This window comes from Selaginella moellendorffii, unplaced genomic scaffold, assembly GCF_000143415.4.
Source record: "Selaginella moellendorffii unplaced genomic scaffold, v1.0 SELMOscaffold_55, whole genome shotgun sequence".
Classification (NCBI taxonomy): domain Eukaryota; kingdom Viridiplantae; phylum Streptophyta; class Lycopodiopsida; order Selaginellales; family Selaginellaceae; genus Selaginella; species Selaginella moellendorffii.
Window position 1 is genome coordinate 68378 of NW_003314316.1, and position 130339 is coordinate 198716.

Below are 130339 nucleotides of genomic sequence, written 5' to 3' on the forward strand. Positions count from 1 at the left end.
TCCTGACTTTCGAGACACTTCCCTATTCTTAACTCTCTGATTCCTGAGTCTTGAACCACATTCCTGATGATGATGTGGCGCCTCCTCAACCTCAGCTATATTTAAACCGTCCTCGATCCAAGAGTGGTGGAACTTCATCAACTTATAGTATATATAGGTTAGCCTTGTTCCATTTCTCCACAATCTGAATCAACACCAGTCAAAGGCCTCTTCTTTCTTTCCACTAGCTTTTCTCTTTGTCTTTTGCATTTTCCAGTCTTGATCTTGTTGGGGGTCTTGACAGAATATGCTTGAATATTTTAGGATATTCTACCATCTAATTGTTATTATTCATTTAGATTAATCTTTGTATTTATAATTTATACACATGTTTATAATTTATAAAATTTCTTAAACCCTTTCTAGTATTTAATCTGGTGTTTATAAATTAGAAATATGCTTATAATTATAAAATTTATTTGATAAATTCGATTAATAAGTAAGAATAACACTACTATTAAGCAAACTAAGCATTACTACATGCAATGCATAGCAATTTACTATTTATTCTAATGGTTGATATGAAATGATTTATAAATTATAAACATGTTTATAATTATAGATTAATTGGATTATTCAAAAATATTAAATAAGAATAACACTATTATTAAGCAAACCAAGCATTGCTACATACAATGTGTAGCAAATTATTTTAATGTGGAGATGTTAAAATTTAACTTGGATAAAGGTTAAGCTAGTAAAGTTTCCCATTTTTAATTCAACTCTATAAGGCTGAAAAGATGAAATAAAAATTCCTTGGATATTTAACTTCACATTTATTACACATATCATCTGTATATTAGTTTTTAAGTTATTTACTAAATTCTTCATTAATTCTCTTTCTACTTTTCCACCATAATTTGATGAATATAAATTTAGAAATCGTTTAATTTTAATACAGAAATTTCTATTCTCAAATTGACTAAAACTGTTGAAGTAAAATTTTCAGGATACCAAGTACAATGCTTGGTTTTCTTAATAGTAGTGTTATTTTTATTTATTAATCTAATTGATTAAATAAATTTTATAATTATAAGCATGTTTGTAATTTATAAACACAAGATTAATCTTATTGCATATAAACCATTAGATGATAGAATAAAAAAGAATATCTTAGGGTTTAAGAAAGTTTATAAATTATAAACATTTTTTATAAATTATAAATACAAGATTAATCTAAATGAATACCTAGAATATCCAAGCATATTCCAGACATCCTCCTGGTTTGCTTAATATAACAATCCAAAATTTAGCAAGCATAAAAGTTACTGTTTGGATTGCTAGAAATATAAACCTTCTTCTTTCTTAGAAATATCCTTAAAACCTAACAACATGGAAAAAGCGAATAAATATTCAAAGATGGATTGATCAACAAAAAGAGTTTACCCACAGCTCTTTCAGCGAGCCTGCTGATCCAGCTCCTGGCGCATGTAGTTCACACATACAAAGGATGGATCATCTCTTGATAACTTAATAAACAGTTTTTAAGCGTTTAAACCACCTGATAGGAGGCATGCAGGCTAAAAGCGGCGAATGGTGACCCCTGCCTTGGCCTTGTCCTTGAGAGTCATGGCCCAGACCAAAAAACAGTTTGTTTGAGGAGGATAAGAAATACTCGCTAAGATTGAGAATAAAATCACAATAGTCAATGATACAGCAACTGATCACCTATAAATGAGCTCCTCAGGTCTATATCGCTTGAGTGCCCTGCCAGTTTCAGCACACCTATGATAGACAGGCGGGCGAGGGGCGAACATCACCCGCGTCTCCTCATCTATATCCCATTGGAACCCCGGACAAGCGCGAGTGAAGATGCTAGGCAGGTTCGAGAGACAGCCCTTCGTCTCAGGCGAGGTTACCAGGTTGTAGTCGTGGCACAGGTCACAGAGAATCCCCAGTCCCTGGCTCCTGCTCCACGCCTTGCACACGTACATGCGTGGCCAGTCCATCCACGCGAAGTGCCATTCGTCTTTGAGGTCCGTGATCACTATCCACGGCTTGAGGGTGCGGCATCTGATGTTCACTCCCACCAACATCACGAGAGCCCTCCAGATGTCCACCTCGCCAATCTCTTCCTTCATATAATAGCCCGTGATGATGTCCTCGGCCACACTCATGTGCATGAGCATCGCGTCCAGTTTGAAGCAGAGGGTGTAGGGGAACTCGTCCGGGGTTGTGGTCGATATCTCCTCCATGAATGTGCCCTCATCGTTAGCTACATGCTCCAGCCTGTAAAAACGGGGAACTTTGGCACCCTCCACCAGGTACTCCATCGTGTCCCCTGGCCTCCTGCTATTCCACCCTGCGAAGGCTTGGCTCTCAATTTCCTCCCGCGGTTCTAGCCACCCTTCCCCTCTAATGAGCTCGATCTTCGCCGCGGCGAGGACTAGCTGACAGCCTCCAAGTGCCATGAGACGGACCTCACAGACCTGGTGATGAATGCTACCACGTATTCCAACAAAATCATTCGGGCGGAATGTTAGCTCGTCTCCTGGAAAGATGACATCGTCACGTTCCAGAGGACGGCCGTCCCTCACCAAGACGCCTCCGTTCCCCACCTTCGTCCAAAGCCTGTCTATAATCTTAAGAGCCTGCTCTCCTGCGTCTGGAATCTCAAACAGCTCCAGAAGTGACCCGTCTACGCTCCTCACCTGGCACTTGCCCATCGGATGCGGGAGCACCGGATATGACTTCATAGTCTTGAGTAGAAAGACGCTAAACTGCAGGCAAGAAGGGCAGAGGATCAATGGGGTGAGCGGCCAACACATAGAGCTAAAATCTTGGAGTTCATCGAAATCTTTGTCAAGAACACGCCCTTGAGGCGTCCAAGACGGAACACACACGTACCGGATTCCCCCCTGAAGCAATCAGAGCGCCTCGACCTTTGATTTTTGCATGCACCAAGCTCAGGCTCTACACGTTACGTAGACTTAGTAGTCAGAGAGACAAGTGCAACTTAAGCACTTACCTCAGTAGCCAAACGAGGTTCGGCACACACTACAGTCCACTCCAAAGACTCCATGTTCAGTAGCATGGTTTCTTTCGTAGAGCCTGTTATAGATATATGAGGTATAAACGGAGCAGCAGAAAGCCAAACTTACCACCAACAACATAGCACTGGTTTTCAGTGACTGCAGTTGCAAAACGTGCGGCAGGCACGAGGGCAGGACCTTGATCTGGATACCTGGACCATTCTCTCTGAAAAACAATTTGGCGACACCATCAGAGCTGCGTCTTACTCCGTGCATACCTCTACGAGATCCAGTGCGTATAGGTTCTTGCAGAAGCCTGATGAGCCAGCTCCGAAAAGGTACAGATGGTTGCCCTCATGCACAGCAGCATGGAAAGAAAGCGCTGGTGGGATGACGCCACTGCCATGGAGGCCGCAAGTAAAACAGGAATTGCGGATTGATATATTACCGTGCTTCGATCAGCTCCCACTGATTGCTTCCCAGATCGAGTGCATGTAGCTCACGGCGCAGCTGACCATGAAAATCCACACCGCCATACACCCATATTTTGCTCCCGATCAGGGTGGTGGAGTGACCACGAGTTGCAACCTATGACTCGAAGATTTAACGACAAGCTAAAACATCTAGAATGCTTGCTTACCGGAGTGTCTCCCCCCGTCTTCAAACGTGACCACTGATTCGTGTCAAATTGGTACACTGCATACACGGAGATTGATGAGCCCAAGGCATGGAAAGGAGGAAAACAAAAGCCACACAGTACCGCGCATCTTTTCATCAGACGGAATGCCAACAACGAGTAAGAGAGTTTTTCCACTTGCTACCTGCAAAGCTCGTCGACCGTGTTTAAGCAAAGCCCCCTATAAACAACTTGAAGAATAGCCTCACTCACCACGGAATGGCCGGCGCACGACACGGGACAAGGTTGGGCTGTCGACCACCTCAAGCCTCCCAAATCGAAAACCTCCACGAGAGTGTTACTAAGAACCTGAGAAAGATACTTAACTCACCAGCACATCGTTCAAGTATCGGTCCGTGCAGCATCCTCCTACCACATACATCTTCTCCTCGATGGCAGCCGCGCCATGCTGCAAGGGATTCAAGGTAAGACACCAAGCACAAAATAGCATACCTGGGATGCTGCACGGACATGTCGGCCAACATCTATCAACTGCCATTGAGGTGGCGCACCCGCATACAGCCGCTTGAACAAGTACCCCACAGCCGCCATGATCACAAAAGGAACACCAAAGAACCCTAGAATTGTGAAAATGAAGAGGAAGAAAGAAGAGAAGAAGAGGAGGTGAGCGTAGGCCACACTACCAAGTCTCCCATGTATCGTACGATGCGGTTTGTGTCCTCCGGCGTGGCCGACTGGTGAGGGAGGTGGTTTTGGCCGATGAGGACAGAATAATGCCGAGCCCACTTCCTCCGTATACGTGGAGCATCGTCGGGGAAGGCTCACAAACAGCCTCCTACCTGGACCATCTGAAGGACCACGTCAAGTTGCCCCCAAAATTTGGGTGGTTCGCCGCGACAAGACACCAGTAGTGGCTCTCCGTGAGCAGTGCAGTGTTCTCAGCTGATTTCAGTGGCACTTCCGATGCCGCCATCTGCTTGGTGCAATCTATCCTAGCAGGGACAGCGATTGACGGCCTGAGGGCTCTCATCGAAGTGAAAAAGCCTGCAGCTTCGAGGACTGGAGAATACCAATCCGAAGCAGAATTGCTCCTGGGGAGCTTTAAAAGCTCCCAAGACATTCTGCATCTGAAAATGGACATTGTAGTCGGCAAAATCAGAGTGATGTGGCTGGCTGGTGGTTTCATCAACAAGACTTCTTTGGACGCTAATATTGGCATGGGTTTCCTTGCATATGCTCTAAATCATTCCAAGGGCATTAGTGGTGCCATGGCGAGCTTACCTTGGGACATTGAGTCAGCTGGGGATGGCCTCTTGCGGCCTCACATCGCCAGCTGAGGTGGATTCTTCGGTCATCATTCTTCCCCAACAACTTTCTCGGAGAACGTCTTAGCCTCGAGCTCTTTGCCTCTCCAGCAAAATTCATCGAATTCGTGGCGGTTGCAGTTTTTCCGACGTGAAGCTTTGCTCCAGCATCTGGCATGTGTTAAGCGTTGGGTCATTTTATAACCCTTTTAATTCACGAGCTGACCGCGAGCTGACTCAAATTTCTAATGTAGTTCAATAAAAATATTACAAAGTTAAGGTTCATGGTGAACCTAACTTTGCAATATATTTTAACATCTGTTTGCATTTTATATAAATAAAAATATTTTGTTAGAGATTTCTTATCAATATTCTATGTGCCAAAATATATAGGTTCATCAGAATTGTAAATAAGATAAGATTTAGATCCATTCTATATGCTTTTTATAAATTATTATGCCAAGATTCTTTTGAATTAAGATTCTTTTGGAAGGCTATGTATCTATGAGAAGCATGAATATTATGGGTATTATTGCAAAAAGAACACTTGTATATAAAATTTAAAAAAATTAAAAATAAAAGTTATATAAAATGAAAAGTATGTATTTCTAATAATTATATAAAATATAAAAGTTTTTAATATTGGTAGAGAATACACATAATCTAATTACCTCCAAAATCTTCTATAACTCAACAATAGTAAGGCTTGTTTGATGTATATGAATATCCACTATATAATGCAAGATGTTGATTAAGACATAGTATATATGTTTGCAAGGAGTATATACCTTTTTATGTTCCTCGCAGTTTATAAAGTTTGAACATATGCAAGAAAGAAAGTTTTGAATGACAATTATATACTTTTCACTTTTTGTTTTCACAGTGTACTCTTTTGCTAGTGCATTGATGTACTTCATAGAAAGAATCTCACACTTAAACGTCTAAATTAAATTTATTTTATCTTACTTTTGCTTGGAGATGGTATTAATAAATTTAATTGCTTTACCTTTTCTTGTAAGTCTCTTATGCATCTCTATGGGAATAGTGTTAATTCTATTACTCATGTATTTAACTCTCCTCCTCTCAAAATTGAAACAAGATTTCTTAAGATTTTCAATCTCATATGAAGTGAACTCAACCCTAGTAGCAATTGGCCATTCTTTAAGTACTGTATTAGGTTTTATCATCAAGATTCTCTATCTTATAGAAGAAAGTTGCAAATAGCATAATAAAATGAAACATTTTTGCAAAATTGATATTTGAATTTAACATTAATGGTGTTATAGATGGGAGGATTGATTGCAAATCCTTCAAAAAATATGAATTTTTTACTGTGCTCTCAATTGCATGCTTCATTCATGCAATCTAAATACCCACTAGAATGAACCATAGACATTGTACCATCCCTTTTCGTTTTGAGCTGGCAAGAGGTGATAACTCAAAGAAGATGTTGCTATTATATGTGGATCAAAGCTCACTTACAGGCCTATGCAAAAAATGAATGCATGTTAATAGAAGGGCAGGAAAACTAAAAAGCATTGCAAATAACTTTGAATATCAATGAAGTTGGAGTTGGCAAATTTGTGGCTAACACTAAATAGGCATTTCCACTATAACTAAAAGAGGAGAAAATAATAACAATCAACTTTTGCTTCACATTCTCTTTAGCATGATTACAGCCTTACACTTTGATTGGAGATCCAAAAACTCTAATCTCCTTGGATTTGGAATGTTGCAAATTCCGATACTATCCACCTTCATCCATACTCGAAAGAAAAAACTCTATGTGAGACATAAATCCCTATCCCCCAAAGTGAAGCTAAAACATTGTTATATCGCAATGGTTGAAGTAGAAGTCCAATGAGCATAACATGTTTAGATTAAAAATTCCAACTCGGAAAGTCGAGAGCAGGAGTGGAACTCTTGAAAAAGTGCTCAAGGAACGAATGCTCACTTACACTCTAATCATTCAACTAAACTGGTGTTGTGTAAATAGTCAAAAAGAACAATTCAAGAAATAATTTATAGAGGTTCAAATATAAAAGTTCAAATATAGAGGTAATGGGCTTATAAACAAAAATGCACTTTTTTTTCCAATTGCTTAAGAGTGTTAAAATACTTGGGGTTAAACATCCTTGGGTTTAAGTAATGACCTCCCAAATTCAAGAATTTCCATTTGGTATTAGAGTGGTCTCAGGTTTGACTTTATTGGTTCACTAGGGGAATCACACCATATGTAAGATTGATATTAGGCAGGTTTAATTTGCCTCTAGCTATGCTTGAACTAAAGGGTAGGGTGTCAAGAGAGTAGTTTTTAGGAGAATTGCAACTCTCAACTTTCATTTATGAGGGCATAAATTTATAGGGAAGTATAATGAATTGCAAATAACTAAAGGGAATAACTTGAAAAACTATTTATTGGGGTTCAAATATAAAAGTAAAGGGCTTATGAACAAGAATGCACTCCCTTTTTCAATTAGTTAAGGGTCTTGGGATACTTGGGGTTAAGTTGTGATATATAAATCCTTAAGCCCCAAAGTGGAGCTGAAAAGGTGCCACGTGGTAATGGCCGAAGCAAAAGCCAAATGAGCGTAACATGTTTGGACTAAAAGCTCCAGTTTGAAAAGTCGAGAGCAGGAGTGAAACTTCCAACGAAATGCTTAAGGAACAAGCACGAAGCGAGCAATAAGTGAGTCTCTAAAAAAAGGACACAAGAGGACCAACACATGACACGTGGAAGTGTCAAAGTTGGAGTCTAAGATAGACTTAAGATGGAGTCCAAGATGGATTCGAGATGGAGTTCGAAATGGACCCAAGATGGAGTCCGAGATGGAGTTTGAGATGGACCCGAGATGGAGTCTGAGATGGACCCGAGATGGAGTCTGAGATGGACCCGAGATGGACCCGAGATGAAGTCCAAGATGGAGTCCAAGATGGACCCGAGATGGAATCTGAGATGGAATCCGAGATGGACTCGAGATGGAGTCTGAGATGGAACCGAGACCGAGACCGAAACCGAAACCGAGTCCAAGTCCAAGATTGAGACCAAGACTGAGACCGAGTCTAAGACCGAGACCAAGACCGAGTCCAGTTCCAAAGAGTTCCAAAAATATAGTAGGGAGAGTGTGGGGGTTGGACCCCAGTGGAGCCAATTTGGCCAGGAAGGACCAGTTTAGCCCAGGAAGGCCATACTTAATTATTGGGTGATAAAATAACCACTAGGAAGTCCAAGGCTAAAGTGAATATGAACTGACAAGTGAGGTAGCTTGGTGAAGTGTTCAAAAGCCAACTCTAGCTCCCTCAGGAGATCAAATGGTTGATGCTCCTAATCCAAGCGTAGGTAGCACTACCTACTTGGATACTTGACATGGCTCAACGGAACCTTGCTCTAAACCCATGGCTAAAGCACCCAAAAGTAGAAGGTGGGGAGAGTACTCATGAGGCTCGTGTAGGGCCACAGTGTTCCGAAATGTTGTCCCAAAGTCCCAGACTATGGAAAGGAAGAGGAGTGGTCCTCTGGTGTAGTGACTAAGGATACGGTCATATGGTGAAGAAGTCCTAAAAATCAGTGGGACTTAATGGTGAGACTTATGGGCTTTGTCCCAGTGGAAGTGTTAGTGAACACGGCTATAGACAAGAAAAGGACTTGGTGGGGACTATAAAAGAAATATTGAGGAATGTTATTCCCCATGTCTATGGGTATCTTGAGGATGTTAAGGAATGGATCTAGGATGATCACTCATGGACAGATGGCCCAATCTTTGAGAGACGAAACTGCGATGTAGGTGGTGTTGAACTATTAGTGTGACCAAAGTGAATGGGCATGGCATTAGTGTAATGGGTTGATATGTCAATAGTACCTTGGGGTGTTAGTCATGGGATCGGACATGTGTGTAAGGAACTAACTCCCTGAGGTGTCAAAGGCTAAAAGATCCTCGAAAGCACGATCAAAATGATAAAGAATTCATCAGATGAGACTGAGTCCAAAGTCGAGTCCGAAACTAACTCTAAGACCGAATTCGAGACCGAGTTCGAGATCAAGTCCAAGACCGACTCCAAGACCGAGTTTGTGACCGAATTTGAGACCAAATCCGAAATTGAGTCCAAGACCGACTCCAAGACCGAGTTTGTGACCGAGTTTGAGACCGAATCCGAAATTGAGTTCGAGACCCGTGCATGATCTCGTCCGAATTGCAATGATTTATGAGAGCTATGGGGACGTCCATGCTAGATCAATCATACTGTTGTAAGCTTCTGAGTTTGGACTTCCCGGAAGGTCACCCAGCCCAGTACTATTCAAACCCAAGGACGCTTAACCCCAAATATCCCAAGACCCTTAACCGATTGGAAAAGGGGGTGCACTCTTGTTCATGGGCCCTTTCCCTCTATATTTGAACCCCATGGATCGTCTCTCGAGTCGTTCCCTTTGGTTGCTTACAATCCACCACGCTTCCCTGCAAGTTCACGCCCTCGTGAACGGAAGCTGAGAGCTGCAGCTCTCCCGAGAGCCCCGCTCTCTTGACACCCTACCCCTCGGGTCGAGCCCAGTGGGAGCAAACTGGACCAGCCAGATGTCAATCAACATGTGGTGCGATTCCCCTAGCCAACCAACAGAGTCGGACCCGAGACCTCTCTGATACCAAATGTAAACTCCTGAGTTTGGACTTCCCGGAAGGTCACCCAGCCCAGTACTATTCAAACCCAAAGACGCTTAACCCCAAATATCCCAAGACCCTTAACCGATTGGAAAAGGGGGTGCACTCTTGTTCATGGGCCCTTTCCCTCTATATTTGAACCCCATGGATCGTCTCTCGAGTCGTTCCCTTTGGTTGCTTACAACTGTTCAGGCAAATGTTCGAAGCAACAGTAATAAGCAAAGTGATAGCTCACAAATCACAAGTCACGACCGTTTTAGCGCTTTAGCTCGCAAGGGTTAGAATTTCTGGACCTGGCCGATAATCAAAACAAATCCATATGTTTAGGGTAGATTCTCTGGCCGTTCAATCCTACAAATACTTACTTAAGACTCTAAGGTGGCGCTGAGGGCTTTGGGAAAGAGAGTATGGCATTTTCAGTCTTTTGCGGCCAGCCACTTCAGCAGCGGAAGAATCATTGTCCCTGCACAGGCTAGCGCCATTCTCCAATCTGTGCAGTTTTTGCTTTGGAGATGTGGGAGTGGATTTTGGTTCAGGGGCTGGAGTCACCTTGGGAGCCATGGGAAGTAACTTCTCTTGGAGGGATTGACACGAGCCTTCCACGAGTCGGCTTTTCCTAGAGGCCCAACCGCCGCCCTAAAAAGGAAGTTGGGAGGAAAAAGAGCAGTGGTGCATAGGAGTCAAGCTGTGGCCGGGGAGGAGTGGGCTGAAATGAAGGGCCCGGGACGGAGAAAGGAGAGAAACTGGATCCAGTGAAAGCAGCGATCCATCTATGTGACGAGAAGAAAGCAGAGAACAAAGTGGGTTTCAAAGGCGAGGGAACCTTGGATGGGCAGGAACAAGGACAACCAGACATATCTAGTGAGCAGAATGCAGAGAGAAAGGTTGCTAGAGGTATGGAGAAACGGTCACGATCGGGCGAGGAGGAGGAAGCCTTGCAGGACATTCAAGGGACTGTGATGCCAGAGGAGTTGAAGCAACTAGTGCCAAGATTTCCTCATGTTTCCTGACGGCATATCGCGTCTATGGAGCCAAGCGAGAGAACGGGTAGAAGGCATCATATTATCTGGAGCCAGGCTCTCCAACGCCAACAAGAGCATTCGAGGAGCGAGGTCAGGAGTTGCTCGCACAAGGACTCATCGAAAACAACTTGCGGTCATTTGTAGCTCCAGTATTGCTTGCCCTCAAGAAAGATGGCTATCAACTACCGTCAGCTCAACAAGTGGATCTATTTGACAACTTAAGAAAGGCTTGCAAAGTGTTAGGCAATTGAGAACTGAATTATGCGTCCCATTGCCACCCCACTAACAGACATCTTACGTTCATGCGGCTTTCTGTGGAACAAAAAATTCTGAAGCACATGTAGCGGGCAAATGGCACTCCACTGAGGTCTGTTCTACACACTGATCACCTCAGTATAAAGTTTATCTTGGACCAAGCTCACCTTAACAAGAAGTAGAGACGTTGGGTATTGCAACCTCAAGCACTGGAATTTTCCATAGAGTTCAAGCCAGGTCACTCGAATGTTCTTCCCAACTCATTATTGAGAAAGTTCAAAAAGCCACCATTGTCCATGTTTGCGTTGCTATAGGAGCAGTGATTATGTATAGCAAGTTCATCAAGAGTATGACAGTGTTCCAAATGTAGGAAAACTTTCAACATCATAAGTTTTCTTTTTGCTGTGGTGGGGGTAGTGTATTCTCAGCCAGAGTTGCGGCAACAACAACAGCAATCCAAACGTTTCCACTGGAAGGGCATGCACAAAGACATACGAACATGGATAGTGCATTGTCTCGTCTGTCAACGAATTGAGACAGTTTGTGGGTCTCCCTTCAATCTAGCCCAAGGATGCAACCTTGGTTATTGTTGTCAACATTTTCAGCAGAGAAGGTTGCAAACAAATTTACAGTATGTATGAGAAGACTATACTCTTATATTGCTTTAGTAAATAATATAATATTTTGATTTTTAAAAATAAAATAATTTGCTTTATGTTGCATGCTTTGATTAATAGTAGTGTTATTTCTATTATTAATCCAATTGATCAACTGGAAGTAAACATGTTTATAATTTATAAACACAATATTATTAGATGGTAGAATAAATAAATTGCTTGGTTTGCTTAATAGCAGTTTTATTATTACTTATTAGTATACTTGATCAAATAAAGTTTATAATTATAAACATGTTTGTAATTTATAAAAACAAGATTAATCTAGCCATTAGATAATAGAATTCTAGAAATGGTTTTTATAAATTATAAATATAAAATTAATCTAAATGAATAACAACTGTCAGATGGTAAAATATCTTAAAATATTTAAGTATATTTTAAGTATATTCACTATCATCCTAACCCCCCTACAGATTTTCTTAAGCAAACAAAAAATAATGCATTAGAAAGTGTTTAGAAAAGTTTATAAATTATAAACATATTTATAAATTATAAATGAATAACAACCTTTAAATGGTAAAATATCCTAGAAGATTCAAGCATATCTTAGATATATTCACTACCGTACAAATTCACTTAAGCAAACCAAAAATTCATCATTTAAGCAAAACACATACAAAGGCTCTTGATAACTTAATAAACAGTTTTTAAGCGTTTAAACCACCTGATAGATTGAAGGAGGCATGCAGGCTAAAAGCGGCGAATGGTGACCCTTGCCTTGGCCTTGTCCTTGAGAGTCATGGCCCAGACAGCCTTTGGAGCAATCCCTTTGCTGTCGTCCTCCACAACTTCGTACCCCATATGTCCGGCAAACATGAAAGCCTCGTAAGCTTTCCCGTTGTCGTCCACCTTGACATCCACCGTGACGTAGCCGGGAGGGATACTGTTGTCCTCGATGACTGGATACTCGAGCTCCACAGCGTCGTTGTAAAAGTCCTTTCGGTAGGACTTTTCATCGCCATGCCAGTGTCCATCGCTGTCGAAGACGCAGAAGGCAGAGATCCAGCCGGAGATGTATCGCGGGCCCGATCCTCCTCCAATCCGGTGGCAAATCCTGTTCCAAAAGTCCGTGTCAGCGTTACCTTTGCTGCTCTCCACGAACTGGGCGGTGATTTTTTTGAGCATGACACGCCACTTCTGGCACTCGCTCCCGTATTTCTCCAGCTCGTCCACCCTCCGATCGATTTCCTCCCAATCCTCGGTGGTTCCCAGGAGAGTCACGTATGGAATCCCGCAGCAGAGACGAAACCTGGGAGAAGATCACCCAAAAAAGTTGCCAGCTTTAAAGACAACAAGAAAATCAATGGAAAATCCACACCCAAAAACCACGAACACCACACCAAACACGTAGAAAACCCATGAACTCCATGCATTGCAAGACACTCATCGAAACAAAGAACTTAAAAACACAAATGCAAACGAGAAAAATAAAAACCATGAAGAAAGCTTGCCTGTATTCGAAGTAGCTCTTGAAGGTGGCCATGAGAACCACACTGCCCACCACCACATCGTTCTTGGTCGTGGTCGAGAAGCTCGGCAAGATCCAGTCGCAAACCTTCTCGTCCTTGACAGTCTCCTTGAGCGCCACGCTCATCTCCCTCGCCAGGAGCCCATAGTCGCCGCTGTGGAGCGCGGCCTGCTCGGACACAACCAGCTCCTTCTTTCCCTCGTGATCCACCAAGATGGATCGCAGCGCCTCCGCGTTGCCATTGACGAAGAATCCAAACTGGACAGCGATGGCGAGCCACACATCGTCGGGCCGGATCACCAGATTGTGATGGAAGCTGTAAGCTTTGATCGCAGCTGCCACAAACCCGTTCTTTTCCGGCAGAAACGCGGTCGCACCGACGCTTGTGCCCTGCAACACATCGTAGCAGCCCTCCTGCTCGAATTCCATGAATCGCTCCAGGAAATGGGCACTCCCCGCCGGAGATGGCTTCACCTCGGCCGGATCCTTCTTGGACACCCTAAATGACACCATTCTCTCCTCTCCCCCCCTCGCTATTCTCTCTTCTCCTTCCTCGCTAGTCTTCGTACAAGTGGCCGTAGAAACCCCAAATCCCACAAATCTAGACCGTTAATATGAGAACTCCAAACCCACACCGTTAGATAAAGATCTTTACAAGCCTTCGAATCCACACCGTTAAATCAGTAGAGATAAACACAACAGTTTAAATATTAGCGAAAAAGCACCAGCTTATAGGAGATTGGCCTTCTTGAGCGTGTTCTTATGGCCCAGACGCTCTTTGGAGCATCGTCATCCTGGGCAATCTCGTATCCCATATGTCCCATCTTGACATCCACAGTGAGGTGGCCATCGGCTAGGGAGGAAAGCTCAGCAATATCGATCTTGTGGTGTTGCCTGCCCATTCACACAGGATCAGATCGAGCAAGAAGCATTTGCAACTCTCGTTGCGAACGTGGCTTTATGGCCATCAAGGCTCCAGGATTGGAGAGAGGAAGGCTCAGTATCTTGACGCACTGGAGGTAAGTAGAGTTTTCTATTTTCCAAGATTTGTACATCAGAGGCACGGGAAGCGGGCTGTCTTTGGATAAAGGTTGAAGTCCTTCGGAAGGACAACTGTTGGGGACAAGAAACCGACTCAAATTTGCAAGGTGTGTTTCCGATTGCTATTTCCATTCTCTGTCATAACTTTTCTTTGTAGGTGCTGAACGAAATTGTCCAATGGAGTCACAGCTGTGACTGCATGCATCGTTTTTTTGTTCTGTTTTCGTTTTAATATTGATTCACGCAGGTCGTAGATGTGAGGCCGAAGATCTGCTGCTGATGATGCCCTCCAAAGTTCATGGCAATGGTAAGAACATTGATGTTGCTGCTGGAGAAACTTTTGGAGATGAAACAGAGGGACTCGGCACTCTGCCATTCATTGAAGACCAAGGAAGATCAAGCTCAGGGCAGAGGATATCTAAGGCCGGAACATTCTCACCAGCTTCTGGATAAGAGATTCTTTTTTTCTTCAGCTTAGTCATAAATTAAATATTACTAGACCTAAATAGTTAACATTGTTTATTAATATAATTTCAACTTAAAACCCCCTTGTTTGACGAGGGTTCTTTGTGATGTACCAACATCGAACACTGATGATGTACCAACATCATCGGACAAAGTGATAGAACTTCCACGGGGTGAGCCTGAGTGAAAGCAAAGAACTAGCTTCTATACCTCTAAGTAGGTATCCATCTAGCACTACCTGGTCAAAATCCCATTCTAGAACCTGTAATGCAGCAGTGTCTCCAAAAATTTATTCAAGAGCCAAACTATTTACGGTTGCAACTAAAGTTTCTGCCTGGTCACTTGTCCCTTAATGTTTGGCACGGCGAAGTTTCAAAACACTTGAGTAGTGTTTGTAATAGATGAACAAAGTAACAAGAAAATCTACCATACCTTGATACTTTGTCCCCATGAAAGAAGAAACGAAATCGGAACTCCTGTCACTCTTGCCATTTAATTATAGTTTATACAAACATCAACTTTTCAAGCAATTGTTGAGGCAGATATGCATCCTAACAGAAGAAAATGGAAAATATAACATAAAACCAAAGTGCAAAGCACATTATCTTTTTGATCCAGGGATTCATGAAGCATGTGAGGAACAACATTTTTTTCAGTCTTTATATATATTATGTTGAATCCAGGGACAACATGAAGCTTTCTACTTCTTGTAATAAGCTGGTGGAGGTGGCTACGTACTTGTAGTAATAGTAAGGTGGTGGTGGGTATTTGTTGTAGTAATGAGGAGGTGGTGGAGCCTCGTACTTACTCGTACTTGTAATAAGGAGGAGGTGGCAGGACTTGTACTAGGTAGTGGAGACTCGTATTTGGTGGCGGAGACTCATACTTAGGCAGTGGATACTTACATGGGAGACTCATACTTGTAATAAGGAGGCAGTGGAGATTTAGTAATATGGAGGGGGTGGTGACGATTCATACTTGTATGGTGGCGGTGGTGGACTCTCATACTTGTATGGTGGCAGCGGTGGTGACTCATACTTGTATGGTGGTGGAGGCGGCGACTCATACTTGTATGATGGCGGCGGTGGCGACTGATACTTGTATGGGGGCGGTGGTGGCGACTCATACTTGTATGGCGGCGGTGGTGGACTCTCATACTTGTATGGTGGCGGCGGTGGTGACTCATACTTGTATGGCGGTGGTGGTGGACTCTCATGGTGGTGACTCATACTTGTATGGTGGCGGAGGCGGCGACTGATACTTGTATGGGGGCGGTGGTGGTGGCTCATACTTGTATGGCGGCGGCGGTGGACTCTCATACTTGTATGGTGGCGGCAGTGGTGACTCATACTTGTATGGTGGCGGAGGCGGCGACTCATACTTGTATGGCGGCGGCGGTGGACTCTCATACTTGTATGGTGGCGGAGGTGGCGACTCATACTTGTATGGGGGCGGTGGTGGCGACTCATACTTGTATGGCGGCGGTGGTGGACTCTCATACTTGTATGGTGGCGGCGGTGGTGACTGATACTTGTATGGTGGCGGAGGCGGCGACTCATACTTGTATGGCGGTGGCGGTGGACTCTCATACTTGTATGGTGGCGGAGGTGGCGACTCATACTTGTATGGGGGCGGTGGTGGCGACTCATACTTGTATGGCGGCGGTGGTGGACTCTCATACTTGTATGGTGGCGGCGGTGGTGACTGATACTTGTATGGTGGCGGAGGCGGCGACTCATACTTGTATGGCGGTGGCGGTGGACTCTCATACTTGTATGGTGGCGGCGGTGGTGACTCATACTTGTATGGAGGGGGTGGTGGCGACTCATACTTGTATGGCGGTGGTGGTGGACTCTCATACTTGTATGGTGGCGGAGGCGGCGACTCATACTTGTATGGTGGCGATGGTGGCGACTCATACTTGTAAGGAGGCGATTCATACTTGTAGTATGGTGGTGGTGGGGATTTGTAGTAGTAGTATGGTGGTGGAGGGGAAACATACTTGTAGTATGGCGGTGCAGGGGATTCATACTTGTAATAAGAGGGAGGTGGAGGTGACAAATATTTGTAGTAGGGAGTGAAGTCTGGCATTGGAGGGAAGGAGAAATCAAATGCCTGAACCTGGCTGCTTTTCAACAGGACAAGAGCAGCAGCCAGCAGGGCCATTGCAAAATGGCAGCTGCCCATCCTCTACCTATCAAAATCCCTTGGATTTCCTTCTTTCCAATCTATTCAAGCCTTCTTTCCAATCTATTCAAGCCTAGCTCCAAAGCCCTCAAGTTGTCGTTCCCGTCTCTTCTTTCCCTTTTTCTGCCCTTTTGTGTGCTTGGAGCTCGAGCTTTTAAAGCACTCTTGAGAGAAAAAGAGGAGATCGGGTCAACTGCGAGAAAAGATCAACACGTCCTAAACCCATATTTACAGGCCGTTTCCTTAGAGATGATATAAGGCTGCACTAAGCACAGTTGAACAAGCCAAAACGTTGGCAGCTTGTCAACAAAAACACACAAAGAAGACTTCAGCGTTTGCCTGGAAACGTCAATTTTTTTTTGATTCTTAGAAAGAGGAAGGATTCCTTGCTACAGCTTTGGCTGAATTTTTCTCCAGATCTAACCTTGATATGGCATAGAACACCACAATAAAATCCCATTGACAAACACACCAACACACAAACACTATTTTGTCGCTGATGAAACTGATCGCCTTTGAATCGGTCTGACTCAAGCTTTGATCATCAGAAGGAACGTGTCTTCTAAAGTCACAGGAAAAAGAAAAAAAAGAGATTAGCCACTGATAAGAAAAACGTAAGAGCTCACCTTGATCCCTGCAGGTTTCCACGAGTTAAAAGAAATCACCATGGCTGGGCTTTTGTCCCTGAGAGACATGACCCAGACAGCCTTTGCTTTGTTGTCGGCCTCCACAACTTTGTATACCTTATGTCCCGCAAACATGAAAGCCTTGTAAGGTTTCCTGTTATCATCCACCTTGACATCCACCGTGAGAAGTCTTTCGATCGCCATGCCTTTTTATATCTCTGCGAAGACACAGAAGAAAGAGATCCAACCGGAGATGTATCGCGGCCCCGATCCTCCTCCCAGGTGGTGACAAATCCCGTTGTTCTCATTCTGTAAAAACTGACACGGACCTCTGGAACAGGATTTGGCATCACCTGGGAGGAGGATCGGGTCCACGATACATCTCCAGCTGGATCTCTTTCTTCGACAGCGATGGAAAGTGGCGTGACGATCAACGGAGCTGTGGATGTCGAGTATCCGCTCATTGACGATAGCCGCATTTCTCCCGGTACCTCACGGTGGATGTCAAGGTGGACAACAATGGGAAACTTACGAGGCTTTCATGTTTACAGGACACATGGGATAAGTCCAGACATGGATTCTTTTAGCTCCGTGAAAACCTGCAAGCTTTGGGGTGAGCTTTTACGATTTTTCTCATCAGTGACTGTGGCTAGTCTCTTTCTTTCTTTTCCTTTCCTCGGCTGCGACTTTGGCTTTTGGTGATCAAAGCTTGAGTCAGGCCCGACGATCATTGCGAGTTTCAGGTGTTTGAAAAGCGAGCTTCCTCAGCAGAGATGGAAAACTATTCAAGTGGAGGTGTATATGTGGTGTGGAGGCTACGGAACTCCTCCTTGTTTCTTGGAATCGGGAGGCCTCTCCACGAACTGCGCAGATGAGCATGACGTTACAATTTTCAGCTCGTCCTCTCGGATCGATTTCCTTCATGGCCCGAGAAAGGAAAGTTTACAAAGAAAAAGAGACAAATCCATGTAGCTCTTGAAAGTGGCCGTGAGAATACGCTCCCAACGATCACATCGTTCGCATAGTCGGTGCTGTGGAGCACCGCCACTGGGACAATGGAGAAAAACCAGATCCTTCTTGCCCCGTGAACAAAACTCGATTGCAGCTCCTCGGCGCCATTGAAACAATCCAAGCTGGACAGCTATGGATTTGTCTATGGCAGCCATTCGTGTGCGTCGATGCTGGTGCCCTGCACTTTCTCCTGGAAATTCTTTTAATTCTTCATACCTCCTCCTCTCGTTGAAATGAATCAGGGAGATTTCAAGAGCCTTGACCTCATAAATTTCATAATATCGAGTCGATGGATCACCTTTGCTCAATCCTTTTGTCGTCCTTGTAAACTGTTAGTACTGCCACTCCATCTTCGCAGTATCATGTCATCTCTTCTCAATCTTTTCAGCAGACAAAATTACCTATTATTGTCAAAGAGGTAAAACGAAGAGAACCAACCGAAAGTGTTTGAACCAAATTTCAAAAATAAATGAAAGAAGCACAGTCCGTCCTGGCACGGAGTTTTGGATTAAGATTTTAATCGCTATGGAGGGGGATGCAATAATCTCATATGATCTGAATTTCAGATAAATTTTAGGCAAGCTAAAAGCAGGGCCCATAATCACAAAATGACAAACGCATCTAACTGGATGGGCATGTTCACACAAAAGAACTTACCACAGCAAAGGAGTACAAGCAACTTAGAGATCAACCAGTCCGGAAAATAACTATATAAAACGTCTATAATCGAGGGATCTTGGGCTTCTTGAGTGTGTTCTTGAGAGTCATGGGCCAGACACTCTTTGGAGCAATCCCTTTCTCATCATCCTGGGCGATCACGTATCCCATATGTCCCGCAAATATGAAAGCCTCATAAGTTCTCCCATTGTCGTTCACCTTGACATCCACCGTAAGGTACCCAGGAGCATACTGCTGCCCAAAACACACGGATACTCTCCCACAGTGTCATTGCTCCTGTTCCTGTAATCGAAGTGGCCGGTCTCACCAGTCCCTGTCCACGTTACCTTTGCTGCTCTCCATGAACTGGGCGGTGATCTTCTTGAGCATGACGTGCCACTTTTTGCAATTTTCGCCATACTTGTCCAGCTCGTCCACTCTCCGATCGATTTCCTCCCAATCCTTGGTTGTTCTGAAGAGGTGTGAAAACTCCTCTTCACTGGAAATCTATTGTTAGTAAGAAAATAAAAGAGAAAAAGGCCCGATCTCCAAGGGCTGAGAAGAAGCATGAGTAAAAGAATGTTATGTATTGATAAAAAAAATGATGGAATGGAGATAAAGATCCACAATTTGGATTCCCCCTTTTGAAAGGCTAGCAGTTCTAATTGCTAGCATATACTATATGTTGTGCATGATTTAATCTATGGCTCCGATGCAACCCTAGGTTCAAAGTTGGAGTCCCCTGAGCCTGGGTTTTTGGTTGATACACTCTGTTCCCCTGATAGAACTAGACACCATCCTCAGTGTGAACATAGTCAGTCTCCATCACTTGTTGCTGCTGCTCTAGTCAATAGAGGTGACATTTTTGCTGTGGGAGTGTAAGCTCGTGGTTGGGGACACTGTCTGGTGGATCTGTCCCATCTTCTTGGAGGTTGGCTACCTCAGCCAGGAGGGCGGTATGATCATCCTCAAGTTTCCGGTAGTGGGTGTTGAGCTCTTCGTATTTGAATTTGTAGGTGAATTTGTGAGCTGCTGATGGGGTTGATGGCTGCTTGGAGACGATCTTCCTGATACCGGAGGTCAATGTGGATCTGCTTCATCTCTTCGAGCTGAGTATCCAGCCGGTGGTTTAAAAGCTCATAGAATTCCTTCTTGATCGCTCCCTAGGTGTATATGAAGGAGTCTTGCTTGAGAAGATGCTGTGCGATCTTGGCTGGTGTTGGGAAGTAGTTTGCTTGCTCGCGGTGCATACGTTGATCGAGGGCTTCAAACAACTTGCGGGTGCAGTAGCTTAGGTCGCGAAGTTTATCTTTGTACTCCTTCCTAATCTTGTCGTAATCACGGCGTACCTGACTTTGTGGCTGAGTCATGGCTGCTGCTCCTGCTCCTGCTCCGTGATCCTGGTGTTTCTCGCTAGGGTTCACTGTGTTCTTGATCCGAGAGTTGAAGTTGCTGGAGGCTGAATCTGCTTCGTTGGATGTGGGTGACGTGGTCGGGCCGGATTCTTTGAGGTGGTTGGAGATGAGCTTTTCAGTTTGATGGTGGATGAACGGCCCAGATGTGGCGCTGAAATTAATTTATCCGTTGGGAAATTTTTCACTTGGAATTTTGTTGAAGGGGCGGAATTTTTGTGAATGCTGGTTGTGGTATTTGCTGGAGGAGGCATGGTTGCGTGTTCTTCAAGTGATTGGCGAAGGTAGTCAATGTTTTCTTTTGTGGAACATGTTGAGGAGGTCGGGGCGTTGAGAATGTTGTTCTCAGCTGGTGGAGAAATTGAGTTCTGGGCGAGTAGTTGACGTTTTCCTTTGGCGATGTTGATGTGTTTGTGAGAAGTTGTCGGTTTTGGGGCTGATTCGAGTGGATGTGGGCTCTGGGGTGAGTGTGGATGGTGGTGTGAGTTGTCTTCATTGTTGCTGATGACGAGGTGTTCTCGGATCAGCGGTTTTGGAGCTGGATTCGCTGGCGTTTTGCGTGTGAGGCGGCGGTGAAGTGGAGTTGAATTGTTGGAGTGTTTGTTGCTAGAGCTGGTGTTGTTGGAGTGAGTTGAGCCTGATGTAAGCTCCTGAGTTTGGACTTCCCGGGAGGTCACCCAACCCAGTACTATTCACACCCAAGGACGCTTAACCCTAAATATCCCAAGACCCTTAACCGTTTGGAAAAGGGGGTGCACTCTTGTTCATAGGCCCTTTCCCTTTATATTTGAATCCCTATGGATTGTCTCTCGAGTCGTTCCCTTTGGTTATTTACAATCCACCACGCTTCCTTATAAGTTCACGCCCTCGTGAACGGAAGTTGAGAGCCGCAGCTCTCCCGAGAGCCCCGCTCTCTTGACACCCTACCCCTCGGGTCGAGCCCTTATAAGTTCACGCCCTCGTGAACGGAAGTTGAGAGCCGCAGCTCTCCCGAGAGCCCCGCTCTCTTGACACCCTACCCCTCGGGTCGAGCCCAGCGGGAGCAAACTGGACCAGCCAGATGTCAATCAACATGTGGTGCGATTCCCCTAGCCAACCAACAAAGTCGGACCCGAGACCGCTCCAATACCAAATGTAAGCTCCTGAGTTTGGACTTCCCGGGAGGTCATCCAGCCCAGTACTATTCAAACCCAAGGACGCTTAACTCCAACTATCCCAAGACCCTTAACCGATTGGAAAAGGGGGTGCACTCTTGTTCATAGGCCCTTTCCCTCTATATTTGAATCCCTATGGATCGTCTCTCGAGTCATTCCCTTTAGTTACTTACACCTGATTGTTGAGATGCTGGCTTCGGTTTCTTGCTGGGAGTTGCTCCTTCTGATTCTGAGTGTTCTTCGGAGCTGTCACTTTGTTCTATGGAGTTCGTTTGGGTTGTCCACAGTTGTTTGTTGGGAAGAGTTTGGTGTAGAGCGATCAGCAGTGGGAATATTACTGTCCGCATGGTCTTCTTGTTGAGTGTGGCAAGGATGGCATGGTCGAGAAGCTTGAGAAGGAGCTCATGGAGATGATGAGCCACATTCACACATTTGTCGTCGAGTAGAGCTCCGTAGACTTCTGTTGTGCGCTTGCTGATGGTGCGATCTGTTGGGCGAAGTTCATTGTAGAGGAGGAGGGCTTTGAGGCAATCCATATGCTGCTCCTCGATGTCCTCCCATGTGAGCTCACTGGTAATTTCTCGATTGGCCTTGATGATTTGCCGTGGAACTTCTCCTGAAAATTTGAGTAGTCCCTTGTTGGAGATTTTGAAAACGGAGGTGATTCTTGCTGGATTGAGGGTGATCTCGTTGGTGCTGTCGGTTATGGTGCTGTTCTTGGGGTTGAAGGAGGCGGCCAGCTTCCTCGCCAGTTTTTGGTCTAGGTGTGTTGAAAAGGCGTTGTGGAGGAGCTCAAATCCATGGTCCTTGAGCCAGGTGGTTGTGTTGTTGCTGGGAAGCCTAGGAATATGGTGTATGACATATCTAAGGCACCGGGGTGGATGAGCTGGCATCTTTCTCTTCATTTTCTGCGATTGAAGTGCTCACCCTGTTAGGGTTCTTGAAACCTGTATGCGGCGCTCGATTGCTGGTGATGAACGGTCGAGATTTGTTGACGGAATTGATGTGGTTTGATTTGGCTTGATTGCAAATCAATGGTGGATATTGGTGATAAAGTTAACTCAAGTTCAACTGTTGATATTTGCTTAGGTGGCATTGATCCAATGGTAGCTTGGGACTTAAGAGATTTTTGCTGCTGTTTGTTGCTGAAGTTGGTGGATGAGTTCGTGTTGAGTCAAGTTGAGTTGTGTCAAACTGATTTGAGTTAAATTTTGTCAGCTTGTTGAGGTTGACGATCTTAGTGAAGTCTTCAGTGAGTGTGCTGACTTTGGCGGTGCCACTGGGGTATAGTTTAATGATTTTGAAAGGTCCTTGCCAGTTGGTGTGGAGTTTTCGACCAAGTTTGCTAATGGGTCCTCGGTACCAGAGAACATGATCGTTGATGCTGTATTTGGGAATGTTATGCCGGGATGCTTGTCGGTCGTGCCAAGCTTTTCTCTGTTTTTGGATGGCGTGAAGTGTCCAGAGGGCATTGAGTCGGATTTCGTCGAGATGTTCGAGTTGCTGAAGCCTTTCTCGAACTGCATTTCGGGTGTCAAGATTATACTTGACGGTGACTCGCATGCTTGGGACGATGAATTCGATTGGTGTGATGGCTTCTGTTCTGAAGGCGAGTTTGAATGGCATCATGTCGGTGGTGACTTTATACACAGTTCTATAGGCCCAAAGTACATCGAGAAGTTTGTTGTCCCAATCTTTGCCGGAATCGTTGATGACTTTTTTGAGGATGGTCTTCAGTGTTTTGTTCGTTGCTTCTGCTTGACCGTTGCCTTGAGGATAGTATGGTGTTGATGTTTTGTGTCAGATTTTGAACTCGGTGGCGAGATGTTCGATTGTTTCGTTGATGAAGTGGGTGCCTCTGTCAGTGACGAGTTCAAGTGGTGTGCCGAAATGAGTGATGATATTTTCATAGATGAAGGTTGCTGTTGCTTTCGCTGTGGCATGTCGGAGAGGTATTGCTTTGGCCCACTTGGTAGTGTAATTGGTGGCGACAATGATGCACTGATTTCGTCGATAGGTGCTGACTTGGGGTCCGATGAAGTCGAGTCCCCATTTCTGAAATGGTGCCATTGGGAATGTTGGGTTGAGTTGTTGAGTCTGAGTTTTTGGCAGTAATCGATGTCTTTGATATGTGTCGCAGCATTTGCAGAATTCTTCAGTGTCATGCCAGAGTGTCAGCCACCAGAGGCCGGCTTGAAGAATCTTCCAAGTTGTGGTGTCAGCAGCAAAGTGTCCGCTGGAAAGTCCATTGTGAGCTTCCTTGATGATTTGAGTTGTGCTTGGCGGCTTGATGCATCGGCGAAGAATGTTGTCAATTCCTAGTTTGTAGAGAGTGCCTCCGATGACTAAGTATTGTCGGGTTTTAGCAACAAAAGTCTTCTTTTGGTCGGATGTAGTGTACTGATCTGGAATTTTTGCTGAGTTCAGGTAACTGAAGACGTTGTCAGGTTGCTGGTATTGAAACTCGGAATAGGTTTGAGTCAGGTAAGTCGTTGGTAAGTCTTTCGAGTTTGTCGCCGGTGGTGATCCGACTAAGATAATCTGCTTGCTCGTGATTTTTGCCGGGTTTGTGGACAATCTCAAAGTTGTATTCTTGTAGTAAAAGGAACCATCTTGATATTCGACCAGATAGTATCGGCTTGTTGATGAGGTAAAGGAGTGCCTTGTGGTCGACGAAAATTACAACTTTGGTTGACAGTATGTAGTGTCGGAACTTCTGAAGTGAGTAGATCATGCCGAGAGCTTCTTTCTTGGTGGTGGTGTAATTTCGTTCAGCTGGGTTGAGTAGTCAGCTGGCGTAGTAGATCGGTTGATCTCGGTTGTCATGTTGAGTTTGGCTCAGAATTGCACCAGTGGCGACGTCGGAAGTGTCGACATGAATGTGGAACTCTTGTGTCTAGTCGGGCTTGGCAAGGATCGGTGTTGTTGCTTGTTTGAGTTGGAGATTGTCGAATTCTTGTTGAATTCTTGTTGCTGTTTGGACGTCCATGTCCATTGGGTATCTTGTTTCAGTCCATCGGTGAGTGGTTTGGTGATATGAGCATACTTGTGAATGAATCGTCGGTGATATCTGACTTTGCCGAGGAAGCGCCGAAGTTCTTTCTGATTCTTCGGCGGTTCGAGTTTGGAGATGACGTCAACTTTGTCCTTGTCGACGAGAATGCCGTCATTGCAGATAACGTGGCTGAGAAGTACTCCAGATTTGACAAAGAAAGCTCATTTGTTGGGGTTGAGTGCTATGTTGTTCTCCTCACACTTGTTGAGGCATTTCTCCAGGCATTCAAGATGTCGATCTTCCAAGCTGAAAATGCTGAGGTCGTCCATAAAGACTCTTATAAAGTCAGTGAGGTAGTCTCAAAAAGTGTTAGTGACGAGCCTTTGGAAGGTGAATGGGGCGTTGTAGAGTCCAAAAGGCATTCGTCGATAAGCATAGGCTCCCTATGGACTGATGAATGCTGTCTTGTGCTGATCTTCTTCGGTGATGTGAATTTGGTTGTAGCCGGAGAAACCATCAAGGAAGGAGTACATCTCGTGTCCGGCGACTGCGTCAAGAACTTCGTCGGTAAATGGTATCGGGAAGACATTTTTTTCGGTGGCGTCATTGAGCTGTTTATAGTTGACACAGATTCGAAGTTTGCCATTTTTCTTCGGCACAACCACCAGTGGTGAAAGCCATATCGGATTCTGAATCGGGTAGATGTACTCGACTTGGAGAAGCTTGTCGAGTTCTTTCTTTACTTGTTCCATCAGATTCGGATTCATCCAGTAGGCTGCTTGTCTTCTTGGTTTTGAGTCTAGAAGAAGGGTGATGGTGTGAAGGCTGAGTTTTGGTGAAACTCCCTTAAGGTCTCGATAACTCCAAGCGAACAAGTGTTTCTTCTTTCGGAGAAGATTGATGGCTTTGTCTCAAAAACTTGCTCTGAGATGTCAGTGGCAAGTACAATGTAGTGTTCGTTGCCGTCGTCGGCAAGGCTGACTTTTTTGAGTTTTTGGTCGGCTGGAATTGACGGAATGTAGGCAACTTTGTTGTGGTTGTCCACTGTGAATGCCGGTGGCGCTTCGAGTTTTGTATCTCGAGTGACTGGATTTTTCAGTGCTGATGTAATCGGGGGGTCATTCTCGTTGGAAGTCAGCGATAATTTGGAAGAGATCGATCTCGGCCAAAGGTTCGAGATCAGGGTAGGCTTTGAGAATTTGTTGTTCTTCATAGTCGTCGAGGCCATCTTCGAGATTATATTCTTCCAAGTCAATAGGTCGGTTGTGGCTGGACAGCAATTTGGTCGCTTTTGTCAACACGGTTGTCGGTCCGTTTGGTCCTCGAAGGATAAGATTGTCATTGGGCCAGTCTTGATAAACTTGGGCAGTTTGAAGCCAAGGTCGACCGAGGAGAATCAAGTATCCGTCGGTCTGCTTCAGTAGTTTGAGGATGACATAGTTGACTGGTATTTTGATGCCTTGAATGGTGGTGTTGACTTTTCGAATGATGCCTTTGGGTTGAACAGATTGGTGGTCGGCCATTCGGACATTGAAAGGTGCTGGTTGGACTAGGCTGATGTTGAGTTGTTGAACAAGACTTTCTTCAATAATATTAACGCTGGAGCCGCCGTCAATTATGGCTCCTCGAACAAGGTGTTTGTCCAGTCGTAGGTTGATTGTCGGAACATCATTGTCACAATCGCCTGGTTGAATCTCGGCTCGAAATGTGTCAACATCTGTCTGTATCGAGTTGAGTGTGGGTGAGTCTGTCAAAGTGTTGGTCGGTGCAGATGTCAGATCAGTGAGCTGTTTGGTGAGGTAGGGTGCAATCTTCAACAGTTGGCCGATGGTGATTTGAATATTTCGGTTGAGGATAGTCTCTGCTACTTCTTGGATTTTGTCGAAGTTTGCCAAATTGTGTTCTGGTGTCGGTGTCGATGTTGGACGATTTGTCTGTCGGTTTTCTGGTATTGAGTCTTGGCATTGTTGCCGAGCTGGTGATGGTTGAGCTTCATTGTCAGAGTCTAAAATCACTAATTCGGGTGGTTGTAGAGCGAGTTGCCATTGTATCTTGGCAGCTAACTTCTGCTTCTTTTTCCATTCCTAGAGTTTTGTTGGGCTCTCAGGGCCTTTCTCTTCACTATCTGCGGAATCTCTGTCTGGTTGTTGTTGTTTTTCTGCTCAAATTTGTGCTCGAGTTTGTACTGCCATGACTTGAGGATCTAAGTCATCATTGTTGGCATAAGGTAGTTCATCAGTCTCGACCATCCTTGTTGTTGGTGGTTGCTGCTAGTTCTGATCTTGTTGTCGAGGAGGCGGCGGACCAAGTCTTGGCGGACTGCCCTAGTTTTGAAGTCGAGGTTGCCATGGTCGGTTGTTGTAGTTGCCTTGGTAGGCCTGGTCTTGATAACCTTGGCCTTGGTATCTTTGGTTCTGGTATCTTGGGTATTGTTGGTATCCTTGGTTGTAGTTGTCTTGGTTTGCTGGGTAGTTCCGGTTTGGCAGGTGTTGTCGATCGTTGTAATTGTTGTTGTAGTCGTTGTTGTAATTGTTGTAGTTGTTGTAGCGAGGTTGATCATTCCATTGTTGACTCTGGTGTTGGAAGTTGTTTCTCGGCGGTCTCCAGTTTGTCGGAGGTTGTGCCTGGTAATTGTCGAAGTATTGATTTGGATATGGTTGTCGAAACTGCTGTCGGGGATAGTTCAAGACTTGTCGAACTTCTGGAGAATTTCGAAATCTGCAAGTCTTGGCATCATGACCTTCTTTGGTACAGATCTGGCATTTGGAGATTTGGAGCTTGCAGTCACTTGCCGGATGTCCTTCGTTCTTGCACTTAGTACACCAAATTCCAGATTGAAATTCTTTGATGTCGGCCTTGGCTTTTCCCTTGAGCTTGTCAATTGTTTTCCTAAGTTTCCGAAGTTTTGACTTGGTGCTCTCTCCGAGTTCATCGTCGGAGTTGTCGTCGGAACTGCTATCAGAATCTGAGTTATCCGTGTCATCTACTTGTGCTGTCATTCGTCGAGCTTGAACATCTTGAAGGGCTCTTGCGAGTTTGAGATAAGTGGCAACGTTGATGTGTGTTGCCGCTTCTCGGAGGGATCGTCGAAGGCCTTGCATGTACCATTGGTAAAGTAATGTTTCGGTGGCATTGTTGCCGCATTTGCTAGCATGTCGAGTGAAGGTTTGAGTGTAGTCATCTATGGATTGACCAAACTTCTGCTTGAGTTTTTGGATCTTGTGAAGTCATTGGCTTTGAGTGAGGGAACACTTGAATCGGTCTACAAGCTTGAGTGTGAGGTCGTCGAAACTTGTATTTTGAGGAAGTGTTTGAGCCCATTCGTTGGCTCTCTTTCGAAGGGTACATCGGAAGTAGTATGGAAGTTCGGTCGTCTGGCTGTTAATTCAGATTGCTTCTCGAAACTGTTCAACATGTTTCTCGGCATCTTTTGACTTCAGACCATGAAATAGTGGATAGGAGACATGTCTTCCGACAGGTATGTTGGCAACGGTAGTAGTGACTGCCATTTGCTGTTGGTAGTAATGTTGGTATTGTCGAGGTTGTTTTGTCAGGTTGTCACCGTGGAGTCCTAAGGTGATTTGTAGCAAGGGGTTGTTGGGGTTGATGGCAAAGTTGGTGTAAGAGGAAGGTGGTGAATTGTTGTTGTTATTTAGTGGACTCTTCTCTGTTTTTTCTTCTGTATTAGGACTGTTTTCGGGTGTGTCATCGATGTCGTCGTCGGTGTCGGGTTGCTTGCCGGTGTTGATTTTCGGAAGATGGTGCTCGAACTTGTTGTCGACATACTTGTTGGAGTTATGTTGTGTTGGTTGTGGTTGTTCGTCTAAATTGTCAAACAGTTCTTCAAACGTATAATTGTGTGGTGACTGTGGTTGCTGTGGAAGATTGTTGTCGTTGACGATTGGTTCGTCGATCTCGTTGTTGTTGGATGATTGTAGCTGTTTGGCAGCTTGGTGTGAGTTGTTGACGTCGAGTGCTTGACTATTGGACGATTTGAGTTGTTTGTCTTTACTGCTGTTGACTGGGTATATCGGAGTGCGACTGTAATTGGTGAAGTCAAGTTGTTGTCTCATCGGCGCGTTGAAGTCGAAAGCGTGTTCGAAAGGTCTTGCTGATAGCAGGCTTCGGTAGATGTTGGAAGCAAATGTGGGATATATTGGTGTTGTGAAGATCGGTCGGTATGGCGAAAACGGTGCTGGTCTGGTGAAGTCTGTGAAGCTGGGCAGGAAACTTGGTTGTTCGTCATCACTGTAGATGGGGTTGGTGAATATACCTTTGAAGTGGTTGTATGCTGCTTGAAAAATGTTTTGTTGCTCGGGAGTAGTCTGTGTCGACTGCTCGAATGTTCGGTCGGGCTCGGGCACTCTGGTGGGTGCCGTCAAGGGTGTTGATTCAGGCTTGGGCACTTCGGTGGGTGCCGTCGAGGGTGCTGCTGGTGGTGTGTCTGGTGGTGTTGTGTAGTTGTCATATTCTTCGCAGATGTCTGATACTGGTTCGTCGGAGTTAGCTCACGGTAATAATTCGTGTCAGATGTAATTCTCTCTCTTGGAGGGTCTAACAATTTAATTCAACTTCTCTTGGTCTTTCTTTCTCTTTGTTTCTAAATTCTTCAAATCTCTATCTAAACGTCGGATAAGCCGTTATCGGTCTTCTTCCGACTTGCTGGATGTTCTTTGTGGTTTTGGATACATGCATTCTTCTACTGGTTGTCGGTGTTAGATTCATGTCTGCAGTCAATCATGCAATTCGGGCAGAACTTCAGGAAGACTGTTGGCGGGCCAATTGTCAATAAAGTCATTGTGAGCTTGTTTTTTCTTTTCAGTGCAAATATTGACGGTGGTGCATGTTGGGTTGGGTTGTGTTCAGCTGAGTTGTGTTGGGTCGAGTGTGCTGGTGCAGTATGCAGACTGGTCTTCCACTTGCTGGTGCCAAGATGGAGTTCGATGAAGAGTTTCGGATATTTGGGTTTGTCTGGAATGATTTCTTCGATAATGTCGTCGAGTTGTTCGAGTCTGGATTGGGTGATGGCGTGATTGGCGAGAGTTGTTGCAGCGAACGTGTTGATTTTGAACCGAGTTCGGACTGTTGTTTCGGGTTGTCGAAAAATCGGTGGTGCATTGTCAAGTTGTCCCTCGACGAGTTCTCCAATACCGGGTAATAGAGTGATAGGTTCGTCATTGGTGTAGGTTCTGAGGATGTGCTTCGGTATTTGGAATGGGCACAGGAATTGGAATTGTGTTGGAGTGCTAGGATTGCTAGGTCGACGACTGCACGGAAGATGGGTTTGTTTCGGTAGTGGTGTCGGTTTGTGTCGAGGGTGCTGGTTGATGTCTCGAGCTTGGAGTGGGTGGTCTTGTGCTTGGAGATGGAGTTCACCAATGAAGCTGTTGAAGGCGTCTGCTGATGAAGGTGCTGGTAGATTGGAGTTTCTTGTCAAAGAGGGCTGTTAGTGGTCTTCGTTGGTGATTGGACTTGGAGATCTTGAGAGAGAGCTTTCAGATTCTTCAAAGATCTCCTCTGGGAAGCGTCTGCCTCTACTGCGTTGGACGGCGACTGCTTGGACACCATTGATCCATGTTGGTGGTGGCATTTGCTTGTTGAATTTGGGCGAATTGGGTAGCGAATTTTGGCGAGTTGGGTAGATTGCTTGATCATTCTTGCTATCTGCGCACAAAGAATGGAGAAAGAATAGAAGAATTTGTGAACCTAAAGGGGAATTCAAAAGTTGTGGTCGCCAAATGAAGAGGTGTGAAAACTCCTCTTTGCTGGAAATCTATTGTTAGTAAAAAAACAAAAGAGAAAAGAGCCTGATCTCCAATGGCTGAGAAGAAGCATGAGTAAAAGAATGTTGTGTATTAATAAAAAAAATGATGGAATGGAGATAGGGATCCACAATTTGGATTCCCCCTTTTGAAAGGCATACTATATGCTGTGCATGATTTAATTTATGGCTCCAATGCAGCTTTAGGTTCAAAGTCAGAGTCCTCTGAGCTTAGGTTTTTGGTTGATACATGTTCCCAGAAGAGTCATGAAAGGGATCCCACACATTAGACGAAAGCTGGTAAAAAGATCATGAACAAGATCTTAGAAGATGATGTTGAGCACTAAATCATGTAGAAAAACAATTATCAAACACACTATGGTGCAAAAGTAGCCACAAGCTTGAAAGCATCCAGGAAAAAATCCACTTATGTGTATTCGAAGTAGCTCTTGAAGGTGGCCATGAGAACCACACTGCCCACCACCACATCATAGAAGCTCGGCAAGATCCAGTCAGACCTTCTCGTCCTTGATATAATTCTTGAGCTCCACGCTCATCTCCCTCCCCAGGAGCCCATAGTCGGCGCTGTGGAGCGCGGCCGCCTGGGACACAACCAGCTCCTTCTTGCCCTTGTGATCAACAAAGATCGATTGCAGTGCCTCGGCGTTGCCATTGATGAAGGATCCAAACTGGACGGCGATGGCGAGCCACAGATTATGGTGGTCACTGTAAGCTCTGATGGCGCACGCCACAAAGCCATTCTTCGCTGGATGGAAGGCACTCGCATCGACGCTAGTGCCTTAGCGGCCCTCCCCCTGAATTCCTCCAAGAAATGGCCGCTCTTGGGCTGGGATTTCGGCAGCTTGGACGGCTCATTCTTAAACGTCACCATTCTCGAGTTCTAGAGCTCATAGATTTTAGAAACTTTAAATTCTAAATCTAGAATTTCATACAAACTTTAAAGGTAAACACATTTTTAGTAGATTGATCAGCAGCTCGATCAACCAGAAGAACCAGCCTGCAAAGTCCCCGAAAGAAAAACCATGTAAAAGAAGCGCTAGAAATCGTTCATGGCTTACCTTGGCCTTCTTGAGCTTGTTCTTGAGAGTTATAGCCCAGACAACCTTGGGAGCAATCCCTTTGTCATCGTTCTGGACGATCTCAAATCCCATATGCCCCGCAAACATGAAAGCCTCGTAAGTTTTCCCGTTGTCGTCCACCTTGACATCCACCGTGAGGTAGCCGGAAGGAATGCTGCCGCTCAAGATACACGGATACTCCATCTTCGCAGTGTTATCTCGTCCCAATCTTCTGACCGGATGAACTTCAGGAACGTCACCCTGCCATTCCCCCTTCTTGTCAAAGACGCAAAACGCAGAGATCCAACCGGAAGTGTAACTCGGGCCTGATCCTCCTCCATAGTGGTGGCAAATCTTGTTCCAAAACTCCGTGTCAACGTTGCCTTTGCTGCTGTCTACGAACTGAGCAGTGATTTTCTTGAGCATGACGCGCCACTTCTTGCAATTCTCACCATACTTGTCCAGCTCGTCCACTCTCAGATCGATTTCCTCCCAGTCCTCGGTTGTTCCCAGAAGAGTCACGAAAGGGATCCCGCAGGCTAGACGAAACCTGGAACAATACAAGTTGTTAGCTTTAAAGACAAGTGCTAAATCACGTAGAAACAAACATGGCCAACATGAAACCATGCGAACGCCGAAGCAAGGAAGGAAAGAATACAAAGAGCAAAAGAGGAAAAATCCATGAAGAACACTTGCCTGTATTCGAAGTAGCTCTTGAAGGTGGCCATGAGAACCACACTCCCGGCGATCACATCGTTCTTGGTCGTAGTTGAGAAGCTCGGCAAGATCCAGTCACAGACCTTCTCGTCCTTGACATTCTTCTTGAGCTCCACGCTCATCTCCCTCGCCAGGAGCCCATAGTCGGCGCTGTGGAGCGCCGCCACCTGGGACACAACCAGCTCCTTCTTGCCCTCGTGATCCACAAAGATGGATCGCAGCGCCTCAGCATTGCCGTCGACAAAGAATCCAAACTGTACAGCGATGGCGAGCCACACATCGTCGGGCCGGATCACCAGATTGTGGTGGCAGCTGTAAGCTCTGATCACGCTCGTGACGAAGCCATTCTTCACCGGATGGAAGGCGCTCGCGTCGACACTGGTGCCCTGCAACACCTGGTAGCAGCCCTCCTCCTGGAAATCTTTGAATCCCTCCAGGAAATGGCCGTGCTGGGGCCTAGATCTCGGCACCACGGCTGGCTCCTTCTCGGAGACCCTAAATGTCACCATTCCCTCCTCCGTCTCGAGCTTGCGGCCTAGGGTTTATAAGGAAATTTTAAATTCTTAAAAGATTCCAAAAGATTCTAAGAGCGTTTAATTGGTTAATTGCTGCTTGTAATTTACACTAGAACAAGTTCTTGAGGAGATTTCTCTCTGGATTTCTTCTTCGATCGTCCGCCGCCACGCGATCAGCACAAGAGTCTTCGCGCAGCCCTGTTATACCTGGAAACGTCCGACCTCATGCTCTTGCACGCCTTCTCCAGCTCTCCAACCTTGAAATGGATTTGATCCAGATCGCTGCGGAGGAGCTCGTGTGTTCCAGCGCTTTGATCCGGGATGTCCGACTGCGTTCTTCGGTGGCTTCCACCTCTCGAGCCCCTGTGGTCCGATCTGACGATGCATTCTCGAAGCCGGCCCTGCTGGAACGAGAGAACTTCCAGCACGAACATTGACGGCAGCCTCGGGTTCTTTGCGATGTGCTTGCATGCATCGAGCGAGAGCTTTCCAACATCCAGCACCTGACAAAGCGATAGAACTTCCGCGCTCATTACGTCGGGATGTGCCTGAGTGAAGAAAGAACAGAGATGCTTATTAGCTGTCAAAAGAGAGAACTTAGAGACGTAGATACCTCTAAGTAGGAGTCCACCGCTCGGTAGAGGCCATCGTGAGTCCACCTCGCTGACGCTGGTAGCGCTTGCGCAAGCCTGCGAAACCTGTGTACTTTCAAGCTTGTGTCCGGGGCAATCTCCGCGAGGTAAGTGTCGATCAAGTCTCCGACTCTAATCACTGGCGTCTCCATCACTGCTGCGGCGTCTCCCGGTGGATTTTGCTGCTTGAGACACAGAGCTCCCCTCGAGTCCTGCTCCCGGAAGAAGTACTCCACCAGGCGGATGACCAAGTCGACGTCGAAGAGCGAGCCGGAGCGGGGATACAAAGGCAGCAGGATGCTGTCTAGATTCACGTCGTGTAGCTGCGAGCCGATCATCTTCTCTAGTTGCCGTTTGCACGGTTTGCTGGCGTTGAGGACGGTCGCCACTCTGAGCATGATGAAGAGAGACCGACAGGATGTAGACCCCCGCTCCAAGTGGAAGAAGAGGTTGACAATGGCCTCGAGGACTGCTACGTGAACCTTCTTCGAGCGGTTGTGTAAAGTTTCTTCGCGAGCGGACCTCAGCTTTGCAGAGAAGCCGCTGTAGAGATGGAGAGGGACAGCGGTCTTCAAGTAGTGCATCAAAAACCTGGCCAGGAGCTTGTTGTCCAAGTCGTTGTAGATCAGTGACTTGAGCAGTCTCTCCATCAGGAAAACCGAGAGCGATGAGACATCACTAAACCACCACGTCCGGCTGGGCGGAACCGTCGTTGACAGGGAAGACCTTCGAGAAATGCTGCCGCTGTGAAGCCGGTAAGAGTCTGGAGAGGAGGAGAGCGGGCTCATGTCTTCCAAGCTGCTACAAATCTTCCAGGCGATGGTGTCCGCACACCTCTGGACAATGTGGGTCTTCTCCGCCAGCGGCAGTACGGCGTCGCAACCTTTGAGCACTGTAAGATTGCTATCCCAGTCGTTTCCCAGGTTTTGGAGATGCATCTCGGCCTGTTTAACCAAGTTTCCCCGAGCATAAGCTTCCGTCATTTCTAAAAACTCCCCAACACACCTGAGCACGGAGACGTTGGAGTTGGAGATGGCGATCCGTCCGCCATCGTAGCAGAATCTAGTGGCCAGTTCAAAGGCCTCACCCCCACCTGGAAAGTCGTGAAGAAGTATCCTAGGCAGACCACTGCCATCGCTTCTTAGAGTTACACGCCTAAATATCTTTGAGAGCCGACCAGAGTAAGTAGCGAGAGGTTTCTGTCAAACAAAGAAAAAGAGAAGAGATTCTCAGTAAAACTTCCAAAGAATCACAGAGAAGCCAAAGGCTACCTGGCGTAGAAAGAATGTGTGTTCCTCGTTCACTTGGATTTCCAAGTCGCACGGAGTATAATCCATGACTCTAGGCTCTTTGCAGACGAGACGAAGATCACCGCTCTTCATAGCTAGGCTCTTCAAGTTGGATCATAGAAGACGGGTCCTGTCACCAGATGTTTGTACAAACACTTAGATAGATTAAGAGAAACTTCTTGCAATCCAGTGCGACAAGAAGACAAGAACACACCTCCAAGCACTAGTTCCATGCAATCCCATCGAAAATTCCCACGCCCCGTCGAAAGCAAGCAACAACAGCAAGCATCCAAACCCCTGGATTCACCGAAGACTCTTGATGATGGCTGGCCGCCGTCAGATCTCTGTCACCGAGAGGACGGAGGCGACAGGCACTGTAGCAACGAAATGGATGGAAAAACAAGCATGAAATTCCGAGCGAGGCTTTCCTTGATTCTTGACCCGCATTGGAGAGGGATCGGCCGCTTACCAGCAATCCGGGGCCAAATTCCCAAGCTCGCGCTCCACCGAGCAAAATGCCATGCAAGAAACGCCGATTCCTCCCCGGCGCCTGACAATCTCGAGCTTCGCGCGCGCGAGCTCTCGCGATCCTCTCGCGATCCCCTCGCCCTAACCCTACCGCTCGCCCGGAAGAACGAAATAACGCGGCCACTGCGCGCTCGCAGGAGACGAAGAAGAAGAACCAAACCAACAGTGCACGCGCGATCAAACGAAGAACCCATCACACACGTGGCAAGATTGAAATCGTCGGATTCAGCGCCGGGGAGAATCCAGGCCGCCAATCCTTAAACGGGCGCTAAAGTTTAACGAGGATCCGCGAGTTTTAATGGCGAAGATCTCTCCATAAGAAAAGGCTGGTAAAAAACTAAGGGCGTCGGCTAGCTTGGCAAACATGGTGGTGCATGTGAGGTAAACTTTGGCGTAAAAATCATCTAAACAATGCCATGGATCGCGGCCGTATGATCCATTCTCTGCCACAACGGCATGTGATCCTCTGTCCATAGCCAGATTATTCCTCGCTGTCCTCTGGAATATTTGTTGCGTCGTCACATCGATTACTCGCAAGAAACCGTAATTCCTCCTTTATATGTGTCTGGAACCCTAGAAACTTCCACCTTTCTGAAGAAGAAGTTACTGTCAGTGTTAGTTGGGGTAACAGTGAGTCAAAGGTTTTTAGATTTTTTATCTTGCAAATCTTTGATCCCATTACTGCTGCTGCCACTTTGTGATGAATGGATTGATTGGAACTGGAGGTTTCATGGAGGAGAACTTAGAAGTTCACTGTTTGACCAGTGGAAGTTACTGTTAGTGGTCAGTTCTTCTTTTGGGGTTCTTGTTTTTAAATCTTCTTGTTGCCTTGATTGATCCAAATCCACAGCTCCACTAGTGACATTGATTGGAACCCTGCGACCCCCATCGCCATCTGAATCATATCACGGTGGGCAACGCCTGACTTGCCTTTGTACCAAACAATCTATAAAGTTTTGTAAAGAAAGTGAGAAAAAAGAGAAGACTAGGAGGGCGTGCGTGCCTGATGAAAGTGTCGCGGTACCACTCCATAAAGCATCATTGTGTGTGACAGGAATCGAACCTTACGAGCATCTCCAGGCATATTCACATAGCAAGAAACAAAATGAAGGAATCTTTCATCAAGGAATGCAAAGGATCTTGTCACAAAACTTTGCTGCCAGCATACGAAGCTGTGGAACTGCCAAGGATCTATCCCGTGGGATTTCACTCCACGAAAAAATCTTGGCCAGCAAGAGCTCTTGGTGTGATCGATACCTTGCGAATTTGTTGATCGACATGTATGGCCAGTGTGGGGATATACAGCGAGCGAGGGAGGTTTTCGATAAGATTCCAAATCCAAACCAGTTCTCGTGGACGGCGTTGCTGGGCGCATATTCCCAGAACGGGCATATCCAAGAAGCGAAAGATGCGTTTGATGCTTCGGTGTCGAGAGACAGGGTATCTTGGAACTGTATGCTTTCAGCATATGCCCAAATTGGGCATCTTTCACGAGCTAGAGAAGTCTTTGCGAGAATGTCTTCCCTCGATGTAGTGACATGCAACGCAATGATCACGGCATATTCTCATCACGGTCATATTGAGGAGGCGGTCCACGTGTTTACATCCATGCCGCAGAGAAATGTGGTAACGTGGACGGCTATGATCACCGCAAATGCCGAGGCGAGGGACTTTGCGAGTGCTAGGGCTTTCTTCGATCGAATGCCCCAGTGTGATGTCGCGAGCTGGAACGCGACGATCCAGTGCGCGCAAGAGATTGGAGCGGTGAAAGCGCTCTTCGATCGATCGCCGGGGAAGAGCTGGATCACCTGGACAGCGCTGGCGCTGGCCCACGCGCAACAAGGTAACGATCTCCAGCAATGCCGGGAGGCCTTCTACCGGATGCCGCAGTGGACGCTAGGGTCGAGCAATGCGCTCGTCTCGGCGCTGGCCAGGAGCTCCAATCTGGAAGAATCGAGGCTCGTCTTCCACGCCATGCCCCATCGCGACCAAATCTCTTGGAATTCGCTGCTCCAGGGCTACATCGAGAATGGGCGCGCCCAGGAGGCCATGGCGGAGCTTCTCTCTGGAAGAATGCCTTGCTGGGATGTGGCTGCCTGGAACGCGATGCTCCAAGCATTTGTCCAGTCGGGGGATCTGGATTCTCTGGAGAAACTCTACAATCAAATGCCAGTGAAAGACGTGATCTCCTGGACGGCTATGGTGGTCGCATTCTCAGAAGGAGGAAACATCGATCAAGCCAAACATTTCTTCGATCAAATGATCACCCGGGATCTCGTCGCGTGGAACTCGATGATCAAAGCATTTGCCAACACTGGGCTCTTGTCCGACGCTGTTGGCTTCCTCTACGCGATGCTCCAGGAGGGGATCAAGCCCAACGATCACACTTACAGGGGGATTCTCAGCGGCTGCAGCCACGCCGGGCTCCCGGAGGAATGTCGGATCCATTTCTTGAGCATGGTGGCAGATCACGCCATCGCTCCGGAGCTGGATCACTACTGCTGCGTGGTGGACAGCTTGGGGCGATCCAAGCGCCTCGACTGGGCGGAGGAGCTCGTCCAGAGCATGCCTTACGTTCCCAACGAGGTGGCATGGACGAGCCTCCTTGGTGCTTGTCGAGTGTATGGAGATGCCGAGCTGTTGGAGCGAGTGACCGGGCTCTCGCTGGAGGACGAGAGCGACACTGGGTCCTGGCCGGCTCCATACTTGCTCTTGTCCGATGGCTGGAAGAGTGTTCCAAAGTGATGGGATCAAAGCTTTCCATCATCTCGCGAAGTTCTTCTCCACATTGGCCTCGGCAAATGCGTTGTGAAGAACGACGTAAGGCTGCGACTGTCCAGGATCCCACTCTATTGCCGCTCTTGCAAGCCGGATAGCTCGCTCGATCTCCCCAAATGCCCGGCAAGCATCCAGCAAGCTCGTCCAAGCCACCATATCCGGCACAAACGGCATGGTGTAGAGCAGCTCTTCAGCCCTCTCAATCTGGCGGGCCTTGCCGAGGAGCTGGACGAGGCAAGCGTAGTGTTCCTCGTTGGGAGCCACGAAATAGTCCACGCCCATGGAGACAAAGTGGTCTCGGGCGACTTCTACGAGCCCTGCGTCGCTCAACCCCGCAAGAGTAGCAGTGAAGGTTACCTCATTGGGAGACAATCCCAGGAGCAGCATCGATCTGAGAGAAACCATCGCTAGACTAAAATGCCCGTTTCGAGCATAGGCTGAGACGATTGCAGTCGCGGAAACCACGTCGTGATGCTGCTCGATTTTCTGGATGGATGCTGGATCGTGAATGTCTCCCTGCCTTGCAATCACACCCAAAAGGAGCGTCCAGGAGTGAATCGCGAGCTGTGGCATCCGATCAAAGACAAGCTTCGTCTCGTGAAAATGCCCGTGCGCGGCAAATGCTGAGATGAGCGTTGTCCAAGACTCCAGCCCTCGTTCCGGCATCTGATCAAACACAAACTTTGATTTTCTTGTGCATCCAAGCTGGCCCAAATTCTGGATCATTGCGTTCCAAGCCGGAACATCTCGCGCGGGCATTCGATCAAAGCCCGAGAGCGAAGCATCCAAATGCCCGCTTTGGGCAAGCGCTGTGATCATCGATGACCATGAGACAACATCCCTCTGGAGCATATGATCAAAAGCTCGTTTTGCCCGATCCAGTCGACCGGCCTCGCCATAAGTGAGGATCATTGTGTTGGATGCGAAGAGATCCAGTCGATCGATCGACTCTAGCAGCTCTACCGCTTCTTGGAGCTGCCCGTTCTCGGCCTTGGATCGAGCGAGGCTGTTCCAGGCCTCGATGCTTTTCTCTGGCATCCTGTGGAAGAGATCACCGGCGCGATCGACGAGGCCGTGCCGGCAGTGCGCTGTAACGATAGAGTTCCAGGAGATCATGTCGTGATGAGGCATCCTCGCGAAAATCCTGTTGGATTCGTCGAGAGTGCCGGAGTAGACTGCTAGCATCGTGTTCCAAGTCACCAGATTTCTCTCCGCGATCACTTCCTCGAAGACCTTCCTAGTGCCGACTAGATCCCCGGTCGCGGCACTGGCTGTGACCATCGCGTTCATCGAGAAGAGATTGTGGAGTGGCATCTTGAAAAGGACACCAATGGCGGCAGTGATCAATCCGACGAGAATGTAGCCCTGCGCTAGCGTGTTCCAGCAGAGTGGATCACGCGATGGGATCCTGTCAAAGAGATCCTTGGCCTCCCGCAAATGCCCTTGGTGTGAAGAAGCCACGATGAGCGTCGTCCAAGAGATCACATTGTGCATTGGCATCCTCAAAAACACGCCATAGCCGCCGCCATAGCTGATCGGAGCTGTCGCTTGGAGGATCTGGTTCCAGCTGACGACATCGCGCTGTGGCATCCGGTGGAATGTTGCGGCCGCTCGATCTGGATGCCCGTTTGTGGCGAAGGCCGCGAGGATCATGTTCCAGGAGTAAATATTTGGGGAGGAGATCGACTCAAACACCGCCATAGCCTCCTCGATCTTGCCACAGCGCGCGTACATCTCGACGAGGAGATTGGAGAGGAACCTATCGTGCCTGTGGAGCGTCTGCTGGATTTGGCAGTGAACGATCTTACCCTGGCCGAAATCCCTGTCTCTGGAGCATTGCATGACGGTGCGAGCGAAGGAATCGACGTCGTGATGCCCAGCATCGGCGATCTTGGCAATGGATTTGAAGCAGATCACTCGCGCCCTGGGCGGCCAATCCAAGAGAGAGCTTCTCGACGTGCCGGCCCTTGCCAAGATCATCAAGAACAGCACCAGCTCCGGCGATCTAGCCTGCTGCCGCCGCGCACACGATCAAATCCTCACCAGCGCCCACAGCGGCGTCACATTCCTCCACAATCTCCTCATCGAGATGTATGGCAGCTGCGGCGGATTGGAGGAGGCGGAGGCGGTGTTCTCCGCGATGCGATCGCCAAACACATTCTCCAGGAACAACCTGATCTTCGCCTATGGCAAGAATGGCAAACCCTACGAGGCATGGAAGCTCTTCGTCCAAATGGCCGCCAAGAATGCCCTCTCTTGGGTATCAATCACACGAGCGCTAACGCGGTCTGGGCAACTGGACCTCGCCAAGAAGATGCTCTTAAAGATGCCCCAGCTAAGCACCACTCCCTGTACGGCCATGGTCGTCGCATATGCCCAAAGAGGGCATCTTGTTGGTGCCAGCTCCGTGATGGGCCTCATGGCCGAAAGTGACGCGACGGCGTCCACGGCCATGATAGTGGCGTACGGAGGCGCCGGCAATGTGGACGAGGCGGAGAGGATATTCTTTGCCAGCGCCGCGCAGGATGTGGTATCGTGGACAGCAATGTGCCAAGCATATGCCGAGAACGGGTATCTGGAAGATGCGAGGCGAATCTTCTCGAGCATGCCCCAGCGCAATGTGGTCACTTGGAACGCGCTGATGCAAGCGTGCGTCTCCAATCGCGAGCTGGAATCCGCGAGTGAGTGCTTCGATTCCATGCCGGAGCGCGACGCGGCGTCGTGGAACACGCTCATCGCGGCGTTCGCGCAGCTAGGGTTTCCGGGCGACGCGAGGCGCGCTTTCGATCGGATGCCGCAGCACAGCGTGATCAGCGCGACGTCGATGATCGTCGCGCTGGCGTGGAGCCCGGGGGGATTGAGCGCCGCGATCGCGGAGTTCGACAGGATTCCAGGGCGGGATCTTGTTTCTTGGAACGCCATGGCGCAGGCTCACGCGGCGAGTGGAAATCTTGCCGAGGCCGCGGAGATTTTCGATCGGATGCCGTGGAGGGACGTGACGGCGTGGAATGCCATGACCGAAGCGCTGTCGCAGCACGGGCATCTGGATCGAGCGCGGCGATCCTTCGATGCGATGCCAAATAGGGATGTGATCTCCTGGACCACGATGATCGATGCCTACACGCAGAACGGGCATCCTCGCGAGGCGCTGGAGCTCTTCCACGCGATGCTACTGGAATCCATGCGCCCGAATCAGCTCACATTCCTGTGCGTTCTTGCCGGATGCAGCCATGGCGGATCTCTCGAGCGCGCTCGCCAGTATTTCCATTCGATGCTCCAGGATCACGACATCCAGCCGCGCGTCGAGCACTTCCACTGTCTCATCGATCTTCTCGGTCGATCCGGGAGGGAGCTCCACGACGCCGAGGATCTCATCCGTGAGATGCCGTTCCAGGAGGACGAAATCTCCTGGACGACGCTCCTCGGCGCTTGCCGCGTCCACGGCGATCCATCGCGGGGATCCAAGGCCGCAACGAGGATCGCGCACCTCACCCCGGATCGATCGGCCCCCTACGTTCTTCTCAATCAGGCACAGATGGTCGAGTAGATCGTGAGGAGGAATCGAAATTTCGATCGATCCTTGCGATATGCGAAGGGTTCTTCCAGGGATCGACGCCGAGCTCTCTCTTCTCATCAAATCTTGCGGCGACTCCAAGAACATCGCGAGGGGGAGGGAGATCCACGCGAGAATCGCTGGCTGCGAGCTCCGCCACGATCGATTACTGGCAAATCTCCTGGTGGAGATGTATGGCAAATGCGGCAGTGTCGACGACGCGGAGGGCGTGTTCTTGGCCATCCCCGACCCCAATCCCTACTCTTGGAACATCCTCATCGCGGCCTACGTCCAGAATGGCTGCCTCCGCCGAGCAAGGCGCGCGTTCTTGGAGATGCCCGGCCGTGGCATCGTCTCCTGGAACACCATCGCCAAGGGCTGGGCGGAGAGTGGCAATCTGGCGGAGCTTCTGGGTGTGTTCCACCGGATGCCGCAGTGGAATCCAGTCTCGTGCACTGCGATGGCGATGGCGCACGCGCAAGAGGGCGATCTCTCGGCAACCAAGCAGCTCTTTGATTCGATGGAGCAGCGGGATCTCGCGGCGTGGAACGGGATGATCCAAGCGTATGCCCAGAACGGGCATATCTCCGCGGTGGAGCGTGTCTTCTCCAGGATGCCGGGGTGTGATGCCGTCTCGAAAACGCTGATCGTCAGAGCTTACGGCCTCGCCCAAGATCCTGGGAAAGCGAAGGATGCCTTCGATCAGACCCAGCAGCGCGACGTGATCGCGTGGAATGCCGCGATCCGAGCGTACGCCCAGAGCGGGCATCCGGAGGAAGCTCGAGCGATCTTCGAAGTGATGCCGGCGTGGAATGTGGTCTCCTGGACAGTGATGGTGGTCGCTTACGCCGAGAGCCGCGATCCCGATCGTGCTGAAGAGATCTTTCTGGCGATGCGAGAGGATGATTTGGTGGCGCGCACGTCGATGCTCGCGGTGTATGCCCAACGAGGGGACCCAGAGGTAGCGCACAGGATCTTCGATGGTATGGCGCTGCTCCAGCGCGATGGGATCTGCTGGACGGCGCTCATCCGGGCCTACGTCGAGAATGGTCACCACGATTGGGCGAGAGCGGCGTTCCAGAGAATGCCGCAGTGGGATCTCTCGGCGTGGAATTCGATCCTCCAGTCGTTGATCCAGACGAGCCAGCTCCGCGAGGCTCGAGCGATCTACGAGAGCATGCCGGAGTGGAACATCGTGTCTTCGACGCTGCTCATCGCTGGGTACACCAGATCCGGGGACGTAGCCGAGGCGAAGCTCGCGTTCGATCGGATTTCTCACAGGGATCCAGTCTCCTGGACGACGATGATCCACGCGTATGCCCAGAACGGACACTGCGACGAGGCTTTCGATCTCCAGCGAGCGATGGAGCTCGAGGGTGTTGCTCCCGACGATGCCACCTTCGTGTCGCTGCTCGCCGGGTGTAGCTACTCGGGGCTGCTGGAACGAGGCCGGGGATGCTTCGTGTTGATGCAAGAGACCCGCGGGATCGTCCCCAACAAGGATCACTTCTGCTGCTTGATCGACATGCTCGGGAGGAGCAAGCTGCTGGGCGAGGCGGAGGAGCTCATCCGGAGCTTGCCGTTTGATCCCGACGCTGCGATCTGGGCGTCATTGCTGGGAGGATCGCAGGGCGGTGACCAGCAGGCTGCGAGTGCGGCGAGAGAGGTGTCGGGATTGAAGCCCGAGGACTCGTCAGCGTATGTGATGCTCGCGAACTTGATCGTTTGTGACGATGGATCACTCGATCAGGAGGAGGAGAATGAAGAACTTGCGTGAGAGTTGGAGAACTATTGCTGTGATCTGGTAGTTCTCGGCTACTCCACCTGGAATGAAAGATGAGACGATTGAAAGCCTCGACTCTGCTAGTTGGATTAGATTTCGGATGAAAACGAAGAACTTGCGTAAAAAATTCGCGAGAAAATTTTGGAAAGAACTCACTAGCGCTGTGATGCTCGTAACCTGTGCTTGTTTTCGACGGCGTATCCGAATAGATCCCTGTGACAAACGTGAGAAAACAAAGGAAAGTAAAACGAATGAAGATGTCACGTACATGTATAGCTCTGGTACTAATTGATGGAGAGCTCGGGCTCCACTATCTCGGACTCCACCACCTCGGCCTCCTTGATCTCGGGCTCTTTTTCCTCCTCGAATTTGGACGCTTCTTCTTCGATTTGTGGAGCTGGTGCTGCCTGTTCTTCAACCTCGCCGGGACTGCGACGCTCATCCAGGATTTTTTTTACGTCCTCCAAGCTAGGCGGTTCCCGGAACCTATAATCGGCCTCTCTAGGCTTGTAAGTTACGAACAGGATCCCGCAAGTGATGACCTGCTCGAGCAAATCAAGACAAGCAAAGATTGGACAAGAATGGCGACTTACCGCTACCACGATTCCAATCGCCCAGAGATACTGCAGGATGAATCCCAGCCAGTTCCACTGCGGCCCTTCCCAGAAATCTGGAACCATTCCTGGATCGAAATAATCGTCGTTGGGAAAAGGAGCTGGAGTGGGATTCGACGACGACGAGGATTTCGCTCCGGATTTCTGCTTTGTCATCCGAAATCGCGACCTTGGAGGAAGAATCTGGTTGCTTCACATTCTTACCGGAGGAAGACGGCGACGACGATTCCAATTTCTTGGCCCGGATGAGACTACTCCTCCTGGCGATCGCGACGTGGTTCCTGCTGGGAAGAGGATTTAATCCGCTCCTCCGGTGGAGGAATGGCGATGGCGCGCCGAGAGCGTGGACGCCATGCCGCGATGCCAGCGCCATTGCGCATGGGACGAAAGAAATCTGCCCCAGACGATGATACATCCACAACCACTCGTTTAAATCTTTATTCCGGGCAAAATTCCGGTTCTTTTTCTACAAAAATGGTGACGTGGAGGTAAAGGTGGGGTATGACCAGGGAAAATGCAGGGTATGACGAAGGAAACAGCGAGGGAAGAACAGGGGAGAACAAACGAATCAATTCACGTAGCGGCAGTTCTTCCTGATCTGGCCGCTACTGCCCGTGAGCACCTTGTGGGCGGTGAGCTTCTGGTAGGCGGTGATGTATGTCTGGAAGAATTGGTTCTGGTCCTGGGCGAATTTCGCTACCGCGGTGCTGGTTCTCGAGTCTTGGCCCAGCGCCGCGTCGATGCTGAAGAGCCCGAGCCTGGAGCTCACCTCCTGGTAGTAGCGATTGTCGAATCGCAAGCTGGTGAAATCGTTCATCACCGTGGTGGTGTTGAGAATGAATCGCGGATCCGAGACGGGGCAGCTGATCCGGAGGCGCGCCGCGTAGAAGGGATTGAGGTTGGAATCCAGGGTCGGGTAGAGGCGATTGACGATGTTGAGGCAGTGGCCGACGCCCAGCGTGTGCGCGCCCATGATCGCCACGCTCTCCTCGATGGACATGCCCATGGCGCGGAAGATATCCAGAAATTTGTCGACGCTGATCGTGGGCGGGGGCAGCGCCGCGTCGGCGGCGCGATTGCTCGCGAATGTGGCATCCCTCCGCCCGAGCTGGATGGGGAAATCCGGGCCGCCAGCAATCGCCGCGGCGTCCCGGCCCGCTAGCGCGACGATGTCCGCGCACGAGACCTCTCCGCCGCCGCATTGCGCGTCCACCGCCGCCTTGATCCGATCGATGATCGCGAGCTCCCGGACGCCGAAATTTCGATCGGACGCCATCTCGCTGGTGATGGAGCCCTTGTTGTTGAGCAGGATCGATGCGTCGCAGCCCTGGATGGAAATTGATCGAGGATGTCAGTGGCCAGCTCTCTCGATAAAGTCTATCTAGCTTACCCCGACTTGGCAGTCGTGGAAGGAGAGGCGGAGGAGCGCCGCCCCGGCGGTGGGATCGCCAAAGAGGCTGCTCATGATCGTCGATCTCACCGTGCTCTCCAGCCCCGGGCAAGATTTCTTGTAGAAACCGAACGAGAGCTGGGAGGAGCTCGAGCTTGCGAGTGTCAGGACCATGGCTAGAATCACCCACATTGCGAAATTGGATCCCCAATTCACCGCCATCGCCGTCTCTCGCTCCAATTCGATCAGGTACGTACCGATTGATCTGCTGCAAGGGAGGAATTGGATCTGAGCGAACGCAACCAGGCCTCGATTCGATTGAATGCGCACAAATGCTTCAACCGATCGAGGTACCACGGATTCCTCTTCCTTGCAGGGGAGCAAATTCGAATTGCAGGAAGCTCTCTCAAAGGTCAAGATCGCTAGATCATCGCTCGCTCGATTGCTAGCAGCGAGACTTGGGGATCGTCTCACTACTCATTGGGAGAGAATGCGTGCGTATGAGGAGAGATCCCTGGTTGGTATATGTACAGGGGAGCTCTAGCTCCAAAACATCAATGCTTGACTTGCTAAAGCTGCCACAAAGTTAAAAAAAGGGAGGTAAAAATTGAAGGGGGAGGCAAGAAATTATGCTGTGCTGCTCGGATGATGAATTGTGTGGTGATACTTTTTTTATACCATCCCTACCTTGATTTTTACCATGAGCTCCCTCGAAATGAGCACTTCTAGAAGGGAGAATTTCAAGGGAGAACAAATGCCCTTCTTTGGCATTTCTCTAATGAGAAATTTAGGAGAGTTGCAAAGCTCAAGTACCACGTCCAAAAACTTGGCCTTTTACAAACACTCGTTACAATCTATGGCGGCGTCGACTATTCAGCTCCGGGATGCTCGTCTGCAACTCGCTTAGGAACCTCTATCCGCTTGCTTCAAGAAACTTTGTAGCGCTCTTCATGGCCACCTTGAGCGTCTTGATGATCGCCGGAAGCACACTCTTCCAAATGCCTGCACGTCGCTAGAGCAAAGCAGAACTTCCAGGCACCTCGTCATCCTGGCGACCATGGATTTCTTGGCAGCATCTATCAGCACCAAGATGGCCTCTTTAACGTTTTTGCTTCAGACAAGGCGCTGCTTCGATACCACCGTATAAGGCCACGCCAAGTTGCCAGCCAGGAGCACAGCGTTTTCGAGCCGGCTCGCAGTGCTTCTCTGTACGACACTACAGCGTCGGCATAGTGGCCCTGTCGCTTGAAAAACTGGGGCAAGAGTTCACTTTGTTGAAAAAACTCTTGTATTGCTGGGTAGATGATCGGGCAGAAAGTTGCATCACACCAAGCGCACCTGAGCAGCGTCTGCAAGGAAATAAGCAACGTAAAACCTGTTCAAGAGTGTCCATAAAAAACATGGAAAATGAAAGAGGCTCTAGAATTTATGTACCTGATGATCGTTCCAGACATCAGGTAGACTCCTTCCAGAAGAAGGATCGCCAACTGGAAGGCCGCGAAAGGAAAGGAGAAAGCCAAAGAATGGCGGGACTGTATTCACAGCTTCGATCTTTCTAGAGTTCTTCCGCATTGCTAGAACTGAGACTAACACAAGGAAACCAATACCTTCTTTTCCTATCAGGGTGTCCATCGTCAATCATCACCAGGCCTTCCTGTAGTGGAAAAAGAATTAGAAACAAACGAAAGAATGATCAAACCAACTAAACGTTTTCCCTGATTGGAAACTAGTGAAGAATTCTGAGAGTGTCTCACCTTCATCAATGTTTCCAAAGCATCGATCACTCGACCGGGATGCCACGATAGAGCGCGTTCTACGTCTTCAACCAGAACAAATCCACGGACCTGGAAGTAAAAAAAGAAGAGTATAAGATACGTAGTCTCAAAAGTTTCAATCACCTCTGCGAGTTCTAAGATTTGGTTGTGGTCTTTGTTGAGCTCGGTTGGAACAGAGCGAACGAGTTTCTTTTTGCCGACGGTGAAAACCTCGAAGCCACTTCCGAGTACCTGCAAATAAGCCGTCATGGGACGAATGGTTGACGAGTCTGCAAAATCATCGAAAGATAACCCATCACACTGCAAACAAATAAATGGAAAACAAAAAGAAGAAGAAGCGAACAGAATTGATCCAACGAAGTTTTTTCTGCCCAGGTTTTCTCGTGTTTTCCATACCTTGAGCTTGTCAATCGCCTTGAGACAATCATCGGTAGTGATCGGCTCCCGGGACGTTCGTCTCTTCTTGGATAGCATCGAGCAGAGCTCGTTGAGATCAATTAGTCCTCCATTGTGAGATCGAGTCGCAAGGCAGATCTCTACAATCTGGACACCTGCGAGCTGAGACTCATCAACCAAAAAAAGGGAGAACACGAAGAAAACTTACCAATTTCGTAGTAAAAATCTCCAATTCCTAGAAGCTCGGCCCAGAAGCCTTTGTTGGACGCTAAAGGATCGACCCCGACTTTGGAACACATCTCATGGAACTGAGCCCGGAACGCTGGATTCTTCTTGATATCATGCTAAGAAACAAACCAAAGCAAATACCTTGAATCCCATTCACGCTCACGATTCCACTCCCATACCTTGTGCTTGCGCGCAAATTCTTCTAGCTGCGTCCTAAACGTCGCCAGCTGATCTTTGAGAAGATCTGTCCGGATTCTCGCCACATTCTCGCCAACAGATCGATACTGATCCTGGAATCAACGAAAGCACAGCGTCCGATCCCCACAGCTGAAACAATCGCATACCCTAGCTGCAGCCGCGGAATGCAATCCCGAGATCCCAGGGCGCCTCTTCATCGTCCAAGAAGAAGAGCCCTAAAATCATGGATTTTGAGGTAAATTTCTCTTTTATTCATTTCCAAAGCTATGTAAAGCTATGTTGTTCATAGTAAGTGATAACTGGAGTGGTAAATTGATGCTATGGCCAATTATGTCCCTACCAACCAACTACGCATAAAAGAATGTGATTTTCCATCCTATGGATGAGTTTTTTTTTTTCCAGAAATCTAGAAAACTACAGGGATGTCAAATCAAAATTCGTGGTGGAAGGATTTTCTAGATACGGGGCTTGGGTTTAGCTTTAATTTCTTATCTACCTTGGGATCAATGGGAAGGTTTGCATCTTGTGCATTAATTCTTCCTTCTGGTTTTATAGATTTCAACTCTAACAAAGCAAAGTTTTCTGGGATGAGAAAGAATTGAGTTGTGATACCAACATCAAGAAGTCTTACAATTCACACTGGGAGTTCATAGAGATGATAGAACGTGTTCATAACTGGAAGATCGATGAAGCAACAATTCCAACCTCTCTTTCAGTGGAAGGTGTTGGGAGGGTCGTCGTCATGACTGGGAAACTTAAACCATTCAAATTTCAACGTGATCTCAATATATATCACATACAAAAACATAGCTGGACTGCAATAATAGCGGCTTATCGCATCACGGCATGGAAAGATCGCCGTAGCTGTGCTCTTATATCTCAATGCTGAAGCTTTCCGGGCAATTGTGCGATCTTACTGCAAATCCTGAGGATAAGACTGAGCGCGGTGCTTTTCTGAAGCCCCGCAAACCTCGCAAATCACTAGGTGGTGCTTTCGAATTTAAATCCAGAGCTCTTTTGGCTGAAGCTCACCACCAATAGGTCTTTGCCCGTGAACTCCCTGCCACAGTTCTCAAGCTCCGCAAGTGCTTTGCAAAGATAGCACGCGGCCAAAAGCGACGCTACAGTAAATGCAACAACCATATGGCGTGTGGATACGACATGATCCATGTACATTTGCATACAGGACCTCTTGGATTTGCGGGGCCAGGGTGGATTGCTAGTGGAGATCTTTAATTAAATAGAGGCTTCCCCATGGCCTGGACGGTCAATAGAGTTATCCTCCTATACAAATCCGGGGATCCCTCTGTTGTCACCAGCTACAAAACATTGGATGTGGCCACATTTTTGCAAAGATATTTGCCTGCTTGCTGGAGAAAGAGCTCTCTAGTTGGATGGAAAGGAGTGGGAAGGGTTTCCGGAGGCCTTGTTCTTGTAAAGACCAACTCCTGACACTAAAGAATGGAACCGAGTCCTTTTCCTGGGATATGTGGACTTGCTATCTTTGAACTATATCGGATGGTGCAATTGCAAATCTTTGACAGCCTGCCGATTGAGTCACACATCGGTGTACGCCATCTATCCCCAACTTTGTTCGCCATCTACGTGGATGTTGCAGGGGAAGGTGCTCACTTCTTACCAATTCTCTGGCATGCACCTATATGCGCTGCTCTATGCCGATGATATACTCTTGCCAGCTCCGTCAGCGGCTAAACCTGGGTCTACGTGCTCAATGAGTTCTGTGACGTTCTGCCACACACCCTGGCATCATATCGATGCGATCATATGCTCCTTGTAGAAATGGGACTAAGAACACCCCTGCATCTTCGCATTTGTCGCTTATGCCAAACAGGTCAGGTGGAAGATGTGTTTCATGTTGTTTACGACTGCATGGCCTTTGTATTATTAAGCTCAGGTGAAGAAAGAAAACGATACAAGTCAGCCACACTACCCGGGCAATCGAGATCACCACCTCCTACAGGATTTGAATTTCAAACGCGCATGTAGAGGAGCTTTGATTTCTTACACTCTGCCACAACTTACTACTCAGTGTTGCCAGAAAATCCACCCCATGTCTCTTCTTATGCATAGGAGCTGAGGCACCACTCTTTTATCATGTCATCCTTGTGCTCCTTCACCGTCTTGGCGCGGGGTGCTCGTTGCTTTCTCCAGGAGTTTTGCCGGGCATTTTTTCTCCAGTGCTACCACCCCAAGTAGCGTTGTTATCACAAACTTCTCCACTGCCCCAGCCATTTCCACCACCATCTTCACCGGTGTTCCAGCCTCCGCCACCATTGTTGCCAGTGTTCCAGCCTCCACCGTCGTTGCTGGGTAACTCCACCACCATTGTCGCCAATGACTCGCCCCTTAAGGTGCTCCGGCTGTTTGCAGCTTTCAGATCAAGTTTTGTTATTTGCGAGAATTTTACTACTGAGTCGCTATGATCTTATGTGGTTTGTTGTGGCCTCAAGAACATGTACTGCCAGACAAATCTTAGTACACATGGTAATGTTTAATTGGACTGACTTAAACCTCCACTTACGGGTTGCCAAGTGTACTGCCTCAACGGGCTCGCCACGTGCACGTTAAGGCGGTTCACTGGCACGGGCTCGCCCTACCCGTGAACCAATCATCGTCAGCGTCACCATTTTCCCGGGATTTCTACCGATGCACCATCAACGAAGCTATTATCTGAAAAAAAAAGTCGTTACAAACAGAGAAATCAGGATTTCTCCAGCTACATGGAATTTTGATGGACTTGCCTCAGGCCGTGACTTCTTTAAGCAATGCACGAAGAGCCTAGAGTAACTTTTTCCAATGCGTCCTTCTTGGAGGAGCACCTACAAGAACGCAAGGTTATAAGATGATTCTTCGGTCGAAGAGAAAAGACTGTTTGTTTTGGAACATCGAAGGAGATAACGAGACTTTCGTACCCACAGGAGCGATTTTCCGCGTGGTCTGAATTGTGAACGAAAAGAAATTCCTTGAAAATCATTTACAAGAGAAAGAAGAAGAGAAACATCACCTTTCGCTTATAGACCAGAATCTTCTGGATCCTCTATACATCTCCCTCAAACATCTCGGTCAGCTGCTCTACATTAGCTGAAGGAATCCTATTGCAGCTCCGGATCGTGGGAAGGGTCGTGGTTTTCTCATCCAGCTTTTGTCTTCTCGCTGTTCGATCATCATTGACAGCAGCACTCGAATCGTCAACACCCCGGTCTTCCTATCTCTCTCTACGAACAGATCGTTAGGGCTCCGTTTTCCTTTGAGGATGCATAAGAAGGGAAGCGAGATGGATCGGACAGTGTGGGAGGAGCGTCGCCATGCCCCGGCATATCTAAAATGCGCGATCATATCAGGTCTTAGCGTTGCAGGGAGGCCGATCTTATCTTTGCGTGCATGAGCGCTACAAGATGCCCGGATGGTCGCCTTGAGCATATTCGCAAGGAGCTTGCGAGTGTGCTGTGATTTTTGCGTGAAGGAGCGCTACTAGATGCCAGATTTTGTCCTGCTTCTAGTCGGCAAGAAAGTTGTCGCCGTTGAGCTGCTCGCGGCTCGCTCGCGGATGGATATCTTTGAAGGCATCCCTCCCCGGTCTTTGAGGGCTATAGTCTCGGATCGTCAAACTCTATAGGAGGGTAGTCACGCCACTTTGGATCCGCATTCTCACTCATCTATGCTACCCTCAAGAACTTCGAGGTCGCTGTTATCCTGCACTTCGTTGAGCATGCCCCGAATGGCTCACGCGCTTCGTATGAACGCCTGAAAGTGTAGATTGTGTTCCACGCCGCCTTTGTGACCGTGCCATCAGGATGCCGCTCCCACTTGTAAAACGAGACTCGGTATCCCCGATTGAGCAACACGCCGTAGAGAACGTAGCTCTCTTGATCATCGCCGACCTGTTCAAGCTTCTCGTCTAGTGCAGCATACATGTTATACCATTTGGCGCACAGGAAGAGGATCCCGCCTGGCCGCCTGCCGTCGAATTCGCCACTGAAAAAAGAGCGACTCGCAACGCGCAAGCAGCAAAAGGATTTACCTGTACGACATTAACACCCGGAAAGGAAGCCCGCGGGATCCTTCCATGGATCTGGGAGATGCCTGATGATCCAGCTCTCATCCCCGATAACAATCCGTGGATGCGGCAAGAGCTCCTCAAGCGACAAGAGTGCCATCAACCTCAGTGTAGGATTTTAGGATTGCCAGTTTATTCTATACTGGTAAAGAATCCAGAAAAATTCCACAGCATGCTTGGTGAGCGGGTGATTGATTGACAATTGATTCACAATCCCAGTCGCAGTGATGGCCGATATGATCATCCTTGTCGTCTCTTGCAAATATGGCAACTGTCATTTAATAATTGCTAACAAGTTCTCTTCCATCCATGACAACATTTCAATGGAAGTTTAAACAAGTATGGTGAACATAAGTGTATGCAGAGAACATTCGATGATAAGATAGAAACGATTTTCTTGCTATTTTTTTCTTGTAAACCATGACAAGGATAAGAAAACTATACAGATATTGTGGGATGTGCTCAAGCTGTCTACCTCAAATGCCAATTTCAATTCTTGCTGAAAGTCTAGTTTCCCAGAAGACAAGTTTACATCTTCTTTGACTTTCACTACTTTGCTATAAATTATTAGTGATAAGTAAACCTTGATTACAAATATATTGGAGGAATGTACTCGATTATTAATCAAACCAATGAAATATATCTTCATGAATAATCCAGGAATATACAATGGCCTTTCACCCTAAAAAAGGACTGCCTACAGTCAAATGATTTTCTTGACTTGGACATTGAGCACTTTTACCTGTTAAGAACACCACTGCCAGAATGAGAACATTGCATTCTTCCATATGTATATGGAGCTTGGGTGGATTGCATTGGCCTAGACGTCTTGGCTAGAACTATATCCCTGCAAGCATCACTCTTGACAATTCTAGCTATGTCTGATCTGACATGCCTTATACTTGCACGATCAACATGCTCTTGATCAAGCTCAAAACTCAAAAAAGAAGAAGAAAATGAAAGCTTGACATGAATTAGTTCACATTTGGTTTTCATGGAACTTAGAATTCCATGTGGAGGCCACCTTTTCTGGATGTGGCTAGACTTTTAGGCATCAGTGTGCTGCCGGCAGAACGGGTACTACTTTGTAATTGGATGCACCCCTATGCTCAGGTGCGACTTCCCAATCTCCAAGCTGCTGTCCTATGGTGTAAGCTAGGATGAGAGCACTCTCCACCAGTATTGGCTCTCATAGGACCGGGAAGTCACAGTGGCATTCTAATAGTGCTTCAAGTGGCACATCCAGTTGCGAAAACAAAGTTGTATCCAGTTTTGGTTTTTCGGGCTTGGATGTTCCAAGTTCCATGGGTACTCTCCAGCAATTGTGACTGGAAAATATAACTTGACGACCAGGACGAACACCAGCAAAGGCCTCTTATCTTTGGACACAAAGTAGTACCACTTGCTCTAAGAAATCTCCTAATCAGACACTGGGAGCAGGGAAGTAGAAACTATTTTTTGCTGTGCTCTTATCTCGGTGAGAACTTGGAGACGTTCAAATCCCCCACCGGAATTGAAAGAACAGCAAAGAGGAAGAGCTATGAAAAACTTCGCAATTTCCAAGTGATACTCGGCTTAACAAGAATGCACACTAGATCTAAAGAAAGGACAATAAGCGCTCACTTAGGAGCCGCGAATGGCCCGCATTTAAACGCTCGTTCTTTGGCTGTTTGATAACGAACATAAATGCCGAGATTTAATAAACGAGGATGAAAGGATTTGATTATAAGAGGAGAAAAAATTTGATCCATCATAGAGTACGAATTAAGATATCACCAGTAGCATACAAAACCATACTAGAAAACATCCCTTGCGAACCACTGATTGATCGAAGAACACTCGCTACTCAGCACTTGACTTCCTTGAGCGCGTGCTTGAAGTAGATGAAGGTGGGATCCGACCTGCCTTCCTTGTAGTATGCCAAGACGTACGTGGCATCGTCCTTCATGCTCTCGCCGACGAAGCTACCAAAAACACCAGAGATCTCATCAGTTCCAATCGAGCTTGGAGCAGATCCTAGAGCAAACGAGAGAAGAGAGAACTTACAACTGGAAGTCATTGAGCTTGGAGAGGATCCACTTGACGGCGGCCTCCACATTCTTCTTGAACTCGGCCTTCTCCTCCTCGGGGAGGATCTCCGTGAGGTTCTTGATGAACTTCTTCATGCAGCCGAGGAACGTCTTCTTGTCGAAGGCTGGCTGCTCCTGGAGGCGAAAGGTGTCGACAATGTCCACCACTTTCGCTGCCTGATCGTCCACGCCTTCGTCATCCTCGCCGCCCTCCTGCGATGGATTGGCGCCGATGTCCACGTCCACGCATCCCGTCACGACCCATTTGCCCTCGACCTCCCACAGCACGCCATTCTGGATCTCCTTGTAGGGGAAGGAATCCGACAGGAGCTCGTCGCCAGACAGCAAATCCTGGTACACGAGCATGGCGATCGACCACGCGCGGCCTCGATCTAGATCTGCCGGAATTCGAGAGGCGAGAGAGCGCCTACTTACTTGCGCGCCTCCAAACCCTAGCTCGCCACAAAGAGGGGCCGGCGCAAAGCCATATCCAGGGTTTCTAGAGGCATATTCCACCATCTCTAACGGAATATGCACGAAACAGAATGTGCTCATGGCCTTTACGACAGAATGTTCTCCTTCGTTTAGGTTAAGAAGCCCATCGGATTGGAGGCTCTATCTCCATCAAGAGTGTTTTTTGCGCTGCGCTGCGCTCGCGGCCAGGTATTTTGTTTCGGCGATTGATGCCAGATCGATCCAGCGAGCAAGCTCCTTTTGCTGCCGCGAGGAGGTCCGGCTAGGGTTGAGAGGATTCTCGCTCTCCATGGCGAGATTGTAGCTAGATTAGCGTAGGGCGGCGGCGATAATGAAGCTCCGCCATGCTATGGTGTGTGCCTCCAATCAGAATCGGAGTATGGAAGCTCACGCCCTCTTGCAAAGAGAAGGCTTAGATGTGAGCTCGTATGGAACAGGCAATCAAGTGAAGCTCCCGGGGCCAACGATTCGAGACCCCAATATCTACCAGTTTGGAACGCCGTATACTGCGATAATCGAAGATCTCAAGAACAAGGATCCCGACTTGTATGGTTTGCGATTTTTTCTTTTCTTCGTTTCTTCCTTTGCCTTTTTCTTCTTGCTCTTGTTCTTGGGCTTGGTTTTTGTGGTCCCCTTCTTTTTTCGTTGTTTCTCACGACCTTGTCGCTTCATTGGCCATTGCAGATACAAAAGGAACGGCTTGCTACCGATGCTCAAGCGTAACGCGAGTGTCAAAGACGCTCCCCAGCGCTGGCAAGACAACGCTGGCGATGGCGCCTTCGATGTGGTGCTGACTTTCGAGGAGAGAGTTTTCGACCTTGTCAACGAAGGTACATTTTCTTTTCTTACTCGGCTTGTTTGTTTCGCAATTCTTTTGCCCGTTCTTAGTTTTTTCATGTGTTCCTGGCAGATCTCCAAAACCGCGAGCAAACGCTCTTCAAGACGGTGCTGGTCGTGAACTTGGACGTCAAAGACAACCACGAAGAAGCAGCGGTTGGTGCCAAGCTCGCGCTGGATTTGTGCAAAAAGGTAAAATTCCTCTCCCTCGATCCCAATCTTGATCCTTCGCGATGCTTGCTAGAGATTTTCCGTGTGGTGTTTGTCCCGCTAACACTCCTTAGAAAGAAGATGACAAACGAAAGAGGATTTTTTTCTTTCATCTCCACTCCAAGCTCGATAGAATGAATCGATCTGGAAGATCGCTCTTGGAAATCGATGTGGTTGACGGAGGCACGGGATATCACTAAACCCTATCAATGAAAGAATGAAAATCCATCCATTGCTATGTACATAGCGAGTTCTTTAAACTTCTGGGGGAGTTTACACCACACTACTAAAGAAAGATCACGATGGTTTGTGTTCTTAGCTTATGTTCTTAACTTCCCTCGCGATTTCTCTATTCTTTTTTCACTTAGAAAGGTGGTTTTGATCGAATCTCTCGTGTTTTGCAGCTCGAGGAGAGCGAGAAGAACTGGGAGGACGAGATCGACGATATCGTGCGGAGATTTGAGAAGCAACACAAGCGGAGATTGATCTACACCATATGTTTCTATTGAGACGATGAGAGAGAAAAGCTGGAAAAATGTGATACCAAGTTTGTTTGCCCTAGATTCTTTTTGGATATTCTATTTGAAACGTGGTTTAAAGTTTGTCTGCCCTAGATTCATGTGGAATGTTCTATGTGAAACGTTATGCCACATTTTTCGGTGTGTGTGAGCTAAGTAGGGTTTAGGGTGTGTGAAAGGAAGGGAAGAGCGCCATGGATTTCATGCGCGGGGTCGATCAAGCGGCGGCTTTGTGCCGCGCATGCGTGGAGACGAATCGCGGCACGCGGATGCTCGTTATAGTGCCGTCCGGGACATCGGCGGAGGAGTTTAGAGGTATGAAGCTCGATCGATCGATCGATGATCGCCGGGTACTTGAGGGCTTTTTCTTCTTGCAGAGAGGGTGAGGGCTGTGCATTCTACCAATTTTCCGGAGCACGGAAATGTAGGCATCAAGAACATCATGGTACGAAACCGCTGGAGAAAAAGCTCTGGGAAGTTTCTGAGATTTCTTGTGTGTTTTCCAGATCATGGTTGCGGGGTATTGGTATGCTTTCACCCATGGCAACATTGGAACGGCTGCTCAAGGAACCGATGCGCGATTTAGAGTCGAGCTTTTCGAGGAACTGGAGGAAGTTGTGGATCCTTCTCCATCCGGGACTCCCGCGAGAAGGGAGCTTGCGGCCGGAGAGGATGTGCGTCAGCAGCCGGCCAGAGAGGAGAGTAGACTTGGCAGAGCCGTGACTAGTTTGCGACGAACCCTCGAGGAGATGGAGGACATTCGTGGAACTGGTCCTGGAAGGGTGGTGAACAATGCTCAAGGGGTGAGGATCACTGCTCCTCCTGCGAACGAGGTTTTGGTTGGATCTGCCGCGGACGAAAGGAATGACGACGTCCAGATGGTGGATGGTTCTGAGCCCGAGTCTAGAGCAGTGGCGGAAACCGATGTCGCCGAGAGTAGCGGACAGGAAACAAGGTCCGGCCCTTCTCTGCGATGTAACGACGTTCAGATGGTGGATAGTTCTGAGCCCCACTCTAGAGCAGTGGCGGAAATGGACATCCCTGAGAGTAACGGACAGGAGACAAGGTCCGCCTCTTCTCTGCGACGATCGTACGACATGCCTTCTGAAGATCCAGCCGATAAGTCGCAGAACGGTTGTCGAGGGGTTTCTCCTCCTCCAGTGAAACTCGCGACGAGCGACTGCAACGTGGTGGATGTTTCCGTGTCCGAGCCTGCGGCGGCGACCGCACAGGAAACAGAAGTGGAAGCTATGAAGGAGATGGGAGAAAAAACTGTGGAGGGTGGTAACGATGAAAAGGAGTTTGAAACAGGGAGAGACGAGGTAGAAGGAGCTGGAAGGGAGGGACAGAAACTAGAATCGAGTATGGACGATTCGGAAGGGTCCGAAGAGGAGGAGGATGATGAACTAGAAGGCAGGAGAGATGAGCGACAAGAAAACGAGGAAAAGCAAGTAGAGGCAGGACTGCACGAGAAGGAGCTAGAAACCGAGAAAGGCAGTTCTGAGAAAAATGTAGGAGAGATGGAGGCTCAGAAGGATGCGACAGCGTCATCAGTGCTTAATATTCTTCTCGGCTCCTCTGAGGGAACTGAAGATCGCTCGAACGCGAAAGCTAGTGGCGAGCCTACTCGAATCGATGAGCCTGTTGCTACTGATGGCAATGGCAGTGCCTCAGGACACGATTTTATAGCCGAGAAGCCTACAGCCAAGCGAAAACAGGACGGGTCTTTGGATGCATCGCCCAAGAGGTCGAGAGTGGATGCAATCACTGCGGAGCTGGAAAACGAAGAAACGGAAGAAGCCGAAGAAGGTGATGAAGCCGAAGAAAGTGATCAAGCCGAAGAGACTGATAAAGCTGAAAACAGTGAAGGCGGAGCCTTGAAAAATGAGGAGTTCAAGGAGCCAGTCGATGACAAGGAGCCAGAGCATGCAGATGGTGACGCTGCTGATGGACCTGTCTTGGACAACTTGTGTGACAACGTCATAAGTCAGCATTTTTCTTCTGAAGCTTCTGGTTCAGATAGCGAAGAGGACGAGTCTCAAGCTCCCGTGGAGAATGCCGCATCAAGCCAGGTGAAGGCTCCTATGAAAGAGGCGGTTGGAAAAAGGAAGACTGTTACTTCCGATTCAGATAGCGAGGACGAAGAAGCCGCCACCCAAGCTCCGGTGGGAAAGAAACAAGAAGAGGCTGCTACAGTTGGATTAAGAAACACAGGCACTGCTACTTCCGATTCAGATAGCGAGGACGACACTCAAGTTCCGGTGGAAAAGCCTCAAGAAGAGGCTGCTACAGTTGGAGTAAAAAAAACAGGCAGTGCTACTTCCGATTCAGATAGTGAGGACGGAGAAGAACTTCCGGTGGAAAAGAATCAAGAAGAGGCTGCCACAGTTGGACGAAAAAAAACAGGCAATGCTACTTCTGATTCAGATAGCGAGGACGACACTCAAGTTCCGGTGGAAAAGAATCAAGAAAAGGCTGCTACAGTTGGAGGAAAAAAAATAGGCAGTTCCAGTTCAAGTAGCGAGGATGAAGAGGCCGACGCCGTAGAATATCAAACTGAGACGCAGGCTCCGCTGCAAAGTCAGAAGAAGAGTGCCGCGAAACAGGCTACTGCGGGTAGAAAGAAGACGACCGACGTGGACAAAGACGATGCACAGCATAAGCCTGGAGGAAAAAAAACAGGCGGTAGCGAGGATGAAGAGGCCGACGCCGTAGAAACTCACACTAAGGCTCGGGCTTCTCTGCAAAGTCAGACGAAGACCGTCGCAAAGCAGGTTACTGCGAGCGTTTCCGACGAGGACGAAGACGATGCCCTGCATAATCTTGGAGCCAAAAAAACAGGCAATAGCGAGGACGAAGAAGCCGAAGAAACTCAAACTCAGACTCAGGCCCCACCGCAAAATCAGACGAATACTGCTGCGAAGCAGGCTACTGCGGTTAAAAAGAAGACAAGCGTTTCCAGTTCACAGAAGCAGAGGCTTGAGAGTCGTGCAGCGTCTCAATCCGACTCGGAGCAGGAGTTGCCAAGCTCTCAGCCACCAAAATCTGGGAAAGCAAGAGACAGGCGCCTTTCTGGGACGCGTAAGCGAGGAAAACCTCCAGCTAAAACCGCTTCCGGTTCCGATGCTAGCGAAGAGGAATCGGATACGGACTTCAAACTAAGGTTGAAAGGAGCAAGTACTCCGAGGAGAAATCCTCGCAGAACCGCCGTTGATTCCAGGTAAGCTAGTCTGTTCAGTTTCGTCTTCGAACGCTGATACTTGACAATTGAACTTGCAGGTTCCAGATGTTTGTTGATAAAAACGACGGCTTGGACTCGCTCTTTACAGCACGGAGCTCCAGTCGACTGGTCACGGAGCCGGACGTTGTCCCGGAGACGCAAAACGTGGAAGAAACTTTGACGGGCCCTCAAGGTGGTCAGAAGAAGAAAACAGCGAGCCGAAGAAGCTCGCAGGCCCAAACTCCTCCGGTCATTCAGCAGGATCCTTCTCCAGTGATGATCATCACTCCGGAAGGAGTGGTGAGCTCTCAAGAAGCAGCGCCAGAGGCAGAGAAAGCTCGCGGCGAAACGAAAAGAAAGCGTCCTTCAGCGAAGGCAAGCAAGCGCCGCGCCAAGAGCAGCGAGCAAACTCCGGCTCCAACGCGCACTACTTTCACTCCGGCTCCATCTCCGACTACTCCTTTGGCTCCGATTCCACTCATGGAGAGAATGCCAACGTCGAGTGGTAAGAAGAAGCGTAGGTAAATATCTTCTCGCTCTCACCTTTTTATTATCGCGCTCTCTCTGGTTTTTTCCTCGATTTGTTTTTACTTTCTTTACAGGCAGGCGTAGAGAGCCCGTGGATTGTCCATTCTGTGGTAGAACCTATTCCTACCAGACTGAGCGTTTTGGGCGCATAAGAAAGCTTGTGGTAGCTGGAAGAAAGAGGAATCTACTTTTTCAAAAGTAGGATATGCTTTTAGGGTATTCCGTCTATAAGACGGTTTTGTTTATTGAAAGAGGTATATTCGATGTTTATCAGATCCATTATGCTTTAGGGGTTTTTGTCTGAGGAATTGGAGAGATGGGAGTGGCGGGCGCCGAGCGGCTAGAATGCGTCGATCTCTCCTGCCCGGACGTGGAGCGCCTGGCGCAGCAGCTCAGGAAGGTAACGGTCGATCGGTCGGTTTTCGATTTTCGCGTGTGGAAATCTCGTGATTTAGGCCTGCCTGGAGACGGGGTTCTTCTATGTTGTGAACCACGGGATAAGCGAGGAGTTTATGGCACAGGTGTTTGAGCAGAGCCGGAAATTCTTCACGCTTCCCTTGGAGGAGAAGATGAAGGTCTACCAGGATGAGAACGTCCGGGGCTACACCCCGATCTTTGACGAGAAACTGGATCCGGCAAAGCAGCGCCTTGGTACAAACGTTTGTGTTGTGTGATGCTCATCGTGTTTTTCATGTCGAGAACAGGGGATGCGAAGGAAGGATATTATATTCGACGCGAAGTTTCAGGGAGTGATCCCAGAGCGAAGGATCCTTTGCAAGGACCGAATCAATGGCCATCTCCTGGTTTGATTTTCTTTTTGTCCTTCTTCTAAACGTTACTGTGTTTGTTTTTCTCCAAATTTTGCCAGATACACTCCCAGAATGGAAGCAAACAATGGAAATGTATTTCGACCAGGCCGAGTACGTATATTTCTCTTTTTCTCTTCTTGAACAAAGAACAAGACTTTGGATTGCAGAAAGCTCTCGCGGAAACTAATCAAGCTCATTGCGCTAGCGTTGGAACTAGAAGAATCGTTTTTCGACAAGCCTGGGATGTTTGACCACGCCATGGCAGCGGTTCGTTTGCTTCACTATCCAGGTAAGTTAATCGAGATATTTTGATAGTTTTTTCCTTTGTCCTCGATACAGCTCAAGCTTCCAATCCGGAAGAGGGATTTTTTGGTGCTGGTGCGCACAGTGACTACGGAATGCTCACACTTCTCGCCAGCGATGGCGTTCCTGGTCTCCAGGTAGGTCAACGTGTTCTAATAATAAAAATTATGATCAGCACTTGGAAAGAATAGATTTGCAAGGAGAAGGATGCAAAGGAGCAAGTCTGGACTAATGTCCAGCCACTGAAAGGGTGGGTTTGAGGACTAGCTATGAAGCCCACTTACCTATGGATTTGATGAGCAGGGCATTTATAGTCAACTTGGGAGATATGCTAGAGCGCTGGACAAACAACCTTTTCAGGTAGAAATATTGCGATTGTTTGAGACTCTGACGTTGATTCACATTGTCTATCAAGGTCAACATTGCACCGGGTGCTCAACTATGGGGTCGAACGCTACTCGGTGAGCAAAATGCTTGACGTGTTTAGAATCGTGATGGATTACTTTCGACAGATTGCTTTCTTCATGGGGCCAAATTTTGACTGCATTGTGGAGTGCATTCCAACGTGTTGCAGCGAGCTGAATCCATCAAAGTATGTAGCTAGCTTTCTCCTGGTGGTATTTCTAAGTTTGCTTGCTTTGTGATAGATTCCCTCCTGCTAAGAGTGGCGACCATCTTTTAGGAAGATATAAAGTCACTCACAAGGATTATGAAGCTGTGGCAAACCGAAAATATACGTAATCTATAATACTAAAAATGAATTGTTGGATGTCACTGTTTCATCGGCATTGAACCATGGCACAAGTCTTTCTCTTCCACGCCAATGAAGAAGATTGAGACTCTCTTATTTGGAAGTCCCACTCATACAGCAAGCATGAGAAATCTCCAGTGCAAGAAACTCCCGAAAATCCTCTTTAGCGGATGGCCTGATAACTCGTGCTCTATTTTTCAGTACCTCAAGGAGAATGTCGATGAAATGCGCACCGAGCAGCCTCTTTCATCTCGAAAGTCCTCATTGGTTTCACCACTGCTGTAGGGTGGAATGGTGAACGTGAAGTTTGTAAAAGCCATGAAGAAGAAGGTATGCCACTTCCATTGCACTGCATTGCATCGGTTCTAATCTTGCAAATGTTAAAACAGGGAGCACTGGCTGTCAATGTTTTTGGACTACAAATCTGTGAGAGATGGCCTTGATCTAGAGGATGATCCTCAAGGTGGCACATTGCTGGAGTGACAGGTTCCAATTTATTGAGGGAATGTTCTAGCTTCCTTCCAGGTCGACCATTGTGACTTTTGGCTAGTTTAGCTTTGTTTCTTCCATAAGAGCCTGGCAATGCCTAGGTGTATAGCTAGAAAGTCTTAATTCTACTTCATGGGAAAGGATCTCTAAGAAGTGATTGAGAGAGACCTCAAACCAGGCAACAATCAAACTAGGCAACAATGATGTAGATTAGAGAATAGCAAAAGACTGGGTAGCACTAAACTATATAATTTTAATTTTAGAAGTAGAAAATATACTTTATTTAAAGGTATATTATATTTTAAGTCAAGAAGAAAAATAAAAACAATTTGTGCAGACAAGAGATGAGAGAGCCAAAGAGGCAAGAAAAGCCAAGACACAAAGAGCGGCCACTAGAAAAAAGTCCACCAACTTTACAATAATATTGTTCATGATATTGTGAGTATACACAATATCTACTATGTTTCTGGTAAACAAGACACTAATTTCAGTAGATGTGCATGATTGCAGACTCAGTAGGCAATACGATTACGTGTGGGAGGAGATATGATGGGGCTGTATTGTCTGAATATTGCCAGAGTGGGCCTACTTTTCAGGACCAAGGCTCAGTCACAACGCATTTTGGAATCCGACTCAGAGCAGGAATTGTCAAGCTCTCAGCCACCAAAATCTGGGAGAGCAAGAGACAGGCGCCTTTCTGGGACGTGTAAGCGAGGAAAACCTCCAGCTAAAACCGCTTCCAGTTCCGATCCGAGTGAACAGGAATCGGATATGGACTTCAAAATAAGGTTGAGAGGAGCACCGTGCTGTAAAGTGCGAGTCCAAGCCGTCGTTTTTATCAACAAACATCTGGAACCTGCAAGTTCAATTGTCAGGTATCAGCGTGTAAATACGAAACTGAAGAGACTAGCTTACCTGGAATCAATGGCGGTTCTGCGAGGATTTCTCCTCAGAGTACTTGAGCGAGCTCCAGTCGACCAGTCCCGGAGCTGGACGTCGTCCCGGAGACGCAAAACGTTGGAAGAAACAGGTGGTCAGAAGAAAACAGCGAGCTGAAGAAGCTCGCAGGCCCAAACTCCTCCCGTCATTCAGCAGGATCCTTCTCCAGTGAGATCATCACTTCGGAGGGAGTGATGAGCTCTCAAGAAGCAGCAAACGAGGCAGAGAAAGCTCGCGGCGAAACGAAAAGAAAGCGTCCTTCAGCGAAGGCAAGCAAGCGCAGCGCCAAGAGCAGCGAGCATACTCCGGTTCCAACGCCCACTACTTTCACTCCGGCTACTCCTTTGGCTCCGATTCCTCTCATGGAGAGAATGCCAACGTCGAGTGGTAAGGTAAATATCTACCTTTTTAATATCGAGCTCTCTCTGGTTTTTTCCTCAATTGTTTTTGGCTTTGGGTCCTACAGGCAGACGTAGAGAGCCCGTGGATTGTCCATTCTGTAATAGAACCTATTCCTTCTAGACTGGAGCGTTTGGGCGCAAAAGAATGCTGGTGGTGACGAGGAATCTTCTTTTTCTCAAGTAAGATATGCTTTTAGGGACGGTATATGTCCTTTTTGTTTTTGAAAGAGGTATATTCGATGTTTATCAGATGCATTATGCTTTAGGGGTTTTTGTCTGGGGAATTGGAGAGATGGGAGTAGCGGGCGCCGAGCGGCTAGAATGCATCGATCTCTCCTGCCCGGACGTGGAGCGTCTGGCGCAACAGCTGAGGAAGGTAACGGTCGATCGATCGGTCGGTTTTCCATTTTCGCGTGGAAATCTCGTGATTTAGGCCTGCCTGGAGACGGGGTTCTTCTATGTTGTGAACCACGGGATAAGCGAGGAGTTTATGGCACAGGTGTTTGAGCAGAGCCGGAAATTCTTCACGCTTCCCTTGGAGGAGAAGATGAAGGTCTACCAGGATGAGAACTTCCGGGGCTACACCCCGATCTTTGACGAGAAACTGGATCCGGCAAAGCAGCGCCTTGGTACAAACGTTTGTGTTGTGTGATGCTCATCGTGTTTTTCATGTCGAGAACAGGGGATGCGAAGGAAGGATATTATATTCGACGCGAAGTTTCAGGGAGTGATCCCAGAGCGAAGGATCCTTTGCAAGGACCGAATCAATGGCCATCTCCTGGTTTGATTTTCTTCTGGTCCTTCTTCTAAACATTACTGTGTTTGTTTTTCTCCAAACTTTGCCAGATACACTCCCAGAATGGAAGCAAACAATGGAAATGTATTTCGACCAGGCCGAGTACGTATATTTCTCTTTTTCTCTTCTTGAACAAAGAACAAGACTTTGCCTTGCAGAAAGCTCTCGCGGAAACTAATCAAGCTCATTGCGCTAGCGTTGGAACTAGAAGAATCGTTTTTCGACAAGCCTGGGATGTTTGACCACGCCATGGCAGCGGTTCGTTTGCTTCACTATCCAGGTAAGTTAATTGAGATCTTTTGATAGTTTTTTCCTTTGTCCTCGATACAGCTCAAGCTTCCAATCCGGAAGAGGGATTTTTTGGTGCTGGTGCGCACAGTGACTATGGAATGCTCACACTTCTCGCCAGCGATGGCGTTCCTGGTCTCCAGGTAGGTGCACGTGTTCTAATAATAAAAATTATGATCGGCACTTGGAAAGGATAGATTTGCAAGGAGAAGGATGCAAAGGAGCAAGTCTGGACTAATGTCCAGCCACTGAAAGGGTGGGTTTGAGGACTAGCTATGAAGCCCACTTACCTATGGATTTGATGAGCAGGGCATTTATAGTCAATTTGGGAGATATGCTAGAGCGCTGGACAAACAACCTTTTCAGGTAGAAATATTGAGATTGTTTGAGACTCTACGTTGGTTCACATTGTCTATCAAGGTCAACATTGCACCGGGTGCTCAACTATGGGGTCGAACGCTACTCGGTGAGCAAAATGCTTGACGTGTTTAGAATCGTGATGGATTACTTTCGACAGATTGCTTTCTTCATGGGGCCAAATTTTGACTGCATTGTGGAGTGTATTCCAACGTGTTGCAGCGAGCTGAATCCATCAAAGTATGTAGCTAGCTTTCTCCTGGTGGTATTTCTAAGTTTGCTTGCTTTGTGATAGATTCCCTCCTGCCAAGAGTGGCGACCATCTTTTAGGAAGATATAAAGTCACTCACAAGGATTATGAAGCTGTGGCAAACAGAAAATATACGTAATCTATAATACTAAAAATGAATTGTTGGATGTCACTGTTTCATCGGCATTGAACCACAATTTGTTTTTCGCAAATCTTTCTTCCATGCCAATGAAGAGGACTGAAACTTTCTTATTTGAAAGTCCCACTCATACAGCGAGCGTGAAAAATCTCCAGTTCAAGGAACTCCCCTTTAGCGGATGGCCTGATAACTCACGCTCTATTTTGAACGTCGATGAAAAGCGCACTGAGAGGCCTCTTTCATCTCGAAACTCCTCACCACTCCTGTAGGTTGGAATGGCCAGCGAGAGAGCCACTTCCGCCGCTATGCACGCACTCTTGTTCGCTACGCTATCATCCAGAGTGAACCAGCTCTGGATCAAACGCAAGAATCGCTCGTCGCGGGAGAAGATCATATGCCGAGGACCCGAGCCAGACTCAAGTGAAACCTCCTGAGTCGCGGCCTCCAGTCGGGACGTTGAGAAATCGATCGTGGATCTTATCGGTGCCGAGATCACAGACGAAGACCAAGGAGTCCGTGATGATCTGATGGGGATGAGGACCGTTTTGCCGGGGATTGTTCCTCGGCCCCGTGAGACCTGGAACCTTGATCAGCGAAACCGGCTGCTGGTGACCTGGAGAACGCCATAGCTCCACCCCTGCAGTTCGCAAACAAGATCCACTTGCCGCTGGCTGATCGCAGGCGGGACCGAGCCACAAGGGATGGGGTGGCCGAGACGAGAGAGATGTGGAGAGAAGGAGAATGCCTCGAGAGCGCCACTCTCCACTTCGTTTACCGCATAGATAACGTTGCCCAAGTGGGGATGCCTGGTCAGAAAGGTGGGATTGGTACCTGATGGAAACGAGGCGATCGAGTGGAGCTGATGTTTCTCAGATTGGAGAATCTCGTCTGGATGTGACTATGGTCATCAAATATATTGGCACTGAGGCCACTGAAGAATCTATTGCTTAAAAGTTTGTGTTTGAGAGCGAGTTCCTACGCTTGTTGTGTGAATTGTTTTTATAATGCTAAATAATCAACAACTAAATAATTTAAACTATTGAATGTGCAACTCTCATGACTGCAACGACCAAACTGCCTGGCAAAAACATACAATAAAAACAAATAAAATGCCTCAACAGAAGAAGAAGATCTAGAAGTTTGATGTTCTTTTTTATTCTGCCAGGGGTCAGCGCTCGAGTTCTGTTATCTATCATATTCTTCGTTTGGTAAAAATGTAAAATTTCCTGGGCACCCTGCCAAGATCAATAAAAGCACAGATAAATCGAGAACACCACAAAAAACCAAGAATCACAATTGCGAGTTGTTCAAACTTGTTCACACCATTGATAACTTCTCTTACCCACAAACTTAAAATGCTGTTAACTTTTCTGAAATAAGATAGACCAACAAAAGTAAGTTCCATCTTGTCCAGTGCCTATTCATGTTCCTTCATCATGCTATAATATTAGTGATTTAATATAGTCCTCTTTGCAAAATAAAGTTTTGGCCAAAGTTTTGAGTGAGTAACTTCTTTTTTTCTTGCTTATAATTATTCAATAATTGAGGTGGAAGAGGTATTTGCAGCATCTAGCCTCCAGAGATGATACATGGATTCTTTCACAACAACTTAAAAAAAAACCAGCACTGGTGATACAAGAAAATCTTCCCAAAATCAGCTTCTCATATTGTTGTCAATCGCCCTTGTGGCCATCCTTTAGGCGGCACCAGCCAAAACCCTACACTCCAATCATACAAGTTACACATGTGCATATGACAAAAGTAGTCATCAAGGGAAACAAAGATCTGGCATATCAAGAAAGGTCATGGTTGGAAGACCTTGATGCCATTGTGCCCAAATATCAGTCCACAGGCAAAGCTTTGGCTGTGGGTTTATCAAAATCCAATCCTCCCAATTGTACTGTTTAAGAAGGGGGAATAGTTGAACTTGTCTCGATTGGCTTAGATCATCTATAGATATTCTGCCACGTGTCCTATTGTGTGGTGAGTTCTTCCAAGAACACAGAAGTATGAAGTAACAGGAGTAATGGTGATCCATGAAGAAGGTAGATTGCACTGCATTGCATCTGTTCTAGTCTTGGAAATGTTAAAATAGGGAGCACTAGCTGTCAATGTTTTTGGACTACAAATCCATTAGAGATGGCCTTGAGTTGTTTCCATGTGGTTTCAATTTATTGAGGGAATGTTCCAGCTTCCTTCTAGGTCAAGCTGACCATCATGACTTTTTGGTATGTGTGAATAAGAGCCTAATAATACCAGGTGTAAAGCCAGGATTTTTAGTCATGGAAAGTCTTCATGGATATTGAAAGAGACCTTAATCTAGGTGACAATGATGGAAATTAGAAAAATGAATGGGAGACAGAAGAATAGCAAAAGATGGGGTTCTAGGATATATTTATGAATGCCTAATGTGTATAATTTCATTTTCAAGAGTAGAAACATATCCTAGAATATTTTTAAAACTTTGGATAGAATCTATTACTTGTTAAACAAACAATAGAAGAATAGTAGTATATTATATTTTTTATATTTCCCTTTAATCAAACTAAAAATAATGTAATTATTTAATGAGAAAGCCCTTATATATACCCCTAAAGTTCTAATAATAACAATATATTCAAATTTCAAAAAGAAGAATAAAAACAATTTGTGCAACATTTGTAAGAAGCCAAAACACTAGGCAAGAAATAAAGAAGCCAAGAGAGCAAAGGGGCAAGAATAGCCAAGACACAAAGAGTGGCCAGCAGAAAAAAGTCCACCAACTTTACTAGTATGGCCCGTGGATTGTCCATTCTGTGGAGAGCGCATGTAGAGAGGAATCTTCTTTTTCTCAAGTAGGATATGCTTTTAGGGGTAGGATGTAGGACCTTTTTGTTTTTGAAAGAGGCATATTCGATGTTTATCAGACCCGCGCGCCGAGCGGCTAGAATGCATCGATCTCTCCTGCCCTGACTTGGAGCGCCTGGCGCAACAGCTCAGGAAGGTAACATCGGTCGGTTTCCGATTTTCGCGTGTGGAAATCTCGTGATTTAGGCCTGCCTGGAGACGGGATTCTTCTATGTTGTGAACCACGGGATAAGCGAGGAGTTTATGGCAGAGGTGTTTGAGCAGAGCCGGAAATTTTTCACGCTTCCCTTGGAGGAGAAGATGGTCCACCACGATGAGAATTTCCGGGGCTACACCCCGATCTTTGACGAGAAACTGGATCCGGCAAAGCAGCCCCTTGGTACAAACTTTTGTGTTGTGTGATGCTCATCGTGTTTTTCATGTCGAGAACAGGGGATGCGAAGGAAGGATATTATATTGGACGCAAAGTTTCAGAAAGTGACAGCGAAGGATCCTTTGCAAGGACCGAATCAATGGCCATCTCCTGGTTTGATTTTCTTCTGGTCCTTCTTCTAAACATTACTGTGTTTGTTTTTCTCCAAACTTTGCCAGATACACTCCCAGAATGGAAGCATCGGACAATCGGTTTTTAGTATTATAGATTACTTACATTTTCGGTTTGCCAATCCTTGTGAGTGACTTTATATCTTCCTAAAAGATGGTCGCCACTCTTGACAGGAGGGAATCTATCACAAAGCAAGAAAACTTAGAAATACCACCAGGAGAAAGATATCTACATACTTTGATGGATTCAGTTCGCTGCAACAAGTTGGAATGTACTCCACAATGCAGTCAAAATTTGGCCCCATGAAGAAAGCAATCTGTCGAAAGTAATCCATCACGATTCTAAACACGTCACGCATTTTGCTCATCGGGTAGCGTTAGTTGAGCACCCAGTGCAATGTTGACCTTGATAGAGAATGGGAACCAATGTCAGAGTCTCAAACAATCTCAATATTTCTACCTGAAAAGGTTGTTTGTCCAGCTCTCTAGCATATCTCCCAAGTTGACTACAAATGCCCTGCTCATCAATCCATACGTAAGTGAACTTCATATTTAGTCCTCAAAGCCACCCTTTCAGTGGCTGGACATTAGTCCAGATTTGCTCCTTTGGATCCTTCATCTTGCACATCTACCATTTCCAAGTGCAGATCATAATTTTTATTATTAGAACACATACACCTACCTGGAGACCAGGAATGCCACCGCTGGCAAGAAGTGTGAGCATTCCATAGTCACTGTGCACACCAGCACCAAACAATCCCTCTTCCGGATTGGAAGCTTGAGCTGTATTGAGGACAAAGGAAAAAACTTCCAAACAATTTCAATTAACTTACCTGGATAGAACCAATGCCATGGGGCTTTTTGGATCAAGAAGAGAAAAAGAGAAACTTACTCAGCCTAGTCAAATACATTTTCATTGTTTGTTCATTATTTCATTGGCATTGAACCATGATCTACTTCTTGTGAGTTTTTCTCTTCCGTGCGAATGAAAAGGATTAAGACTCTCCTGTTTGGAAGTCCCACTCGTACAGCTAGCGTGAGAAGTCTCTAGTGCAAGGAACTCCCAAAAATCCTCTTTAGCAGATGGCCTGATTACTCGTGCTCTATTTTCAGTACCTTAAGGAGAATGACGATGAAAAGTGCACTAAGAGGCCTCTTTCATCTCGAAACTCTTCATTGGTTTAACCACTGTTGTAGGTTGGAATGGTGAACATGAAGTTTGTAAAAGCCATGAAGAAGGTATGCCACTACATTGCATTAGTTCTAATTTTGCAAATGTTAAAACAAGGAGTGCTGGTTATCAATGTTTTTGGATTACAAATCCATGAGAGATGGATATAAATAACTAAAGAAAGCAACTTTCCATAAATGTTCAAATATAGAAGGAAAATAATGCATTTTATTTTTCAATTTGTTTAAAGTTTTAGGATATTTAGGGTTAAGCTTAAATAATATTGGGTAGAAGTTAATTTATATGTGATTCTAATTTATTGAGGGAAGGTTCTATGATTTTTAGCTAGCTTAGCTTTGTTTCTTTCTCATTCTTATATGTCAATAAAAGTTTGGTTGTGCTCAGGTGAGGATTTTTAATCATGGAAAGTCATAATTCTACTTCATGGAAAAGGATCTCTAAGGAGTGATTAAGAAAGACTTTAATCCAGGTGACAGTAATGCAGATAAAAAAAAAGAGTGGGGTGGTTCTAGAACAAGGTAGAACATATTTACGGATGCTTAATATATATGATTTTAATTTTAGGAGTATGAATATGCTTTATTTAAGGATATATTATATTTTATATAGCTTCTAATCAATAGAAATCAAAATTATACCATTTATTTCGATACTATACACTTTATCTTTCCCCTTAATCTAATTGAAAAAAATGTAAGAGGTTATTTTATTCCCAGATATACCCTAAAGTTCTAATGATAATATACTTAAATTTCATCTTATAATCACAATGAGCAAGAAACTGAGCAACAAGAAATTCATCTGCAACATTTGTGAAAAGCCAAGACATTAAGCAAGAGATGAGGAGGCTAAGAGAGTGCAGGAGGTAAGAAGAGCTGAGACACAAAGAGCAGCTAGCAGAAGAAGGTCGACCAACCTTACTAGTATGGCAAAGGTGAAGATGATTGGGACGACTATGGCAGCTTGTTCATGGCCACAAAAATCTAGAAGTAAGCCACTAACTTCCAAGACAAGGCAGGAATAAAGGTTGTGTGGCTTGATTTAGGGGCAAACAAGCACATGACACACTTTGAAGAGTTTTTCACAACCCTCAATCCCAAAAAATAGAAGGATTTTCCTAGGGGATGATTACTTGCACAAGGTGGAGGGAGCTGGCATGATGGACATCAAAACTCATACACATGTTTACTATGTTTCTGGTTAACAAGACATTATTTTCAGTAGGGAAACTAGCAAATTGTGACTTAGACATCACTTTCAAGAAGTAGATGTGCATGATTGCAGACTCAGTAGGGTTTCAGATGTTTGTTGATAAAAACGACGGCTTGGACTCGCTCTTTACAGCACGGAGCTTCCAGTCGACCGGTCACGGAGCCAGACGTTGTCCCGGAGACACAAAACGTGCAAGAAACTTTGACGGGTTCTCAAGAAGAAAACAGCGAGCCGAAGAAGCTCGCAGGCCCAAACTCCTCCAGTCATTCAGCAGGATCCTTCTCCAGTGATGATCATCACTCCAGAGGGAAAGCTTGTGGGCACAGCGCCAAAAGCAGCGAGCAAACTCCGGCTCCAATGCGCACTACTTTCACTCCGGCTCCAACTCTGGCTACTCCTTTGGCTCCGATTTCTCTCATGGAGAGAATGCCAACGTTGAGTGGTAAGAAGAAGCATAGGTAAATATCTTCTCGCTCTCACCTTTTTTATATTGTGCTCTCTCTGGTTTTTTCCTTGGAAATTTTTTGGCTGGTTCTTTGGATTGTCCATTCTGTGGTAGAACCTATTCCTACCAGACTGAAGCTTGTAGTAGGGAGGATATGCTTTTAGGGGTAGGTCTTTTGTTTTTGAAAGAGGTATATTCGATGTTTATGCTTTAAGGGTTTTGTCTAGGGAATTGGAGAGATGGGAGAGGCGGGCGCCGAGCGGCTAGAATGCATCGATCTCTCCTGCCCGGACGTGGAGCGCCTGGCGCAACAGCTCAGGAAGGTAACGGTCGATCGATCGGTCTGTTTTAGATTTTCGCGTGTGGAAATCTCGTGATTTAGGCCTGGAGACAGGGTTCTTCTATGTTGTGAACCACGGGATAAGCGAGGAGTTCATGGCACAGGTGTTTGAGCAGAGCCGGAAATTCTTCACGCTTCCCTTGGAGGAGAAGATGAAGGTCTACCAGGATGAGAACTTCCGGGGCTACACCCCGATCTTTGACGAGAAGCTGGATCCGGCAAAGCAACGCCTTGGTAAAAACTTTGTGTTGTGTGATGCTCATCGTCTTTTTCATGTCGAGAACAGGGGATGCGAAGGAAGGATATTATATTGGACGCGAAGTTTCAGGGAGTGATCCCAGAGCAAAGGATCCTTTGCAAGGACCAAATCAATGGCCATCTCCTGGTTTGATTTTCTTTTGGTCCTTCTTCTAAACGTTACTGTGTTTGTTTTTCTCCAAACTTTGCCAGATACACTCCCAGAATGGAAGCAAACAATGAAAATGTATTTCGACCAGGCCGAGTACGTATATTTCTCCTTTTCTCTTCTTGATCCAAAAAGAGACTTTGGCTTGCAGAAAGCTCTCGCGGAAACTAATCAAGCTTATTGCGCGAGCATTGGAACTAGAAGAATCGTTTTTCGACAAGCCTGGGATGTTTGACCACCCCATGGCAGTGGTTCGTTTGCTTCACTATCCAGGTAAGTTGCTTGAGGTCTTTGCTTTTCTTTTGCTAGTTGTTTCCTTCCCCCGATACAGCTCAAGCTTCCAATCCAGAAGAGGGATTGTTTGGTGCTGGTGCGCACAGTGACTATGGCATGCTCACACTTCTCGCCAGTGATGGTGTTCCTGGTCTCCAGGTAGGTGTACGTGTCATAAAAAACTTTGACCAGCGCTTGGAAACAATAGATTTGCAAGGAGAAAGATGCAAAGGAACAAGTATGGACTAATGTCCAGCCACTGAGAGGGTGAGTCGAGGAGTAACTAATGTTCACTTACGTATGGATTTGATGAGCAGGGCATTTGTAGTCAACTTGGGAGATATGCTAGAGCGGTGGACAAATAACCTTTTCAGGTAAAAACATTGCGATTGTTTTAGACTTTGATGGTCATATTGTCTATCAAGGTCAACATTGCACCGGGTGCTTAATTATGGGGTCGAGTGCCACTCGGTGAGCAAAATGCGTGAAGTCGTTAGAATCGTGATGGATTTCGATTTCTTTTGACAGATTGCTTTCTTCATGGAGCCAAATTTTGACTGCATTGTAGAGTGCATTCCAACTTGTTGTAGCGAGCTGAATCCACCAAAGTACGTAGCCAGCTTTCTCCTGGTGGTATTTCTAAGTTTGTTTGCTTTGTGATAGATTACCTCCTGTCAAGAGTGGCGACCATCTCTTAGGAAGATATAAAGTCACTCACAAGGATTATGAAGCTGTGGCAAAGTGAAAATGTAAGTAATGGGAGGATTGTTAGGCACTGAGTTAGGATAATAAGATAAGAAAAAGCCTTACAATTAAGTGCTTGAAAGAGAAAGTCCAAAACATGAAACAATTCCCGGAGGAAAAGGACAAGCATGCTCTTTGAAGAATTGACACCAAGAGGTTCTATTATGAACCTCAAGCAACACTTCTTATTTTTGACACGATCAAAAAATGATTCAACAACATAAAGAAGAAGAAGAAGAAGAAGAAGAAGCAGTAGAACAAAAGAAGAAGACTGAAGTATAAATAGGAAGAAACAATACAAGAAAATTAAGCATGGAAAATCAGTAGCGACTAAGACAAACAACGAGTTCCATACCTCTTTTGTTCATCCTTGTTGAGAGGATAAGATGATGTAGTAGGTGGTTATGCCTACATGGCAGATATTTACAGCAGTTGTATCTATAGAAATACAAGTTTTCCTTGCGCGTCACTCCCTTTGTTTTCATGGTATCAGAGCTTTGACTTTATTGGGATGACGGTCACTTGAAATTCCAACGGCTATTCAGACGGTATGACTGTAGAAATATCCAGATCGGATCTACAAATATTTATATGGTGAAACTACAAAGTGGTGTTAGGGAGAAAATCCATAACTGCCTCAGAGTTTAACATGGTATTGGAGCCCAGGCAAACAGTGCTTGGGGGAACTGATGGGGAAGCCTTGGCGAGAGCAAGCAGATCTTGATCGCTCACAAGCCACTCTCCAATATGTGAATGATTGATTACAAAAGAGGACGTAGGAATATTGACATTGAGCAATCAAACACTCCATCGTCCAGCAAGGTTGGCCAGTAGTTGAGCCCTTGCAGCCATGATGACAAGCAAAGCCCTTCCAATCCAGGTGTTTAGTGGGACTGACTTCGATGAAATGAGGATGACTCCCATGTGCAGTGTTAGACAAAGGCAAATGTCACGAGTCTAAATTAACGCAGGCCTCAAAAGCTGACCGAAGGGAAGGTCAAGGAGATAGTAGTCTAGCCACAAGCAGTTTCTAGAAGGCTTGTGGTAGGGACAACATTGGTGGCAGTTCAAAGGTCACAAGTAAGAAGGGCATGTGCAACTATTGCAAGCGGATAGGACATTATGCAAGAGATTGCAGGGACAAAGCTGCAGACAAGCCAAGAGGAGTGGGCAAGAAGAATGACCAAGCGAGAGCACTAGTTGTCTGAGCTCCACATGATAGTGAGGATTCGTGTAATCTCGCTCGATTCTGGGGCCACGATGTACATGAGCCACATTCAAGAAGCCTTTATGACATACATTCCAGAATGGCTTGTTCGCACTTGATGTGAAAAACTTCTTCTAGTAATTGGTGTCGGCACAGTGGAGGTCCAGAAACCAGGAGATCCTAAGCAAGAGCTCATCTACATGTACTATGCACCAGGGCTGGACACCACTCAAACAATTCGAGTTTGAGATTTATTTTTGATTCAGATATGTGCATCATGTGCTTGATCCTTGAGGGATCTCTCCTAGAGGGCAAGGTCCAAACAAGAAAGTAGGCCCCCTTGCTCCTCGATAGTGTAGGACGAAAGCCATCGTAGCATATGGTGTTTGATATAAGTTGCTGTACAAGCTTGATGCAGAGGTCGTTGTGCCAACTATAGCTCAAGCCTTGGTGCCAGGAAACATGCAACTTTGGCATGAGAGACTGGGACACCTCCACGATGGAGCTGTCAAGACAATTGTTGGCTTGCAACAAGAAACACACGGACTCACAAGAAATCTCAAGTTTTGTGAGGCATACACTCTCAACAAGAAGACCAGGACGCCATTCCCACAACAATCAGAAAGTTGAAGTACCTGAATGGATGAGCTGCCAATGTGGAAAAGAAACATTCATTTGCTATCTCAAGAAAGCACTCTATAAGCTGTGGCAATCTCCTTTACAGATTGTGGCAATCTCCTAAAGCATGGTATGACCACGTGGACAGGTTTCTCCAACACCTTAGCTTCATCAAAATTTAAGCAAATGGCAACAAAATGGCAACATCTACATGTTCTCCCCAAAAAGCAGTTTTGCTATACTTGCTCTTTATATGTGGACGACAATTCAATGACTGTTACCAAGATAAACTTTGTTATGGATAGTATATAAAGGAAGTGGACTCAAGTTATTTTTCCTTATTTCTTGCTCTTTCTCATCTTTGGCTATGGCTGTTTTTAAATATCAATCGTTTCTCTTTTACGTATATTGACTCTTGATTGGTTAGTCAACATCGTGCCATGAATCTTCAAAACCCCAATCACATGAAAATTTCCCTTCTTTCCTAGTTTCTTGGACAGATTCCCTCTCTCCTCGCTTCCCCTCTTATGTGTGAAGTGTCATTTGGCTCTTCTTGCACTGCCGTTTGGCTCCATTGAGAAAATTCCCTCTTCTTGTGCCCTGTCGGGGAAATGGCCTGGGAAGTGCGTGTGAGATCCTTGTCACCCCCATGGTGGTCCCCTGAACAAACTCAGATGCTCCAATACATTCTTGGTTCTTTGCAGTCGTGGGATGAAGCCGGCAGCTACAGTACCGGAAGGATCTCCATCTCCAATTGATGCTTTCAAGGAGCCGATCGACATTCCTCCGCTTCCTCTAGAAGAGCTTCTAAGCAGGTTCATGGAGGTAAGCATCTCGCACCAGCAGGAGCTTAAGGATGCCATCAACACGATGAAGGCATCCAAGAGGATGGAATGGCTTTCATCTAGGAGATCCAGAAGAACTAGAAGGGCGGGTGGATGGAGCTCAAGGGAACATCTTTGATGCAAGTGCTGACCCAAGGACTCCCGGCCGACAAGCCTTGATGGAACAAGAGTCAGTGGCATCCTAGGGTTTTGGTCCTCAAGATCAGTCCCTTTCCTTGATCCATACGGTTTTCACTTTGGGAACATTGACAAGGGAGATGGATTGGGCATGGGAAATGGACTGCTGACCGGAGGATCTTTGTTCCCAAGGCAGTCCATGCCTTCTGGGGGTTTGTCAGCATGTTCACAAGGTTAACATTCCAACATTTTCATTTCCTCCACTGCATTTCCAATGAGCACTAGTCAAGAGGAAGCACATTCTCTCAATAGAACCCCCCAATATTCAACATCATCACTGACTAAGACTCACACTTTTGTAATAAGGTGGTTAAAACTTTAATAAGGAAGCTATAGACTAAATAATGATAATTAATATCATATTATCCATAAATTAAATGGGTTGATAGAGAGATTAAATGATGTATTAGGCAACATTTTAAAAAAGCTAACTGTTAAAAAGAAGAGAGATTGGGACAAATGGCTATTGTTGGCATTATAGGATTACAAAACCATATATAAAGTAGTAATAAACTTCACTCCTTTTTAGCTAGTTTATGGGATATAAACTATGCTTCTAATTGAGTTGGAAATCCCAACTCTACAATTAACACTGAAGTATAGACTAAGTAATAATGAAGACTTGTAGTTGAGGTTAATTCAATTTGAAAGGATGGATGAGAATCAATGTCAAGCTTTTCAATAGATAAAAGTAATTCAGCAGTAAAGAAAACATAAATTTAATAAAAAATCTATAAAGGTGGTTATAAAATATGATAGTAGAATTGACAAAACATTTATAAAAAGTTTCTTCCACAAGGGGATAGCCTGTATCAAATTGTTGAAATCTACAATAATGGATCATATTTGCTAACAAATCTTGATGAAGAAAAATATGATACCTAAATGAATTGATATAAGCTGAAAATATTTCATGTTCGATTATGAGACAACATTACCATTGGGTTGCAAACAACTTGCATGGCTGTAAGCTATGTGGTTTGTTTGGGTGGAATTATGTGACAAGAAAATCTTCAGCAAAAAATGCCATATTCAAAGTTGACACTTCATTTGACCACCAGATCCTTCAAAGTGACTTAAGCTGAGTTTAGCACTTTAGAGCCACATTCTTACTGTAGACTAGAGTTCTCCACCTTGTGCCACACAACTGTGGTCTAGGTTTTCTCACGAGGCCATGCACTTCCACCTCAAGTTTTCACACCATCCCTCATTAATAATGCATGGAGAACAAACTTGCTTTAGTGGTGTATTAGGCCTCCTTTAGGACTCCCTACAGCCTCCTGAACTTGCTCCAACAAAGATGGAGTGGTCCCAACTTACACTTGACAACACGGCATCTCAAGGAGTGGTGGATATTGCTCTTAAAATTCATGTAAAAGTTGCACTTTCTTCTCCAACTTGTAAGTGGTGTCATCACTATTCTACAACTTTGGTACTAGGCCAAGATCACACACTTGCATGGAGATAACACACTAAAACACTTGTCTAAGTTTGCTTTCATTTTTCACAATAATCAAGTGTTTTTTGCAGATCACTTAAGCTATCTATACTTGCTACACAAAGATGACTTCCATCATAATATGATGCCTCCTTGTTGGTACTTTTCATGCTTTAAGCCAAGTACTTGACTTCACATGTATATGCTATTTTCCTTTACTGAACTAAAGGGAACTAATACCTCTATTTCCGCATTGAATTTATCAATTTATATGAGGCAACTAATCATCCACTTGTATTGCAGTCCTATGGTGGATATTTTCATTCGTGGATGCCTTATAAGACGAAAGATGCACTCATGGATGCCCAATACATATGATTTCAATTTTAGGAGTAGAAATATATCTTGCTTAAGGGTATATTATATTTTAAGTAGCCACTAATAAATAAAAATCAAACCCATGCCATTTGCTCTAATACCACATATAACACACTCTATCTTTCTTCCCTTAAGCCAACTGGAAAAGGGTAATTTTTTAATGAGAGAGCCTTTAGTGGCTATTTTATCCTTATTTATCCCCAAGGTTTCAAAGATCCATGGTGACAGTATATTTAAAGCTCATCTCATACCCACATGTGCTCTAGATGCTCCTAAAAAACTATATTTCTTGATTTTTTTTTATATTTTCTTGGCTTCCAGCTTTCATATCATACCTAGACTTCAAGAGTCACTACTACTAGCATGTTAGGCCAATATGGATAGAGTTGCCAACACATATAGGTTTTGGTAAAGGGATCAATAGAGACTTTCTAAAGGATTAGAAGGGAAATCCAAAGAAGCTAATTGGAATAAACCATGCACTATCACTAAATATGTGCTCAAGAACACACCCACTGCTAAAGATTGCACCAAACATAGTCTAGAATGAGATCTAATCAAGCCAACTCACCATGAAGAGAGTTATCAATGAAGTAAAGGCTAGGTTATTGAGAATTCTTATAGAAAAAAGATTGATGAAGAGCAATAGTTTATAATTAGTGTCAAAAGTATCAGCAATAAAGAACCCCACATTACCACCTTCAACCAAAAAAGAGCATTCATCCTTGACTCTTCACTCTACTTCTTAAGAACTTGTCAACATACTTGCAATAGTGACCAAGTGAAGGGCAAGGCATGTTATGATTGATTAGGCATTTACATTTCCTTGTTTGCTTTTGTATATGCTTTAGAGTTCCAGCCTTGGTCTCTATGCAAGCATGACTTGCAGCATGTTATGTTCTAACTTGCATCCATGCATGTGACTTTGATGATCCTTGGCTAAAGTATGAAAAAGTATTATAAGGAGTGCATATTAGAGATCTTAGGTTTACACGTCTGGGACAAATGTGGCCAGATGGAGGTTGCTATATATCCCATAGTATATATATAAGTATATTCCTAGAGTTGTCAAAGATGAGTGGAGAGCACATGTAAAGAGTTCTTTTGGTATCAATCACAATTTCCTCACACCATTCACTTTGTCAGGAGTTCTTTGTCACTTGAAAGCCTGCATTATCCAGGTTGTGACAAAAAATGATACACAAATACTTGTGGAATCACTAGATTCCCAAATTGTGTCAAAAGAAAAGGAGATTATTGACAAGGACAACATGATTAATCATTGCCTTGACAAAGGCTATAAAGTCTCAAGATTCTTCTCTAACTTTATATCCATGCAAAACTTATATATAATGCCTCCAAGTACTTTCATGAAGCTTGGGGTATTTGGTTTTTCTTGAGGCAAAGGGAAGCTATGTCTTGAGTGAGTGATAGAAACATAAGCATGCCATGTTTGAGGAGGTGATCTTGAGCTCATAGATCCCCCTCTCACTACATGATTTGCTGTATTCCTTGGTGGAGGAGACATCATTGTGAATTGCTAAAGAACAGTGTATTGTTACCCCACAAGTGGCAGCTTGAGTGAGGTAGAAATTTCCATTGCCTCCTAAAATTATAATAATGTTACCTTCCTTTTGTAAATTTAAGCAGTGACTTCAAGAAGAATATCAACAACTTTTTTCCCTCTTGCTTACTGATATATAGTGTCAACAATATCATCTAGAGCAAAAAGAGCCCATGAATGTCTTGATGTCCTGTTTACTACAAGTAAACTCTCCTCTAGACACATAATAATTAGGATATATAAGTCAGCTCTTCACTAGATAGCTTTCTTTCTGCCATATAGCTCAACATTCTAATGGCTTAGGATGCATCAGTATCTTAAAAAGAACAATTCTATCTCTCTATAATATTAAGTTAATAACTAATGTATTCAATCACCATACACAATTCTGTCAAATTTTTGTTGTAGATTGTAAATATCTAAACTTAGAATAAGAAAAAATAATTTATTGTGCTGTGGAGAAATGCTTGGTTTACTTTGAATTTTATTGTTCTTTTTAGGGAGCAATTTTTAAATTTCTAGGCCAGATTTAATTAGTGTTTAAGACAGTTTATAATTTTATATGTAAAAAATCAATCTAGATGTATATCAACTATCAGATAATAAAATATTAAAGAATGACATATTTGATATCTATTATGGTATTACTATTCTAGGTTAACATAACCAAACAATAATTAAGCTTTAAATAAAAGTAACGATAGTTTTGGCATATTATATATGTTAAGATAGAAGTAAAAGAAATTAAATAACTATATTTATAAATAAAATAATTATTTAAGATAAAATAAAAACTAAAAAATGGGATACCTATTTATCTATATTCAGAAGAATTTATTGAATTTTAGAAAATAGTTTTATTTAAAAACTGATCAAAGTTTTTTACTAGCTAGTTTTTTGAAAAACTAAAAGCAAAGGAAAGTTTAACAATCTTATATTATTTAGCTTTATATAGAACATAAAGTATGATATCCTGTGTTTGATGACCATAATAATTTATTAGGAAATTTAAATGAATAAAGGACTAAATTGCAGTTGTTTTGAAGACTTAAAAAAGTATCTATAAAGCAAATTGATTGAATTTTACAATATAAATTAATAGACCATTCTACACTATTTAATGATGAATATAAAACTAAATTTCCATCATTTTGAAGTTTGAGCATACAAATTTGTAAATAATTTTTACCAGTTTTTGTTTCCCAAATCATTTTACTTCTAGAATAAAGAACAAGATTACAATTTGATTCTAATATAAGGATATTTTTTTTATTTGAAGATAATATAAACTGGCCAGAATATAGATGATTATGTGACATTCCATTAGTAAGAGTAGTTAAAGAATCATCACAATCAATTGAAAAGCCTGTATGTTTAAGCTTTAATTTTTCTTTAAATATAAATTTATTAAATAGTTCATCATGTTTTATTATAAAGTATGATAAAGAATAATTTTTTCGTATAATTTTATATGAGTCACAAAAATCAGATAAAAAATCAGCAATATAATCATCTAAAATGCTTGAAAATCCTGTTGCCATAGTTCTTGATGATATTATTTCAGGTAATTTACCACTTGTTTCACAATATTTATTTAAGTGATCAAAAAGATTAAATCTTGCTAGTCTTATGGTAGCTCTTCCATTTATAATTTGAAAACTTGTAGAATCAGACCAAATTGGAGGAAAATTTCCACCATTTCTGATATTTGAAATCATTTCTTCAAATTTTGTAATTATTTTTCTCATATCTTCATAATTTATTTCATTTTCTTTACCTTTCTCAATATTAGCTGAATAGAAAGAACTTATAAAGTTTAAAATAAAAATAAATAAAAAGCAGATTAAATTTTGTGCCATAAATGAAATAAGTTGTACTCTTATAAGATTTTTGAGATTGTGAATTTAATAAGTATTATAAAAATTCTTTTCAGATATTAATTTATTATATATGTATATACTAGTTTAGATCTTACACATACATAATAACAATTTGTGAATAGAATATAAAAATGTGCATATTTAATTAGCCCCACCCTAGCTTATATACAAGAGTAAGTGGTTCAGATTGAAACTAATCCAATGGTTGCCAAAATCCTACTATACTAATAATAATGTATATATGAGATACAAAATCCATAGGCCCTAAAGTGGAGCCGAAAGGGTGCCATGTGGTAGTGGCCGAAGTGAAAGCCAAATGAGCATAACATGTTTGGACTAAAAACTCCGTCTTGAAAAGGTCGAGAGCGGGAGTGGAGCTCCTAATGAAGTGCTCGAGGAACAAGCACGAAGCGAGCAATGAGTGAGTCTCTAGAAAAGGGACACAAGAGGACCAAAACATAACACATGAAAGTGTCCGAGATGGACCCGAGATAGACCCGAGATGGAGTCCGAGATGGATTCGAGATGGACTCGAGATGGAGTCCGAGATGGACCCCGAAATGGACCCAAGATGGAGGCCGAGATGGACTCGAGATGAAGTCTGAGATGGACCCGAGATGGACCCAAGATGGAGTCCGAGATGGACCTGAGATAGAGTCTGAGATGGACCTGAGATAGAGTCTGAGATGGACCCGAGATGGACCCGAGATGGAGTCCGAGATGGACCCGAGATGGAGTCCAACATGGACCCGACATGGAGTCTGAGATGGAACCGGGACTGAGACCGAGACTAAGACCAAGTCCGAGTCCGAGACCGGGACCAAGACCGAGTCCGAGTCCGAATACTAATACAGACAATTGAGTGAAAGCCCAAAGCGATCGTCCCCCCCGGGGGGGGGGGGGGGGGGGGGGAGGGGGTTGCGGGGGGTTCCAAAAGTATAGTAGGGAGAGATAGTAGGGAGAGTGTGGGGGTTGGAGCCCAGTGGAGCCAGTTTGGCTAGGAAAGGCCACTTTGGCCCAGGAAGGCTATACCCAGTGTTGGGTGATGAGTTGCCTACTGGGAAGTCCAAGACTATAATGAACATGGATTGACAAGTGGGGTAGCTTGGTGAAGTGTTCAAGAGCCGGCTCTAGTTCCCCCAGAAAATCGACTAGCCGATGCTCCCAATGCAAGTGTGGGTGGCACTACCTACTTGGATACCTGGCGTGGCTCAACGGAACCTCGCTCTAAGCCCATGGCTAGAGCACCTAAAGGTGGAAGGCGGGGAGAATACACATGAGGCCCACGTAGGGCCACGGTGTTTCGAAATGTTGGCCCAAAGTCCCAGACTGTGGAAAGGAAGAGGAGTAGCCCTCTGGTGTGGTGACCAAGGACACAGTTGCACAGTGAGGTAGTCCCAAAGGCCAGTGGACTTAGTGGTCAGGCCTGTGGGCCTTGATCTAGTGGCAGTGTTGGTGAACACGGCCATGGATGGAAAGGGATTAGGTGGGGACCGGAAAAGAGATATTGGGGAAGGCTATTCCCCATGTTTGCAGGCATCTTAAGGATGCTAAGGAGTGGGTCTGGGATGATCATTCATGAACGGATGACCCAGTCTTTGAGAGACGGGATTGCAATGCAGGTGGTGTTGGACCACTGGTGTGACCAAGGTAAATGGGCATGGCCTTAGTGTAACGGGTCGATACATCAGTGGTACTTTGGGGTGTCAATCATGGGATCGGACACGTGGAGCACTTGGACCAAGTGCTAAGGTTGAGTGGCATGGATGCCATTCTCGGGGCTAGCAAGCCCTAAGTCCTGAATTGGACTTATGGAGGTTGTGAATGAGACTCCTCTAAGTGGTCGGAGGTGTGGTTAAGTGACTAAAGTAGAATGGAAAATTTAGTGGTTTACAATTTGGTATCGGAGCTGTTCCTTAGTCCGACTTTTATTAGTGCTCAAGTATATCACCGCTAGTGTTGGCATCGGAAGGTCATAAGAGTGGGCCTATCCTTGAGGAGTAGTAGGTCGGGAAGACATGGCTTTCCACTACAGTTCATGTGTGAACTTGTAGGTGAGGCAGTGGATAAAAAAGGGCCAGTAATGGAACGACTTCGGGATCTTGGGAGCAGTATAAGATTTCCCTCAGAGAGTTGAGGATGTGATCCGGATGAGCGTTTGACTTAGCAAACTGGCTAAAGTAGTTGTGGTAAACAACTATAATTAGGATCACAACAAAGATAAAGACTCCAAAACAATAAAGGAGTCACAAGACTATCCTCACATAATTGAGGCTGGTGCTCATGAATTTGAGACCAGAATTGACGACCATGAGAGGTCAAGTACAGATGAGGATACGAGTCCTTAAAATAGTAGCCGGGGCTACCTCTTATAAATGCTGGAACAAACCCAAGGAGTTGGGGGTGTGCTTAAAGGATGAGTCGGTATTCTCATCATATGGACGGATAATCCTAAGGGGCAAAGATAGCCCATAAAGAATGGAAAATAATAAAATGTTGGAGTAACACTTGCAAAGATGGTCTTTATGAGTAAGACATGAATACATGAAGTTATATTCTAGCGAGCTGGCACCTCAAAAATAAAACCTTATAAGTTGTTGGTTTAGCAAAGTACAAAAATGTTGGATGACTCAAGAAGAGTCAAGGAATAGTCCTAAAGGATTGGAAAAAGCATTTGGACTAAAGTGTATTGTGCCCCATGAAGGTTGGGAAGGATTTTAAGATCCAAGTATGAGAACAGTGGGTATTTAATTGGTGGCAGAACGTGCTATGCTAAAGTCGTGGGAAAGAGTTTCCCGAAGCAAAACAACTTTGACACAAAGTTGTGTGTAAACTCTAGGGTTTAGTGCTAAGAGACAACCGTATTGGTTTTGGCAAAGACCTAGACACAAGTAAGAAGTGTCATAAAGGTAAACTCGTGGAGCCAATGGTGTGGAAACACCGAATGTACCAAAGCGTGTTACCTTGAGGTCAAGTTGGCAAGTTCATGAGAACCCCTTCTAAAGGAATTCTAATTGAAATGTGAATGGCATAGCCTAAGCTGGAAGGCATATGATTGGAGTGTGGTGACCAAATAATGATGGAGGTGAGGAAGCACCAGTAATGAGTTGTAGGACTTGACAATTATAAGGCAATTAAGCAAAAGGTGCAAAATAATTCGTTAAATTGGTAGAAAGCAACTACCTAAGACTTCTTATTCGGATAAAGATACCCTTATGAGGGAGAAATTGCTTATATTGTGATATAGTAAGTTAATGTCGTAAAGGGAATGTTCATTATTAAAGAGGCCATCATTGGGACACCCAAGCACTCTAAAACACTAGGAGGTGGTGTTTAATGTCATGAGGGCAATGGATAATGCCTAAGGGACAAAATCCCTAGCTAATGATGGATAGGAGGTATTATCCAAATGTCCAAGGTTGCGGAGATGGGAGAAGTTTGTCTATCCAAATTGGACAAAGCCAAAAAAGGATTTTGGCAAGACTAGTGATGGGCATATAAAGGCCTATAAATAGTAATGATAATCCTAGTGTGTGGGATTATAAGGTGAGCAAACCCAGATTGAGGAACCATTCTCTAAGTTGTCGAGTAGGTTCATCCCTATAAATACTTGCTAAGGCATAGTAGAAAGTGCAAAGCTATTTTTTTAGTCTGAAGGAGAATGACCGAAGGAAATGTATGAGGCCAAAAGGCACGTAATAAAGGGATAGAACCGAACCATAGAAATTGACAGGCATGACCAAGGGTGGTTATGCAAGTTGGGAGTGGAGAATCAAGTGGGTGCTCAAGCATGTTATTATTAATGACTGGGATGCCTGAAGAGTATAAAACATGGGATTGTCCATGTTAAACTATATAGCAATTGGAAAGCTTGCGAAAGGAGAGACCTTAGCAAGCTAAAGAATAGAGTTCCTTGAATGTTCCCCTAGGTAGATAAGTACCTAAACATCCAAGTGTAAATAGTTTATAGAGACAAAATCAGAGTGGTGTAGCAAAAGCGTGGTCTTGAAGCTTGCCAAGAGGCGAGGCTATCAAAGTTAGGGAAGTACTTCCCGAGTGTTCAAAGAGAGGGCTTTGAACGAAAGTCGATGGTTAAAGACTTTCACATTTATACATGAACTATGTTGCGGTGATCGGATAATTTGCTAAGTGAGATTGGCAAGTCGGGGAACGAATACCCTAGTTGAAAGAGCCAACTTCAAAAGGGTGGCCCATGAGGCCGAGCATGGAGGAATCCATGCATGATCACAGATTTATCAAGTGAGAGGACTTGGCAGCGCGGAGGAACTAAGTTCCTAAGCTGTGATCTGTAGCGCACTTTAAGTATATGTTGGTGCACCAGCGTGTGGAGTCACGCTAGGCATCATGTGCGATGCTGTCCGTAGATGCATATATAGAGGTTGGGTTCAACCCTTTAGTGCTTGGGTTCGAGTCCCAACTTATTAGGGTGAGGTGATGGTTTGGAATATGAGGACACTCATTTTTCGGTGGTTATGGATTCTTAGTAAGGAGACTAGCTTGGGCACACCACCGAATGGGGGATGCCCCGGAGTCATGATGCACAATTAGATTGTTTAGTGTGAAAGCTTAGCATATTTAACTTGAACCCTTTGGTGCAAGTGGCACCAAAGACGTGGTGAATGAGATGGGGACACCTAGTTTTAGTTGTTATGGACCCTCGGCCGGAGGGGCTGGCTTAGGTGCACCACTAAGTGTGGGGGATGCCCCTGGGGTCATGGCGAATAACTTAAAGGTTTAAATGACTTAGTACCTATTGATAAACTTGTTAAGGTGCCAAGGTTAAATCACTAGGTGATCTTATAGCTAAAATAAGGATAAAGTTTTTGTGAGGTTAAGGGATAAAGTTCCAAGTTCAAAGTGTTGATTGGAACTATTGATGATAGTGTGGCTTGGTCAAGGTAACTAAGCGGGAAGAACACCTAAGGGAAATGAACTATGTCAATGCGATTGCATAGTCAGTCCAAGGAAAGTAATCTCTATAAAAGATCCATGGGAGGGTCTCAAAGTTAGGTCGTGGATAGAGCCCACGGCAGAAAATGTTAAAGAGACGTACTAGGGGTGAACACCCTTTGGACTTGGCAAAGTAAAGTGTTTACTATGGAACCGAAGGGATATCTCGAGAATGGAGGTAGCGATTCTATGTTGCTAGATGCAACAATCAACGATAGGAGCAAAAGACTAGTGGCTAAGAAAAGAGCCATGGTAATCATGGGAAAGAATCCAAATGGCAAAGTTAGGCCAAAAACACTAATGTGTTGGGTGTTAATGGATTGTGGGAAAGGCAATGTGTTTCCAATGATAGATTCTCAATTGCTCCGATTTGGCGAAAGTGGAAGCTCCAAGGGTGGGAGTAGTAAAGTAGCCAAATGATAGGGCTGTGAGTAGTCCTAGCACAAATTATGATAACTAGAACTTAGTGCCAAAGGTGGCACGAAATCAAAGAGGGGATGATGGTGCCTTCAAGTAGAGAACTTCCTAGGATGGGGAAGTGGAGTTGCGCAATATGTGCAATGCAAGGTGTTGGAGACACCCAGAAAATTGACTTCAAGAAGTCAAAATTAAAAGTTCCAAAGTGCAAGGGTTATATCGATGGAAATTGAGACTACTTGAGAATGAGTAGTAGGATTGAGTTACAGAAGGTGTCTCTAACAGATTTAGCGAGAACTAAACCAATAAAAGGAGAGAACCACCACAAGTGGTCGAATGAGTTTCTAAGTTGGAGAGACTATGCTCCTTAGAGGGTGAACAAAGCATGGTGAGCCTTCGGTGTCAAACCATTGACGAATATTAGTGAGGTGCCAAGGATGGAAAGGGTAATACATGTTGGTATTACTTTATGAAATAGTCTATCGTTCGATGAAAACATCGAACTTCGTATATGGGTGGTGGAGTTGTGAGACACAAAATCCCTAGGCCCCAAAGTGGAGCCGAAAGGGTGCCACGTGGTAGTGGCCGAAGCGAAAGCCAAACGAGTGTAACACGTTTGGACTAAAAGCTCCGGCTTGAAAAGGTCAAGAGTGGGAGTGGAGCTCCCAATGAAGTGCTCGAGGAACAAGCACGAAGTGAACAATGAGTGAGTCTCTAGAAAATGGACACAAGAGGACCAAAACATGACATGTGGAAGTGTCCGAAATGGACTCGAGATGGAGTTCGAGATGGAGTCTGAGAAGGACCTGAGATGGACCCGAGATGGACCCGAGATGGACCCGAGATGGAGTCCGACATGGACCTGAGATGGAATCCGAGATGGAACTATGACCGAGACCAAGACCGAGATCGAGACCGAGACCGAGTCCAAGTCTGAAACCGGGATCGAGACCGAGTCCAAGTCCGAGTCCGTTCCAAAAGTATAGTAGGGAGAGTGTGGGGGTTGGAGCCCAATGGAGCCAGTTTGGCCAGGAAAGGCCAATTTGGCCCAGGAAGGCTGTACCTAGTGTTGGGTGATGAGTTGCCCACTGGGAAGTCCAAGACTAGAGTGAACACGGACTGACAAGTGGGGTAACTTGGTGAAGTGTTCAAGAGCCGGCTCTAGTTCCCCCGGGAGATCGACTGGCCGATGCTCCCAATGCAAGTGTGGGTGGCACTACCTACTTGGATATCTGGCGTGGCTCAAAGGAACTTCGCTCTAAGCCCATGGCTAGAGCACCTAAAGGTGGAAGGCAGGGAAAGTACCTATGAGGCCCGCGTAGGGCCACGGTGTTTTGAAATGTTAGCCCAAAGTCCCAGACTGTGGAAAGGAAGAAGAGTAGCCCTCTGATGTGGTGACCAAGGACACAGTTGCACGGTGAGGTAGTCCCAGAGGCTAGTGGACTTAGCGGTCGGGCCTGTGGGCCTTGATCTAGTGGCAGTGTTGGTGAACACGGCCATGGACGGAAAGGGACTAGGTGGGGATCGGAAAAGAGATATTGGGGAAGGCTATTCCCTATGTCTGCAAGCATCCTAAGGATGCTAAGGAGTGGATCTAGGATGATCATTCATGGACGGATGACCCAGTCTTTGAGAGACGGGATTGCAATGCAGGTGGTGTTGGACCACCGGTGTGACCAACGTAAATGGGTATGGCCTTAGCGTAACAAGCCGATACGTCAGTGGTACCTTGGGGTGTCGATCATGGGATCAGACATGTGAAGCACTTGGACCAAGTGCTAAGGTTGAGTGGCATGGATGCCATTCTCAGGGCTAGCAAGCCCCAAGTCCTAAATTGGACTTATGGAGGTTGTGAATGAGACTCCTCCAAGTGGTTGGAGATGTGGTTAAGTGACTAAAGTAGAATGGAAAATTTAGTCGCTTACAGTATAACTATAATCCATATATTTGGACCTCACATTATCCCCTCCTCTTAGAAGGATGGGAGGCAATTAAGATCTTTATATTGATGAGCCAAGATTTGGAGAAACATCAAGAGGAGGCATTAGTGGATTTATAGGCAATGCAATGTATTTCTGATCCCTTTATATGAAGCACTTACACTATTGCATATATACAATTTCTAAAGGATCAGCTTATTGAATTATGGTCCAACTTGCCACAACACTTGATATGATCTCTTCTATTGGGCAATAAACCTTTTAAACAAACCACATACTATAAAATTAGGAAAATGAACCAACACTAAGTTATCCACTTTGTACTTTGTAGATGCACATTGTAATGTTGTTGTTGTCCCACTTGTACATAGCTCAAGTGTTTAACAAACTTTGGTTGCATTAATGGAAGAATGCTCATCAAATATTGATTGCAAAATCTAACATTGGCAATTTATGGCAATTATAAAGGTAAACTCAACTCTATCACAAATATAAGATCATGACTATATAAGAGTTTTTGTGGTAAAGCACCAACAGTATACATATACCAAAGATATGGCAAATAACCATCCCAATGTGAATGTTGAAAGTTCATATACTTCACAATCATCCCTTTGAAGGTTTGAATGAGCCACTCCACTAAACCATCTATCTATAGATGATAAGCATTGTGAAAGTGTGGCATTTAACTAACTGAGACATCAAGATATGAAATGTCTCAACCATGAATATGGGACCATTGTCCCAGAGAATCTGCTCTGGATAAGATTATTGGAATAACACTTGATTGAGGAGAAAGTATCTAATAGTAATTGCAAACACATTAACTTCTACTTAACAAGTCAAGTAACCGAAAGCAATAATAATATATTCATTGCTAGCAATTGATTGTAGAAAAGGCCCTATTAAATCAAATACCACTAGCTCAACTAATAAAAAACTACTGGATGGAGCTGGATCAATGCTTGCTCAGCTTTGGCTGATCTACTGCTGCTAGCTAGAGTTGGATGGCTCTCAACTCACACTATTCTGGCTAGTCTGCCACTTGAAGTCCTACTCTTGGATTGCTCCTAGATCACTACTTTCTTGGGTTGTGCTGATAGCTAGAGTTGGATCACTATTTTTCTTGTTGGCTGCTCAGTCTTGTTTGCTACAATGGCAATTAGTCACTCTAGATTAGAACAAGCTAGCTTAGAGAAAAACTAGAACTCTTACCAAGTGGGACGAAAAATAATTGCTCACTCTAGTAAGAAATCTGTAAAAGGAATATTAGATCATAAAAGACGATCCAGCTTAACTCCTGATTGAAACACTAAAGCTCTTGAAAAAAATCTTGATAAATTCACCAAGGCTGACCTAAAAAAAGAAGCACACAAACACAGAGCTACAATGGGAAGTTTTTCAGCAAGCAAGCACAAAGAAATCAAGGCATAAAGAGATACTTATCTTCATGAACAGCTCTCAACTTAACATTGCCGAGAGATCCATGATTGCCATGGACTAGAAATGTGACTTTTCTTCAAGGATGAAGCATCTGTGACCATTTCTATGACCATTTGTTGCTTATTTTTATCCATTAGGGCCTTATATTTCTAGCACAAAAGAAAAAGAACACTTTTGTATAAGAGATTTAGATCCAAAAAACTTGGAATAAAAACTTGTTCTAATGCTCTGAGCTCACTAAGCCTTGTGAACATGTTGCCATAGAGCATGGCTTCCCTCTTGTTATATACTACTTGCTTCTGCTTTGTACTCCATTCTCAAGTCCCTGTAAGATAAATGTGAGAGCCTCAGCTTGATAGCAATTTCTGTCTTTTTTTTCTTGAGTAGTGGAGTGCAGGTTCACTACACAGATATGTGAGGATGGATGTTGAACATAAAGGCTCTCTATTGCAGAACTCAAACTTACATGTTGAGATTGATATAAAAAGGCATTAGAGATTGATCCACAAAACTAATAAGATCATTTTATCCCTGGATCTTCCGCCACTACTTCCATTGCCTTGCTACACAGGAAGCAAACTCAAAGATCTCAGCTAAGAAAATGAAATTCTCTCATAAAAACCTACTATATATCTTGTATAAAAACATTGTCGAGACTGCTAAATGACATGAGCCACAAGAATATTCTAAGAATATATATGCCCTTGGCTAGTCTAGGGTTCACCCTGTTAGCATATTCTTTTGGGATGGTAGAGGAGCATGATTTTGATCCTAATGAGTATGGCATTAGTATTAGTGATGATAGCTATGAGGAGAATTTGATAATGTCATTGTAAGGTAAGAACACCAAATTACTAAGGATCAAAACAACAAAGAGGTGAAGGATTTTATCAATCTCATTAAGCATTTCATGCTTTATATGGACCCTCAAAGTTTGAATCAATCTTGTGTCCGTGATTACCATTGATACATTAAGCATGTCAAGGATTATAGTATCGTAGAATGGAAATTGTCACTAAATGTTTGTGAATGCTAGGAGCTTAATTGTTAATTAGAGTTGTGGGAATGTTGTTGGTCTCATAACCCTTGTAAAGATAAAATAAAGATTGATATTTTTATGATGAAGCTTTTAAGTCATGTTTTTTTGTGGTGGAAGAACTACATCAAAGTTAATTTGAAACTGATTTTTTGGAGTGATTTGATAAAGGTTTTTTATATTTTATTTGTCAAAAGTTACAAAAGATTGATCTCGTACGCCAATTGTTAGAGATCAAGTAGGGAATTTTATCTTTAGATATGTATGCCCATAAGTTCTATGGTTTTTGGCTTGGTCTCACGAGCACCTATAACGAGCTGCTAAAGGTGCAATATTCTATCAAAGGTTTGAGTTCAATGGATATGCAATAGAAAGTCAAAAAGGATTTTATAGCAACCTTAACTAATGCTTTTAATAAGGCTTATATCTTTTCACCAAAACCACTGGTCAACTTGGTCAACTATAGTCAATAGGATGGTCAATAGAAAAGTCAATGTAATGACCAGCTAACTAATGCTTCATATTCAGGGAAGAAATGGCTATTGCTATATCGGGGCTTAAAGAATGAAAATGGTAATGAAGCTAAGAAATTTTGGTCAAAGTAACAAAAGAAGGATAAGATAGATGGCATGTTTTTGTTGCAAGAAGCCTAGACATCATGGTCCTCTTATAAAAAGGTTAAGAAATGCTAAATTAAATGCAATGGAATCTATTATGAATACAATTTAGGTGTCTACTATAGTGGCTCTTTCACATTTAGTGGCAAAAGTTCAAGAACCTAAGTTTTTAGTTCATATCAACTCTATAGAGCTTAATAGTTCTACAATCAACTAGTGAAGGCCAAGGCATTCTTTTTTATCCATGTGTTACTATAGATAATATTTAGAGCTCTAAAGTAGTGAATAAATCTTGTTTGTCTATAGAAAAAAGTTTGGTGATTTATGAAGTGGTTATGGCAAATGGAGTACAAACCATTCTTGAGCTTATGAGTTGAAGAGTTGAGCTCGTAAGTTGAGTTCAAGTTTCAATTATAATTTAATACAAACATTATAAATATTAAAATATTAAGGTTATGGTGAATTTAACAATTTCACAACTCTCTATATATTATATAAATGAAAATGGTCCAAATGACACTTTTTATTCTAACAATTTAATATTTATTATATGCTATAACAGGGATGTTTGTTAGAACATAAATTAAGATGTTTCTAGAAAAAGTATCCTTGTCACTTTCTTAAATCTGTACTTTGCTAGCTAGTAAATATCAGGTTTGTCAGTTTAAAATGCTAAAATTATTAAATTTGAATAAAATTCAATATAAAGCCATATAACTGTTTGAAAGCAAAAAAAAAAAAAAAAAAAAAAAACCGTTGATGTAAGTTTGTTGCATATAAAAGGAGAGATTTAAGTCTTTTCTAGAATATATTCTTAAGAGGTTTGTTATAGCACACTATTTAGAATTTAAAAATCTTCACTCTCACTCTCATTTGAAAAAAGGGAAATACACATAAATGTCTATAGGTTCTAATGTTTGTAATTTAAACTCTTACAATTTTTTTCCCAGAGTTTAAGGGCTAGGAGTTGTAATAGCTATCCCATTACACAACATAACTAAACCATACAAGAAAAAGAAAGAGAGGATAGTGATCATAAGTTGAAGATAAATGCAATGGTATAAGGTATAATAAATTGGCTGAAAAAAATGCCCTCCTACTTATTTTTGAAAATTTTAAGAAATGCTCTATGTATTTTTTGGCTTCCAATGGAAATAATGGTGATGATTAGTACAATAGTATATATGCTTTTAAAACACATTGCAACATCTTGCACTCAAAAGATTATTATAAAATATTTTTTGAGATGGTAAAGATAAAAATGGAGATACATAAGTACTATGGGTAATATTTCAAAAAGAACACTCACAAGTATCTAAAATGAAAAGTGAAATGAAAAAATATTTATTTATTAATTATATAAATTATAATAAGTTTATATTATTAATAGAGAATAAAGATCAATAGTCTTGACAAATCTAGTTAACTCCAAAAGTCTTCTATAATTCAGCAATAGTAAGGTTTGCATAATATATATGAATATCCATCTTAGGATCTTGGTGTAAGGTGTTGATAAAGATGTAATATATATGCTTGTAAGGAGTATATTCCTTGCGCTTTATAAAGCTTGGACATGTGCAAGAAGGAAAGTCTTAAATAGCAATTATATACTCTCCATCTTCTATTTTGACTATGTACTCCTTTGCAAATTAATGATGTATTTTGTAGAGAAAGTCTCACACTCAAGCATTTTTTGCTTAGTTTATTTTACTCTACTTCTTTTGGAGATAGTACTAATAGATTTAACTACCATACCGTTTCTTGTTAGCTTTTTCTGCATCTTTATGGTTCTATCACTCATGTCTTCAACTCTCCTCTCAAGATTGAAACTAAATTTCTCAAGGTTTTCAATCTCATTTGAGGTGAGTGCAACCTCATTAGCAACTAGTTATTTTATAGATATTACATCAGGTTTAGTCACTATAGTGTCTTGAAGCCACTTCGTATGGTTGGCATCAATGTTGCAATAATATAACTAGCACTATTTCAAAAATTTTACTTGCTTTTATTTCTCATAGAAATATGGGGTTGAAACAGAAGCAAACTTGTCACCATACATTCAGGCTCAATACTAACCCCTCGAAAACATTCTTATACACATTATGTTGGATTTTGCTAGCACTTGGATAGATTGTCCATTGCCTTGGCTCCAAGCTATAGTAAAAGATTTCAAGTTGTTGTAATGCATTCTCTTCATCAGCCACTTAAGGTGGGTCTATTCGAGGGCAATGCCTTAGAGTGGAATGGTACTCAATATCAAACTTATGAGTGCTTTTTGCTCCAAAGTCATTGCTACCATCTTCATAGTAAAGAAGAAGTGACACTTTGAGTGGACAATCTTCATACCACCAATAGAAGCCCGAGGAGTGTATGTGTTGTGGACCACTTCCTCAATTACAATTGCCATTATTTGGGTGGGTGGAATCAATTTTCTCTTCATCCTATTATGTAACATCTTAATAGAAGGCCATGTTTCCATGTATCTTTCATCGTTAAATGCCAACATTTTTTAAAATTGCTCTATAGTGCATATGAAATCTAATAAACATGCTTTGTATAAACTCATCTTCCCTTTCCTTGCCTCAAAGGAACATTAGCTCTAGTGCTTACTATTAGAGAGATTCATAGGTGGGGTGTATGCAAGGTCCTCAAATGGTTGATTCTAATGGAAAAGACAATATTAAGAGGCAATAAAATGAAAAGAAAAAATAAAAACCACTTTGAAAAGAGTGATGTCCTCATTAGAACATCTTAACTTCCACCACCCTAATCATGACTCAAGTTGAGTTAAGGAACATATGTCTGCATAGCCTTCTTTACACCATCACATCTAGATTTTGTTTGCCTTTGCCTCATGCTCTTCTTTATAGGATGCAATTTGTTATTGTTTGCACAACTCTATAAACACTGATTGAAACTTTAGTTTGATAAAATGGTAGTGCTAGTTTAAGCTTTGTGCCCAATAAAACTCACAAGTCCTCTCACAACTTTATAATGGTTGACTATTCCTAAAATTTGCTTGGACACCATTCTAGTTTTCACTAGCCCCATTTGCTATGAAACCATGAAAGTTTACAAGCTTACCAATCTACTTTATTACAATATCAGAAAAGGACTTCTAAAATATTTCCTAGGCTGTCTAGTCTTGTACTTTAAACTTTACTATCGCAATTATCAAGTTACAATATAGCTTGTAAAAACATAAATATTACAACCATTTCATTATTATGAGAATAAAAGTCACCTTGATTCATACATATGAGTTTCTATGGTTGTCTAACTTGATACACACTCCATATGGTCAAAATGTATCTATGCATTTGAAAGGTCACTAAACCTAGACATGTCTATTTGGGAGACATGTCAACCTCAGCCCCCCAGATTGTCAAAGTGCTTGAGGTGACTGGCCAGAGTTCAACCTTGGGCACTTTTGCAACCTAGGGGACCAAGGTTATTTGAATAATCTTAGCCCCTCAGACCACTAAAGTGCCTGATGTTGAGCTAAGGTGAGCTTGATCTTTTTTCTTTTTTTCTTTGATTGTTTGAATTTTTTATTATCTTTGTTTTATTTGACCAACAAATTTTTTTTTCTTGTAGAAAAGGGAAATATTACCACTTAAAAAGGTTTTTAAAGTAAAAAAAAAGTGAGAAGTTGAATTTAGCACTAATGAAGATATTACAATTGACATATTCATTAGCATGTCAATAAAGACACAATTGCTTAAAAATCCATTACTTTCACCACTATCACCACCGCCATTGCCACCTCCATCACCACTATTGCCATTACCACCACAACTACCACCATTATCACAACTATTGCCACCATTGCCTCAGCCCCTATTGCCACCACCATCACCACCCCCACCACCATCCCCACTACCACTTGCACCTTTACTCCTTATTGGCCCACCACCAACACAAATCCTCAATCTAATGATGTTTATGATAAGGAACTTGAAGAATAGCCTAGAGCTAAAAGAGTTGTAAACCTTCCTGACAAAATGGTAGACAAATGCTTAGACTAGGGAAAAAATAGTTCATCAAACATTTGTGGTGCTTAAGTGGTTAGGCCTTATGACTTGATTAGAGAAATCCTCTTTTGTTGTTTGCAGTAGACGAACTTTGCGTGCACAACATCCAAATATATTAACCTAGAAATATAAAGTTTGTTCAAACATAATGGCCTCATGATTGTTAGGAATCCCCCAATTCTTGCCACATTCCTGACTCTCGCTGGATTCTTGACCTGCAGACCACATTCTTGACTCTCGAGACATTTTCCTATTCCTGACTCTCGAGACACTTCCTTATTCCTGACTCTCTGATTTCCCATATGATTCCTGAGTCTCAAGCCACATTCCTGATGATAATGTGGTGCCTCCTCGACCTCAGCTATATTTAGGCTGTCCTCGATCCAAGAGTGGTGGAGCTTCATCAACCTATAGTATATATAGGTTAACCTTGTTCCATTTCTCCACAATCTGAATCAACGATAGTCTAAGGTTTTTTCTTCGTTTCCACTAGCTTTTCTCTTTGTCTTTTGCATTTTCTAGTCTTGATCTTGTTGGGGGTCTTGACAGTTTGATTCAAATTGTGTTTTTTACTTTAACTCGTTTTGATTGTTTGACTGCCTTTGCCTTTTTTCCCCCTTTTTTCTTTCTTCTTTGCCGATGGAGTCTCCAAGCCATCCTGATTTCTTTGCCGAAGTCTTTGCAAAAATCCAGTCTAAGAATACCGAGCTGAAGGTGACCCTTTTTTGCATGCAGCAAGAGCTTGCTTCACTTTTGGCTCAAGGATCCAGCAAAGTTCCTGAACCGAAGGTGAGTTTCCTGGCGAAATTTTTAGGCAAGTGTTCGAAGCTTTGTGGATTCTTGAACTAGATGGAGCTGATCTTCGCACTTCAACATCAGCGGTACCCCACTCCCGAGTCTCAAATCAGCGCGATTGGGACATTGCTCGAAGGTGTAGCTTTGTCATGGTTTTCTCCTCTCCTAGAGAAGAGCATGAAAGGGGTCGTGGTTCCGGAGCTGATGGATCTTCAATTGTTCAAAGAGAAGCTCGAAGCATGTTTTGGTGAGATAGATTGGGTTCAGGCTGCCACCAAAAAGATGAGATGTCTCTCTCAGGGGTCTTGTCCTGCCTCGATCTATGCTGTGGAGTTCCAACTCCTTGCTTTGGACACTCAGTGGGATGAGCGGGTCCTAATTGATCAATTTCGTTTCAGCCTCAATAACGGTGTCAAGGATTTGTTGCTCACCATGGAGGATCTCACGGACCTGTCGGATGCCATCAACAAAGCTGTTCGATGCGACAATCGTCTCTTTGAATGTCGTCAAGAAAGTCGCTGTGCCACCGTTTTCCCGTCCTAGACTCAAGAATCCCAGCTTGAGTCTTCAGAGCATACTCCTAAACCTACTGCTCTGGTCCCGATGGATATTTCTGGTACTCCCCGACTCATCAGAGGGAAGTTGAGTCCTACTGAGAAGCAACGTCAAATATCTCATAATCTTTGCCTCTACTGTGTTGATCCTAACCACAAAGCAGCTGTGTGTCCCAAGAAGCCTCCCCGATTGCTTGAGTTCACCCTGCCTCAAAATCCACCTCTATTGTAGTCAGGAAACAACCCTATCCAAATAGAGTAGGAGCTGTCTATTTAGACTCCCCGAATAAAAATCACTTTTCTTCTTTACCAAGCTCCTCACCACCTTTCATCAAAGCCACCACCAATTCCCGCAACTTCCGATCTCCTTTCTTTCACCGGACAATCCAGACTCAAGGCTCTAGCGCTATTGGACTCGGGTGCAACTTCCTGCTTCATGGACACGGACTTTGCTGCCCAACATCACGTTCCTCTTTCTCCTACCATACAGGATCTAAGGGTTGAAGGCATTGGCAGGCATTTTGTGTCTCCATCTTCTAGGTTTAGGGAAACATTGCCCGTTCAAGTACACATTGGGTCCACCATCACTGATATCACCTTCAACATCATCAACAACAAATCCTCTTCTGTGGTGCTTGGCCTTCCTTGGTTCCAACTATATCAGCCTCAGATCTATTAGAAGGAATTATAGCTCGTCTCTCCCACATCACCATCTCCCATGGCTTCCCTTGCTGTTCATCCAGTCCGAATCAGGAAAAGTTCCCTAAACTCAAATCGGGGTTCTATTCCTGACTCTATGAAGTTTTCACCTTTTTCTTTTTCCTCTCTTCTATTTTACACTGGACAGTATCTTTGTCTCATCATTCCATTTAGTTGTACACCTCCTCCTATCTCCACAATCACTATGAAAGAACTCCTTCACGAAGAACTTATTTTCTTTTTTGCTTTGCATGTTTCTCCTGTCAGTCCTTCTGAGAAGTATCATGATTTTGGGGATGTGTTTGACAAGAAAAAAGCTAGTGTACTGCCTGTTCATTGGCCTTATAACTGTCCCATTGATTTACAGGAAGGAGCATCGCCTCTATGGGGGCCTATCTACGGGTTATCCCCATCCAAGTTTAAGGCCCTCAAAGAGTATGTGGATGAGAACTTTGCCTCAGGGTACATTTAGCATTTGCAGTCCCCGGCTAGAGCACCTGTCTTCTTTGTCAAGAAGAAGGATGGGAGTTTGCAGTTAGTCATCGACTACCGAGGTTTGAACAAGGTGACTGTTCGGAACTGTTATCCGCTGCCTCTGATCTCGGACCTGTTGGAACGCCTCGGCAGTGCCCGCTTCTTCACCAAGATCAACCTCCGTGGAGCATACAACCTAATCTAGATTCGGCCTGGTGATGAATGGAAGACTGCATTCCGAACCCACTATGGCCACTTCGAGTACACTATCATGCCATTTGGCTTGACAAATGCTCTAGTAGTTTTCCAACACATGGCGAACGACATCTTTCGGGAGTTTCTTGATCAGATGGTGATCGTCTACCTCGATGACATCCTCATCTATTCAAAAACTCAGGAGGAGCATGACGAGCATGTGCGCAAGGTGCTGGCGAAGCTACGGGAACATGGCCTATACGCAAAGCTTGAGAAATGTTCCTTCGATCAAGAGTCTGTGGAGTTCCTTGGGTACATTGTCACTCCTGAGGGTATCACAATGGAACTTGCCAAAGTCAAGATTATTTTCGAATGGAAGCCTCCACAATCAATGTCAGATGTTTAGGTTTTCCTTGGCTTTGCCAACTTCTACCGCAAATTCATTGCTCACTACTCTAACATTGTCCTTCCTCTCATGCATCTCACTCACAAAGATGTTCCCTTCTCTTGGTCTATTGCTGCCCAGCAAGCCTTCGACACACTCAAGGCGGCCTTCAGTTCTGCTCCCATCTTGATCCACGCTGATCCCTCACAACTTTTCTTCATCGAGGCTGACGCCTCCGACTTTGCCATTAGTGCTGTGCTGTCTTAACTCGGAGCAGATCACGAATTTCATCCGGTCGCCTTCCATTCTTGGAAATTCCAGCTTGCGGAGATTAATTACGAAATCCACGACAAGGAACTCCTTGCCATCATAGATTCCTTTGGAGAGTGGCATCATTTCTTGGAGGGGGTGGGCCATCAAACAATGGTCTAGACGGATCACAAAAATCTTGAGTACTTTGCCACTTCCCGAGTTTTGAGCTGTCGTCAAGCAAGGTGGGCACAATTCTTGAGTTGGTTTGACTTTGTTATCAAGTACAGACCTGGAAAGCTTCAAAGCCTTCCTGATGCTCTTTCAAGGTGCTCCTATCTCAGTCTCAGGCTTGGTAATTCTACTTTCGATCAACAGAATCAAGTTATCCTCGGTCTTGATTGGCTTCAAGTAATGGCAATTTCCCTGGCCCCTCAGGACTCCTCCTTGATGGATGCAATCAGAAACAATCTTCAATCCGATGAACTCACCAACGATATTTTCCCCCATCTTCAAGCTAAACACCCAGTGACTCCCGACTGCTGGCAATTTGACGAGTTCAAGTTCTTACATGGCTTGTTGTACTGTGGGGAGCAACTTTACATTCCTGAAGGTGATGCTCAAAGGTTGGTCTTGATGGCGTGCCACAATAGCCCGACTATTAGTCACTTTGGCATTGCAAAAACTTATGAGCTGGTTACACGGGACTTTTGGTGGCCTCACATGGATGACTACATCAAAGCTTTTGTTACCTCCTGTGACATTTGCGCCCGGAATAAGGTACCTCGCCACCTTTATTTAGGTTTGCTTTGTTCCCTCCCGATCCCTTCAGGTCCTTGGGAATCCATCTCCATGGATTTCTTGAGTGATCTTCCGAGTTCTGGAGGTTTCAACAGCATTTTAGTCATGGTGGATCACTTCACAAAGATGGCGCACTTCCTGCCATGTATCAAGGAGTTTTCAGACGAGGACATGGCAAAACTGGTATTCAGGGAAATTTTCCGACTTCATAGGATTCCTGCAGATGTGGTTTCGGATCGGGGACCTCAGTTCATCTCTCATTTCTAGCAACGGTTTTTGCAGCTGCTTGGAGTGAAGGCCAACCTCTCTTCGGCATATCATCCTCAAACTGATGGACAGTCCAAGCGAATGATTTAGACGTTGGAACAATTCCTGAAGTGCTTTATCAACTATCATCAGAATGATTGGTTCGATATCCTTCCCCTTGTTAAGTTCTCCTATAACAACTCTGTTCACTCCTCTTTTCGAGTTTCCCCCTTCTTTGCGAACTCTGGCCGAAACCCCCGATTTAATCTCTCACTTCCTTCTCCATCTGAATCCTCTCGTTCAAATCCGCGCTTTAAGGCATTTGTCTCCAACTTCCAGGAAATCCACAACTCCATCTCCTTCCACCTCCATCATGCTCAGGAATCTCACAAAACATTTGCCAATGTCCATTGTCAAGATTGTCCCCTTTACAATATCGGGGATAAAGTCTGGCTCCTCAGGCGAAATATCTCCACCACCAGACCATGTCCCAAACTCAATTTCAAATGCCTCGGTCCTTTCCCTATCACTACCATCATTAATCCTATCATTTATCACCTTGCACTTCCCTTATATCAAATTCACCTTGTTTTTCACTCTTCTCTCCTTGAGCCTTATATTCCCAATCCTATTCCAAATCGGGTCATTCCTCCACCTCCACCTCCACCAATGCAGCTCAGGATGGGTCTGAGTACAAGGTTTAGGACATCCTTGATTCCAAGATCTCATGGTCTAAAGTCTACTATCTGGTCAACTAGAAGGGTTATGGACTTGAAGAACACACTTGGGAACCTTCGGACAACTTGATTCATTCTTCTGACCTTGTTCAGGATTTCCACTGCCGCTATCCTTCTCATCCCAGTCCTCATTCTTTTTCTCCATCTCCCATTCCTCACCACCCATCTCATCTTCCTCTTCGTTCTCATTCACGTCCTTATTCCATTCGTTCTTGAGGAGGGGGTGTTGTCAGGAATCCCCCAATTCTTGCCACATTCCTGACTCTTGCTGGATTCCTGACCTGCAGACCACATTCCTAACTCTTGAGACACTTTCCTATTTTTGACTCTTGAGACACTTCCCTATTCCTGACTCTCTGATTTCCCATACGATTTCTGAGTCTCGAGCCACATTCCTAATGATGATGTGGTGCCTCCTCGACCTCAGCTATATTTAGGCCGTCATCGATCCAAGAATGGTGGAGCTTTATCAACCTATAGTATATATAGATTAGCCTTGTTCCAATTCTCCACAATCTGCATCAACGCCAGTCTCAAGCTTTTTCTTTGTTTCCACTAGCTTTTCTCTTTGTCTTTTGCATTTTTCAATCTTGATCTTGTTGGGGGTCTTGACAACGATGAATATCAATATGTTTCTAGTCTCTTTTTGCAAGCTAGGAACAACAGAGATCATTACCATCACACATGAGATTGTGAATAGTTAGGATTTTATTTGGAAGAGGAAGTTCTTTGAATTCGATAACATGCTTATCAAATATCCTAAGACTTGACAGCTTGTAGGGTCAATGTTCCAAATTGTTGATGGTAACCATTGATATGAGGCTTGGATGAAGTGTATTGATGATTATTTTTGTGATGATCCTATCTACCATATCAATGTTTTAGTCGGCCAAACCTTTGGATGTCAACAAATTTATCTTAGCCTACCAAAAAATCAATGTGTTTTGTAATTTCACCTCCAACTCCACTTTAACCTGTTTTGTCATATTTAAATAAAGGCTTAGGCAGTTTGCTATTCAAAAGTAGAACTTTATCCATGATATCAAGCAATTATAGTTTTTGGTAAACTTGAGTTAGAATAATATCTGCTAATATTATGGTAATGATTTCGCAACACTTGTTTGACACTTGTGCACTTGGAATGATGGTACAACATAGTTCAACAACCCAATTAGTTTTATACTTGTTGTATAGTGTAAGGTATATTTTTCCCTTTCACTTTATAAAGGCCTTTTTTTTTGTTTTGGTTTCTAGCCTTTGGTGAAAGTCAAGCAAGATGCTTATAAATGCATATCTGGAGAAGAGTTGAAAAGAGCTCTTGGCTGAGCTCGTACAAATTGAGCATAAAATTTAATATGCAAAGTCTTCAAAGTTGAAGAAACTAGTATGCATTATAAACAATTGCAAGTTGAAGGAGTGGCTAGATACTATAGCCAAAATTTCTGCTCATGAATGTAAATTTCTTATTGCATATTTCATTTTTCTTAATTACACATCTATTTCTTTTACAATGAATAAAAAACTCCAAATGATATGATTTATAATATTGTAAAATTGAGGCTTCCATACAAAAGTATTTGAGAACATGATGAAAAGGGTTGTTTACATTACACAAACTATAGATAAATGTGATAAGTTCTTAGCACCATACATTGGTGACAATCTAAATGGTATATTCATGTTCTTTGACACTTATGTTAACACTTCATTAAAAGAGATTGAAGAGGGGTGGCTACCAGAGAAGTTTACAAACATGATAACTTATGATTGCCAACATAGTTAGCTTTATTTAATGCGACATAAAACTTATAAGTATAACATGATTTCTAAGGTCTTTCCTAAATATATATTATTTACAAGTATTTGCAATATAGAGGTATGCCATTTAATGCACCAATTTACACTCAATTTATTGCAAAGGGTGTAAGAGATGGAAGAATATACCCAACAATATTTGCAAATTTTATAAACGCATAAAAGATAGAATGCCCTTAGGAGTTGGAGCTCCTAGGAAAAAAAACCGCTACACTAGACTAAGAGGAAGTTATCAATGCTAGCAAGTGATGATGGAAAGGAGGATAAGGAAGTGCTAGATCACATTCACATTCCACCACCAAATGGCTAAAATTAAGCTCTAATTCCACTATCAAATATCTAGAATCTAGATTAGGTTCCACTAGCAAATGATGATGATCAGATGGTTCATAGAATATATTGTGGATCTCAAGGTAAGCAAAAATAACTTTTAAAAACCAAAGGTGGTAACACATGTTTTTTTGCAACAATGACTGTTAATAATAATTTCATTTCAGCTTGATAAGATATTCGTGATGAGGAGTTGGAGGAACACTCATAAACAACACGCTATATGATAGTAGCATATTATTCATTACTTTTTTCATTCACTCAGCTTTTCTATATGTCTATCTTGTTTCCCCAATAACACACCAAGGCATTGTGGGTGCCTTCATTGGCTCCTATGATAGATTGCTGATATGTTTTATGAAAGACAATATGAACATAGGCATATAGCACTAGTTTAACCATTGGTGCTAAAAGATACAAAGGCCTTTGCTCCCAATTGTGGACTTCATTCTCTTCGACTTTCCAAATGATCGTTTAGATATTAATGGGAAAGTCAAAGACCCAAACTTTCTCATATGTAATCACATGCATGATGCATTCCTCTTGTGGGAAGCACTTATGCTTGAAGTTGGCCATATCATCTTCATCCTACTGAATGACCTCAATTGGATATATGAGCTTATGATGTATGCAGGAGAAGTTTGTTTCAAGTCATTCTCTTTTAGGTGCATCATGGATCCTATTGGTGTTGATACTAAGGGTGTCTAAAAGAAGCTTGAAAAAGTGAGTATATATTTCATATTTTTATCTAATTTCTAAACTTTCTTATTTTCCAAGTTATGATATAGACCTATCATGCCTTTTATAGAAAATATATAATAGCTTTTGTAATAGCAAGTGTGCAATAGGCATTTTGCCTAGATATGATAGTTCCACTAACATCATACCCAACCTTATGGATGAGCAGATCCATAACATGTTTCCAAAGTACCAAATTCAAACTCCATTGGCAATACAAATCTTGCTTAAGCTCTATTGCCCACTAAATGGTGTTGTGATTAATTGCACAGTAGATAGGGGTTCTACGGTAAAGGCAACACGTGACTTTAGTAGGTCAGTGTTTGCTATTGAAAAACATCATTTTTTCAAACACTAGCTCAGAGGATTTTGTAAGTTGCCCCTAATCTCAAGGAGGTAAATTATGTTTACTAAAATTTAAATACATGTTTAGTTTTGTTTTATAGATCACAGTCACTTGGAGTTTCTAGAATTGAAGGCTTTGGAAGTCTCCCTAACTATGTAAAAGCCATGGCTCAATAAATACAAAGTGAATCTTCTTTATAATACCAAAATAGGAGGAGACGTAAAAGGAATCAATATATTAATGATGAGGTAGACAAAAGTTAATTGCATCCTTACATAAAATGAAAAACCTGTTATATATTAGATGTCTGTGATAGTGTCAGATGTTAGTGACAGTGTCAAATGTCAATGACAGGATCAGATGTTAGTAACAGTATTAGTGTTACATATCATAATTGCAAATTGTCATTCTTGCCTTCCACCATCACTCTATAGTGTTTGTGTGTTGTCATCTCATCCTTCCTCATCTTTCAACATCTTATATGTACACTCTCTTACTAGCCTTCAGATCAACACAATAGTCATCATAGTTTAATAAAAACTAATGAACACATTGAGAGTTTGATTCTAAGATGCCCAATATGCCTTTTAGTCTCGAGTCAAAACATCATTTCTATGGGCTTGAATAGTTTTCTTGAGCACTGCCATAATAAGCACACAAATGGTGTTATCACTTCATATATAATTTTTTTCTTCTTTTGAGTCATTCTTAAATTGAACACTATACTTTTATTACTTTATTTATTGTGAATGTGACTTTGGGTATCAAAAGTTATTTATCGGTTAGTCCTTTCAGATATTCGTTCCTTACTACCACGACGGCAGGAGGTCGGTATTGCTAGACCCTTTATTAGTCTCTGCCTAAGCTAATTGAGAAACTGATCATCATATATCCATTTTTTTATTCTAGGAAAATGCTACTTTTTATTATATATGAACTACTCAAACATCCTACAAATCATCATTATCTTCAACTTCACAATCTTTGACATCATCTCCATCTTCCTCTTCTTCTCGTGACTTAAGCTTGTCTTCTGAATGAAGAATTGTCTCTAGTACTTTGTAGCTCACAAACTTATCATAGTCATGGTAGTTTCTGTATGTTAACAACTTGCTATTGCAAGCCACAAAAACTAGATCTATTGTCCTATCCATAGTAAGTCTATTCTTCTTTGAAGACATATGCTCGAAAGTGCTAAACAATCTCTCCACTGAGGATGACAAGCATGCCTGACTTAGAACTTGAATAGCCAACTTCTAAAGAGTTGGAATTTCATAACAATAGTCCTCCCACCAATGTACAACTCCCTTTTTAGTGCAATCAACCTTAACATCAATCGAGTTAAAAATGCCTCCTATCCTCTTGTAAATTAAAAGTTCATCCTATATCACATCCCTCTCACTAGATGTAAATATGGGTAACAAATAAGCATTCCAATCCTTCATGACTTCTTTGTTGGCATGCTTTTCATGCTCTTGAAACTATGCCACTGAGTGCATGAGTGAGTGATACTCATGCCACTAGTAAGATATGATTGAATGAATTCCATGTACCTACCCTAATTCTACTGTCCTTCCTCTAAACTTGCATCCAACCTATTCATACACTCATATATTTTTCCAATTGTAGGTACATCACTGTCCACAAGATGAAGTAGCAGCATAACATCCTTGGACATCTCTAACATGTCCTTCACCTGTTCCCAAAAATGGTCATCAAAAACAGTTTCATAATTGTCTCTGTTTGCTCTCATCTTCGACTCAAGCCTTGCTCTATAAGGCATATGAACATCTATTGTAGAGCTTCCCGGAGCTCCACCAGCCTCTCCATTATAATGAACTTGTGGCCAAACCTCATATCACAATAGCGCAACACTTGCTTGTGAGTAAAATCTGCTACCAGTGCCACCATATAAGAGTGGTTTTTAATGGAGCTCACTAAAGCCTTTCCTCGCTCCAAAAGCCTTACCATCTATGGAAGTTCACTGAAGTCTTTCAAAGCATTGTTCAAGTAATAGGCAAAACATGCTGCCCATTGAATCTTCGGGTACCTCTCTGTTTCAGAATTGCTACTGTTACTCTATTTGCATTTTTCCCATTTGTTACAACCATAACAATGTTCTCTGCACCAACAATGCTAATGCCTTCTTCTTAGCAACGCAAAGTATTCTCAATTGTTTTTCCTATTGAGGAAATATCAATAGCCTTCAAAAAAGCTACCCGTCCTTGACTATATGCCACAAGCCCCTTGATATGTTGATTCCTCCTATCTGCCCACCCATTTGCACATATGGTTACACCCCTCTACTCCCACTGCTTCTTCATGGACACCATCTCAATGTCAATAAATCCTTTCTCTTTCAACAAATCCTTCTCCCGAATCATCATATTTTGGTGGTGCATAAGGCACACCATGCCTAGCAACTTCCTGGATCATATTGAGGAAGTAAGGGGATTGAGCCTTCACAAATGGAATGTGTTTATTCTAGAAAAACCTTCCAATCACCGTATCAACTCAACTTTTCCGCTTTGGATCCAATATGGACTTGGCTCTACTTGCTAAACAACGAGGAAAGGCAACCACTTCACTTGCTTGGGATGATACCATTGGCACTAAAAGTTCTATATTCAGCCATGTCTTCCCCTTTATACCTTTCCTAGAATTAATAACCTTTTGCATGTTAACCAGCTCTGCCTTCTTGTTACCTGGGATAAGGGGGCAACTCACAATATCCTTGCTGCTTGGCCTTCTCCCAACAAATGAGCTTGGACACAATCAATACCATTGAACTTATTCACTATTGTGCAATACTTGCATGACATAGTTTGTGGCCATGCCCCCTACTCTCAAGCACACTTACCTCATCCCACCATTGTGAAGAAGGATGCTTTTGCCCCTGTAGTATGCTGGATTGCTACCCCATGCTTGGCAACAGCAGGGCAGATGAAGCGCCTCTCAATCCATGGCAAATGGAGCAGCAGAGGTGGCTGTGGCACTGCTAGAATTGACAGTGGCAGCGGCAGCTACAACGTTGCTAGAATCAACACTAGCAGTGGTGGCAAGCAAGATCGAGAGCTTGGAGGAGGTGGAGGTGCACCCTAGATTGTTGCATGTGCCCTAAGATTTTGGTGTTACGAACATGGTCCGTGATCTTGGCCGTGTTCATAACTATGGATAAAGTGGAATATTAAGCATGTCTTGCTAAAGTATAGTGGAGTTAAAGATTTGTGGTTTAGAGAGGGAGTTTAACCTCTAGTTGTTATACTCTCTACTACATCCTTGAAGCAGGCTTATTATAATGAGACAACATTTTCAAATTAATTTTTGTTTGTTCGTGATTTGGGGGACCAAGGCATATATAGGGGAGTAGCAGTAATATAGGATGTACTTAATGAGTTTTTTGATGTTTTTCCATCTAAACTTCTTCATGGGTTGTCTCCATTATGAAGTGTGGAGCATGGGATTACGTTAGAGTTGGGGATGCAGCCAACTTACTAGTATCCATTTTGGTTGAGTTATGCAGAAGAGCAAGAAATTCAACGATAAGTTAAGGAGTCACTTGTGTTTGGATTTATTCAGCCAAATAAGTCTCCATTTGGTGCTTTGGTCTTGCTTGTGAAGAAGAAAAATGGTTTAATGTGGATGTGTATTAACTACCATACATTAAACAAAAAGACAATGAAGGATAAAATGCTAATGCCACATGTGAATGATATTTTAGACAAACTTGGTGAAGCATAAGTGTTTACCAAGATTGATCTGAGGAGTGGATATCATCAGATTGCAATGGATAATGCATTTATCTTTAATACGGTATTCAACAGAAGCTTAAGATATTTTGAGTTTACAATTATGCTGTTTGTTTGACGAATACACCAGCACATTTACTTAGTTGATGCCTATATATTTCAAAATCTTTTGGCATTGCTATTATGGCAAACCTAGTTATTATGCCTCATTCATGGAGTGAGTGGTACAAAGTTTTAATATGCAATGTATTTCCCTTGTAAATTGGCCTATCAGTTATTCTTCAGAGCAAGCACTTAGCTTCCCAATTAATTTCAAAATGGGGATGGCTTTCCTTTAGAGGTTAAATGTCTAATACATTTTTTAGACAAAAGTCTTAGAAATTTTCATAGTGTATCTTTCTTGCTTAGTTGTGGTCCACCTTAAGAGATTTTTACTCCACAAAATTTTGTTGCATATCAATCCAGATTTGCAATTAATCCAATGTTTATTAGCCTAATTATTAGCAAATGTATTTCTACCTATGAGTATCTAAGCTTTATTGTGAATTGTTAAAGTTCCTACAATAGTTTCTTTGCCTAAGATTGCATAAAATTTTAGCAATTGTATAGTAGGCAAAATTTTATAAATCCTTTATAAGTTATAATATTCAAGATTTGCGTATAGCTTGGATAGACAAACTATCTCTCTATCGAAAAGAAATCCTAATACTATTTTCTTTTTGTATAAATAACTTCATAAATATAACTCTAGCTTACACTATGTACCTACAAAGTAATCTAGGTATATTATCATACCTTCTTTGGCAACAGTAAAGGTACTAGGAGTCAAACTTCTATATACTTTGAACAAAATATTGTTAAGTATTTTGCTCTGTAATTTGTTAAGCTATTTAAGTAATTTTGTTAAATTTATCATTCGTTAGCCTAGTTAGGCACACAAAATAATTTAGTTTTACTTTTTTATGCTTTTACCTAATCACACAGAGTGGGGATCAATCAACTTCCATATAGTTATATAAGCAAAATGTAAATTTTGATAGGTGTGGTGGATAATTGGTAAACATTTTTATTTTGTTTACCCCAATTCCCTCAATCAACTTTTATCAGAACTATGGAGGGTTATTAATCTTTAATCTTTCCACCTAGGTGCACAAAAGGACCTTCCCTTTCTACCCATGCCTAATGTGGTTAAGATTAATTTAGTGCAAAGTCTTTGGCATATGATAGTCAATTTTAGAGTAGCTTTTCTGCTTCACATTGGGTTTTACCCTCTAGCTTATATCCGATCTTACCCTTATAACTGTGGAATTAAAAAGGATGGACTATTGCTCTTAGTAAATTTTAGGTAAAACTCTTTTAAATAGATCAACACTAGGGACTAATTTGAATAGGACATGAAAACTATTTTATGAAATTACTTTATGAAATTAACACAAAAGTCAAATTGTCTAGTGCATGATAGTTTATTTTAGATCAATTTACTTGTGAAATGACATTAGGTAGCTTTTCAAGCATGTGATACCTAATTTGTGGAAGACTTGGCTTTAGATCTGAACAAAAATTGCTTTTCAAGGTAAATTTCTCTCTAGCCTCTTTGCCAACGGGCAATAATGGTCAATATAAGTTTTTGTTCAAGCTTGTATAACAAAGTTTTGAGCTTTGCAATGTATTTAAGAATTTTTAAGAGTGTTTAAGGCTATTTCACCTTTTTAAACAAAAACCTTTTTATCTCTAAGCTTATTTTAGTTCTTTAGAGATCAAAGTAACAGTAGTAGTGTCTCCAAGACTAATGTTTACACTTAGTAGTAAGTTCTACAACTCTCTATTCCATGTTTATGGTGTGAAGCCTCTCAATTGCTTCGTTTGGCAAAAACTTGATTAATACATAGGGTGATTTGTATGTTCCAAATATAGGCAAAAATTGAGGTATAACTTTTACTAGAGTAGTTGTATAATTTTGCCTATATAGAAAATATTCACTAGATAAAAATTCTCTTTTGTGGAGAGGTACATAACATCTGTATATCACATTTTACAAAGGGTGGTTCATGCTTTGCAAAGAGCGTTTCAATGATGAGTATTTCCCCTAGCAATTGAATGTCGCTCAACTGGTCTGAAGGGCAGATTTTCATGCTTATTTATTTGTATATTTGCTCTTTGTTTATGCCTCATTTTAGAGGATATAGGGCATATGTCATATAATTGCCCTTGATTCTTCTCTATAGGGCTAGATGTGATATGAGTGCTCTCAAGATCTATAAAAGAGTAACACCTTTCACATTGAGCAATATTTATAAGCTCTCTATGTATAAAAGATGAGTCTTGATTAATTTGCCTATGTGTACTAGATGTAAAGCAGTTCAAATAGTTAGAGCAGTTTGTGATAATTGTTTCTAAATTTTTGACTTGTAAGTGTTGTTCAAGTTTTATAGGCTCTTGCAATATGCATAAGAGACTTAAATTTGGGACAAGTTTACTCTCAAACTGTGTCTGAGTAATAGTCAAAGCTAAAAGACTTTGGATCAAAGCCTTAAGACAACACAATGTTCTAATTGTCAAAGCTTTGTAAAATTTAGGTGAATAATTCCCTAATTTATTCTTCACTAAAGCTGGCTTTAGCTCTCTTTAAGTTGGAGTTGAAGACAAGAGTTATAGATGCCCAATTTTTCTACTTGTGTATGCCTAAAAAAATTGTGACATGCTCCTGAAAAATGTATCCTTTAAAAATTTAAGTGAGAATTTACTTAGAAATAAAAAATTCTAAAGTATTTAATTATATTTTCCATATTAAACAAACTTCATTCCTTCTTCTTTTAGATTTTTCTCAAAAAATTGCTAATGAAACAATTTAAACTTGAGTTTCTGGACAATGTATGTTAAACTCCAATTTTAAACTCATCCCATGCTCTATGGTTTAAGTGACGGTTGAAAAATTATCTTTTTTGCATTGTCTGGGCACTAAGCCATTGCAATCGCAAAAAGAGCTCATTTGTTTAGTATTGTTTAGGCTCAAGGTCTTTGTAATCACTGAAAAGATTTACTTGTGATTCCTAGTGCTAGGCACATTTAATATTCACAAGCTATTTTCTCCTAACTGTTTTTCAAGCCAAAGAGTGATGGTTTATCCCACCATTGTGGCCAAAAGTGAGTAAAAAAATATTGATACACCAAATAGAGACTTATTTAGCTCAATGAATCTAAATTTAAGTAACTCTTTGACTTGTCATTAAATTTCTTATTCCTTTATATAATTTAGCAAAAATGGACAACAGTAGATTTGCCTCATCCTTAGCTCTAGTGTAATTTCATGCTCCACACCTTTTAATGAAGGCAACTTATAAAAAAGTTTGGATGAAAAAATATTAGTAAACTCTTTAAGTATATCTTACACTATTGCCTCTCCCATACACATGTCTTGGTCCCTCAAGTTACAAATAAATAGTAAATAACTTGAAAGTGCCTTTTCCATTATAATATGCTCACTTTAAAGATGTAATAAAAAGTATAACAACTGAAGGTTGAACTCACTTTTCAAACCATACATCTTTGACACTACTATATTTTAATGACACATGTTTAATGCTTCACTTTATCTTTAGATCCACTTTTGCCAACTATGGCATTTTAAAAATGAATGAAATAAAAGATCTCCATAAGTATGATTTTGCTAACTAACACTTCCAACTTCTTTACATAAACATCTAAATGTTGTATAGAGGTAATTGCACCTTCCATCATGTCTGGAAAAACTCCTTGTGTCATCAAATTATGCTTTTTAACAAATGTTTCTAAAATAAAGTTGTTATTACTCCCATTGTTCAATAAAATCCATACTAGACTGCCACAAAACATGTTTTTTAACATTAAATTTGATGCATAATTATCCTTGACCTTTATTTTGTTCCACACATTGTTAAGTTGACAAACAACAATGAAAAACCTCTTCCTCCAGCTAGAACAGTTTTTATTGTCATCCTCAAGTTGTAAATTGTGTAACTTCTTAGTATCTAATATATTGTTATTTGAAGATTAACCATTCTTCTTGCTTTGTTACTTATTTTTCAACTGTTATCAATTAGCTTTATAATGTCCAAACTCATTGTAATGATAATAACCTTGCCTATAATTTTTCATAAATAATTTCTATTTTTTCTGCCCCTTCATATTAGAAGTAGCCACAAAGACTTCAATTTATGATGTTTAATTTTATTTTTGTATCCATGGTAATTATCACAACAATTCTCAACTAAAAGATTCCTTGAATGCTTATGAGACTTGTGCTTGTCATTATCAAATCAATAAGCCGCATCAAAGAGCTCCTCTAAATTTTTTGTAGGTTGGGAATGATGTAAATGTTGCCTCATGCTCTCATTGTAAATGCCATCAATAAAATAGGATTTATTCTAATCTAGATCCTTTATTAGAACATGGCTAATCAAGCAAGTGAGCTTTTTATTATAATCCTTAAGTGTCTTTTTCCTTTACTGGAAATATCAAAGTTTTATATGAGTATTCTCTATGTCATAGTGAGGGGCAAAACATAGACAAAAGCAATTTAAAACTCATCTATGGTAAACTTAAATAGTTTTTCATTTACAACACAAGACTCCTTAAGTTAATTCCATCATTGAAAATCTATATTACACAAAACCATTGAAATAACCACTAAGCTTTTGCATTTAGAGTTTTTCTAGCAGCCAAAAACTTTTTCACATTAACTAGCCAAGTTAAATAAACCATCTCTTAAAAAAGTTGGAATCTTGAATTAATCCATCAAAGAAGTCTTATTTGGATTATTACCATTGCTAGCTTGGAGTGCCTTAATACAGCCATGCATCATAACCTATGTATTGCAACAATTTATCTTGTCTTGCATTTCTTGTTGATTTTTGTTGAGGTTTTGCATTATATGACCATGCAGTTAACATGGGTTAAAGGGAAGCTTAAGGGTATGGATTTAAGGTAATGAATTTAAAAATTTTGGGTAATAATATAGTCTAGGCAAAGGTAAGTGTCTTTATTTTTGTTATTTAGCAGCAAGCTTTAAAATCAAGTGATCACCCCTTTAGTCAGTTAACATATGGTGTAAACGATAGGATCTTAACAATAACTATAGCAACAATATAGTTGATTCAATTGATAGTGTGGCTAAAAAATACTTAGATCTGGTGGCTGGAATAAAACTACTTTGTGGCTTGATTATTTAGTGAAGACTAGAGTGAAAGGTAAACAATGCATTATATTTCATATATAATATATATGATTATTACAAATAGAAGTATTTCTAGCATATAGTATATAGAATCAATTTCTAGGAAGGTAATAATCTTCATCAAGGACCATGAACAATAAGTTTCCCAGCTCTCCTCACATTTTCCAGCGCTTCAAGCATCTGCACGTTATCGGTCCTGGTAAAGATGCCGTGGAGTAAGTCGTAGACACTGGCCGTGAATGGGCAGAGCATTTCTTGCATGTAGACAAAGACGTGAGAGATCTCCTCCATCTGGCCCATCTGCTCGTAAGCCCGGATCATCGTCTCGTACACCCCAGGCGTCCGGTTCACCCCCTTGTCCAGTACCGCCGCGAAAAACTCCATGCACGAATCATAGTACCCGGCCTTGAAGCATACCTCGAGCAGCTCCACGTACACGCTGCCTCGTATCCGGCACGACGAGCACTGCATCTCCTTGAACACCGCGATGGTGTCGTCCCAGCACTGCGCCGCCGAGAAAGCCTTGATCAAGGTGATGAAGAACTGCTCGCCGAGCTTCACACTGTCGTGATCGATCGTCTTGAGCAGCTCCAGAGCCTTGTCGTAAAGGCCGGCCTTGCAGTAGAGGCCCAGCATGATCACGTAGCTTGCCTCGTTGGGCCGGTTCCCAGAGCCGAGGATGCAATCGTCGAAGACGCGGACAGCTTCCTCCAGCTTGCCGGCTCTCACGTAGGACTCAAGCACGCAGTTGAGGAGATAGATGTCTGGCTGGATCTGGCACCCGGCCATGGACTGGAAGAGGTCCTCCACTTGCTGAGTCTGGCCGGCCTTGGCGTAGACGTTCATCAGGCTGGTATACGCGATCTTGTCCAGCTTGATCCCCTGGATCTTCATCCGGTTGAAAAGCGTTCGCACGATGCTGGACGAGCCGGGTATCTCCTTGCAAACTGAGAAGAGCTGGCTGTACGTCACCACCGTGGGCCTCACTTTGCTGTCCTCCATGTCCTGGAAGATCTTGAGCGCGTCCATGCCCCGACCGTCTCGGCTATACACCCGGATCATGAGGTTGCAGATGAAGGAGTTGGGAGCTACGTTGATCTGCTGCATGAGGCCGTACCACTTCTCGCAAACTTCTACCTGCTGAGCGTCCGAGGCCTCCTTGATCACCGCCTCGAACAAGCCAAAGTCGAGGTAAAAGCTGTTGTCGTGCATCCAGTCTACCAGGCTGTTGAGAGCACCCCACTTTCGAGCCACCAGGAGCCTGTGGAGCATCGTGAGCGCGGTGTCCAGATTCAAAGGGACGTCGCCTTGTTTCCTGGCCCAGTCGAAGAATCCATTTGCCAGCCTCGTGTCGCGGACGAGCTTGAGCACCATGGCAACGTCTCGAGGTGACGAGAGCTTTGTTCTCACTCCATCTAGCTTCTCGTCCAGATCTTCCAGGTAAACGGTGTCGTTGAGCACTGCCACCACTTGATTAACTAGCTGGGTGTCGAGAGAAGCCGCTGGAGGGGTGCTCGCGTTGATGGTGTTCTTCCTCGGTTTCCTCTTTCTGTGGCGAATGTGGTAGGCTACGTCGTCAATGCCGCCTCCAGTTCCTTGCGGTGACGGTTGCGTAGAGAAGCCCAAACCAGCGACGAACCTCACGGCGCCCACGATCTTGTGCAGCCTTCTCGTTGCTCCAGTGAGCATTGGAGTTCGGAAGAACCCTAAGCGTCTGAGGATTCTTCGTGGGTTCGAAGGAGCGCCTTGCAGAACCTTACGTGCAATGCGTGACTTGCCTGGATTGAAAAGAAAACCAGAAAAAGTGTCATGGACAGCTCAAGTTCTTTCATACCTTGAAGGCGAAGATATGAGCGACAGGGATACCGGGATGGCCACCTCGAGAGCACAACGAGATATCGCCCAAGAGGTCGAGCATCTTGTGTCGGCAAGGCTCGTCCCGGAATCGAAGCGGCGGATTCACCCAGCCAGTTACTTTTCTGTTTAAACAAAGGGAAGACGAAGAGATACGAAACGAGAAAGGAACACATGATCTTACTTGCAGATCAAAGCGTTCTCTAGACTTCCTCCTTGGATCAGCTTTGCTCCTCTCAGCATTTCAATCTGCGAAAATAGAAACTTTTGAAGTGTCTAGAGGAACAAATGAGCTCACCTGACCTGCTCATATAAACCGAAGGTCCGAGCCGGAGCAACCTCTTCGCGAAAGGAGCAAGAATCCGGAAAGTAAGTGAAGCACTGAGTTCCAATCGCAGGATGCTAAGTCCAAAAGATGTAAGTGATCGATCAACAAAAAGAGACAAGAAAGAGAGTACCTCGCGAAAATCGATACAGTACGTAAGCATGGAGGTCGAAGCTGGGAAAGCCGCTACAAACGAGTCCGATTCCGGGTTCCCGACATGGACTGGAAACTTAAGCTTGAACCTCTTTCTTCTAGCAACAGCACTCCCATCCTCGTCTTTGGCAGCAGAGATCCCAGCGCGATCGATTGCTTCCACCCACGGCAACGCCGATCCATCCAGCAAAGGCACCTCGTCATTCCCTTCCAGATGGATCCGGCAGTTGTCCACGCACAAGCCCTCCAAGGCCGCTAGAACATGCTCCACCGTGCGTATCCTCCCCACGCGAGTACTCAGCTTGCAAGCCTCCGGCACCACAAATTCTGCCGACGCTGGAATCGTGTAGTCCCTTGGATCTTCCCGGAGCGTGAAGAATCTCCCAGCGCCGGCTCGAGCAGGGAAGATCGTCACGCGCGTCTCCTTGCCAGTGTGTAATCCAATGCCGGATCGCGTCACCGGGGTCACGATCGAGGTCTGGAACGCTGGCTGCGACGAAATATCAGCTTAGATCCCAGGCGCTGGATCTATCGCTTACCTCTTCGCGCAGGCAGGGAGGAGCCAGAGCTCGCGTCGCCAGCGCCAGCGCCCTCGCCCTCGCCCTGGAAGAAGGCGCTAGCATTATTTTGAAAAACCGCAAGAGTTAGGATTCTAGGGTTCTTGGGGATACCGGTTGTTCTTCTACGGAGAGGCGCCGGTAGAAGGTCCAGGGGGCACTGCCGCTGATCGATCATCGATGCAAACAGGCATGGTTTGGTCTTGCTGCCAGCGCTGCGGCATTCTGTTTGTTAGAACATCGCCGGTGTCGATGATCTTAGTGATGAGGAAGGGCGAGGGTTGAAATCTTCTACTCTTCTTCATGCTCACAGCGAATCTTTGAGAGAAGCAATTTCTAGGATGGATTCCGGCAAGCCGCCGCTCGCTGGGGTCAAGGATGCCGTGCAAGTGGCTGTGAACATCCGGCCTCTCATCGGATCGGAGCTCTTGCAGGGCTGTAGGGATTGCATCAATGTTGTCGCTGGAGAGCCTCAGGTATGTTCTTCTTTCGAGATTTCGATGCTCATTCTTTCTGGAAACCATCACAGATCCAGCTCGGGACGCATTGTTTCACGTTTGATTACGTCTATGGCACTACCACCGAGTCATCGTCGTCCAAGATCTTCAAGGAGTGCGTAGCTCCGCTTGTGGATGGGCTCTTCTATGGCTACAATGCTACTGTTCTTGCGTATGGCCAGGTACTAGAGAGAATGCAAAGTTGATACGAGCGTTAGAAGTTTTATTCTTTCCTTCTATCAAAACTTATGTGGCAGACTGGTTCTGGGAAAACATACACAATGGGAACAGGGTACACTCCTGGAGGGAACAATGGAGGAGTTATCCCCCAAGTCATGGAGAAGATTTTTAACAAAGCCCACCATCTCAGGAATCAAACGCACTTCCACATCCGAGTCTCGTTTATAGAGGTAAGATCATTTTGTTCATCGGCTTTGATTTGCATGAATGCTACTAAAAGTCTATGTTCTTGTAGATATTGAAAGAAGAAATCCACGACTTGCTTTGCGAAACAACAGTTACGAAGCAAGACACAAGTGGGATGAAGACGCCACTGCTAACAAGACCATCAATTCAAATTCGGGAAAGCACTGCTGGAGAGATCAACCTTGCTGGCATCACAGAAACCGATGTTCACACCTTGCAAGAGATGGCGTCGTGTTTAGCTCAAGGTTCTCTTTCCCGTGCGACCGGAAGCACGAATATGAATTCTCGTTCAAGGTTTGTTTTGTGTTTTCTGTCTCTAGTTTTCTTATTGATTGGTAAAGTATTGCAGCCGTTCGCATGCTATCTTCACCATCACTTTGGAACAGAAGAAAAAGCACCGTGAGAAGAGCTCTTCCTCTTTTGATGCTGCATGCGATGACTTTCTGTGTGGAAAGCTTCATCTTGTGGACCTTGCTGGGTCTGAGCGGGCAAAAAGGACTGGAACTGATGGGATGCGTTTTAAAGAGGGTACGCATTGCATGGCTGCCATCGTTAAGAAGTTGTCATCATCCATTTTTATTGTTCTTGCAGGTGTTCATATCAACAAAGGTCTTTTAGCTCTTGGGAATGTAATTAGCGTTCTTGGAGAGGACAAGAGGCGGAAGGAACCAAGACATGTGCCGTACAGGGATAGCAAGCTCACTCGACTTTTACAGGTTTGCGGGAATCACTTTGAAGTCCTGTGATGATTTAATAAGTGCCTCGTGACAGGATTCACTTGGTGGTAACAGCAGGACTGTGATGATAGGTATACAGCCTTGGCGATTTGTTTCCTTTTTTCTAATCTAAAATCCTTTTCGCAGCTTGTATCAGTCCGGCTGATTCAAATGTCGAGGAAACTCTTAATACTTTGAAGTACGCAAATCGGGCAAGAAATATCCAAAATAAACCAATTGTGAATAGAGATCCAATCGGGACAGAGATGCAGAAACTGCGACAGCAACTCAATCTCTTACAGGCAGAGCTTGTTTGTGCTCGTGCAAGTGAATGCGCACCTACAGTTCTTGAGGTAAGGTCTTTTACAAAATCTAGCAAACATAATTGAAATTGAGTGGCTTCGTAGGTTTTGAAGCAAAAGCTCTCTTCGTTGGAGACTAGCAATGAAAAACTACGCAGGGAGTTAATGGAGTCGCAAGAAAGCTGTAACAGTCTTTGTCAACGTGCTCTTGATGCTCAGGTGGAGCGTGATAGGCTCTTACAGGTAGTTGAACGTCGTCCAACATCTGGTTATGACGAGCACACAGCTGAGGTAGAACGACCTTGTTTTTTCTTGTCTCTCGGTTTAATCTAATTGCTCGATTGCAGCCTACCAGCTTGCTGCAGAGTTACATGAGAACAATTCATGATTTAGAAGCAGAGCTACAGCTATTACGCACGTCGTGTTCTGGCGATGTTCGCCGCGTTTCAACTTCATCCGATGGAGGGTGCTCCGACATCGTTGACGGAAACCATGGTCTTCTATCAGAAACACGCTGCTTAATGTCGCATCTGATTGAGAATTATGCAGACGTTTTTGAGGAGGATGCCATGACTGCTAAGGAGGTGGAGCATCATCTGTTTCTAAGGGAGTGTATGGATAAGGAACTTCAAGAGTTGAATATGCAGCTGAAGGAGAAAGAGGTAAACTTAAATTTTTAGAAACTGTGGCCAGGATTTTGAGATTTTCTTTTGAAAACATGATTTTTATCCGATGGTTCACAACCTGAGCTTGTACTCTGCAGGCAGAAATGACTCGAGTTGCAAACAATGATGCTGCTGTACTCAAAGACCATTTCGATAAAAAAATACTGGAGCTTGAAGAGGAGAAGAAGAAGCTTCAGGTAAACTAAGCATTAGTCTTCTGTTTCTAATCATTTGAAATTATCAGATGGAGAAAAAGCTATTGTCGTCGGAGCTCGAATCACTTCATTCCTCTTCGGATGAACAGACCAAGAGGATTCAGAGTTCATACGCACAGAAGTTGAAAGATCTGGAAACTCAGGTACTATATTCTCTTACACACTTTTTTTCTTCTTTTATTTTTATTAATTGTTTTCTTTCTGGTAGATTTCTGATTTAAAAAAGCAGCAGGAAAAACATGCACAGCTCTTGAGACTCAAGCAACGGAGTGATGATTCGGCGCAACGATTAGAGAATGAGATACACCGAATCAAGCAGCAGAAGGCAATGTTTTCTACCGGGCAGATTTTCAGTTGGACTTACTTTGCAAGCTTACCATCTCCAGGTGCATTTGCAAAACCGCATAAAGCAGGAATCTGAACATTTTAGAACATGGAAGGCTTGCCGGGAGAAAGAACTAATGCGCTTGCGCAAGGAAGGTAGGCGGAATGAGTATGAGATGCACAAGCTACAGACCTTGCATGAAAGGCAAAAACAGGTGAATGAAGGTGTTTATTGTCACCACCATTTTAACATTTTGGCCTTTGCAGGTACTGCATAGGAAAACTGAGGAAGCAGCCACAGCTAGTCGAAGGCTTAAAGAAGTCCTTGAATCTCGAAAACAGGAAGCTCGTGAAAACCATGTGTCAGGAACACCCGCTAAACTGACTGCGAAGACATTTCAGGTTTGCCTCAGGCGTCTCTTGGTTTGTTACTAAGCATTGATTTCAACTTTTGTAGCAATGGTTTGATAACGAACTAGAAAGTGCTGTTAGGCTGCGAGAGGCGAGGCTTGCTTACGAGAAGCAAAATGCTTTGTAAGCACACTGGTCTCTCTTGGTTCAAATATTAACTTTTCTCTTTCAGCCAAGAGGGAGATGCGCGTTCGGACGCTCAGAACGCACCGACGAGGTATGCATTGCTTTGTCTATTTGGATGTTTCAGCTCATAATCGTTTCCCAACAGCCCGTGCGACACGGAGGCTCCTTCAGTATCATCTTTCTCGAATGGACGTATTGATTCGTTGGAGAGGACGAGCACGGCAATTACCATCTCGACCACGGCAGTAGATTTAGAAGAGGAACAATATAGAGTCAGGGGACCAGTTCGGTGGCAGCAAGTGCGTACGCTTGGAGATGCCAAGGATCTACTCAACTTCGTTTTCAACGTTGCAGCCTGTGCAAGGTTATTGAACGGAATCTCCGGACGTTTTCTAACAACAGTAGTTTTGTGATTTGCTGCAGATGCCAGCTAGGTGATAGAGAACACGAAAATAAAGAACTCAATGAGAAAATCAATCTCTTGCTGGATGAACTGCGGCAAACCGAGTGTCAGAAGAAGCAACTAGAAGAGCTGATGCCCAGGACCACCAATAATACTGGTGTGTCCGATGCTCATGCGGACGAGCTCCTCCGGCTTGATATTGGGGGGCTTTTGGAAGAGCAAGTTATGAGTTTCTCCAATCCAGACGAACTTGGAGACGGGGTAAGTGTGTCGAATTGTGTGTGTGTGTGTGTGTGTGTGTGTTTTAGCAGTGTCTTCTTTTCTTTGCAGGCATGCCAGAGCATAGAACCAAATCCAGAGAGCTCAGGAAGGACTTGGAAATGGAGGAAAAGTGGCACTCAAAAGTGGCCGCTCCAGTTCAAGTGGAAGTGGCAAAAGCCTTGGCGGATAGCTCAGTGGACGCAAAAGAACGAGAAAGCTATAAGGCCGGCTTCCAGTGCGCTCAGGGTCCTGGACATGATTTGATTCCGGGAGCTCCTTTTTACAAGTTTTTCTACTCGAGTTTTAGCATCCCAGAGCAGGCATATTTTGACCAGAGTCATGACCATGAAGTTTAAGTTGTCAACGCATTTTAGACCAGAGTGCCACCCCGGCAACGCTCCGGGCATCGAAGGGTCCGTCTAGAGCATATTCTAGCGCATTTTCACCCAGGATGGCATCCCCTTGCTCCCTGCAAGCTCCCGCCATGGACATCCACGCCATGGAGCTGGGCTGGTACGGCATACACCCGGCCAGCTCGGCGGCCTTACACACCTCCCCGGAGCGCGCGAGCATGTCCACCATGCACACGAAATGCCTGGCCCCCGGCTCCACGCCGTACGTGGGCCACATGGACACGAAATGCGCCCACCCCGTCCGTACGAGGCCCGCGTGTGCGCACGCTGCCAGGACGTTAATGAAGGTCACGCCGTCGGGGGCCTCGCCGTGGAGCACCATGGCATGGAAGATCCCCAGCGCATCCCGCAGATGCCCGCTCTGGGCATATGCCGCCAGCATGGCGGTCCAGGTGACGCGATCCCGGGAAGATTCCATGGCGTCAAAGAGATCCCTGGCCACTTCCAGGTGGCCCATCCTACCGTACATGGACAGTAGTGCATTGTGGGCCTGGGCGTCGTCGGGCCGTACGCCGCTGGCCAGGAGCTCGACATGGACGAGCTTGCCCTCGCGCTCGGCGGGCACGGCAGCGCAGGCATCGATCGCGGCCACAAATGTCTCGCGCGCTGGATTGATCCCTTCCACGATCATGAGCTTGAAGAGATCCAAGGCCTCGCTGGGCCGCGCGCTCTGGCAGTAGCCAGAGATCATCGCGTTCCAGGCCACCGTGTCTCGATCGGGCATTTGATCGAAGATTTCTCGGGCACAGTCGATCTCGCCAAGCTTGTTGTAGCCTGAGATGATCGTAGTCCAAGAAATTGGATTAGGATGAGGCATGCGAGCCAGCAATCGCCGGGCTTCCTCCATTTGCCCTTTTTGGGCATATGCGGAAATAATCACGTTATAAGTCGCGGCTTCCGGGTCTTGGACCCGATCGAAGAGATTCCTTGCTTCTCGGAGATCGTCATCGCTGCCGCCAATGTATGCGGCGATCATTGTCGTCCAGGATGTGGAGTCCTTGATTGCGATGCGATCGAACATCCAGCGAGCGCGAGAAATATCCCCTATTTTGGCATATGCCGCGAAGAGGATCGTCTGCGCGACCACGTCCTGTTGTTGCAACCCATTAAAAATTTCTTGCGAGCGATCGATCCGCCCTTGAGCTACACAAGCAGCCATGATCGAGGTGGACGAAACGAGGCCGAATTGTGGTGATCGATTAAGCAGCGCCATCGCGAGATCCAAATGCCCAGATTGGGCAAGCGCTGTGATTATCGCGTTCCAAGACACTGGATCTCTCTCCGGGCACTCACAGAAGAGATCGCTCGCCGCTACCACTCTATCCGCCCTCGCCAGCGCCGCTATCACCGTGTTGTACGACACCACGTCCCGGGCGGGCATCTTGGCAAAGATTCTCTCCGCCTCGCCGGGCTGGGAGTGCCGTACGTGCGCCGCGATGAGAATATTCCAGGAGAAGAGGTTCCGTGCGGCAGCGATGGCGTCGAAGGCGTTCCGTGCGTCCGCCAGGCTGCCCATAGTTCCGTACATTTGGACCAGGGTGTTGGCCAGGAGAGTGTTCTTTAGGTAGTGCCTGGTCGCGGCAATTTGGACGTGGACGCGGTGGACGTCGATTAGGGTCGCGCAGCGCTGGATCAATCCCAGGTACCTGTGGAGCTCTTCCTTGGCCAAGAACATCAAAGCATTGATTGATCGATCGATTGAGAAGAGAAACTATGGATGGATTGATAGATTTGGAAGAATGTATCGCATGCAATCAGATAAGCGCTCGCGCAGCCATTTTGACGTAGAATCTCTCTCTCTCTCTCTCTGTGTTCCTTGGAGAAGACGTAGCGTAGCGTCTTTGCGGGCGGATTCCAAGAGCCTACGCTCAATGCGGTTAATTTCCAAAAGAAAGACGCCACCATCAACAACAACAAAGCAAACGCAAACGCACACACAACCATCACACGAAGAAGGCAAAAAAATGAGATAAAAATTCGGGCAGGGCCAGGGCTAGGGTTTGCCAGTTTCTTTGGAGGGCGAAGGCGCTAGAGGGCAGCGGCGAGCGCCTCGACATCGGGCCAGGTTTGGGGATTTTGGATTCGGTGTGGCCGCAGCCAGCAAGGCGAAGATCCGTCGCGACGGCGCCCCGGTTTATGGGATAGAGGGGGCTGTGCCCGTTTCATGGGAGGGGGTGACACTTGCAGCAGCGACGATGATGAAGAGGAGCAAAGACACGGGCCGCCGCTCAAGCGCATGAAGCTCTCCTCGCCTCACCAAGATTCTCGACGCCAGCACCATAATCTCTTGGCGCCATTTCCACTGCTGTCGCCCAGGCAATCCTCGTCGCTCTACCGCTCGCCAAAGCCCCACGAATCGCTCGGCATGGGTCCGCCGATTGAGAGCCAGATGATGGGGAGCAAGAAGCAAATCCGCCGCGTGGAGTTTGTCCGGATCATCACGCAAGCCTTGTACTCGCTGGGCTACTCTCGCGCCGCGGCATTGGTGGAAGAGGAATCCGGGGTCCCCTTGCAGCTGCCGGTGGTGTCCGACTTTCGCCGCGAGGTTTTGGACGGGAGGTGGGAGGAGAGCGTCGCCACTCTCGCCAAAATCGGTCCTTTACTGGACGAGACGCACAAGCTGGCGGCGTTCCTTATCCTCCAGCAAAAGTTCCTGGAGCTTCTTGTTGATCGCGGCGACGTTCTTGGCGCCCTGCGAACTCTGCGGACGGAGATCTCGCCGCTGGGCGTGAACAGGCAACGCGTCCATGAGCTGGCGAGCTGTGTCGTTTGTCCCACCCGAGGGGATATCTTGGAGAAAGTGGAGTGGAAGGGAAGCGACACGAGGCCAGGATGGCGCTGCTGGAAAAAATACAAGCTTTGCTGCCGCCACACATTATGATCCCGGAGAGGCGGCTAGAACACCTTGTGGAGCAGGCGCTGGCGGTGCAGCGCGAGGGATGTATTTTCCACAACTCCGCTGAGACGGCACTGTCGCTCTATACCGACCACCAATGCGGACGTGACCAGATCCCGACTGAAACGGTCCAGGTACTTCATACTTCGTGCTTGTAGCTAGTTGTGGCTGGGTTTTGGTGAATGTAGGTTGCAGCAGTGTGTTTGTCTGTGTGTTTTGCCTCTTTGGTGAACTGTTCTTGGCTCTGTGTGTGCGTTTTTTCGACAATGTTATTTTAATTTTGATCTTTCTATACATAGTCCATTCTGGATTGATTCGTGTGTCCTGGGCTTCCATGTTTCAGGTACTAGAGGCTCACGACAATGAAGTATGGTACTTACAATTCTCGCGTGATGGCAGACACTTGGCGTCCGCATCTAAGGATTGTACAGCTATAATATGGGAGGTCAGTGCTCATGGATCTAGTTGCTTTCTCTTGGATGCTCTGGAGTCAGTTCTAGATCTTTTCTTTTCGTTCTTTTCCGCATTTGCTCTCTGAATTCGCTACCTACTTAAGTTTTGAATTGGTTTTTCTGCTCCTGCTCTAGTTCTCGTGTCTCGGTCATACAGTCTTCTTCTCTTCTTATGGTGCCTCCATGTACAGGTTGTAGATGATGATTTTGTAAGGCGGAAGCATACACTTGCCGGACATCACAAATCGGTATCGTTCGTAGCGTGGAGTCCAGACGACTCTATGATCTTGACGTGTGGAACTGAGGAGGCAGTGAAGCTGTGGGATACAGCAACAGGGGAATGCAAGCACACGTTTCAGAAGGCGAGCCACGGCTTCACGTCGTGTGCTTGGTTTCCGGACGGGAAAACCTTCGTCACCGGGGCCGCTGATAAGTGCATGTACAGGTGGGACTTGAGTGGTGCCGAGCTAGAAGTGTGGAAACCCAGGATGCCCAGGATCATCGACTTGGCCGTGACGCCTGACGGCAGCAACGTGGTGTGCATCTGCCACGACAAAGACATTCGAGTTTTCAACTTGGAGGACAAGACCGAGAGAGTGATCGAGGAGGATCACTCCATCACCTCGTTATCAGTCTCGCTCGACGGACGCTACCTCCTCGTCAACTTGGTGAGCCAGGAAATCCACTTATGGGACATGGCCTTGAACTCCAGGTCGCCGTGCAAGTACAAGGGCCATAGGCAGGGGCGCTACGTGATAAGGTCGTGCTTTGGTGGATCCGATCACGCATTTATTGTTAGTGGGAGTGAAGATTCTCAGGTAAATCTTTCTTCTTTTCCTAGTTCTTCGTTCTCTTAGTTCCGTCCTAGTTCTAGTGTGTTCACTTGCTTGCTCTTGTTTTCCATTCTTCGATCTTAGCTTCTTCACGGACAGTTCTTAGTTCTTGAGTTCTCACTTTGCTGCCTCCACAAGTTTCTGTGAGTTTCCTTTGTTTGTTCTTGCGTTGCTTCGGGCTTAGTTTTGATGTTATCTTAGCTTCTTCTCGTACTGTCCTCGACTACTTTCTTAGTTCTTGAGTCCTCACTTTGCCTCCAAGTTTGTGTCCTTTGCTTGTTCTTGCTTTGCTTCGAGTTTAGTTTTGATGCTCTTGAACGGGTTTTAACTCTTGTTTCCTTTCTTGTCAGGTGTACATATGGCATAGGGGCAATGGGGAATTGCTAGAGGTGCTACCAGGCCATTCCGGCACTGTGAATTGCGTGAGCTGGAATCCCAGCAATCCTCACATGTTTGCATCGGCTAGCGACGATCACACCATCCGGATTTGGGGCCTGAGCGCCACTAAGCGCGACCGCCACCGCCGATCGTCCGCAGCATCGCCCACTCCAAAGAGCAACGGTGGAATTAGCCACATTGTCAATGGCGGAACCCGAGAGCTTCTCGAGAACCTCAGACCTTTCTAAAAAGAATTCCAAATTCTCTCTAGTACACATCCCTTCCTTCTTCCTCCACTCTTTTCTAGGGCTCTTCCAAGAACAATAATGGCCACTCGTTACTGATTCCTACAAATCTATTGGGGAATTCCCATTGGCCCACGTCATTCGTATTCTTGTGGCCCTGTGTGGAGCAGTACATCTGCGTGGCCACTTTCCATATCGGGCTTTTAGCCAATCCGCCTGTTTTAGAAAGTCAGCATATTCGTTTTGCGCATTCATTTTGCCGGGAATATGCCCTGGCGCAGGAATGGCGATGGCGAGAAGAATGGGCGCTTCCCTTGCGCGGCGCGGCGTCGCCGGCGGCCGGGTTTTGCTCGCGAGGAGGAGCTCTTCCGGATGCGCCTTGGCTGCCGCTAGCGATTTCGATGAGTATCGGCGGTCGATCAACGGCGGGATCAGCCACAAGGCGCTTCTTGTGGATGCGGCGGGCACGCTCTTGATCCCGGCACAGCCGGCTGCTCAGGTATGGCCGCGGCGCCTCCTTCCCTCCTCTTCTTGATCCTTCCTGGCGAATATTTCAACCCTTTTCTCGAAGATTTCGTCTCGCATTTTGATCTGATCGAGTTTCGTGCCAAGGTCTACCGCGAGATCGGGAAGAAATATGGCGTGACGTACACGGAGCAAGAAATTCTGGCCCGGTATCGATGGGCATACTCGCAGCCGTGGTACCAGTCGCGATTGAGGTGACTCTTCTTCCCTTTCTTCTCTTTGTCTAGAAGATTGATCGAAGCTCTCAAACAAATGTTTCGATCTAGATATGTCCGAGACGCGCGGCCTTTCTGGGAGTACATCGTACAGCACGCCTCTGGGTGTTCGAGCAAAGAATATTTCGAGGAGCTGTATCATTACTACGAAACACCTGAGGTATGATCACGCACAGTGTTTTCTCCTTTCAAGAAAGCTTTGTTTAATCTATCCTCTTCCTTTTGATGATGCGTGACAGGCCTGGTATGTCTCCGACCCAGATGCTGGTATGGTCTTTCAAGCTCTCAAAGACGCGGGTGTCAAGATCGCCGTCGTCTCAAACTTTGATACCAGGCTGAGGCCGCTGATGAACTCGCTGGGATGTGATCACTGGTTTGATGCCATGGCGATATCCGCGGAGGTGTGTTGTTTTCTTGTCTCTTCATCTGACTTGGTTTGTTTGTTTTTTTTTTCTTTTTCTTTCTAGGTGGAAGCCGAGAAGCCAAACCCGACAATTTTCTTGCATGCGTGTGAATTGGTGGGAGTCAAACCGGAAGACGCTGTGCACGTTGGAGATGACCGACGCAATGATATCTGGGGTGCCAGGGATGCAGGCTGCGACGCTTGGCTCTGGGGTGGAGATGTTCAATCGTTTCGTGATGTAAGCTTTCTTGTCTGTTTTTTTCCTCGTATTATCTAGCTTCACACTTACAAAATCATAACAGGTTGCAACTAGAATGGGAGTCAATCTTCCCCAGGCGAAGGCGAGGTAAAGTGTAAGGCGAGCTCCAAGTGAAAGAAAAGTACAGTCGCCTCTTGTATAGTTTCCCGGCTTTTGATACAGAGTTTCGCTGTAAAGCATACTAATGTGTGGACTGCTTGCAGCTGAGAACTGCATTGTAATTTTGCTTCTTATAATGACGCGAGATTGGACTGCCATCTCTATCAGCTCAGCGTAAATCTCGTTTCTTTTCCCAATGTTTCTTTAGCAGCAGGGCAGCGCAAAGAGAATCAAGCTGGCAACAGGTCCTAGAGCAAAAGAGCCTGTTGGTACGCACTGCCATCTATTTTCTGAGTTTCAACGTTATACTAAGCTATACTACAGGGAGATGGAAAGGCCAGCCAGCGAGAAACGCTCAAAGCCCGTCCAGGAAAAAGGCGATTTGCTTTGTCGTCAGTGCCGACTAAAGCAGCATTTGTTTTGTGTGGACTCTTCATCAAAGTTAAAGGTAGCACAGCAATGAAACCGAGAGCACGACGAGACACAACTACCTTAAAATCGGGTACGACATTCGGGCACCATTGTTTTCTAACACCTTTTCTAACACCAACTTTGTGTTGCTGGAGCTAAGTTGTCTTAGTCACGCGCAGGGACCCAATGGCAAGCAATTTGATAAACAAGCCGACGCCTCGTCTTCTCCAGCTCGCTGTATTGTGAAAGCTCCGGCCTTTGTTTGCGAGGTGGCCGACCCATGCGAGCGCCGACGGAGCAATCAGGTGAGACCGATGAATCCCACACATTTTGATTTCCTCTCAGAGCCATTTTCTTTGCTTTGCAGGTGACTCTTTGTTTCCCGTGCGCAGGGAATGAATATCGATTTCCTGGGATAGCAAAAGCCTCGGAATGATAGCTGTTGCTTCGTACGCACGAGAGTATGTCTGGCCAGACTTCACGTGTGCGACACAAGGTCCTCTCGTTGTGCTTCTCCCATGATCATGACTCGTTTTTCTTCTTGTTTTCCAGCCCTCTTGCGCGTTGGCTTAATGCTTGCTTGGTTGCTTCCACAGTACAAGGAGCGTATGCAAAGATGGCGGTAGACGCATCCGGAATCTCGAGAGAGTATCTGTGCATGGCAAGTGTTTGTTTTCTTTCTTCTCCGGATTGTAATAACACACTTTATCTCCGATAGTATGTACAGAGTTGCCGCATACGTCACTTGACGACAGTGAAGGAAAGCCTCATGTCTCAGTATAAAAGGCCAGGTTTGTTCTGGATTTTATTCATTCGTTCTTTCCTTCTTCGGAGTGTTCTGAGTGTGTTTGTGTGGTCCTCTCACAACACAAGCTCTATCCATCTTCTCCAAACTTGCAGAGTGATCATGAGTGCCAATCTCGTTCTTCTTATCCTGGCAATGCTGCTTCTCTCGTTCCTGGGAGACAGTGCTCGTCTCTTGCCCACTGCTGAAGGTAGTCTAGTTGGTATTTTGTTTGAAAATCCAAGCTCACTCGTGGTGTGTCTCGCTTGCAGGAAATGGGAATGGCATTGCAGCAGCGGTGGAAGAACCGGGAATGCATGAGCAAGAGGTAGGAGAGTGCACAAGAAGAGAGAGAGAGAGTGTGTGTATTTTGAGTTCTCATGAATTCCTAGAGTTTTAATTGACATTTGTGTTCTGGACAGATATATCCTCGAAAGCTCTGGGCAAGGTTAGACTATCCAAGCCCTGGAACTCATCCAGGCAATCCTCATGAACATCAACTTGAAGAAAATGTGGATTACTATCCTCCTCGCAACCACAACGACTCACCGCCGGCCCACAAACACATCCCTAGCAATGAGGATCGTCCCGAGCGGCACTTGGTAGATGCATTAGACTATGTCCCTGCTCGCACCCACACACCATCGCCAGTGCACTAAGCAAGCAGAGCTCTTGCTCTACAAACAGGTCCACGTCCTTTGAATCCACATAAAAATGCTGACAAAAAAAAAGAGAGGTAAATCCGAGTGTGAGCTTCGTCTCCTCCCACGATCGTCTCGCATTCGGTGTAAATCAGCTAGAGAAGAAGATCAGGTAGGAGAGTTACAAGTAACACAGCGTGAGCAATAAACTTTGGTTTTGGATTAAATTGAGTGAGATTTGATTGTTTTTGTCAGCATCATGTCTTGGGTGATTTTATTCTGATGCAGCGCGCGCTTTGAAACATCACGCTCGAGCAAACAGCTGTAACTTACAAACCGCATCCCAAATCTGTACGCACAGATTGAGTTTCTGTTGATCTGATTGGAATAAGCCTGGCATGCTATAAGTTGGGAAGAGAGAAACTCCAAAACAAAAGACATATGCAGAGTTCTTGCTCCTGACGGATTCTAGCTTCCATTTCCCTTCCAATCATCCAAAGTGTTGTTTTTTTCTCTTGAAACCATAGCACCAAATCTGCAAGATCTCCTTCCAAATGCCCATGAAAAAAATATTGGGCCTTTCTTGGAGGTGATGGTCGCGTTACTACGACTTCCTCCACCTTTTGTATTTTCCCGTGTCAGGCAATAGCGAAGATTTGGTTGTACTTATCCTCGTTACAACACGAGGAACCCATGATTGACAGCAACTTGCAAACTCATTGGCACACTCAGCTCATCCGCGGCCAGGCCCCGCTCCTTGTTTGGAATTTCTAAGTTTCTAGTGGAGGGAAGCGTGTGATAACGCCATGATTCATCCACAGAGAGCAAAGAAATATATATGGCCATTCTCGCCGAAGTGCTCGGTGGGGGCCTGGCTTTCTCTGGGCATGGACGAGTGAGTAGTCATCTCCAACATATAGATGGCAAAGAGGTTAGAAGAGAAAAAAGAAGCAAACAGTACCGCAAACAAGCTTTCTATGCGTTGTTTGTAACAGTAAGCAATTGACCTTTGCTCCTGAAGCTTTGAAACTGATTTGAAAGAGTCGCGTCTCGTCGCGTCATTCATTCGCTCCACATTGCACCGGTGTCAGCTTTGTTCTTCTCTCCCTGCACAAAAAATCTGATGATTCAGAGAACAAAGTGGCTTGCTATATTATCACAGCCATCATACCCAGCCGGAAGTGAGCCTCGAATATCATCCCCTCCCAATCCTAGTGACATCCATGCTCCAGATTCACCACGCTCCAAAAGCGATAAAGCAGCAAGCCACCACGCGACGCTTCTCCTCCTAATCCTCCTCCGCCTGCGTGACACTTCTTAGCCTTAGCATGTAGTTCAAAGCTAAGAAAGAACAAAAGAGTTTCACTTACACTCGTCACTTCGCATGCA

General features: G+C 44.7%; 25 protein-coding genes and 1 pseudogene across 38 annotated transcripts in view; 12 read left to right on the forward strand and 14 right to left on the reverse strand.

Moving 5' to 3' along the window:
- Positions 1–1644: 1644 nt before the first annotated feature.
- On the reverse strand, positions 1645–4258 carry LOC9661902. 2 transcript variants are annotated; one of them, XM_024687912.1, is made up of 11 exons: positions 4141–4258; positions 4019–4096; positions 3901–3972; positions 3772–3832; positions 3652–3707; positions 3460–3599; positions 3290–3410; positions 3141–3237; positions 3008–3090; positions 2887–2952; positions 1645–2759 (listed from the first exon to the last, which is right to left on the reverse strand). In XM_024687912.1, exons 1-11 carry the CDS (start codon positions 4237–4239, stop codon positions 1704–1706), a joined length of 1929 nt encoding a protein of 642 aa, XP_024543680.1. In that variant the 5' UTR covers positions 4240–4258; the 3' UTR covers positions 1645–1703. The 2 variants fall into 2 exon arrangements, with proteins under 2 accessions (XP_024543680.1, XP_024543682.1); XM_024687914.1 differs by having other exon boundaries at positions 3901–3956; positions 4141–4244.
- Positions 4259–12137: 7879 nt separating this feature from the next.
- Positions 12138–13551, reverse strand: LOC112350897. The gene is made up of 2 exons (XM_024687917.1): positions 13013–13551; positions 12138–12810 (listed from the first exon to the last, which is right to left on the reverse strand). The coding sequence occupies exons 1-2, from the start codon at positions 13540–13542 to the stop codon at positions 12252–12254; spliced, it is 1089 nt and encodes a 362-aa protein (XP_024543685.1). The 5' UTR covers positions 13543–13551; the 3' UTR covers positions 12138–12251.
- A 1928-nt stretch (positions 13552–15479) lies between these two features.
- On the reverse strand, positions 15480–17552 carry LOC9662081 (extensin). The gene is made up of 3 exons (XM_002982796.2): positions 17349–17552; positions 15767–16398; positions 15480–15684 (listed from the first exon to the last, which is right to left on the reverse strand). Exons 1-3 carry the CDS (start codon positions 17550–17552, stop codon positions 15480–15482), a joined length of 1041 nt encoding a protein of 346 aa, XP_002982842.2.
- A 13707-nt stretch (positions 17553–31259) lies between these two features.
- LOC112350899 lies at positions 31260–32650 on the reverse strand. Its single transcript, XM_024687921.1, has 3 exons — positions 32114–32650; positions 31418–31967; positions 31260–31356 (listed from the first exon to the last, which is right to left on the reverse strand). The coding sequence occupies exons 1-3, from the start codon at positions 32641–32643 to the stop codon at positions 31339–31341; spliced, it is 1098 nt and encodes a 365-aa protein (XP_024543689.1). The 5' UTR covers positions 32644–32650; the 3' UTR covers positions 31260–31338.
- Positions 32651–32713: 63 nt separating this feature from the next.
- Positions 32714–35229, reverse strand: LOC9662082 (root phototropism protein 3). 3 transcript variants are annotated; one of them, XM_002982797.2, is made up of 4 exons: positions 35040–35229; positions 34553–34700; positions 33263–34480; positions 32714–33197 (listed from the first exon to the last, which is right to left on the reverse strand). In XM_002982797.2, the coding sequence occupies exons 2-4, from the start codon at positions 34661–34663 to the stop codon at positions 32823–32825; spliced, it is 1704 nt and encodes a 567-aa protein (XP_002982843.1). In that variant the 5' UTR covers positions 34664–34700; positions 35040–35229; the 3' UTR covers positions 32714–32822. The 3 variants fall into 3 exon arrangements, with proteins under 3 accessions (XP_002982843.1, XP_024543750.1, XP_024543749.1); XM_024687982.1 differs by having other exon boundaries at positions 34553–34725; XM_024687981.1 differs by lacking the exon at positions 35040–35229 and adding an exon at positions 34785–35026.
- Positions 35230–36226: 997 nt separating this feature from the next.
- On the forward strand, positions 36227–37843 carry LOC112350862 (pentatricopeptide repeat-containing protein At4g02750-like). Its single transcript, XM_024687836.1, has one exon. The coding sequence runs from the start codon at positions 36227–36229 to the stop codon at positions 37841–37843; it is 1617 nt and encodes a 538-aa protein (XP_024543604.1).
- Positions 37844–37861: 18 nt separating this feature from the next.
- LOC112350863 (pentatricopeptide repeat-containing protein At2g35030, mitochondrial-like) lies at positions 37862–39718 on the reverse strand. The gene has a single exon (XM_024687837.1). It carries the CDS (start codon positions 39716–39718, stop codon positions 37862–37864), a length of 1857 nt encoding a protein of 618 aa, XP_024543605.1.
- A 55-nt stretch (positions 39719–39773) lies between these two features.
- Positions 39774–41423, forward strand: LOC112350864 (pentatricopeptide repeat-containing protein At4g02750-like). Its single transcript, XM_024687839.1, has one exon. It carries the CDS (start codon positions 39774–39776, stop codon positions 41421–41423), a length of 1650 nt encoding a protein of 549 aa, XP_024543607.1.
- Positions 41424–41463: 40 nt separating this feature from the next.
- LOC9662083 (pentatricopeptide repeat-containing protein At4g02750) lies at positions 41464–43206 on the forward strand. The gene has a single exon (XM_024687840.1). The coding sequence runs from the start codon at positions 41464–41466 to the stop codon at positions 43204–43206; it is 1743 nt and encodes a 580-aa protein (XP_024543608.1).
- A 73-nt stretch (positions 43207–43279) lies between these two features.
- On the reverse strand, positions 43280–45790 carry LOC9661903 (peroxidase 29). 2 transcript variants are annotated; one of them, XM_024687907.1, is made up of 5 exons: positions 45217–45790; positions 44031–45153; positions 43806–43970; positions 43481–43754; positions 43280–43425 (listed from the first exon to the last, which is right to left on the reverse strand). In XM_024687907.1, the coding sequence occupies exons 1-2, from the start codon at positions 45436–45438 to the stop codon at positions 44395–44397; spliced, it is 981 nt and encodes a 326-aa protein (XP_024543675.1). In that variant the 5' UTR covers positions 45439–45790; the 3' UTR covers positions 43280–43425; positions 43481–43754; positions 43806–43970; positions 44031–44394. The 2 variants fall into 2 exon arrangements, with proteins under 2 accessions (XP_024543675.1, XP_024543674.1); XM_024687906.1 differs by having other exon boundaries at positions 43806–45153.
- A 205-nt stretch (positions 45791–45995) lies between these two features.
- LOC9662085 (vacuolar protein sorting-associated protein 22 homolog 1) lies at positions 45996–48020 on the reverse strand. 2 transcript variants are annotated; one of them, XM_002982800.2, is made up of 8 exons: positions 47960–48020; positions 47795–47905; positions 47596–47731; positions 47388–47542; positions 47115–47222; positions 46971–47060; positions 46651–46870; positions 45996–46565 (listed from the first exon to the last, which is right to left on the reverse strand). In XM_002982800.2, exons 1-7 carry the CDS (start codon positions 48008–48010, stop codon positions 46772–46774), a joined length of 750 nt encoding a protein of 249 aa, XP_002982846.1. In that variant the 5' UTR covers positions 48011–48020; the 3' UTR covers positions 45996–46565; positions 46651–46771. The 2 variants fall into 2 exon arrangements, with proteins under 2 accessions (XP_002982846.1, XP_024543756.1); XM_024687988.1 differs by having other exon boundaries at positions 45996–46591.
- Positions 48021–53586: 5566 nt separating this feature from the next.
- Positions 53587–54442, reverse strand: LOC9662087 (translationally-controlled tumor protein homolog). Its single transcript, XM_002982802.2, has 2 exons — positions 53938–54442; positions 53587–53855 (listed from the first exon to the last, which is right to left on the reverse strand). Exons 1-2 carry the CDS (start codon positions 54324–54326, stop codon positions 53738–53740), a joined length of 507 nt encoding a protein of 168 aa, XP_002982848.1. The 5' UTR covers positions 54327–54442; the 3' UTR covers positions 53587–53737.
- Positions 54443–54462: 20 nt separating this feature from the next.
- LOC9662088 (RNA polymerase II subunit A C-terminal domain phosphatase SSU72) lies at positions 54463–56047 on the forward strand. Of its 2 annotated transcripts, XM_002982694.2 has the most exons (4): positions 54463–54980; positions 55119–55264; positions 55345–55463; positions 55886–56047. In XM_002982694.2, the coding sequence occupies exons 1-4, from the start codon at positions 54766–54768 to the stop codon at positions 55988–55990; spliced, it is 585 nt and encodes a 194-aa protein (XP_002982740.1). In that variant the 5' UTR covers positions 54463–54765; the 3' UTR covers positions 55991–56047. The 2 variants fall into 2 exon arrangements, with proteins under 2 accessions (XP_002982740.1, XP_024543683.1); XM_024687915.1 differs by lacking the exon at positions 55886–56047 and having other exon boundaries at positions 55345–55796.
- An 86-nt stretch (positions 56048–56133) lies between these two features.
- LOC112350892 (nucleolar and coiled-body phosphoprotein 1-like) lies at positions 56134–60015 on the forward strand. Of its 2 annotated transcripts, XM_024687877.1 has the most exons (6): positions 56134–56314; positions 56377–56444; positions 56506–58129; positions 58235–59219; positions 59279–59740; positions 59822–60015. In XM_024687877.1, exons 1-6 carry the CDS (start codon positions 56194–56196, stop codon positions 59829–59831), a joined length of 3270 nt encoding a protein of 1089 aa, XP_024543645.1. In that variant the 5' UTR covers positions 56134–56193; the 3' UTR covers positions 59832–60015. The 2 variants fall into 2 exon arrangements, with proteins under 2 accessions (XP_024543645.1, XP_024543644.1); XM_024687876.1 differs by having other exon boundaries at positions 56506–59219.
- Positions 60016–60022: 7 nt separating this feature from the next.
- LOC9661904 (2-oxoglutarate-Fe(II) type oxidoreductase hxnY) lies at positions 60023–61633 on the forward strand. 2 transcript variants are annotated; one of them, XM_002982695.2, is made up of 11 exons: positions 60023–60147; positions 60203–60398; positions 60452–60550; positions 60616–60667; positions 60724–60845; positions 60896–60996; positions 61051–61109; positions 61163–61219; positions 61275–61320; positions 61372–61451; positions 61507–61633. In XM_002982695.2, exons 1-11 carry the CDS (start codon positions 60064–60066, stop codon positions 61598–61600), a joined length of 990 nt encoding a protein of 329 aa, XP_002982741.1. In that variant the 5' UTR covers positions 60023–60063; the 3' UTR covers positions 61601–61633. The 2 variants fall into 2 exon arrangements, with proteins under 2 accessions (XP_002982741.1, XP_024543646.1); XM_024687878.1 differs by having other exon boundaries at positions 61275–61451.
- A 2089-nt stretch (positions 61634–63722) lies between these two features.
- LOC9661905 (2-oxoglutarate-Fe(II) type oxidoreductase hxnY) lies at positions 63723–65297 on the forward strand. Its single transcript, XM_002982696.2, has 11 exons — positions 63723–63815; positions 63873–64068; positions 64122–64220; positions 64286–64337; positions 64394–64515; positions 64566–64666; positions 64721–64779; positions 64833–64889; positions 64944–64989; positions 65041–65120; positions 65176–65297. The coding sequence occupies exons 1-11, from the start codon at positions 63732–63734 to the stop codon at positions 65267–65269; spliced, it is 990 nt and encodes a 329-aa protein (XP_002982742.1). The 5' UTR covers positions 63723–63731; the 3' UTR covers positions 65270–65297.
- A 3491-nt stretch (positions 65298–68788) lies between these two features.
- Positions 68789–69570, reverse strand: LOC9661906 (annotated as a pseudogene).
- A 2136-nt stretch (positions 69571–71706) lies between these two features.
- On the forward strand, positions 71707–73353 carry LOC9662089 (2-oxoglutarate-Fe(II) type oxidoreductase hxnY). The gene is made up of 11 exons (XM_002982697.2): positions 71707–71831; positions 71891–72082; positions 72135–72233; positions 72299–72350; positions 72406–72527; positions 72586–72686; positions 72736–72794; positions 72845–72901; positions 72953–72998; positions 73056–73135; positions 73191–73353. Exons 1-11 carry the CDS (start codon positions 71777–71779, stop codon positions 73270–73272), a joined length of 945 nt encoding a protein of 314 aa, XP_002982743.2. The 5' UTR covers positions 71707–71776; the 3' UTR covers positions 73273–73353.
- Positions 73354–113230: 39877 nt separating this feature from the next.
- Positions 113231–115191, reverse strand: LOC9662091 (pentatricopeptide repeat-containing protein At2g18940, chloroplastic). Its single transcript, XM_024687841.1, has 2 exons — positions 114996–115191; positions 113231–114939 (listed from the first exon to the last, which is right to left on the reverse strand). The coding sequence occupies exons 1-2, from the start codon at positions 115189–115191 to the stop codon at positions 113282–113284; spliced, it is 1854 nt and encodes a 617-aa protein (XP_024543609.1). The 3' UTR covers positions 113231–113281.
- On the reverse strand, positions 115029–116122 carry LOC112340456 (UDP-3-O-acyl-N-acetylglucosamine deacetylase-like). Of its 3 annotated transcripts, XR_002993908.1 has the most exons (5): positions 116033–116122; positions 115474–115983; positions 115314–115417; positions 115200–115264; positions 115029–115140 (listed from the first exon to the last, which is right to left on the reverse strand). XR_002993908.1 is itself a non-coding variant. In XM_024687781.1 (4 exons), exons 1-4 carry the CDS (start codon positions 116114–116116, stop codon positions 115196–115198), a joined length of 762 nt encoding a protein of 253 aa, XP_024543549.1. In that variant the 5' UTR covers positions 116117–116122; the 3' UTR covers positions 115159–115195. The 3 variants fall into 3 exon arrangements, 2 of the variants coding, with proteins under 2 accessions (XP_024543549.1, XP_024543550.1); XM_024687781.1 differs by lacking the exon at positions 115029–115140 and having other exon boundaries at positions 115159–115264; positions 115319–115417; XM_024687782.1 differs by lacking the exon at positions 115029–115140 and having other exon boundaries at positions 115161–115264.
- A 46-nt stretch (positions 116123–116168) lies between these two features.
- LOC9662092 (kinesin-like protein KIN-4A) lies at positions 116169–120719 on the forward strand. 2 transcript variants are annotated; one of them, XM_024687780.1, is made up of 21 exons: positions 116169–116526; positions 116580–116729; positions 116805–116957; positions 117023–117267; positions 117323–117501; positions 117565–117689; positions 117745–117781; positions 117837–118042; positions 118097–118282; positions 118339–118486; positions 118541–118653; positions 118755–118853; positions 118901–119014; positions 119080–119196; positions 119258–119410; positions 119463–119597; positions 119653–119729; positions 119779–119823; positions 119878–120096; positions 120156–120396; positions 120466–120719. In XM_024687780.1, exons 1-21 carry the CDS (start codon positions 116392–116394, stop codon positions 120658–120660), a joined length of 3072 nt encoding a protein of 1023 aa, XP_024543548.1. In that variant the 5' UTR covers positions 116169–116391; the 3' UTR covers positions 120661–120719. The 2 variants fall into 2 exon arrangements, with proteins under 2 accessions (XP_024543548.1, XP_024543547.1); XM_024687779.1 differs by having other exon boundaries at positions 118339–118653.
- Positions 120720–120756: 37 nt separating this feature from the next.
- On the reverse strand, positions 120757–122484 carry LOC112350865 (pentatricopeptide repeat-containing protein At4g02750-like). The gene has a single exon (XM_024687842.1). It carries the CDS (start codon positions 122482–122484, stop codon positions 120757–120759), a length of 1728 nt encoding a protein of 575 aa, XP_024543610.1.
- A 336-nt stretch (positions 122485–122820) lies between these two features.
- On the forward strand, positions 122821–125641 carry LOC9661908 (WD repeat-containing protein WDS homolog). The gene is given in 5 exon segments (XM_024687784.1): positions 122821–123613; positions 123616–123839; positions 124049–124150; positions 124349–124975; positions 125341–125641. Coding segments are annotated over 5 exon segments (1869 nt in total). The 5' UTR covers positions 122821–122973; the 3' UTR covers positions 125617–125641.
- Positions 125642–125863: 222 nt separating this feature from the next.
- Positions 125864–127272, forward strand: LOC9661909 (haloacid dehalogenase-like hydrolase domain-containing protein 3). The gene is made up of 6 exons (XM_002982700.2): positions 125864–126112; positions 126226–126332; positions 126405–126513; positions 126593–126754; positions 126821–126994; positions 127059–127272. Exons 1-6 carry the CDS (start codon positions 125897–125899, stop codon positions 127104–127106), a joined length of 816 nt encoding a protein of 271 aa, XP_002982746.1. The 5' UTR covers positions 125864–125896; the 3' UTR covers positions 127107–127272.
- Positions 127273–127315: 43 nt separating this feature from the next.
- On the forward strand, positions 127316–129177 carry LOC9661910. 3 transcript variants are annotated; one of them, XM_024687786.1, is made up of 7 exons: positions 127316–127383; positions 127439–127830; positions 127893–128021; positions 128122–128186; positions 128244–128520; positions 128582–128637; positions 128732–129177. In XM_024687786.1, exons 3-7 carry the CDS (start codon positions 127958–127960, stop codon positions 128966–128968), a joined length of 699 nt encoding a protein of 232 aa, XP_024543554.1. In that variant the 5' UTR covers positions 127316–127383; positions 127439–127830; positions 127893–127957; the 3' UTR covers positions 128969–129177. The 3 variants fall into 3 exon arrangements, with proteins under 3 accessions (XP_024543554.1, XP_024543553.1, XP_024543555.1); XM_024687785.1 differs by having other exon boundaries at positions 127893–128186; XM_024687787.1 differs by having other exon boundaries at positions 127368–127383; positions 127439–128021; positions 128078–128186.
- A 690-nt stretch (positions 129178–129867) lies between these two features.
- LOC9661911 (signal peptide peptidase 2) overlaps positions 129868–130339 on the reverse strand; it is a 2524-nt gene continuing 2052 nt past the window's right edge. Inside the window, exons 10-12 of the mRNA XM_002982807.2 lie at positions 130321–130339; positions 130122–130253; positions 129868–130057 (exon numbers count right to left, since the gene is read on the reverse strand). The exon at positions 130321–130339 is cut by the window's right edge and continues 124 nt beyond it. The gene's annotated coding sequence lies outside the window, so the exon portion shown is untranslated. The remainder of the gene's footprint in view (positions 130058–130121; positions 130254–130320) is intronic.

What these genes read in the sequence shown, in the direction of transcription:
- LOC9661902 (XM_024687912.1), bottom strand. Translation starts at nt 4,239, where the DNA reads ATGGCGGCTGTGGGGTACTTGTTCAAGCGGCTGTATGCGGGTGCGCCA. An exon ending in ATGTCCGTGCAGCATCCCAG is followed by an intron (nt 4,097 to 4,140) that starts GTATGCTATTTT and finishes AATCCCTTGCAG; the next exon opens with CATGGCGCGGCTGCCATCGA. An exon ending in CCAGTGCTATGTTGTTGGTG is followed by an intron (nt 3,091 to 3,140) that starts GTAAGTTTGGCT and finishes TATCTATAACAG; the next exon opens with GCTCTACGAAAGAAACCATG.
- LOC112350897 (XM_024687917.1), bottom strand. Translation starts at nt 13,542, where the DNA reads ATGGTGTCATTTAGGGTGTCCAAGAAGGATCCGGCCGAGGTGAAGCCA. An exon ending in AAGAGCTACTTCGAATACAG is followed by an intron (nt 12,811 to 13,012) that starts GCAAGCTTTCTT and finishes ATCTTCTCCCAG; the next exon opens with GTTTCGTCTCTGCTGCGGGA.
- LOC9662081 (XM_002982796.2), bottom strand. Translation starts at nt 17,552, where the DNA reads ATGGCGATCGAAAGACTTCTCACGGTGGATGTCAAGGTGGATGATAAC. An exon ending in GGAAACCTGCAGGGATCAAG is followed by an intron (nt 16,399 to 17,348) that starts GTGAGCTCTTAC and finishes CCGCCACCATAC; the next exon opens with AAGTATGAGAGTCCACCACC. An exon ending in CCGCCTCCGCCACCATACAA is followed by an intron (nt 15,685 to 15,766) that starts GTATGAGTCACC and finishes CAAGTATGAGAG; the next exon opens with TCCACCACCGCCGCCATACA.
- LOC112350899 (XM_024687921.1), bottom strand. Translation starts at nt 32,643, where the DNA reads ATGGTGACATTTAGGGTCTCCGAGAAGGAGCCAGCCGTGGTGCCGAGA. An exon ending in AAGAGCTACTTCGAATACAG is followed by an intron (nt 31,968 to 32,113) that starts GCAAGTGTTCTT and finishes GTATTGTTCCAG; the next exon opens with GTTTCGTCTAGCCTGCGGGA.
- LOC9662082 (XM_002982797.2), bottom strand. Translation starts at nt 34,663, where the DNA reads ATGAAGAGCGGTGATCTTCGTCTCGTCTGCAAAGAGCCTAGAGTCATG. An exon ending in ACACATTCTTTCTACGCCAG is followed by an intron (nt 34,481 to 34,552) that starts GTAGCCTTTGGC and finishes TTTGTTTGACAG; the next exon opens with AAACCTCTCGCTACTTACTC. An exon ending in CGGTGGACTCCTACTTAGAG is followed by an intron (nt 33,198 to 33,262) that starts GTATCTACGTCT and finishes TTCTTCACTCAG; the next exon opens with GCACATCCCGACGTAATGAG.
- LOC112350862 (XM_024687836.1), top strand. Translation starts at nt 36,227, where the DNA reads ATGCAAAGGATCTTGTCACAAAACTTTGCTGCCAGCATACGAAGCTGT.
- LOC112350863 (XM_024687837.1), bottom strand. Translation starts at nt 39,718, where the DNA reads ATGCAATGCTCCAGAGACAGGGATTTCGGCCAGGGTAAGATCGTTCAC.
- LOC112350864 (XM_024687839.1), top strand. Translation starts at nt 39,774, where the DNA reads ATGGATTTGAAGCAGATCACTCGCGCCCTGGGCGGCCAATCCAAGAGA.
- LOC9662083 (XM_024687840.1), top strand. Translation starts at nt 41,464, where the DNA reads ATGCGAAGGGTTCTTCCAGGGATCGACGCCGAGCTCTCTCTTCTCATC.
- LOC9661903 (XM_024687907.1), bottom strand. Translation starts at nt 45,438, where the DNA reads ATGGCGGTGAATTGGGGATCCAATTTCGCAATGTGGGTGATTCTAGCC. An exon ending in TCCACGACTGCCAAGTCGGG is followed by an intron (nt 45,154 to 45,216) that starts GTAAGCTAGATA and finishes ATTTCCATCCAG; the next exon opens with GGCTGCGACGCATCGATCCT.
- LOC9662085 (XM_002982800.2), bottom strand. Translation starts at nt 48,010, where the DNA reads ATGAAGAGGCGCCCTGGGATCTCGGGATTGCATTCCGCGGCTGCAGCT. An exon ending in ATTCCGCGGCTGCAGCTAGG is followed by an intron (nt 47,906 to 47,959) that starts GTATGCGATTGT and finishes CGTTGATTCCAG; the next exon opens with GATCAGTATCGATCTGTTGG. An exon ending in AAATCTTAGAACTCGCAGAG is followed by an intron (nt 47,061 to 47,114) that starts GTGATTGAAACT and finishes TTTTACTTCCAG; the next exon opens with GTCCGTGGATTTGTTCTGGT.
- LOC9662087 (XM_002982802.2), bottom strand. Translation starts at nt 54,326, where the DNA reads ATGCTCGTGTACCAGGATTTGCTGTCTGGCGACGAGCTCCTGTCGGAT. An exon ending in AAGCTCAATGACTTCCAGTT is followed by an intron (nt 53,856 to 53,937) that starts GTAAGTTCTCTC and finishes TGTTTTTGGTAG; the next exon opens with CTTCGTCGGCGAGAGCATGA.
- LOC9662088 (XM_024687915.1), top strand. Translation starts at nt 54,766, where the DNA reads ATGAAGCTCCGCCATGCTATGGTGTGTGCCTCCAATCAGAATCGGAGT. An exon ending in AAGAACAAGGATCCCGACTT is followed by an intron (nt 54,981 to 55,118) that starts GTATGGTTTGCG and finishes TGGCCATTGCAG; the next exon opens with ATACAAAAGGAACGGCTTGC. An exon ending in TTTCGACCTTGTCAACGAAG is followed by an intron (nt 55,265 to 55,344) that starts GTACATTTTCTT and finishes TGTTCCTGGCAG; the next exon opens with ATCTCCAAAACCGCGAGCAA.
- LOC112350892 (XM_024687876.1), top strand. Translation starts at nt 56,194, where the DNA reads ATGGATTTCATGCGCGGGGTCGATCAAGCGGCGGCTTTGTGCCGCGCA. An exon ending in ATCGGCGGAGGAGTTTAGAG is followed by an intron (nt 56,315 to 56,376) that starts GTATGAAGCTCG and finishes TTCTTCTTGCAG; the next exon opens with AGAGGGTGAGGGCTGTGCAT. An exon ending in TAGGCATCAAGAACATCATG is followed by an intron (nt 56,445 to 56,505) that starts GTACGAAACCGC and finishes TGTGTTTTCCAG; the next exon opens with ATCATGGTTGCGGGGTATTG.
- LOC9661904 (XM_024687878.1), top strand. Translation starts at nt 60,064, where the DNA reads ATGGGAGTGGCGGGCGCCGAGCGGCTAGAATGCGTCGATCTCTCCTGC. An exon ending in ATGTATTTCGACCAGGCCGA is followed by an intron (nt 60,668 to 60,723) that starts GTACGTATATTT and finishes TTTGGATTGCAG; the next exon opens with AAAGCTCTCGCGGAAACTAA. An exon ending in AATGTCCAGCCACTGAAAGG is followed by an intron (nt 61,110 to 61,162) that starts GTGGGTTTGAGG and finishes TTTGATGAGCAG; the next exon opens with GGCATTTATAGTCAACTTGG.
- LOC9661905 (XM_002982696.2), top strand. Translation starts at nt 63,732, where the DNA reads ATGGGAGTAGCGGGCGCCGAGCGGCTAGAATGCATCGATCTCTCCTGC. An exon ending in GAATCAATGGCCATCTCCTG is followed by an intron (nt 64,221 to 64,285) that starts GTTTGATTTTCT and finishes AAACTTTGCCAG; the next exon opens with ATACACTCCCAGAATGGAAG. An exon ending in ATGTATTTCGACCAGGCCGA is followed by an intron (nt 64,338 to 64,393) that starts GTACGTATATTT and finishes TTTGCCTTGCAG; the next exon opens with AAAGCTCTCGCGGAAACTAA.
- LOC9662089 (XM_002982697.2), top strand. Translation starts at nt 71,777, where the DNA reads ATGCATCGATCTCTCCTGCCCGGACGTGGAGCGCCTGGCGCAACAGCT. An exon ending in TCCGGCAAAGCAACGCCTTG is followed by an intron (nt 72,083 to 72,134) that starts GTAAAAACTTTG and finishes TGTCGAGAACAG; the next exon opens with GGGATGCGAAGGAAGGATAT. An exon ending in ATGTATTTCGACCAGGCCGA is followed by an intron (nt 72,351 to 72,405) that starts GTACGTATATTT and finishes TTTGGCTTGCAG; the next exon opens with AAAGCTCTCGCGGAAACTAA.
- LOC9662091 (XM_024687841.1), bottom strand. Translation starts at nt 115,191, where the DNA reads ATGTGTTCCTTTCTCGTTTCGTATCTCTTCGTCTTCCCTTTGTTTAAA. An exon ending in CTCATATCTTCGCCTTCAAG is followed by an intron (nt 114,940 to 114,995) that starts GTATGAAAGAAC and finishes TTTTCAATCCAG; the next exon opens with GCAAGTCACGCATTGCACGT.
- LOC112340456 (XM_024687781.1), bottom strand. Translation starts at nt 116,116, where the DNA reads ATGCTAGCGCCTTCTTCCAGGGCGAGGGCGAGGGCGCTGGCGCTGGCG. An exon ending in CTCCCTGCCTGCGCGAAGAG is followed by an intron (nt 115,984 to 116,032) that starts GTAAGCGATAGA and finishes ATTTCGTCGCAG; the next exon opens with CCAGCGTTCCAGACCTCGAT. An exon ending in ACTGTATCGATTTTCGCGAG is followed by an intron (nt 115,418 to 115,473) that starts GTACTCTCTTTC and finishes TTTTGGACTTAG; the next exon opens with CATCCTGCGATTGGAACTCA.
- LOC9662092 (XM_024687779.1), top strand. Translation starts at nt 116,392, where the DNA reads ATGGATTCCGGCAAGCCGCCGCTCGCTGGGGTCAAGGATGCCGTGCAA. An exon ending in CAGCAGGACTGTGATGATAG is followed by an intron (nt 117,782 to 117,836) that starts GTATACAGCCTT and finishes TCCTTTTCGCAG; the next exon opens with CTTGTATCAGTCCGGCTGAT. An exon ending in TGCATGAAAGGCAAAAACAG is followed by an intron (nt 119,411 to 119,462) that starts GTGAATGAAGGT and finishes TGGCCTTTGCAG; the next exon opens with GTACTGCATAGGAAAACTGA.
- LOC112350865 (XM_024687842.1), bottom strand. Translation starts at nt 122,484, where the DNA reads ATGTTCTTGGCCAAGGAAGAGCTCCACAGGTACCTGGGATTGATCCAG.
- LOC9661909 (XM_002982700.2), top strand. Translation starts at nt 125,897, where the DNA reads ATGGCGATGGCGAGAAGAATGGGCGCTTCCCTTGCGCGGCGCGGCGTC. An exon ending in TGGTACCAGTCGCGATTGAG is followed by an intron (nt 126,333 to 126,404) that starts GTGACTCTTCTT and finishes GTTTCGATCTAG; the next exon opens with ATATGTCCGAGACGCGCGGC. An exon ending in CCATGGCGATATCCGCGGAG is followed by an intron (nt 126,755 to 126,820) that starts GTGTGTTGTTTT and finishes TTTTCTTTCTAG; the next exon opens with GTGGAAGCCGAGAAGCCAAA.
- LOC9661910 (XM_024687785.1), top strand. Translation starts at nt 127,989, where the DNA reads ATGTCTGGCCAGACTTCACGTGTGCGACACAAGGTCCTCTCGTTGTGC. An exon ending in CGAGAGAGTATCTGTGCATG is followed by an intron (nt 128,187 to 128,243) that starts GCAAGTGTTTGT and finishes TATCTCCGATAG; the next exon opens with TATGTACAGAGTTGCCGCAT. An exon ending in CGGGAATGCATGAGCAAGAG is followed by an intron (nt 128,638 to 128,731) that starts GTAGGAGAGTGC and finishes TGTTCTGGACAG; the next exon opens with ATATATCCTCGAAAGCTCTG.